Source organism: Rhipicephalus sanguineus, chromosome 4 (assembly GCF_013339695.2).
Source record: "Rhipicephalus sanguineus isolate Rsan-2018 chromosome 4, BIME_Rsan_1.4, whole genome shotgun sequence".
NCBI classification, from domain to species: Eukaryota; Metazoa; Arthropoda; class Arachnida; order Ixodida; family Ixodidae; genus Rhipicephalus; species Rhipicephalus sanguineus.
Window position 1 is genome coordinate 47240265 of NC_051179.1, and position 117236 is coordinate 47357500.

The following is a 117236-nucleotide window of genomic DNA, read 5'->3' on the forward strand; positions in this document are numbered from 1 at the left end:
AATGTAATCGAATGAGATTATGCAAGAAAAACTACCTCCAAACATTGGATCGATTAACATTTCCAAATTTCTGAACGAAGTCGCACATTCAGCAGTCGTTACAACACAAAATCGCTTCATTCAAAATATCGCTTTCTTGGGTGTTCTTTGAAGGAGATGTATGATACTAGAGCACCACATATGCTGGATTCAAATATGGCAGAATCGGCAGATGGAAAAACTTTATTAATTGTCCAGTAGATTAACGGCCCGGGCTCAGGTCTCCCATGTCGGGACGTCCAGGCTTTACCTCTCACAGGCCTGCTGGACTGCCCAGAGTCGGCAGAGTAATAAAATACTTTCGCTAAATTGAGGCAACTAGTTCGCAGATAGACTGCCGTAAAGCGAGACAAGAGATAAATAGAAAATAGACCTCATGCAAAATTGCTGCCATCTGTCGGAGGTTTGACGAAGCTGCCAAATCGGCGCCATGTTGGAGGCATGTGTACGAATCGTATCGCCAGGGGCGTAGCCAGAAATTTTTTTCGGGGAAGGGGGGGGGGGTTCAACCATACTTTATGTATGTTCGTGCGTAAGTTTGTATGTGCGCGTGTATATATACATAAGCAAAACTGAAAAATTTCGGGGGGGGGGGGTTCAACCCCCCAACCTACCCCCCCCCCTGGCTGTCGCTGCTATAATTTCTTGCTTGTATCTGTTTTGATAGCAGGCACCCGGAGCATAAAAAAATCTAGTCACCGTAGTGCTTTGGACATCGTTTGCATTCGCGTGTGCCGCATCGGTACATCCATGATATGTGTGGAAATTTAAGAGTCAATTTCTCCGGTTCGTTCAGATGAAGAGCATATTTTAATTGTTTTCCTAACCACGTAGATTACAGTTCAACGTCACAATGCAGTTCCCCGACTTCACTTAATGTCCTGGATTTCATCTGGCGGTACTTGAAATGTGCGACACGTTCATTCTTCACTGTTATAATGACGATGCGGCGATGTGTCTAACAAAATGTACATTTTCTCGAAAACCAGCCGCAAAAAATATTATTACCCGCTTGAAGTGACGTGTCACGTCCCTTTTTTTGAATGCTCAAGCTTCACATTACTTCATATCAGTTTAGCCTTGTCACTCCCCGTTTAACAAAAAAAAAATGCTGTAAGTGGAGGAGAGGGCGAGGGAGGGGGAATAGGAGAATGCAAAGGAGAAAATTATTCTTTTGAAAAGGTTAGGTATGTGTATGTGCGTATGTGCTCGTGTGCGTGTGTGCATGTGAGATCGTAAATACGGACAGCACAAGAGACGTCACCGTAAACCACTGGAAGAGCGAGGCTAGGTATGCATTACAAGGGGATCGCAAAGTGCGGTGACTGCAACAAAATATGCGCCGGCTCAAAACCAGCGAGGACGAGTGCCAGCAAGTTCAAAATGAAACATCGCGGTCACTACTCGCACATAATTGCAAAATCGTGGCTGACAGTGCAGCATCGCACGCACAGCGTGTAGAGAATGAGAGGCACAGTTCGACTGGCGACGGCTCGGCAAGCAGCGACCGGCGGCTAACGTTTTGCGGCGTCGCGCCGCTAAAATTAACCCCTGGCCCACCCTAGATCCAAGACAGGCGTCTACGTAACAGAGCAAAAAAAAAAAAAGAAAAAAAGAAAAATAAAGTTATAAAGAAAGGAGCTCACCAGGGAGCTCGGCTTCGCGCGTTCAAGTTACCGCGGCGGTGTTCGGAATCACTGCGACGGTTGCGTTTAGCCAGTTTGGTGCAGCGCCGTGAAAACGGGAGCCGCGGCTCGTCCAATCGGGAGCGAGAATTAGTTTAGACAGTGTGTATTCTTCCGCCACCGCTGGCTGGCAGCTTTTTGCATTTATAGCGCAATTATCAGGTTACAAAGTTCAGGAGGATACGCAGCTGATATTTCAGCTAACAGAGTGACTGTAATGCTACGAAGTTACGAGTGTTACTGTGTTACCCAGTGTAAGCAGGGTACTACTTTTCCTCGCGCAGATACACGCGTTCACGCGTTGGCTTCGCTGTGCACGGAACTGGCGCGTGGCGGTGCCAGGGCGCCCGAGGTCCTCCGCCCCTGGCCGGACACCGGTGCTGACGTCACACGAGGACCCGATCACGTGACGGATCCTCCGGCACGCGCGGTGGCTGCCGCTGTTTGTGATGCTGCGCGCGAGCGTCCAAAAATGGAGCCCCGGGCCGAGCGATCGCTTTGCGCCGACACGCCCGCTCGCCAGTCGGGACTACCACGCGACGGGAGCGCGCTTCTCTCAGCGAACAAACCTCGGCCAGACCGTCCGAAGCAGCGGTACAAGGATTTGCCGTCGTAGCCCGTCGTGATTCAACATGGTAAAGCCCTTGACTTACTCTATTCTCTATGCATTTGTCAACCCGTTCATTTAGCTAACAAAGTGTTTTAGCAGTACCCGAAAGTCGCGGGATCGAATCCTGGCCTCGGCGGCCGCATTTCGATGGAGTCAAGATGCCAGGCCCATTTGGTTGCACGTTAAAGAACCCCAGATGGCCTAAATTTCCGCATTCATCCACTACGCCGTCCCTCATAACCATTTCATGATTTTAGGACGTAGAAACCCAACAATTATATTATGTTTTAGCAGTACATTGTCTCAGTAAAGCCATGCCTCGCTGGTGGCCTGCGTGCGATAAGGCACCACGGTGTGCTAACAACGCTCGCCGGTTTGTCTTACGAAGAAAAAGAAAACTAGGAGGAACAAGGGGCAGAGTTCAATATGCTGAAAAGAGGGAATTGAAAACATGCGCGTAGCCATCGAAAATAAAATATTACCCACCAGTTTACCAACATTCAACATATAAGGACGTTCTTGAAATATAGGCGTGCCTGTATAATGAAAACTGGCTATTCGGTTTCATGTAATATGCAGCTTTCGCGCATGAACCGAGCAATGTTGTTCCAAAGAAAGTACCATGCAGTGGACTCTAATTCGCGAGCCTAACAGCATTCGCCGAACGAGGCATTTTAGACACGCACAAAAGTCATATTCTCGTCTCGTCATCGTCTAGCTCATGTCTGTTTGATAACGTAAACTTCAAACGATTTTCGTCTCGGCCCTTTTACATCCGAAACGCCGATCTTGTCATCGCATGATGTTAGAGCTGCAGCATACACGAAAAAAAAAAAAAAAAGGCACACGCACTAATTTCACACTGCCATACGCCAACGCAAGATTTAACACGTTTCGGAGTGTCATTGCAATCTCAGTTTTCCAAACGTAATACCAGGAACAAACTCTTTCATTACATCATATCTTCTACGAGTTTGCATGTCCACCAGCCAAATGTTTGCTGGTTGTTCCTGCTGCTTAAGTGTACCACAAAAGCAACATCCATTTGTTTATTAAATAAATAGGTCACGTGCACCAAACTTGTTTCAACTAATCATTCGTGTAAGTTCACAGTTGTTGCAAGATAATTTTTTTTTTTGCGTTACCATTTCCAACAACCTACACGAGCAGGAGGAATCAACGTCATTATACATTTATGTTACCTTTCTTTTAAAACCTGTATACAACTTTTATATAGTTATGCAAAACACAGTTTGAAGCTGCAGAGGCGAAGCGATGGCGCTTCAGATTCGACTGCCACTTTCTCATAACTATTGGCTTAAACGATGCACTTAGTGTTAGCATCGCACCTTAGACATTCCACTGTACGTTGAGTGCGCACTAAATTTTGTGACAAATGCTCCTTACAGGAGGACCTGACGAAAGAGCAAGTGCAGAGTAAGTCTGACTTTTTATTATTTCCTTCATTTCAAACCAGCGCCTGCATTATTTTATCTTATCTTAGAGGGACGCTAGAAAAAGAAAACAGGTAATAAATATTTGCTGTTAAATCATACATAAAATAAACTTTGTTCAGATTTGAAGGGCAAGAACTTCGGGTGACGGAAAATTTATTCACTTGCACCTCCGATGACGCCATAATGACGTCACAAATTATGTGCTATTCTTCTATAACTTCGGGCTGTTTTTGAAATACGTGAAACGTCTGAATAAGCTTCCTAGTTGAGTTCTTTTTTACCCTTGAATGAACACTCACCACGTTTCTCAACATAAACAACTTACCACAGACTGTCAATATACACAACATCCCGACAAGCTGACGCACAGTTGCCAAATACAAATGGGCGGATTAGCAGAGGTTTTCTTTCTTAGGTGTCCCTTCCCATTGGCTCGTTGCATTCGCTAACGATATGTCCGGCATCATGATTGGCTAAAAATTTGTGAATACGGGTCCAATCGGCTTAAGCAAATTAAGAGAGAAAGATGGGATAAGAGATAATCACGGAAATTTGTGAATGTTGTTTTAAAAAATTGCGTTAAACGAGAAGATCGAACTTGTTCGTTACACGAATTTAATTAATTAATCTTACAAATGCGACATATCGTAAACTTCCAAGTCGAATGCATCATGTAATGGTATTTTATACAATTGCAATACCACGCTAGAAGGAGCGTCTTTACTGAACTGACCTTCATAGAAACTGCGTCAGCCCAGAGAGATACAAACTGACTGCTTTAGCCAACGCCATCCAAAACTGCGCGGACGTCGTCCGAGTGGAGCACTTTGACTGCATGAGAAAATGGTTCGTCTGAGGCGACCGAAATACCCTGGCAGCCTTGAATCTGGCACCTCGCCAGGCTAACAGTTTACCTCAGCTGCAGCCTGCGTACTTGTTTTTTTATTCAGACTCCACTCATTCGCGTTGCTCATCGTCTCTTCTTGCTCAGTGAAAACGATTAATGTACGCATTTATGTAACAAAGAAAGCATAGTCGCGCCGTAGATACGTAACCACTTGCAGTAGAGGAACGAAACGTTACAATTCTATTTACCTATTAATTAGAGCCGAACATTTTCCCACGAGAATTACGTTAAAAAGTGAGTTACGAAAAGCTGCGGAGATGAGATGCGTTTGGAGCGGAATCTTGGCGAGCATGCAGTTTTCAACCGTGCATGTTGTCGGTGAAAAATTTGCATTTGGCATTACGAAAGCACGCCAACCTAAGAACGAAAGAGCATCGCTGCGTCACGAACTGTTTCATGAAATACCGCGAATTTCGATCACGTAATCAAGTTCTGTCCGCACGATACTCCAACAATAAACACTAAACGTAGTTTGTCTGCCATTTACTGCCACGCATAGACTGCGCAGATGTTAGCACATTAGTCCGTGGTAGCGGCCACAGCGGTAGCTTCTCACGGCGTACTGAACAATTGCGGTAGCTTCGTAACAAACAAAATAAGGAATAATAAATCACCGAAGAGACCTGGCTAAAAGTACGCAGTACTTGCATACACGTGTATATGAGTTCTGTATTCGTACGCCTGTACCTTTTATTGGCTTTGAGTTCAATGAATCTTTACCAAAATCAAAACCGAATAAAAATTTGTACTACTTTCAGCCGTTCTGAGCAGTGCTTTCTCTTGCGCTGGTAGCACACTGCGCCCAGATTGTGCGTTAAGTTTGTTCGCATTTGTAACTTTTATCCGACGTCTTCATTGTCATGGCAGCTGGGAACGCGCCCAGAAGGTACGGCGTCCAGCTAGATGTAGCCAAATTAACAATAGAATAATAACAGCGAACATAGTGCTCGACGCCTTTCCTTGCAGAGGTGCGCCTCCCATGTGAAATGTTAACACTAAGCGTACGACCGACATCGTCTTATTCAAGCCCTTAATACTCTCTGATATTGGAAATACACAAGATTATAACCGCCATAGGTTTCGTTCGCCCGGGAGAACGTTACCGAAGGAATCGCGCTACGTATCTTTTCATTCTTCTTCACTTTTCTTGTTACTTGAGTAACAGGAAACGAATTCTCATAGACGAAGATGCGTACCATAATTACGAGGTGTGACCCTGCAACGGAAAGCGCCTAGCTTTTCTTTTCTTTCATGCGTACTATATCTATACGAATTACGAAAGTACAATGACTTATAACATTGTGTTAAAATTACCTGAAAAGAAAGCATTTTTTTAGGGGCGAAGCTCCTTAAAGCGGCACCCGTTCGTCCCCGTCGTAGTGCGTAACCAGTCTTAACGCTAGTACCAGATCTTGACCTCCAAGGTGGTGCCGGTGGGAGATTTCTCCTGTGCGTTGTTGAACAATAAAAAATTCGCAGCGTGCGCGTTAACTAAAAGCCGAATTCTTCTGTCTCTCATTCCCCATTAGCAGCCATTGGCATGTTCCAGTAGGAAACGTTAGTAGAAGTAGAAGTGTAAGTGTTAGCTAAAAGCCGACTTCTTCTGTCTCTCATTCCCATTAGCAGCCGTTGTTTACCTCCAAGGTAGTGCCTGGTGAGATTTCTCCTGTGCGTGATTAAACAATAAAAATTTTGTTCAAAACGCCGTTGATTGATGAAATAGACCAACGAAAGACGCCAGATGTTTTCTAAAAGCAAAACGAAAAGACGCCAGATGTGTCTAAAGCAAAACGAAAAGACGCCAGCTGCTTAACGAAAGACGCCAGATGTTTTCTAAAGCAATGGTTTTCTAAACAATGAAAATTCACAGCGTACATGTAAAATTAAAGTGAGCTGCAAGTCGTCATAACTCTCATCGAACCTTTAGTATAAACGCGCCCGATCTCACATCGGTGATGATGTACTGGGCAGAATTCACGGAAGATTCACGGTTTACCGATGAACCTCCGCAGCTTCGCCCACTCATCATCATTCACTCCGTAGATATGCTGTGATTTTTTTTCATTAATTCACCACTGGGCACATAATAATACATTACACGAATTTCATTTCATAATTATTCTATGGTAAACTTCTTCAACCTGGCGCTGCGACGTTCACCCGTTCACATTCAGCCCCGTGGCCTTCCCTCTTGACGCTGCTCGTAATTCCGCTTCACTGCAGCACTAGGTTGCTTGAGGCAGAGCACGCTCTTCAGAACATGCGAGTGCGAGTGAGTGAGTGAGTGAGTGAGTGAGTGAGTGAGTGAGTGAGTGAGTGAGTGAGTGAGTGAGTGAGCGAGTGAGCGAGTGAGTGAGTGAGTGAGTGAGTGAGTGAGTGAGTGAGTGAGTGAGTGAGTGAGTGAGTGAGTGAGTGAGTGAGTGAGTGAGTGAGTGAGTGAGTGAGTGAGTGAGTGAGTGAGTGAGTGAGTGAGTGAGTGAGTGAGCGAGCGAGCGAGCGAGCGCAACACATTACGCGTTGACAGCATAGCGCGCACGCCGTGCGCAGGCCAGGTGAGGCCGCAGTACGAGAATTCCTTGATGATCGCAACGAACCGCCCCATTACCTCAGATTAGTGAAGCTGTAACGTTCGGTTAGCTAAACAGGCATTTATTTTAGTACGTAAGTGCAAACTACTTGCGCGAGCACTATAATGCAGTCTTCGGGTCATAATAAGGGTATTTAACGACCGAGTTTGATGGAACGGTGTTCATTTCTGTAGTACTTACAGCAGTCATGAGTTTATATTTGCTATTTCTTCAACAGCGGTTGTTATATCACTGATGATGAAGAACATGGCACATTTTGAATCTTCTTTCTAGAAATTCTCATGTTTCATAACCCCGCACGGATCAAGAGCATAGGCTGGTGTACTTGTGAGCTTTTTGTTACTCCCGAAATGGGCACTTCTCCACAACGCAAGGTAGTGTGTGGTGAAGCACGCTTTCCGTGGGGAAACACTGGCCTAACGCGCACCACGCGAAGGGATATCATTTGTAAAGCGTTTATTTCCGTTTAATATAACTGCAGTCAGATTCTTCTTTTGTTATTTGCTACAGGGTGGTCGGAGTAACTTAGGTGTAGTTGAAAGGATAGCTTTGATATACGGCTTGGGTTGAACGAGGGAGTTATGTCACCCTCAAACTGGAGATGCATTTGGGATACGCGGTTGGGACTTTGACCGCATTCATCAGCTAATATACTGGTGACTCATACACCACGAATACTTATCTCACTGTTGTCTCTTGTTGGCGTAATAAACACTGCCCTACACCCCTCCCCACTCTCCCCTGAAAACGTAATCGGGAAGAACAAACAACTGTACAGGCGTTTCGATTGCCGCCCTACAGGATTACGGTATGTCAACCAAGCAGATTAACGAGCGCTCATACTTAATTTATGTATGATTGCTGGAAAGCGGTGGAACTTTCATCAGTTCAGTGCACAAAATTATTGCCGATAGCTTCAGAATCTATACACCGTGGCAAAGAAAGCGGACGAGGCACACAAACCGGAATTCAGGGGGGTCACCTCTCGCAAAGCGTCTCTCACTTCCTTTGAAGGGGAGGGAGCGCGCCGCACCGAGCCATTTGTTCGGAGCAAAAAAAGAGCCGGGGCTTGTGCGCACTCTCGGCCCTAGCGTTTACGGCCCGTCCCATCCCAAGTCCTCCAAGAATAGCTGCCGGCAGGCACGCGCCGCTGTGCTCTGTGGCCTGCGGATCCTCTTGCGGCCGCTGGCACTCCTTGCTAGCGCGGCGGATTCTTCGCCGCTCTGTCGACATCCGCCGGCGGCCGCCCACGTGCGATAGGCCTAGCGGGACGAGAAAAACACCGTTCAGGCTTACAACTGACACCGAAACATTATCAAAAGTAGTACGACCTGTATGGCATGTGCGGAGGAACGGTGCTTCTGAACACGTATACACGAAGCAGGCAGGGGCGGCGTCAGAGGGGTGCGCGGGGTGTGCACCCCCCTCCCCCCCCCCCGAAAGAGCAGACATAGTCAAAACACAACGCATAAGTTCCCAGCCTCCCTTTCCCCCTGAAGGACCTTACTGGAGCCCCCATCCCCCCTCCCTCCCTGTAATGGAGAAACCTGCTCGCGCTTATGAGTATACATATATGTGCAAACAGGGCACAAGTTAGGGCAGACTGTTGCGAAGCAGCTGCATATATAGCGCTTATGAGTGCATCTGCTTCTTTCCTCTTGCTTTGCTCCCGCCCGATTTTGTCCGTCTTCCATCTGTTCAGCGTTGTTGATCGAAACCTTTACGTCATGCACTTTTACGGTCATGCATTTTTATGGGCTCAGCGATTCTGGCGTTAGCCGCGGTGTCACCAAGCTCGAAGCGCAGTGCGTGTCGGTGTATACCTTGGGGCCAAATATGAACTTTGCGCCATTAGAACCCCCGTATATCCTCATCACCGTCATCATGTCGATACCTTGCAGGCACGTCCACCTTGCACGATGCCGGTAATTTTGACCATTTTCTCGGCTCTCTATGTATGTATGTTTACATTACTTCTAAGAAAGCCCGAATACAGCGCCGAGAGCAGTAGCTAGCATCCTTCGAAATAATGGCTCCTTGAGCTGGTTGGCGAAACATTACTTCAGACAAGGCAATTTTATTTTTCTTGTGTATACTACAGTAATGGCAGAGGAAATGTCCCGTGGCCTTCTTCATTTCCATCGTTTTGCGCATACCCCACAAAAAAGAAAGAAAAGAAGAAACCTCTTTTGTCTCAAGTAATATAGTCACATCTGTAGCGAGTCTCCGCAACTATGTGCTTACCGCGACACGCCGTTTATTCACATGTCGCTACCCCTCTACCTCAAGGTACCCCACAGAGTCCTGTAGAAAAGCTTCGTCCTCGAGCCCATGTTCGACACCGATGTCGATGTTTTGATTTACGACTGGTGGCCGTGAAAAAGAAAACGTAAATTACGACCTACAAAATCCTCTGAACATTGAAGCAGCTTAGAGAGCAAGCACCATAATCAAAACACAACGCACAAGCTTCCCGCCTCGAAGGAGCTCACAGGTCGTGGGTAATTACTAATTCGAGAAAGAGAGATAGAATCAAATACCCGCACTCATTTGATTCATATATCTGTCAACGAACGCGGGATACCCAGCCAAGAGCATCCTTATTTCTCCACAATTAGTCAGCCTTCCTTTCGTATGTGCGTCGCCTCATCTCTTTGTGATGTCGCGCCCGTATTTGTGAATGTGCCTATCGCTGTCTATTTTCCACATGCAGTGTTGCGCAAGGCGTTCGACATGTTCGACCGCGACAAGAAGGGCTACGTGCACACCAACATGGTGTCGGCGATCCTGCGTACGCTGGGTCAGACCTTCGAGGAGAAGGACCTCAAGGAGCTCATCTCCGAGATTGACCAGGACGGTGAGCACAAGCCTACTACTATACGCGACGCCTGAAACATATGGCGGCCACGACGATATACGCAGTGACTTTCGGTGCATGCTATATTTGCGTAAACAGCCTCTGAGGTCTGCTCGTGTTGTTTATATGTTAATATTGTGCGGACATGCATTTTGACACCTCCCGTCAATATAGTTTCCGTCGATCCACTTCACCTGCCGCCTAAAGGAGTACTGACACAAAATTAAAATATTTTCGGCTTGTTGCTCTAAATAAAAGCACGAGTGCCGAGAACCCTAAAAACAGTGTCACAGTGCTTGGGAATGCATGGGATATATTTTTAACACTGCTACCTTAAAAAAAACGCCCCCCCCCCCGCCCTAAAAAAAAATCGCAGTATGAAATGAGCCGAGGATACACTGAGGAGTGGAGTGGATAATTTGGTTACATATATGATAACAGTCATGTGAAAATTGCTCTACGATGGCAACACACCACGCAGTATGAAGTTAACGGAAAACAGTCGATCGTTTATCGCTGAAGTTTTTCTGCACATGTGAATTGTGCAATCGGTAAAACTTTATTTTTCTCGCACTAAAAAAAAAAAGATAAATAAAAATAAGGAACAGCTGTGACCTTAACTTGTGAGTGCCACTCTTAACTTCTGAGTTCCACTCAAACTGGGCTTTCGTGTTCGTGTACATCTTTGGCACTTTAATTTTAAGCTAAAAAAAATCACCCGAAGCGACTGGTTGGTCGCGTGTAATTCGCGTTCACAACAACGAGACGGACGGTGTTGTCGCTGCAGGCTCCGGCGAGCTGGAGTTCGACGAGTTCGTGGCGCTGGCCGCGCGTTTCCTGGTCGAGGAGGACAGCGAGGCGATGCAGGAGGAGCTCCGCGAGGCCTTCCGACTGTACGACAAGGAAGGCAACGGCTACATCAACGTCTCCGACCTGCGCGAGATCCTGCGCGCCCTGGACGATGCGCTCACCGAGGACGAGCTGGACGAAATGATCGCCGAGATCGACACCGACGGCAGCGGAACCGTGGACTTCGACGGTACGTATTGTACACACGAAAAACCATGGGCCGACTGCATCTAACTTTCACTTTGGCTGAGTTCGGTGTGAGCGATAAATCACTGAAGAAATCTTTGAAAGGCAGCAGAGCACCTAAGCAGGCGACGCGTGCACCTGGTGGTTGTCGACATGACGTTGGAACCATAGAGTTTCCTACAATACTTACTAGAGGGAACTCTGGCGCTAGTGTCTATGGGAGCTGCAATGCATCGCGCTTCAGCCAGCATGGGAATCATGGGTAGTACACGGATTTGTCTAAACTTCGTTCTTTCGGCTCCGTTTGGCTCCGCGTCGCCTGCATCCGCTTTGTCGCAAAACGAAGTTCAGCAAAAGTCAGCAGTTCCACTTCACCGCTTTAACTTCTTTAGCCTCACTGATTCAAATCTGGTCACGAAGTTCACAACGATCCATTCTTTTATCCGAAAGAAAACCAAAACATAGCAATAAACAAAGCCACAAGTGCGTTCGAAGCCCACAAGCACGAAGACTAGGCAAATCCGTGTACTACCCATCATTCCCATGGTGGCTGAACGATCGCAGCGCCAGAGTTCCCTCTAGGTCATTTTAGGAAACTCTATGGTTGGAACCGCCTGCTCCGAGATGTTTCCAGCAGCCCCTTATCTTTGAGGCCACGCCAAGGCACCCCCGCGCTCAGGATCACGCGTGATTTCCAGCAAGCGGTAATGGAACCGTTTTCTTCAGTTTCGGCATCAAAAACCGTCTATTTTAAAGGCGAAAGCCTTAGATGCCTCATCAAAAGCGAAATTTGACCGCCGGCGTCTCGCGTCCCGCGGCGTCGGGGACGAGTGATGCAAAAAAAAAACCTCATCACGACATGACGTCACAGATCGCAGCAAACTTGTGACGCCATTATGACGTCATAATGGTGTCACGGTGACGTCACGCCACATGATGATGTCATCACCTGGCACCGTAGCTTGGCCAAAGATGGTCCGATCACGGAGGCAATGCAAAACCAGGTGAGGGGGCCTCCGATATTGGAGGCAGTGCAAAACCACGTTACGTGCAGAAGGCTTTCGAAGGGTGGCGAGGCAGCATCAATATATCGGCTGAGGGGAAAAAGAAGATGGCTTTCGCCTTCGAGTCGTCTTAAATGAATGCATAAGGGACCTTGTGAGTTTTTCCTAGCTGTTCATGACGCTTCCACTCCCCAATGAAAAGTCCGGAGCTGGGCAGGTCACGTGTAAGGCTGGGTGTAGTTGGCCAGTGGTCTTTCAGAACGATGGAACGGGATGTCAAGGGAAGGAAAACACAGTCCAGGAAAGCATGGAATTACAGGTGGTGAGTCCCAATTAAAGTTTTTACACCTGGAAATATATCAGTTCGTCCAATTCAAAAGTAATTGGATATAGTTTGGAGAGGCATTTGTCCTGCAGTGAACATAAAAGAGCCTGCTGTAATTGGAACACCACGTCACGCTATCGAGGTCTCGCATGCGACGCATGCGCGCAGCAACGGTGTGTCATGTCTATTTCCTACTTGAAAGGATCTGTTCACCTTCCAATGAACTTCTACCACAACTGCAATCTCTCACGCACGCTATTTCACCAGTTCTTGCAAGTCACGAAAAAAAATACAAATGAACATCTACCACAACTGCAATCTCTCACGCGCGCCATTTCACCAGTCCTTGCAAGTCACGAAAAAAAAAAACAAAAAAAAATACTGCAGTTTTGCACCTTTAATTATGGAAACCGAAACTATAGCTTCTGTAAGCAAAGGGACGTTTCTAAAAGGCGTTCAGTCGACATATTGCACACAATACTTACATATACGTCGTTCGTTGCACTGTAGACATTCTTGGAGGAATAGTTCATCGCAACGAGCAGCCACTTACTTGTCCGACTCCGTTTATCGAAACTTGTGCAAGGGTATGCACCAATACAACCAGGGACGTTGCCAGGGGCGTAGCAACAAAGGGGAGGGGGGGAGGGGGTTTGAATCTTCGAACCTTACTCCAGCTACGCCAATGAATTGCTAGAAAGTACCGGGAACTGACTAAGTAATTAATTTCGAGTCAACCAAAAACGGCGTAGCCGCCTTCTTGAGCCAATGGGAGCTTTAAAAAGATAAAATAAAAAAATACAAACAGCGAATATCACAAGCACGGCGTAATTAGGCTTCATTGCATTGTCAAAATAGCCGGCCGAACTTTTGTTTGTTTGTGGCGAGCCCAATGTGAATTAAGCTATAAGTACATGGCGCGTAGACACGTCTCAGCGGTTTTGGTACGGCAGAGTTGAGATATTTAGTAGACTCACTAATGCCACTGCAGCCACCAAAAGCGTGCAGAAAGCTTTGTTCTTTGGTCCACACAACTATACCAACAACCAGGGCCGTACCCAGGAATTATTTTCGGGGGGTGTTTGTGTGTAGAACGGGTAACTTTGGCAACTTGTGGTCGCTGTGAGGGCGTGCAAGTATATTAGTATCACCCGAAAAGTGAAAGCATGAAAAAATTTCGGGGGGTGTCAGAACCCCCTCAACACCCCCTTAGTTACGACCCTGCCAACAACCCAACTAGTGGCGTAGCCAGAAACTTGTTAAATTAACCTTTATGTATGTTCGTGCGTGTGTTTGTATGGGTGCGTGTATACACATGCAAAACTGAAAAATTACGTGTTGGGGGGGGGGGGGGGGTGAAACGCCCCAACCAACATCGGCTCGAGCTAGACGACGTACGAGCGACGCTCCTCTGTCGAGCTCGTCTCGAGTGACAAGGCGTATCGTTGAGGCCGGAAGCTGCGAGCGAACCAGATGCGCCGACAAGGCCAAGATCAATCCCAATACAAAAGGCAAAAAGAAAGAAACAGAAGCGAGCACTCGCATCGCATCATGAACAGGAGAACGAGAGACGCGTGGGCCCAGCCGGAGTAACCGGAATCGCTTCTCTCGCCCGCCAGGCCGCCTTTCCGCCGACGTTTCGCGATCCTCACCACCGCGAACGAGCGGTGGTGCTCGCGAGCCTTCCCTTCGTGCGTGCGTTCTTCTGTCTGTACATACGCGTACGTAACAGGCCGGTCGACCCCGACCCCTTTCTGCTTGACGTCGTCTTCGACGGCCCGCCCCGTTCTTCGACGACGGCGGCAGTGTGACGGCGCGTACGCGACCAGTTCTTCTTCTTCTTTTTCTTTCTTTGTTTTATTGAGCCTCTTGTCGGCCTGTTTTTAATGAAGTGTCTGCCATATACACATATACGGCGAGTCAGTTAATGAATCTTTTCCTTCTGGATAGGAAAACGTTTTTTTTTTTTTTTTTTTTTTTGGCGCTCGAAACTCCGGGAGCGTCTTCTGGAGGAAGCAGCTGCTCAGTCCAGATTATTTTATACTCTTACACCTGCGTTTAGAGCAAGCGCATATAATCGCGAAGCTGTTTGTCGCCCTCTATCGCGCGAAATCACGCTATCGTGATCGTTTGTCCCAGCCAAGGAGAGTTAAAAAAAATAAATAAAAATTAATTTGGTTTTACCTGACCTGCAGTCCTCTCGCCAAGGATGGCTGCCCCGCAACACTCTAAAAAAAAAAAGCCTTTTGACTCCTTTCGGGGAGCCTTAACTTGCCACGTACATGACTCTCTTTGAAGAGGCACGTCAACTTTCTTTGGAAATCATTATACTCTCTTCGGAGACTCGTTTGTCCTACAAGAGAGTTAACGTGTCTCTTTAAAGAGAGTCATATACGCGGCAAGTCAAGACTCCTCGAAAGGAGTCACACATACACTTCTTTTTCTTAAGAGTGTATACTCGAAGAAAAAAAAGGGTCCTTTGACTCTTTTTTGAGAGTTCTGGCTTGCCACGTAAATGGCTCTCTTTAAAGAGGCGCGTCAACTCTCTTTGGCGATCTTTATACTCTCTTCGCGGAGTCGCTTGACCCACATGAGAGTTAACGTGCCTCTTCAAAGAGAGTCATATACGTGGCAAATCAGGACTCCCCGATAGGAGTCACACATACTGCTTTTTTTTTTTCTTCTTAGAGTGTACAAGTGATGGAAATTCTGATCACCTGACAAGGAAAGTCTCAGCTACGGTAGTTAAAGGAGGAGGAGGAAGGAAATTAAGGAAAGGCAGGGAGGTTAACCAGACGCGCGTCCGGTTTGCTACCCTACGCTGGGGGGAAGGGATGAAGGGATTAAAAGAAAGAAAGAAGAGGGAAGAAGGCACTGCCAGGGTACATATGCACCTGTCCATAGAATGCCTACAAGCGGTCGTTTAAGCCGGTCGATTTTAAAAACAGCAGTAATGCTCGCGTCGCTTTGCTGGCCTGCGATGCGTAGGGCCACGATCCGAGGATCTTCTCTTCGGAAAACGGTCTGTCATCTAACTTGTTCAGCGCATCGCGCAGAACGTTTCTTTCGTTCACAAAACGTCCACAGAAACACAGTAGATGTTCTATCGTTTCGTTGCTATTGCACGAGTCACATTTTGAGGTGTCTGCCATTCCTATGCGAAAAGAGTACGCCTTCGTGAAAGCTACTCCTAACCACAGGCGGCACAGTAAAGTTGCATCACGGCGGGGGAGGTGCGATGGAACTTGGAGCTTCCTCGATGGGTCTAGTTCATGCAGGCGACGGTTCCAGACACTGGGGTCACTCAACCAAGTTTGCGTCATGGTGTCAGCGAACGAGCGTAGACCCTTTGCAGCGTCTGTCCTCGACAAGGGTATTGGGGTTGTCTGGGCATCCTCGTGAGCGGACCGAGCAGCATCATCAGCGAGGTTGTTCAGGGTGTCACACGGGACGACATCAACAGCAGCGGAGCTTGCCGCCTTACGTGCTGCTATCCTTTATATCGCGGAAGCCCAGCCTCAAAAGTGGGCTGTCTTTTGCGACTCTAAGGCATCCCTTCAGAGTCTGCAATCAGCATTACGACGAAGGGTGCACGAGCAGTTAGTGAACGAAATGAGAGAAGCTCTTCACCAAGCTTTATCGAAGGGACATGACGTTGTGTTCCAATGGCTGCCGGGACATTGTGGTATTGTGGGTAACGGTAGTTAAAGAAAAGTAATATTGACTGGCAGGTAATACGGTTATGACGTCCGGCTTTTCGGGCTTTCTCTCTTTTTCTTTTTTTTTTTCGCTGCCTCTTTCCCCCACATTGCGTAGTACGGCAAATTACGTCATCTTGTCCACGATCACGACGACAATTTCCGACCGTCTCGCTCGCGTAATTAATAACGTTGGTTTTCCTCCGTTTTAACCATAGGCGTGCGAAGGATTTCTCATCAGGGGGCGCGAAGGTTCATCGCAGCGCCCCCCCTCCCCCTACTAAGTCAATGTACGAGGCAGATTTTGCGCCCCCCCCCCCCCCATCTTAGGTGACAAAGTGGGGGGGGGGGCCACTGCCCCTCCCCCTCCGTGCGCACGCCTATGGTTGTAACAGCAACACCATCCTCATTCGTCTCGGTCAGATGACTGGGTTGTCTACCAACCTCTTTTTCTACTGCTTGAAATACGACGCCGCATACGCCTTGCACTCTATACAACCTATAATCTAAGTTTCTCTCTTGACATGATCTATTTTTTTTATCTATCTTGACAGCCTTCCTCAAATTTTTTGCAGAGTTCATGGAGATGATGACCGGCGACTAGACCAATGGCCCTTTGCTCCCCGAAGCGCCACAGGGACGGAATGTACTTCACCAGAGAAAGGAATCTCCAACACCACCTCCTTCGACCAGAAGCGCGGAAACAACGAAATAAAGATGAAAAAAAAAACGTGACAGCACAAAGCGTCAGCGATTGAAAGCGAGAGAGAGAGAGAAAGAGTTAAAAATGTTCTTCGAAAAAGAAAAAAAAAAGTATATATATAAAAAAAACCGCTATCCGTGCCACAAAACGGAAGCGCAACCGCGAATGCACGAGCCTCGGATGCTGGCTTCGCGATGACGTTGTTTTAAACTTTGTTTCCTCTGTTTACTTTATAGCGTTGGTTTATCGCCGTTTGAGTTTGTGGTCTCTCACTCATTGGCACGTTTAGAACTCCAGCTACGTTGCGCCTGCGTGTTCCGTGGCATGCTCGCATTGTAAGACCCTTGACTGATTAAAGGAAATTATAATACCTGTTAGTGTATACCTGCCTTGTCATCAAATGATAGATTCTGTCACGTGAACTACGCGGCGCTTAGTCACAGAAGTTAGTATAAGCGAATGACGGTGTTTGAAAGCAAATGTAACGAAGAGAAAATTACTCGCTGGATGTGTCAAATAAAAAATTCGTTTGTTTCTGTTCTTGGCTGTCCCTTGCTTGCTGTCCCTTAGTTTATACACTTCTGATTACAGGCGTTTAATTAATGCTTCATCTAGACGTGACACTGAGTTCCCTGGTTTGATTTTCCCCTCCCGGTGCTTATAAAGTTCTCAGAATGAAGCTGTGAGTGGTCTTCACGATTAAGGTGTATGCGGTTTCACTATGTTTATACGTTATTATAGATTGCTCTATACTCCTCCTGGTACAAACCCAGAAAACGACTTTGCGCATGCGTTTGACCTTGAAGCTCAGCCAATGTCACTTTTCTGCTGTTCTTCGTCGCATGCGCGTCGTCCTAGCAACGGACATGCGTAGTGTCGGTTCGTTCTCCTCCTCAGCGCGCCCCTCTCCGTCGGTTGGCGAGGGCGACCCGCTGGGCGCGCGTCCCTCGAGACCTCAACTCCTGGTGGGGGCAGTGTGTCGCTGTTTCTTGGCTTTTGTCCCTTTCACTGCGAGGATTCATTCATTCATCCATTCATTCAGTTTCTGTGTCATTCGCAGCAATGCCGGGAAGGCAGACCATATATGGGGCAAGTTGACTGCTGGCTTCTGGAAGTCGTCTGCACCATAGAAAGGTCTTACGATAAAAAAAAAAGTAACGAAGCGACTCCGGCATTTATTCATTTATTTTATTATCTTTACAGTATTTGAGAATGAACTCGCGTATAGCACACAAAGGTCGTGCGGACCCTAGGACCTGCCCCTCGCATTTCTTTTGCAAATTCATTTCATTTGTCCTTCGCAGTTTACTAAACCACAGGAACGAACTAAATTTTCTTGTAATCAATCCCTTGCGGTCATTAAAAATTTCGATTGGCAACACCCTTAACTGTCCCACCTCCCTGCGCCGGGGCGTAGCCAGAAATTTTTTTGCGGGAGGAGTTGAACCATACTTTATGTATGATCGTGCGTGCGTTTATATGCATGTGTGCGCATATATATATGCACATACAAAACTGAAAATTTTCGGGGGAAATTGAACCCTCCCATCCCCACCCCCTCCGTCCATTGGCTATGCGAGTGTCTTTGTGCTTTTAGCTATTCTGGTAAGCTTTATCATCTTTTAAACGATTGGTTCTAGCTTGCAGGAATATTTTCGGATTAACAAACTGCATCATTTTCCCATACTTAATTGGATTTGAACGGACTCTGAAGATAAACGAATAACAAAAGCGCTTCTCTTGCAACAAGAAGGCTTTTGGTAAGCCGGGAACACCCCCCCCCCCCAAAAAAAAAGAAAAAAAGAAAAAGAAGATAAAGAAGCTGGTGGCGACACCGCCCTGTGGTTCCCGCACTAACTCGCCGTGACGTCACTGGCTCTGACGGTGTCTTTTATGGCTTACGTAATTCTTCAGCGGGCAAATGTCACGAAATTTCATTGAGTCGATGTGTTCAAAATACGGGAAAAAAAAGACGACTATAGAATCTATGACGTCACACTGATATCCAGATGCGGGATTTTCGGCGCGAAATTCACGTATGCAAATTAACAACAGTACCGTTCATAGAGAATAAGTTATTAGTCTGACTGTAAGTTTTACATTAGCGTTCCTTTAAGTCTGGGATATCTGGGAGGAGCGGGCATTTCCTCCTTTTAATTGTAGTTCATAGCCATTTTATAGCAAGAAGTTCATAGCAAGCAGTCAAAACACAACCCCCCACTCGCACTCCCACCATCTCTCCGGGGAAAAAAATAAAAAAAATAATTTTCTTTAGCTACACCAGTGGTTTATTTCATGAAGTTGTATTTCATAATAACGCTATTTCATGATATATTGTAAAACCGTGCATTGACACGGTCCTTATGCGTTAGCTGGGAATTACCATAGTACGTCTTAATGGCTTTGTGGTATCGTTACAGACTATATCTTCCCTTCTTTCATTCTTTCACATCCCCTTTCTCCTTCCCAAGTAAAGGGTAACCAACTGGAGATTTTCTCTGGTTAACCTCCCTAGTCTTTACATTTCTATTTCTTTCTTTTACGGAGAGTGAAAATTGACGCAGCAGGCTTCATTTTTTGGGGAGGTACGTACTTCTCCAGCCTTCTTGACGCGATATTAGCTGTTAATTTCCCATACATCATGGAAGTTTGTCAGACGCTCAGTGGCATCACCAACTTTCAATACTGCTGAGAAAACAATTGGGACACATAAGCAAACCCACGGAACAATTACATCACGTCCCTATTCATATTCACGTAGGAATTAACCTATAAAGATTTCGACGGAATTATACCTTTGTGGTTCGGTTAGTTAATTAGGGCTTTACACTGGATCCAGTCAACTCACCCTGCCACTTAAAATTTCCCTCCTACTTAATTCTCTTCTTCTCCATCTTTATATGTCTATGGTAGTCAACGTGGCGCGTGCTTGGTTGACCTCCGTGCCTTTCCCCTTCGTCTCTCTTTCTCCCTCGGAGGAAGGGGGATTGAGAAATATATGCTGGGCATCTGGGCCTTATCATTTTGACCCGCCCGTGAATACACTGCCATCCAGAGTCTTGGGCTTCCAGTTTCCTCGTGAGCAATACGTGTTTTCCGATGAGATCGAATTATCTGAAGATAAGTCTTGTGTGCACGCAGTTCATGTCGCGTCCAGCGCCCGCAGCTTAGTGCTCTGGGAAGGGTTATAACCTTTGGTTCTGCGTTTTGTATGAATGAGAAAGAGAGAGAGATAGAGAGCAAGGACATGAATGAACTTAGCTCTGCCAAGGATGAACACAATTTCGGGAAGGGCGCACAGAGGAGGTTGGTGAGGAAATCACTTGCGGCAACCTATCAGAGAAGACGACCAAAAAAAAAACTACAACGTAAAGTTCAACGGGTGAGGGTGGTTTTTTGGCGCTGCAACAAGTTTTTCATTGTCTTATTTTCTTTTGAGATTAAGGTGAGCGTGCCAGGGCATTGCGCGGCGAGCGCGGTTATTTAAAGATTTAGTCGTGGGCGGGTAGGGAACCCGAAAACAAATTCGAGCGGCTCACAAAAGAAACTACAAAAGCACCGGGATGGCTGCACAGGTTCCCAGGACGAAGCGCTTGGTCACGCTAAAAATGCTCACTTTCGAATCATTTCTCCGAAGAGCGAAAGTCTCGCGAAAGCGGGCTTTCGCTACTTTCGCTTTACGCCGCTAGGCAGGGCTGCCGTAGCGGTGCGCAGATAGATGCGCAGTCGGCGCGTCTCGTGGTCGGTATCATGGCGGCCTCGAACCGTGAGATTTGGAGGTTCCGCTAAAAGTAAATTAAAGTTACGGATAGTCGCTCACCATTTTTTTTTTAATTTGTGCATTTCGCGGGTGCTCGTCAAAACGTCTACCAATGTTGAAGCAGTTGCAAATGGGACTTCGAGCCTTCCTCCTACTGGCTTCGAAAATATGGAGTTTTGTATGTTATGTTGTTAGAAAACAGGTTCGAGCGGTGAGTACTGTTGGAGAGCTTGCCCAACGAATTTATTCATTCAAACGTCGCCAGCTGGTATTGCTGGCTTCCGTGCTTACCGTGTTAGCAGCTTGCGCTAGGGAGCGATTTGAGCGTTAATCGACCTGTTGACGCAAGGTCGCAAAGCAACCTTTGTGTCGCGGCGATACCGCTCTTGGGAGAGACGGTGGATTTCTGTGCATGGCCTTTTCTGACTTTTCCATCCGCTGCCGCAGCAAGAAGCACTGTTTTCTCGCGTATACGTCTATTTGTTAAGTCTGCCTAGGCTGCCGTTCATTTCCATGTGCTTTGTCGTGAGTCTCGAAAAACGTCCAAGCACCGCGCCGGGAAAATAAATAACAAAATGAAGAAAGAAACCCCTGCGCTTTTCTTTCTTTCCTTTGATCTGCCGCGGTGTCCTTGCCATTGATTTCTCGTCCCTAAAGTGCTACCGATCGACTGTGACGCCTAGAGTATTGGCTGCGTCGCAGATTTATTTTCGCTCAACTAGTTAGCGGCCTAGTATTTCGCATCCCGCTCGGTATCGTTCCTTTCCATTGGTGTGGACGCTCGCATGGAAAGAGCTCTTCACTGCACGCAACTTCGGAAGTTGCTCCACGCTCGAAGTAATGGCAACCTACTGATACGGACGCTTTATTGAGGCTCCACTAATGCTTGGGTTTCTACGGTATTGATGGATCTGTGATGTCCTAGAAGGAAATGAAACGTTCAACATCGGATTTCACTGTTTCGGCATTGCGCTCGATTTGCGTAATGGTTGGCTAGATATGAACACGCTAGCTTCACGTTCGTGCGGCAGTGCCAAGTGATTTGTAAGAAAGCACGAGATCGTCGTTTTATTTAATCTTAATATATCGGTATGACCACTGGTAAAATCAACCCAGGGGTGTTAAATAGCTACTCTAGCGTGTGATAGTTCACGTATGATAAATATGTGACTTTAATCACGCCGAATTTTAGCCGCAGGCTTGTAATTCCAATGCAAAACGTACGTAAACGTTTCAACGGGAACCGAACAGCAGTCGAAGTTATTCGAATGGCTTGCTTTTATTGTGCAGTTGCGCAATCGCTGTTGAGTGGTAGTCGTAAAAATCGCGGAACAATAGCAGCAATTACCCCACTTTGCCTTCTTCTTGGTATCTTTCTGTTCCAGCATAGGCTCGATGGATTGTGCTTGCGCGATTAAAGTTATTTTGAAGACTTGCGCGTTGATTTTCTTTTTTTTTTTCATTTAGATAATTGCAAAATAGGCTACTCAAAGTGCACTTCAATTGGTCCTGCACTGAGACGCTTATAAACTTGCACAGTACTGCGCAGTGCTCAGCCACTGTACCATGGTATCTTGCCATCGGCAGTGTATGCTAAAGAGAATAACTTCCGGCCTTGCTCAGTGCCACTTACGTATATTCTGCCTGTTCAGGGTTTGTAGCTCTTACACCTGTGCCTAGTGAAGTTCAAGCTCGGAATGCCCTAAGATGGTCATATTCTTCAATGATTTTAACAAGGCTTTTGCTCAATCTGCCCATGCCGTAATGTGAAGAGAAGACAGTTGAAAGAAAAGAACTGTGTGCTGCACTCAATGTTTCGAACGACGTACAGTTGGCGAGTCGCCCCTCTTTCATAGTCTGTTGAGGGTTTATAGCTCTTACACCTGTGCCTAGTGAAGGTTGAAGCTCGGAATGGCCTGAAACGGTCATATACTTCAAAATGATTCCAGGAAGGCTCTTGCTCAATCTGACCATGCCGTAATGTGAAGAGAAGACAGTTGAAAGAAAAGTTCCTTGTGCTGCACTCAATGTTTCGAACGATGTACAGTTGGCGAGTTGCTACGCCATTGTGGTCGTTCTGCTAGATAGCAGTGATCACGTGCCAGCTTGCTTGAATGCCCTACTTTTACTGCTGAGTGTGTATTGAGATGTGTGTGGAGAAATGCTTCTTACTTAGTCAGCTTTTTAAGCTTTTGTTCTGGTGCCTATCGCAGTGTTTTTGGTCTTCCTAACCGCGTCTTTTGATTTGTCTCTCATCAACTCTTGGACTGCACTATTGGCGCGGCTAATATGAAACTAGAGAAGTCCATCGCGCTGTCTCTACGGGCTGTTTATGTCCCGTCACCGAACAGCTGTAACAGGTAGCTTGTGTTTGTCCCTCACAGCTGTGCAGCAGTCGTTCAGATTCACCCCTGAAATGCACGGAGGCCTTTTCTTTATTGTGTTGGGAAACTGAGGCTCTGTACGTGCAGCATACAAAGCAGAACATGACGTCGCACAAAGTGGTTTTCCTGAAACGCACTGGACCCGTTTCCTTTTGTTATTTTTTTATCCCTACGTCTATTTTTTATTGTAGAACATGGCTACCTGAGTGTACTGGATGAAACGTTTATTTGTGTTTGAACCACTATTTCAGTTCGATGTCGTAAGCATTCGTGCCACAGGCAGTGACGCTGTGACATTCATTTCCTGTCCTAATCTTTTGTTGCTTGCTGCACTCTCGCTCTACCAACACAAAGCAGTATTTCATTTTTCAGTGTCTATTTTCATTAGATGACACAAAGGATTATGCTTCTATGTCTCTCGGCTCTTTACGAAAGCAATTAAAAGCAGCTATGTCAACAGCAAAATAGGTACTTATACACTGGCTTCAATTTCTTGGCGCAGGATTCAAATGTGCGTGCATGTGCCACTGCTTCAAGGCACCTTTAGACTAGAGTGACCATATGCATTGAAGTGAACAAATTAGTAGCCTTCTTAAGAAGAAGCTGAATAAACAGCATGATGTGCTAAAAATAATGAGAATAATGTTGAATACTTCTTGTGATGGGGTTATTTTACTTCTGAAAAAAAGACTATTACTTTACTGAAGTGAAAACTTTATTAAACATTTTCATTACACTGATATTAAGCAGCTTTAGAAACCTAGGATCTAAAGTAAAATGGTGTTGTCGATGGGGTGTACAAGAGGACACAAAAGTAGTTTGGGATCCTGTCTGTGAAACCTCTTTTTTTTTTTCTACACTCCCACTTGCAGCGACAAACATTGCACAGAGAAATGATGACCACGATGTCATCGAAAAATCGTTGAACTGGGAACGTCACTGGAGCTAATGTTTTGACTAGCGGGCTTGTCTTCATCAGGGAAGACCAGTTCTCTCTTTGAAATGGTGGCTGCAGCAGCATATCCTGTTCATCAATGTTTTGTCATTGCTTCAAGCCTCTGTCTTTTCCTGAAATTCTGCATTGTTTGAACCGTGATGTCAAGAGACACGTAGTCTGCAGCACTCAATAGAAAGGAAACGTGGGTAGCTATCATAGTTGAGATAAATGAGAAGAAAGTGAGATTGTGTGGTTTACGCATTGTATAAAGTGCTGTGTTTGTAGCATGGTGATAAACACTGTGTTTGTAAGGATAACACTGGTGATACCAATACAAGAGAAATTGTGTTGCATTCATCAGAAGCTTGAGTGACGTGGTGTTACAAGGAAATCTGTAGGGACTGGATCTAATCGAATGGTGCAGAACTGAGCCAACTATGGGTACCCAGGACAGGCCACCTTTGTTTTGGTGTAGGCTTAATTAGTGTGACGACGGTTAAAGTGATATTAGGTTTCACTAGGTTTCATTGCACTTCGGTTTCTCTTAACGCTCAGTTGCAAATGTGAAGGGGTTCTTTCGCCAATACAGCGGTCGTCCTTGCCAAAGGTGTGCTAGGTAGGGTTGTTAATTCACCCGTCCTTGCAGATAAGCGATAAAAACCTCACAATAGCACGCTGGCACACGTGCAGGGTCCCGCTATGCCATACTGCCTTATCTGACACGATTGCGTTGTTGATGCTCAAGTTGCTTGCCGATAAAATACCGGCTTGTCTGTGCAGCTGATAAGTGTTAACCGCTTATCAATGACGCGCTTTCTGTTCGGGGTGTCGTCTCGCGTAAAGCCGACATGTTACTTTCCGACCTGACGAGATTTTGTGCAGCTCTTGATTTCTTTTGACGACACCAGTTTGGTCGGCATTCTGTTTTTTTTCTCTTCATATCACGCAAGTTGGTGAACAAGGCTTCCGCATGGAAGCCGAAACATTAATTTTCAACAACACCTTTTTTTTGCAAATATTACGAAACACCTTTTTGGTCGGCACTCTGTTTCTTTCCTCTTATTGCGACGTCTTTCTGAACATGTTATGATTTTTTTATTAAAGAATGAAGCGCAACTGTTCCTCTGGCAAATGGTGGTGCAGTGCTCTGAAGCAGCATGGCCGAATATTTTTCACAGAGCTGTTGCTTGACCCATTCTTGAAATCCACTTGTCTGGATTTGTGTTTGGCTTCCGCTAGTCTAGGACTGAGATCTCTCATAAAATAAATTGCGGCACTGTTAGGTAAGAAAAACTGACTACAGCAAAAGTGCATGGTTAAGACAATGAACATGGTGGAAAGGATAGAAGGCAAAAAAAAATGGTACAGATAAATAAAGCTGCGTATTGCGACTTATAAAATGAATTGTCCATGCAGGAGCATCTTTTAGTTGCACCCCATTTGTTTTTTGCCTTTGTTGTCTTTTCAGTGATCGTTATTCTGTGTTTTTTTGGTTCTTGCGAGGATCACTTCCAAACTAAATTTTTTTTTGTCTTATCCAATAAAAGAAAAATCAAAATTGGCAGCCTCGAGTTGAATATCATTACGAGCAGTTCAGTTGCTCCCACGGAAGCTTCATTTTCATTCCCATGTATTCGGATGAGTGATTTTACAATATCCCAGTTATATTGGCTCATGGGTAATTAGTGAAATAAAAAAACCCAGGTGCAATGACGGTGAGAAAAGTGAGTTGAAAGGTCAAGGCAGGTGTTACTTTTAGCGAAGGTTTATTTAAAGGGGCCATAGCACCAGACGACACGGACAAGGATGGCAAACGACCCGAGCGCTAACTTTCAACGGATTGTTTGTTTCTGGAAAGTACAAAGTTAGCACTTGCATCATTTGGCTCCCTCGTTCATGTTGTCTAGTGCTATGACCCCTTCAAGTTCATCTAACCAGCCAGCCCCGAAATCTCTACTTTTAAAATTTGGTCTAGCGGTGTATCTAATGGGATGACCCTTGTTTATCCATTTCAGGTCATACAACACCAGACAATCAAGTATGACGTTCTGCCCCTCTCTCCACTTTCCAAGCATAGGCTAAGTGAGTAATACGTCCACTTTTCCATTGCCTTCCTCTTCATTCTGAAGCTGCTTTGCATTGCTCTTTTTTGTGCAGTACTACATTGCATAAACAATATTTTTTTTTTGTGTGTATGGGATCTGTAGCCAATGGTAACTGAAGAATGCAGCAAAGTGCATCTCAGATGGAGTGTGTGCATGCAACAAAGGACCTTAGTTTTGATTTACAACATTTTAGTGGCTTGAGCACCAAGTCACACTCTTGTTTTTCTTCCAAGCACTTCCTATCGAGGTCTTACTTCCAGTTTTCTAAATATTCAGAGAAAGTCTTACCGAAAATAAAACTGGTATGAAATCGATGGGTCTGGTTCAAGCTATAAGTTATATGGGGTGCATATATATATTGCACACGCGCTCCTTTCTTTCTATTTTTGTGTTACCGCCCCATTACACGTGTAACTGCTGCCCTGCGCTAACTGCGCCCGAATGGCTGGGAACCATCTGGATAATCTGAGAACCTTCCAATGAGATTACGCGCGCAACGCGAACATTAGAGTTGGTTCTGGAACTTACGTGGCTGTTAGCGATAAGGCTGGAATCTTCTATGGCACATGTGTAAATGCCGACGCGCTTCACCGCTTGGCAGATTATTGACGGCCGATGCTCTATTCACCGCTATCAGGGTATGTACAGCGCGCATTGCTCGTTTGCAGTTTGACTTTCCGTTTCCCGGCCACAAGTTCTGCCAAATAAAGAGTTGCGTGTTTCCGAGTTCTGCTGGAGTGTTCTGCACCGTCATGACCACGTGACAGTGGGGTGGCGGTGCGTAACTTTACCTAAAATAAGGGCCAATTAGCTGTCAGGATAATTGATGAAAATTAATACAGTGAGTTCATTGAAAGAGCAGACTGTGTCTTTGAGAGCAGCTGGGATCGCTGCAGCACCTGGCGGAGCAGATCTCAACCGTGCACTTCTTTCTATGTGGCCTCTGAGATGCGCTTCGGCGGCACGAACGCCGACATACGAGTGCCACTACCAGACGCCTAAGTCAAGGATTAGGGTCACCTCCAATATTTCTTTCCTTTTTCTTTCAGTGCTGAATCTCGGCACTCACCCCACTCACTCATCGCGACTATGGGAACCTTTCTCCGAATAGCAGTGTGAGGTGGACTGTTGTTGAAGTTAAAATAGACAAAGAAAGCAAAACTAAAGAAAATGAGAAAAATGGGCAAACTTCAGGAATTCTACAGTTCTGAACACACACGCACACACGTACACACACTACGACGGTTGGCAGCAGGCTCATGCAGTACACACCTCCGTCTTCACGATATTCCTTTCTTGCAGTGTACAAAACCCCGCACAAATTAAGAAAGGAGACTGTTCGTGGCTTTCACGGGGCCCTCTATGTGTACGCTCCATTTAATATTTAAAAAGTTAATTAGGAATATTTATATAGATGTACTTCACTCTTGCATGCACTTTCAAAAGGCACCAAATTGAGACATTACTGAAATCCACTAACCAGTTGACTCCTTTCTTCGAGGTTGCAAAAAGGAGCCAATTCAAGTCACACGCATTTCACTGGCTTTCGGTTTCTCCAATCATTCAAGGTGTATGGGTGTGACTGGGGTAACAGTTAATTTAACTGCTTGTTTATGGTTGTCACAAAATTTCTGATATTGGCAGCGGCTTTGAATTTGGGCTGGCAATACTTAACACTTTCATGTCTTCTATTTCTTTGATGTCAGGAGACTTTTGTCACTGCCTGCAGTAGAATCGAAGAACTGAAAGAGCTTGCAGGGAGGGGGGGAACTGTCTATATGGTTATTGATGATGTTCTTTTATGTCATGGTGCTGTAAGAGCTCAATAAGGTGGACAATAAATCAGCAGTCGACGCTAATAGTAGCATAAATAAAAGAAGGCCCAAATTTTGTTGCATTGCAACTGCTCTTATAAGTCATTTGGAGTGCATGTTACTTTTACGTTCCTCTATCAGAACGGTGCTTCAGAACCAGTAATAAAATTGCACAATGTGGGAACTGTGGGTAACAGTTCTCTTTAGCGTGCTCATTTGTTTTTGTCTTTTTTTTATTTCATGTACCGTGTGTGCTAATGGTCTATACATCTCCTATAGCTTTCGCGAGTGGCCTACTAGCTTCTCAAATCTAAAAGCCCGAGTGGTGAGCCTTGACTAGCATCTGATGTGATCCTTTGCTTCGTGTTTGCAGGCTTGGTGAAACGGAAGATACTAGTCCTTGACTTGGACGAAACGCTGATTCACTCGCACCATGATGGTGTCATCAGGCAAATGGTCAAGCCGGGAACGCCGCCCGACTTTGTCCTAAAGGTTAGTAGTATTCTTTCTTTCCCGTTTTGTTGTGCTTTATGATGCAGTTCGCAGTAGCTCCTATACTCAGTTACAGCATAAGAAAAAAAGTATCAGCTCCGCTCACAGCCATCGCTTTCCCTCCCACAGGGAATTTGCATAAGTGCATGGTCCAGTGGTGCTTACTTATTTTCGTGAGGTCATGCACTTCTCGAGTGTTTGAGATAGCTATCTTTGCCACACAAACCCATGTTTGGGTTGCTGGTTTTAGGTCAGAAACTTGAACATCCTGGTAAATTTCGTCCGGCATTCTGACATAGCTGTTCAGCCAAATGTAATGTTTTAGGTAGTAACGACGAACCTTTAGCTCTAAATATGCGTGGTATTTACATTAGCTGAGAAAAAGTGCTTACGGATCTAGTGGAAACCACCTAGCCGACTGTCTTGCATAGCTGAAGCATAGATGCGCAGCTGTTCTGTGGGCGGAGCTGCCATTTTTTCTTAGGTTGTAGCCGAGCATATGCAGTTACCATTTCCACACCATCAGTCGAGAATTGTCACTTGATATTGGCGACATGCCCAGGCAAACGGCCATGTCTTAACGTGCTACAATGGAATCTTGATAATTTTGAATCTCGTAGTTTGAATTGACAGGTAAGTTACCCTCCTGGTGGGTCCCAGCAGTTCCAGCAATGTCGTACTACACGTTTGAACAAAAAAAAACTCCCCCGGATTAGTGCTTTAAAAACCACCCAATAGTTATCTCCAACCAAGTTTCTCATGCTTTTGGTCCAACTGTTAGGGGAGAAAAAGTCGCACCGCGATGCCTCTCGCTTCGGCATGTCTCCGAAACTTCGGCATAACGTGACCCCGAACACCAGGCATATGGGAAGATGGCACACGCAAAGCTACTGACCATCTCGTCTCGCCTGAACTTTTTACCCACTGCAGATTACTTGCAATATGAGCAGCGCTGGCTGCCTATTTGCTTAGCTGCTATGTCTGCCAGCACCCAGTGCTCGCGTGGATGGTCTGTATGGTCTGACCACTTACTTGCCTTTCCCTTCTCTATGACACACTTGTCTCTAATCAGCTGCCTCCCACAGTTGGCGCATGCAATGACAGTGCAAGGAGTGGCCATCCAGGAACATGTGCCTTCTACTAGCGTGCCATATCGCACAGGTCACTAGGTGGTGTACTTAAAAGGACTTTATTTGAAACTTTGTTTTAGTATTCAGACAAGTTTCCTGTCCCCATGGAAATGCAAGGCGCTTGCCACCAACAGATGCGGTCAGCAAGTTTGTGCTTTGCTTTCTTTGTTCGAGATGTCGCCATTCCTTACTGTACCATGACACGCGCATTTAGGTTAACAAGTTCTGAAAATCCTTCTGAGCTTACTGTTGCTTCCTGACATTCTCAAACCACCCATGGGGACCACATTTGTGAAGCGTATTTCTTAAAATAATGCACGGAGTGTGCCTGGTTCCAACACCAGTTTATTCAGATGGTGAACAGTTGCCTTTCTCGGGATTACAGTGGAAGAGTGGTTTCTCGTTTTGGCTGTACTGTGGCTGAACATCTGTATCAAATGGACCGTTGCATGCAGTGTCTGTGCCCGATTTGAATGTTAACGATGTGGCAGTAAGAGCGAAATAATTCTTTTTTTGCTGCCCGAAATTACTGTTCGAGATTGAAGCCTTTTCTTGTAAGTGAAAGGTGAGCCATTGATGCAGAACACACACCTTGCCATGATTCATGCTTTCTTGAATTATTCATCTTGCTCATTTATGATACTGTACCACCGATTGCATCTCTTCGCATGGAGGAAAGGAAATCATTAGAAGGAGACAAAATGCTTGGCTTTCAGCTTCGTAAGCCAAACTCCTCCAGCTCCATTTTCTTCATGTTTTCACTTGCCAGAGGCACGCTTGATATTGAATGTTATGAACAATGCACATTATTGTTTCCAGACAAATCACAACATTTGTTTGTGGCAGGCTTGAGTATTTGCGGCCGCCACGGTGGCTGCCGCTTTCTCCCGCCAATATTTGCTTGCTGCTTGCCACATTTGAGGAGCTATTGGCCTCAATACCTGGAAACGTCGTTATTGTTGCGATGGCAACATATTATGCACAGCATCCCTGTGATTAGCCCGTCATCAAAACATCCGCATTGAGTGGTTAGAAACAACCAACCACTTGCCATCACGTGAGCGTTGAAGTGCTTCAGTGCTTTTTCCATGAATTCTTATTATCCTAAGCTCCACTGTTGTCACGTGATGCTCCCTGATCAGCCTTTTCTTTCCTCCATGCCTGTTTGACACTCTAGTTATTTTAAAGGCATATATGAGGATACATTCTTTTTCTTTTCTTTGCCCTTATTGCATTTATGAGAATAAAATGTTCTCATGTTTATTACTGTGCATTTTTTGCTAACACTTCATCACTGTGGTCTTGTTTTAACTGTATTGCACAGGGCCAGGCAGAATTCTCACGTGACGTAAGCGTTTGAAATTTTTGTTCCTGCCTATCTGTATTATATTCCTTGCATTTTCACTTATCCGTTGGTTTCATGCTTGCTTTTATTTCATCGCTGTGCTGAGACACATATCAAACAATGGAAACCTTTCAATAAAAGTGTGGCGGGCTTTCTTAAGTCGAAATTTAAGAAGTGCGATTTGGAGATGGCTCTCGAAGCAGGTTTCTCTGAGCACCGGAATAGATAAAGCTAAAAAAAAAACACATTGCAGACCTTAAGTGAAGCATTGTTGCAAAATTTTGAAGCTTGTAGTGACCACGTAACTCACAGGAGTACGGCCACTAGCGTGGGTTCGGACTTAGCGAGCCACAGGGCCGCGTCTGCCGTCGCCTCGCGTGAACTAGCGCACCGCTGCACACGCACGTTCGAGCGCAAACAAGGCGCCGAGCGTAACGCGGCAAGTACACAGTACTGCTCTCGAAATCCGCAACACTTTATTGCCTGCGGCAACACCACAAAACGCAGTACAACGCCCGCTCCCAAAGGCGGCGGGAGAAGCAAAACAGGCTTAACCACGCCACGGGCGAAAGTACAACACAAAGGGTGCCGCGAGCACGTCTCCGCGGGCAAAAGGGCTCACGGCGACACGCCGCTGAGGGAAACGTTCCCTCGCGACTATGCTGCGAGCTCTCACGATCAGCGACCAAAACAGGGCCCGATCGCTCGAGCAAGGGCAAACTCCGCTCGCGTTGGCTTCGATAGATACGGTTTCGGCGTAGTAAGACCACGCGCGAATGCACCGCACCGCTCTTCAGCCTAGCGTTCGGAAAAGGACAACGTAAGGTAAGCGCTCGCCGCTGGCGCAAGGCACCGTAAGCGAACTCCGTCCGAGCGAGCCCAAACAAAGGAGCCGACGGACGGGAAAGAAAATGCGTGCTTACCCTACGAGGTCCAGAGAGGGTCTGACTCCCCCGCCGCGCGCAACGTCTCGCGAGACGCGAGCACGCGAGACTCGAACGTGGCGCCACCGTCGCGATCCGGCGCCGGGGTGAGGGGGTTAACGTCACCCCCGCTCGCCCAGCGCCGTAGGACGGCGGAGGAGGGGAGCGACATGATCGGACATGAGGATGGCAGAAATAGGCGAAAAACCCGCGCAGTGGCGACGGGCAAGCCTCAATCCCCACAAGCTCTCGCATGACTCCAGCTGTCATTCCAAAATCACTTCTTGATTATATGTAGGTAATTTGATTTCCAAAGCGTTAGTGTAGCAAACGAGCATTGGAAAACTGCCTTGAATCAACAAAGGCCAAAATAAAGTTGGCCTGTAAAATATAGGAATGCTGAGCTCTGGCATCTCTGTCTGCTTGATGCGAGCTCAATAATTGGCTGTAATGAGACTACATTCTGAGTAAAATAGCTCACGAATACACCTAATAGCTGAATCCTGGTGCACATTAAACTGTTTTAGTTCTCAGTTTTTTCCGGACCCTTGGTAATGTAATCTTTTTTAGTGCCAACCCTTTGGTAGCTTAACTGTCCTAGTGCATTACTAGGCTTAACTGTTCGAGCCTTTTAACAGCAAAGCTGTTGTAGCTGCCCATAGTTTTTCTGGTGTTGCAATAAACTATCGTCATCATGCCGGCGTGCACACTCTTCGTCGTCGTCTTCTTCATCTCTCCTAACGTGTGCCTGGCGCGCGCTCTCCTGCTGCAGCGATTTCTCCTGCATGGGATGCAATAACTCGGATGGCCGAGAGAATGTGTGCAGAGACAGAGGTCGAAATAAAGGGATATAAAGAAAGAGAGAGAAAGACAGGCAGAGAAAGAAAGAGGAGGAGAACGTTATGTAAAATCGCATAACACTAGTCACGTGACATGTTCCCACCAAAATCGCATCACACCAGTCGCCTGATATGCTCCCGCCAAGATCACGCAGCACTAGTCACGCCATGCAAAATTGCGTACCACTGATCACATAAAATGTTCCCGGCAAAATCAAATAACACTAGTCACGCGAAGTAAAGTGACGTAACATTACTCATATGACATCACACCGCGAAAATCACGTAACACTTGTCGCGTGACGTGTTCCTGCCAAACCCTTGTCGTGTAACCCTTTGAGGGTTGAATTTGTTCGCGAAATGCGCTCCAAAAATGTGTATTTTTTTTTGTTGCTGAAGTAAATTCTTCAGACGATTCTATTTAAGAAAAAAATTGCCTAAATTTTTTTCTTAAAGTGATGTGAAGTGATGAAAAAATCGTTTTTGTTGTTACATACACATGAATTAGTATTCGTGTGTAACATCAAGCAAAATCCTAAAAAAAAGCACCTATACGATTTTTTATAAATAAAAATTATGCGCTGTATTAAACATAGCTCACAGACCTACAAAAATACACTTGGCAAATAGTCCACATCGGAAGAATCGCTGCTCGACTCAGTAGCAGCAGAGCGACCGGTGCGCACTTCCATAGCGTAAGCGAACGACTTGAGTGAACGCACGGAAGAAAACTGTATGGTTGTGTGCCTGTCCGGAAAGCAAAACGAGTGAAGAAGCTCACTGTGCTCACCAGCGAAGACCAGCGCTAGTCCTGTGTGCATCTTGTCCATGTTTACCTTGAGCTGTTTTGAACGGTTTTGTTTGTTTGCAGTGAATTCATTTTCCATTTGCCACTGTCATTATTACTTTCCGTTTTTTTTTGTTTTTACGTTTTCTTTTCTTTCCAGGTCACAATAGATCGTCATCCAGTTCGCTTCTTCGTTCACAAGCGTCCACATGTTGACTACTTCCTCGATGTTGTAAGTGTGTGTCTGTGCGGACAGTATCTTGCTTTTCACATAATGATACAAGTGCTGTGTGTGCCTCTCATGTCACTCTTTGAACTCCCATTGAACTGAATGGCAGTAGAACTCAATCGCAATCTGCAGTGTTTTACGTGGCAGGTGTAGCTACCATTGATCTCCCAGCAAACTGTTTGCTCGGAAATCGAGTTGAGGCATGCCAATTTGTAAAATGGCGGCATCCTTATGTGTAGCGAGTGCACCTTCGTTGCAAGTGATGGAAACTTGTGCAGCAAAAAACAGTGCAGCAAAAAACCACAAGAAATTTACAGTGCAGAAATGGAAATGAAAGGGCGAAGAGAGGTTGCACGGGCAAGCACCGACTTGCGCTTACGACTCTGTGTTGCCTCTCTTCAACTGTTCGATTCTTTTTTCGCACCGTAAATTCCTTGTGCCATGAAGTGCCAACTCGCCCAAACTTTCACATTTACCAAGAAAGCTGTTTGCATCGCGTATGGTCACTACTGATGACTGAGACACCGATTGGAATCTGGGAAGGCCATTCTGCGGAAAAACACACGTGACAAAAAGTAGCGTGAACACTTTTTAAAACATGCATGTGAACAACATAACCAGAGGGTAAGTTTTGCCTTGGCTTGGCTATCAAACTGCCTGATAGGTTGAAAAGAAATCTCTAATAATACTGAATGGACACAACTTTTGCCATGAGATAACTTAAGTACAACCATATTACAGTAGACTGCTGTTAAACGAAAGCTGAAGGGACCAGGAAAATGTGTTTCATTTAACAGGAGTTTCGTTTACTGAGAGATGAAAAGGGGTGCAGAATTCAAGCACAAAACCAATCATGTTAGAGGCAGTTGTTCCATTTAAGCAGCAATTTCATTTAAGAGATTTTCTTTTATTGAGAGTCTACTGTAGTTGTGAGAAAAATGTGATAGGAGGCTTTCTAAGCCGTTTACAGGTGTTTGTAAGTCACTGTCACGTGACCACACTGTCTAACAGAACTGAGCAGGGCAAGTGCTATGCAAGCAAACTGCTGTTCAGTTAAACTGCGGTTTTCGTTGTTTAACTGCTGTTCAACTCAATGGCAGTTTAAAGTGCCCTTATAACAGAGGTGTCAGCGATGCGTTGACAGAGGAATACCATTAATTGTTAGGTTTGGAAAGAAAGCACGGATGAGAAAAGAAAACATCGGCAGCATCTTACACTCTTTGTAGCATTCGAAGCCAAAGCCTGCTGCACACTTGGTAAGGCATTAAGTTATAAAATCGGGGACCAGACTTCCTGCAAGACTTAACAAGACACATTGTGAGAGACGTGCATTAAAGCACCTTGACCTTCTCAGTCAATTTCGTCGTTTCTCCTCCCTCCTGTGAAGCTATATGGACCTCGCGTGGTGTTGCACTGCTTCTGGGATTGGCCCACCTTTGACTCTTCGACAGTGTCAACTGATGATGCCATGATGATGTCACAAATTTTGGCAGTCTGTGATGTCCCACGATGACCGTGTGACATTCTCCGAAAGGACGGCATGTGGAGAGGGAAGGTCTTGTTGTGTCGTCATTGTATTACATCACAATGAGGTCACAAGTTTTGGTGATCTGCAACGTCACATGATGACGTCACAACATGCACCTCCCTCTTCACATGCTGCTCACTCGGAGAAGGTCACGTGGGCTTTTTGAACGGGACTCACAAAAGCCGCAAAATCTCGCGAAGCCTCACTTAGTCTTGCGGAGGCAAGTGCCAACATAGCCACTTCAGGCTTTGGCCTTAGGATGAAGCAGGCCTGTAACGGCCACAGGAAGGTGCAGGGAATGACTTACCAATTCTACAGAGACCCATGATATTAAGAAAGACCTTCTAAAGTACAGTTGGCATCCACCCGACTGCATCACAAAACTACAAGAGGCAATCGGTTCCCTTTTCTCAGATAGAAAGCTTTGTAGTTGGAGAACAGAAGTCTGTCCTAGTGAAGGATCAAATCTGGGGCCCAACCCAAAGCTTTGCAGATGGTCGCTCTACTTTCTAAGCTAGCCAGGAGGCTAGCAAAGTGGGGTAAGCTAATTGGCAAACTAAAGTTTTCAGGTTGACTTTGTGCCGAATACCGCTGCAGTGCAAGTTACTCTAGGATTAGGACACTTGCCCTCGTAACTGTAGTTTCCATTTCAAATTAATGTGGATCCACGTGGCAAGATTTCTTGCTTGAGTGACATGTGGCTGAAGGACGCAGGTGTCGTTTTGATGTGTACCTGAAAAATCGCGCAGCTGTATGTGTCTGTCAAGAGCAGAAAAAAAACGCGTCGCATTGTCACATGCGTGTCCACTAATCACAAGCAGAGCAATAGTTGCATTGTGCAAAATGCGTTCTTTGTAATGCCACTAGATGGTATCGTCCTTTGCAAATCTTGACGGAATACCTTACCTTGCTAGAGAGTTGCAGTTGCAAAGGCAGTAAGTTTTTATTGCACCAAATTTGGACTTGTTTCATGCAAGTGCTCTCATGTGAGTGCAGGTGCAGGCGATTGTTGCACATGGCACTTTCTCTTTCCTGGCCGTAGCTGTCACATTTCGATGGAGGCAAAATGCTAGAGGCCGATGTACAGTGTGATGTCAGTGCACGTGAAAGAACGCCAAATGGTGTAAATTTACGGAGCCCTCCATACAGCGTGCCTCGTAGTCATATCGTGGTTTTGGCTTGTAAAACCCCACAAATTATTTTTATTACCGGCATTTTTGTTTGCGAAAAATGGGCTACGTTGTACCAACTTTACTGTAGGTTTAGTGTAGTACTTGCGCTCGTAAAGGTCAACCAGTGCCATCCATCGTGGTGGCTCAGCATTTATGTGCTGTTCACAGTGAAGTTGTGGGTTTAATTTCCGGCTTTGGCAGGTGCACTTTAAAGAGTGTGATGCAAAAACAGTTGCATACTGAGGTTAAAGCACATGTCAAAGTTAACAAGAGTCTCATTCCCCATTCCCACTATTGTATGTCATGTAGTCCCCATCTCTCTCAACCCCTCCTCTTACCACAGAAAACTGTTTAAAATTGTTATTCCAAATATATCATAATAAGACCGGTATCAATAGAGGCATCTACGAGGGGCGTTCGATAAAGATTTCCCCTAACCCACTTCCTGGGGACGGAGAGCGACGAAACTTTGCAGATTTACTGGTGCTTCTCCACATAGGTGCCACCCAGGGACACACACTTCTCCCATCTTTTTATGCAACTGTAAACACCTCGCTTGTCGAAGTCGACAGGTTGCTGCAAAAGCCATGTTGTGACTTCAGAAATCAGAGTCTCATCATCTGGAAAATGCTTGCCCTTCAAATATGACTTCATTGTTGGAAAGAGGTGGAAGGCCGATGGTGCGAGGTCGGGTGAATAAGGGGAATGCGGTAGAATTTCAAAGCCGCAGGAGCATGCTTCCCTCTGGGCAACATGTGAGTTGTGAACTAGGGCATTGTCTTGCAGAAGGCGGACGCCTTTGGTGAGCATGCCACGTCTCTTGTTTTTGATGGTCTCTCGCAATTTTCGCAGCAGTGAAGCATAGTATGCCCCAGTAATCATGACACCCTTTGCTAGGAAATCCATCAAGACTACTCCGTGCTGGTCCCAAAAGACTGTGAGCATGACCTTGCCCGCCCGAGGGCAGGGTGCGTGCCTTCTTTGAAGGCGGTGAGTCCAAGTGCTTCCATTGCATCGACTGGACTTTAGTCTCCGGATCATAGTGATGGACCCAGCATTTATCCTGTGTAATCAGTCTGTTGAAAAAGTCCTGCTGGTTTCCATGGCACGTGGTCAAAAGAGCCTGGGAGCATTCGACTCGTTCCTGCTTTTGGAAAGGTGTGAGCAGCCGGCGAACCCAGCGATCGGGTACCTTACGCATGTGAAGATGGTCCTGAATGATTTTTTCCATGGACCCCACACTAATCTTGACATGTTGGGCTAGGTCTCGAACGCTAACGCGGCAATTTTTCAAAATGGCGGCCTCCACTTGCTGGATGGTGTGTTCATGGACAGCGGAGTGGGGTCGCCCTGCAATCGGAGCCGCCTCCACGGAAATCAGACCGTATTTGAATTGGCGATGCCAGTTCTTCACTACATCATATGATGGGGAATCCTCCCCATAAGCCTCTTTTATCTCATCGAACGTCTCCCTTGGAGTGCGGCCTTTCAAGTACGGGAACTTGACGGCTGCTCTGTATTCGACCGTATCCATTATCACACCTCACACCACTTCAGCACCTCTAAAAGAAAGACCATTATTATTTTAGAGTTGCAAATTGGCACGTGACCTACAGTGACTTATGTCATTACACATGCGCAGTTTCAGCATCCTGCAATAAATAGAAGTTAGTCAGGGGAAATCTTTATTGAACGCCCCTCGTACCTTAAGCTACTGCACTATATACCTGAAAGATTCGATCATGATGTCAAAATTCAAGAATACCGGATTAGAATGGACCGTTATGCTAATTGCAAAAGTGCCGCACTAGTGAATGCCGGTTCTTTTTTTTTCAAGTTGTAACCCCCTGGGGCAAGCAGGCTATTCGAATAAATAATAAAGAAATTAAGGTGGCAATGATCAGGTGGTCGCTGTCGACTTTTGAGCACAGCTTGTTTAGTCTGGCCACGCATTCTCCCAGAGATCTAACTTCTTAATAAAGTCATATCTTTGGCATTGCCTTATTCTTCGCTGTCATAGCAATGTGACAATGACGTGATGTCGTGATGAATCGAGGTCCTGCATACCAGCATCGCAATTTCATTTAGAAACAAGATCTGTAATGAAATATTGTGATCATGGTGCCGTTAGGACAGCTGCCCTTGTAGAAGCCCAGTGCTTTGTATACCAAAAGTGGTTAACATTTTCTATATAATGGTGTTTTCATGAGAGACAGGTGAGTGATTATTGAGGGAGAGCTATCGTGGCAAGCAGCTGTTCTAGGTCTCACGTGCCTCACACATTTTCTTGTTCACAGGGGATCTGACGACCAGCAAACACATCATGCAGTCACAGTCTTGTGACTCACAGAGCATTTTTGCAGAAAGTCTGTGTCTGTTCAGGACTTTATTAAGAGGTAGAACTGAAGCGTAGCTTTGTTGGGTCGTTTTTTTGTTCTCAATTGGAACGTTGGCGCCGGGAAATGACGCTAAATGGGATCGTATTGATGAGTTTGTACTGTATTTGTTATTGGTTCTACTTGGAACCGGTGCCTGTTTGTCACAGCGTTTTAAGCTAATGCTTCTTAGTAGAAGTTTGATTGGCTTTGATTACCACAGCCGAGTTCAGACTATAATTGAGTGCGTCGTTGCGTGCTACGCAGGTAAGCCAGTGGTACGAGCTGGTTGTGTTCACGGCCAGCATGGAGATCTACGGTGCTGCCGTGGCCGACAAGCTCGACAACAACCGTGGAATTCTCAGGAAGCGCTACTATCGACAAGTAAGTGTTCCATCTGCATCTTTCTTTACTTGTTTTTATAGCCCATGTGATCGGTTAACAATTGCAAGCAGTACGGGTAGTGGGGTCCCAGTTGTCATGTAGTGCGGTTGAACTGTGTGTTTAAATTTGTTAATGCCCACATGCTTGCGAAGTCTCACAAAGCTTCTTGTAGCTGTGCGTCTGCCGCACGTAATTTTCAGAGAAACACTATGGGACATCCATTCATATTACAAGAAGTTTAGCTGTCTCCATGGTGGCTTGTTGTCTGCAGTGTTCTCCTGCTGAGTGTGTCACGAATTTAATTCCTCGGGGCTTCCCAGCTAAAATGACCAAAAGGAAGTTTGGACCTCGTGACGATTTGCTTCACTCACTTGTGTGAACCCAGTAGTTACATGTTGTGTGAGCGTTGTGGTATGCTGTTGCATTCACACGGTTGTTGACCCTGTTAAGCGAAAAAATTACAGATTAAAGGGTTGCGTAGGCTAAAGTTTAACTGCCCCGCTTTTATTTCTTGTTTAGGTATCTTGCAACTCAGCAATTACATTACAAGAGCTGAGTTTTTTTGTGATGTTTGTTTCTTTGAAACAAGGTTATACCGTTTTTCTTTTTTTTTTCCCCTCTTCCCCGTTTCAGCACTGTACACTTGATTACGGGAGCTACACCAAAGATCTCTCCGCCATCACGCAAGATCTGTCGAGCATTTTCATCTTGGACAACTCGCCTGGTGCATATCGGTCCTATCCAGGTGAGCAGCCCTTCACAACTACCGTTTCGAAAGATCTGTCATAATCTCTTTGAAAGGCTGGGAAACATCCAAGCTAATCCAAGCCCAGGCTAATATACTTTCACATGCGGGAATATGTGCTTCCGCTCGTATCCCATTAACTCACAAATACTATAAAGGGGCAAGGAAGTGAAACACTGAATCAGTCGAGACCGATAAACTGTTATATTTGAGAACTCCATCAATGTTAATTTTGCGATCATAGGTTCGTTATAAGGAGTTGAAATGAAGGTCAAAGTTCGATTTTCAAATTTTGGACCCAAACCTCAATGTCGGTGTGACTATTTGATGTCAGTGTGACGTCTTAGATTTCAGAGTATTTATTGATCTTCTGGATACATTGGCCCAATAAAAGTTCAATAAACTTGCTATGCTTAAATCTCTGGCTTAGAACACAGTGTTATTCAATTTTACCAATAAAGAATCAATTAGGCATTAGCAGTTGCCGTGAAAACATAGGACGTCATGGTGAGCTAGTGCATAAACTTCAATGCAGCATCACCACCTGCCTTTTCAATTTTCGCATTTTCTGGTTTACCAAGCAACTTCTTGCAGCACGAGTGGCGCTTTTGACATTGTTCAAGGGTACTTTTCTAATACAAGCAAAAACATACTTATCCTTGGGCTCCCTTTAAAGGAAAATCTGTACGATGCTCAGGGATTAAAATGTGACTTCAAACCCTTAGCATAACAACTGAATGGCACAATTGCTCAATATAATTTTGTCACGTCGTTAAGAATCTGGCCGCTAAAGGTAATGTTGACTTTAATGTAATGTTCGAGTCAAAATTATGCCAATATGACACGAACTGAAGACAGTGGAAATGAAAGTACATACGTTACTTAGCCCTAATTTTTCGTGCTGCAATCCATGAACGCTGTACAATGTAGTATCCTGTACGCGTTCGCCACTGCTCCACTGCGGTGGCCGCCCTCTGTCACGAGGTTCGAAAGTGAGTTTGCAAATGATGGGCATGTAATAACCTTTTGACCATTGGTACTGTGGGGCCTCGTATGTTCAAGGATCAAAGGGAACGCTGCACATTAGTGCAAACCAGCAAAGGGGCATTTATTTACACTTTCTACGCAATTGGTAAGGCCGCTGCCAAATGACACAACCACTAACATGCCATAGTAACGTTTGTGGTAGCAAGGAAGCTTTGACTTGCCACGCCAGGATACAGAGTGAGTAATGTTCGCCCCTGCCAGAAACCCATTCGTGTGTCTTTCCCGACACACCATTGTAGCTTAGCACATACGGTGTCGCGTTGCTGAGCTCGAGGGCGTGGGTTCGATTCCTGGCCATGGAAGCCACATTTCGATGAAACCGAAATGCAAATAATGGCAATGTACTTATATATAGGTGCGCGTTAAAGAACCCCATGTGGTCAAAATTGATCTGTAGTCCCCCACTATGGCACGCCTCATAATCATATAGTAGTGGTTTTGACACATAGAACCTCAAGAATTATTATTATACTATTATTTGTGTTGTTTGCGGGCCAGTTCACATAAACGGAGGCATGTACGAGGGAACGGGTAGGTGTCCGCGAAATAGTTCGAACGGAGCTTACCATAGCCCGCGACAGTCGGCCACCTACGACCCAGACCTGTACAGAAGTAGAAAAAAACCTTGTTCCTCATGGCCTTGTGCGTCGTCGCCGTCAAGTAGTTTATTACCGCAGGAAACTTGCGTCATCTCTCACACTACTGCGGCAACTACATTGACCTTGGTGTGGCCCGCGCATAAACGAGATGCTAGATTACAGGAAACGCGAGAGAGCGATGTGGGAAGACCAAACCTAGGCAATGCAACATGGGCGAGCATCTCCACAATGCTCACAACTGTTTCAGTTTATCGCCTCGGTCTTCTTTTGCAGCAAAAGTGAACTTTCACTTTATTGGAATGTCGAATAAAAATGCTTTGCTATACAGAGGTTAATTATTCACTGTGTTTTATGGATACGAATCTACCGGAAGCTAGATACTTTATTACATCGATGATTTCGTTGTATCGAAGCACTATAGGTCACTTGTTTACAGGGACATGCATATTTGCAAAACGATAGGAAAAAGATTTTGGGTGCACCACTGCTCTGTTCTTGTTCTAATTGAACGGAAAGCTCGTTTTTTTGTTGAGGCTACCTTCTACAGTAATACTCAGCATGGTTACTTGCTTCGTTTGTAAGAAAAAGGAATGCGAACTTGCATTTGTTTATGAAGAAAAAAAAGCTGTGACGAAGATTGTGCTCACACAAATATTTATCGAAGCCTGCTGGTAGCTGCGAAAAGCAGGTGCTCAAGAAGGTTTGCTGCACAAGTAAAGCATCTGATTCGTGGGTTGATTTAAAGATGTTTTCTTTGCTTGTAGCGAAAGCACCAGTACTTGTAGAATTTAAAAATATCATTCTCTTCTTTAGTAACAAAACAAGCGACATTATGTTGCGGTTTTAAGAGAGAGCAGACAAAGTGGCACCAACTGCCTTGCCTACTCTGTAACCCACACCGAGTGGTTGCTTTACGCAGCTGCCGAGAGGCGGAAAGACAGATTTATGCGAGAGCCATTTTTGCAAGAGGTGGTCTTTTTGATAAAGGAATGCATGTATGAATTTGTTTTCTTAAAATCCAGCCAAACGTCTGTCCGAGTGTTACATTGAAAAGACAGCAACAATAAAAGGTGAGCTTTTTCTTGCGAAATTTGAACATGCAACGGAGCAACAATAAGCAGGACATCTTTTTAACCGCAAAGGTGTTCTTAGTTGACCCTCGGCCGGCGCTGGCGGCGTAACGCTGACCACGTAGCCTTACATTGTGCTGAGGGAGGCCTGCCGGAAAGGGGGGAAGGCAGTGTCTTGCTGAGAGAGGCAAGAGTGAAGCTTGGTGGAAAGGGGGAACCAATGGGAGGCAGGCCAAGAGAAGGTGAGGTTTGTCAGAAAGCGCATCAGAACCCAGCTGTTTGCGAGAAGTAGGTCAGTGAGGGGCTCAATGGAGTATAGAAGAGAGTGTCGGTTCTTCGGGAGTTCGCTCTTCCATAGTGGCTAAGACTGCTCGTACTCCTGAGGAAGAAACAGCCCAACATAGGCAATAGAAAGTCAACAGCCTGACGAAGGGGGACGTCAGATTCGCTGTTTCAACGGCTTTCACAGAGTGGGGCTGACTGGATTTTTTTAAGGGGTCTTGAACCACTTTTCCAAGTATAATCACCATTTATTGCCTTTAAAACGTTTCGAATCCGTGAAGAACAAGTGGAGTTACAGGGATTTGTTGCTTGCTTTAAGTGCTTTCACTTTTTTTTCGTCCTGATGAGTGCACTGGAAGCTACAAGGGAGGGCTTACAAAGAAGAAAGAAGCTACGTCAGGCGCGCTTTATGATACGCGGTCGCTTTCTCGCAGCGTTATTCTTGTGCCACTAGCGTTGCTACTGTGTGAACGTGGTGCCCGGCTTGTGGTGGCACCCTTTGGCAAAAACTGCGTCTAATCCAAGCGCTGCTGTTGGTTTATGTGGCCAATAACCGCAATCTGTTGTACGACAGCCCTCGGAAGAGAGTGTGCGAGCCTCTGTAAGAAGAGATGGCGCTTGAGAAAGTGGAAACTTTGCGCTCCGTTTGTGAACTCTCCTTGCTCCGTACGACTGCAACATTTTTTGGCCGAGCTGTTCACAGCAGTGTCTGCTTTCCACTTTGTGTTTTTTCGCCAAGCACGAGGGGTGGCTCAGTACCCCTTTAATGATTTCATTTAAAATATGCACGTCCCTGTACAGATGTGAAGTGAAAACTTTTGAGGTCGTGGCAGATAGATCTGGCGAGAAAGGGGAGTTTATTTACGCAAGGTTTTTTCCAGCAGTGTACTGCTACCTGTCTACACTAAATTGGGGGTGTTAAGGTTCTCAGACGGTAGGTGGGGGAAGTAACTGATGCCCCTGAGACAGTGCATACTACTAGGTACAGGATTCAGTACCTTGATAACCAATAAGCTAGAAAATGCAAAGGAAACCAGGGGCAACAGGATGAACACAGGGTTGTGCAAACTTCCAACTAAACTGCATTTCTGTTTGGAGTTTAGTGCCTTTCTGTGTGTGTCTTCTATTGACTCCCTTTCCCTATGCTAGTTGATTAGTTATGGCATGCCAACTAGTGTTGCTTCGACAAAAGCTTCCGAGGCACTTGAGTTGGGAGTACAGCATGTCGATGTTTGCATCTGCATTCCTCCTTATGCCGCCATGCAGTAATGCACGCAGCAGAGAGTGCCAGTTGGTAGAATATGTGAGAGAAACTTGCTGAATAGCAATCTAGTTTTGTACCAGCTGCTGACCCATTTTGTGCTTGCCCCGCAGACAATGCCATTCCCATCAAGTCATGGTTCTCGGACCCGAGGGACATGGCGCTGCTCAACCTCCTGCCCGTGTTGGACGCGCTGCGCTTCACCAGTGACGTGCGCTCGGTGCTGAGCCGTAACCTACACCTTCACAACATGTGGTAGCGTTCGCTGTGGACACCTTGTCATCTCCTCCGGGCTGTACAACGCCCGAATCGCCGTTGTCAACACCTCCGGGGCGACGTCCCAAGCTCCTTCCTGTCCGCCTCCACATCCGAGCCCCCCAGAGCCCAAACTTGGCGTCGGTCCGAGTCGGGTTACGGTGGACGACGTTCGTTTCGCAGACGTCCCCTGCGGTTGCCGAAACTTCGTTGAACCAACGATGAGCTCGGCCCCTACGGATTCTCCGCAGGAGTCATCGGCACCTCGACGGGACCTGCTCGTCGCATCGTGCACAGCCGTGGCTTCGCTGCCGACTGATGCCCGTGCGGACCTTGGCTCTTCGAGTAGAGTAAAGGGGAGGACCTGGTTGATGCCTCTCCTCGCTCTCTGCTTCCTTCGTGACAAGCCATTTCATGTTCCTGGTGGTCTCTGTTTGCCTGCAACCCCCCAAAAATATGCGCCCACACAACTCCCACCACTACCGAATGCATTCAAGGTGTCAGCACCAGCGTAACCGTTGTTACAGTTGGAATTGTAAAAGGGTGTTTTCATGCTCTTTTTCTCTGCAGCCGTCGTTATCCGGCTTCTGCCTCGAAAGAACGTGGCAAAAGTATGCGAGGCTGTGTTGTGTGTATCGGCCACGCGCATGGAACACGGGGCACAATGATGTTCCGTTGTTTATGTTTGGGTGATGCGACTTCGCGCCTCGAAAAGGACTTCTTTTGTTAGGAAACGAATTCTTTTCAAGATCGCTAAGAGCGGGCACGAGTGTTTCAGCGCCAACACCGAGGGGTATGCGCCGCCCGTCCGTTGCCGTGCCGTAAAAATGCTCGACGCAATCTATACAAAAGCACACTGTGCCATCACGCACGTCTGGGCCTTGGTACAGCACTGGTACGGCTGTTGTGGTTGTTTGATCGGCAGACTTTAGCTCTAGAACAGTTATTTTTTCTTCTCTTTCCGCGAAAGGTGATAGAGGGATGGATGAAATGTCGGTGTTATCGACAAGTATTGTAAACGCGAGAGACGAATGCTAGACGGTCTTGAGAATTGAAACTAGTATGCTGTTTGACATGTTGTGGGTCAAGCATTTCACGGAACTCATTCACTATCTTGAAAGTCACTGCGCCTTTATCTTGACTCACTGGATTCATGTTGTACTCTGTATCGTCATACAAGATGGTTCATTGTTTAAAACGATAAATCAATGTGTGCTGCAGTAATTCTGTGGTGTAAGCAGGATGCAGGCACATTTTTTTTGTATGCTGGTGGTACAAATATGTTCTTTGCATTGAAAGTTTTGCAGTCACTGCTTGAAATCTTGTCTTCTTTTAATATAAGCTTAATTGTAGGTCCGGAATATCACATTTTCCTCTGCTTCCTTTGCCCTTCCGTCACCAGAGACTGCACTCTTTATTGATCACCTTGGAGGACACTTTCATTACCGCGTGACGACACATATGGTGCAACGTCTCACTAAAGTGACAGACGCTGTGCCTGTGGAAAGTTGTTTCCCCGAAAGTGATTGATCAAGAATACTGCTCGAAGACTTGTTGAAAACATTTTTTTCTAAGTGAGTCATTTCATACCTAGTTCATTTCAAGCGTAAATGTGTTGGCCATGCTGCTGTGTCAATATTTTTTGTTCCTTGGTGTTGTGTTTAACGAAAAATCGTATTTTCTTCATCTTTTCTGTTCTTTTGAATGTCCTGAAAGCGTGGATTGTGGCTGAAGCCAGAGTCTTGAGTGAAGCAGCCTTCCTGCACTCTAGTAGGGGCACGAGGTTGTTGGAACTCGAAGACTTTGCGCTCCGGCGACATGAAAGGTACTGATTTAGCTTGAATCAGCCGTTTAGACCAATTCATTTGTTCATTAGCTGGCCTAAACAGAATAACTTGGATGTGGCTTCTATGGCTCTTGTTTTTTCCAGCTCACATTATTTTCATTGTCATGTCGTTCAGCGCTGGAGGTCTACTGACGCAATTGTTTTGTACCATCTGTGTCACGCTTGGTTCTAATCACACCATTTCATTGGCGACCAGAGGTTGCTTGCCGAGCGTGACATTACTTTTAATTTACTGATGTGCAAGTGAGCGGATATGTTCTCAGCGTAGCGGCACATTCTGTCGATTATTTTTTTGACCTGGTGTCGCCGCCACATAACCTAAGTCACACTTAAGTTATTCTTAAAGTGTATGCTAAAGGAATCGCATCCTTTTTTTCTTTTTTGAGGGGGTGGGGTCGGTGGTGTACAGCAGTATAGGTACAGCCACCTCATCACTTGTTGAGTTTTTTCCCCCCTTACTTTGTTGAAAGTGTTTTTCTTCGCGTTATATACTGCTGTGATTGACTCCTCGAAAGCAATGTTACGTGTACGATTTTATTTGATGTGTCCCCACCTCCCGGCATTACAATTGCGCGTGCGGGTGTCACGTGGGAAAGCCTTTTCTCGTGACCCCGACTGTATATTTTGTACATAATGTACACTCATCACACAAACACACGAGTTAGATGTATTCCGAAAGAGTTATGTACGGCTCAAGCTTTTTTTCTTTGTTTTTGTACAAACGTCCTGTGATTGTACAAAAAAAGAACGGAACGCAGAAAAAAGAAAAAGACAACTGTGAATAAACTGAGCTAAGCTTTGATTGTTTCAAAGCGGCCTCGGGCTAATTTCTTTCGCAGCGCACCGGCGTATTGATTTGGGCAGCGAGCCTGTTCGTTGTAAACAAGCTCCGATGCGCTTTGGAGCTCCAGCGTGTCGGTGCCAATGCGACTGCACTTGCCGCGGCGGCAAGTACTGTCGGGGCTTTTTTCGCTGCTTTCAACGGTATTTCTATTTTCCTCTTTTCTTTTGCTGACTCGAACCGAAAGAGAACATCGAAAGCACCACGTTGAACGAAAATGCGCCGCTCTATCGGGCGTCGGTCTCGCGTGCGATAAAAAAAAAAAAAGTGGTCAGGCAAAATATTAAAAAAAAAAAAAAACGCATCGAGACTCTGGCACGCGATTGGCTGGCGGCGGCCACATGGAAGCGCCGAGAGCCAATCACAACGGCCGTTTCCTGCTGCACACGTTCTCGCAGCTCGCGAGAGGCACAGGCACAGCCGCCGACGAAGTCTGCGTCCCGTAGATTTTGTCTTCTTGGCCCGGGTACGTACGTTTTTTTCTCGCCCACGGCGAGCTTGAACGCTCGCTGGCGGTTCAGTAGTCATCCTTAAGAACGTTCTCGTGTAGCGCGAGCGTTAATTTTCGCCTTCTTTTTTTTCCCCCGCTCGCGGTCTCAATTTTCGCAGCCAATCGGACAAGACAGGCTGGAGCGGCTAGCGTAACACTTTCTTCACAGGACGGCCCTTCACGGATACAGTACGGTAAGGATATGAAGACGTTCTCACTACTTCACGGTTCGCGAGACGAGTCCAATTCTTTCGCGAGTGCCGCCGACCTTTTATATCAGCGCAAGCCCTCGCGTGGTGTCATGTTGTCGTTTTCCCGGAGGGGGTCTACCATCCCCCACCTCCGCTGCTCCGGCGAGTCGATGACACGTCGACGAATATTGGCGAATAGGCTTAGAACTGGGTTGCATCGCGTTAATTCGCCCCGATAACACGGCCACCCCGGCGTCTGTGACCCGTGTCACGGCGAAGGAAAAGCCGTGCCGTGCGCGATTGTTCTGCCAAAGTCCTTGAGGCTGCTTGCAGTGCCGTGGCCACGTTGGCACCGCTTGCCCCCCTCTCTAGCTCGGAGGCATGTTGTAGATCCGGTCAATTTCGGCATGTCTCTCCCCCTTTTTTGCTTTTTCGGCGAGGCGGTTGCTCGTTGACTAACCGCGTTCCTTTTTTGATGAGGATAAAAGACGGGAAAAAGAACTTAGCGTGCACGGTGTGTCGCGAGAGCGCGTGTTTGTGCACTGCGTGCGCTCGCGCCGCACGCAGCGGTGGCGTGTTTGACCGTGCCAGCCTGAGACGGGTTGACCGACCGCCCCTTGTGGTGCGAGGGTAGAAAAGCATGCCGCCGCTAGCATTTCGTGTGGCTTGGGACGATCCTCGCCCGTGGTACCCGCGGCTCGATCAACACCACCTAGATTAGTTGGCTGGATGCGCTGCTATCGCGATCACCTCGCACTATCTATTGCGATCGCTGCTCTAATCGCCGGATCAAATCTTCTCAAGTACTCGCGTACCCTCCCCCATTAGCCGTGATAAATACGTAATTTAGTTAATGGGAGCAAGCTGTCTGAGCACAGATCTGTGTGGCGGTGAAACGCCGACATCGAAGGCGCAGTTCCGTTATCTGTGCAGCAGGCCAGAGTCCACGTTGTCACATATGTTTGTGTGTCGTTATTTCCGCGAGCTTCCATCGCGGTGTAGAGTACTTTCGTGGCGGCCAGTCACGTCTGTATACCGAGCTTAAAACTGCTTTTGGCAAAAAGCTAGGTTTCGGACGGTTATTGAGTACCTTCGTTTTCTTTCCCCCCCCCCTTCACCCGCAGCGTTGTACGCGTAGAGCTGGAGCCGCCTTGCAGTTGAGTTGCTTGTGCGTAGTGGCGCCCGGACGTGACTGCAACCGCCTCGTACAGCCTCGCACGCTGTGCATTTTCGAGCGGTCAAAGTTCTCGCGTTGACCGCGATTTTCATTGTGATGTCAAACGATAAAGGAATGAACGCACGCTGCAGGTGTATTGAGGCCGTTCCATTTACATACGCGAGAAAAAGCTGTATGTTAACCTGCGAAAGGGATGGAAGAGTTGGCTGGAACGTTGTCACTGGCGTTTCTTGAAAATCAAAACGTGCCTGCAGGCTGTCGTAGCCCGTTGCGGTGCTTGGGAGCCTGCATTACTGCTCGTGTAGTGCTTATTGCAATAGTTGTCAATGTCTTCATAGTGCAGCAGGATCAAGTGCTGTTCCTAGATTGAACACAACTCACGGGACTGCAGTAGTTATGCTCAAGCCATATTCATACGATTGCTGGTTAATATAATTAAGGTTTCATTTTGTCTGAACCAAGATTAGTATCTTGCATGCTCAGATGTAGCTGTAGCCCTGAGATTGTTTTGCAGCCTGTATCAGCTTTTGTTGTTGGATAGGCTTAGAGCAACTGTTCTGCATAGATTAGAAATGCACTAACATTGACAAGCACGTACGTCTGATTAAAGAGTTGTGCACGAACAATGTGGTTTGCTGAATACGTGTGTCAATGAGTGCCTACTTATTCTCGTCGAACATTGCTGTCAGAGTGAAACCTGCTTTCTTGCACGCTATCGGACCCAACACCAATACATTCTGGTTGGCAAAAAATGTGTTGGCAGGCTACTTGGTTAGGGTTCACACAACGGTCTAGCAGGACTGGACTTGGACGGTGAAAAAATTGGCCCGCAGCTGAAAGTGGAACTGGGTGTACATGAATTATTTTCAGTCCTTTTCGAGTTGTGCTGTAGTTTGTCTTGCTGGCAGCACATACTCTTTATGAGCTTTGCCGGTGAAAGTGCCGGTTAAAGAACCCCAGGTGGTCGAAATTTCCGGAGCCGTCCACCACGGTGTCTCTCACAATCATGCTGTGGTTTTGAGACTTAAAACCCCAACAATTATTTTTATTAACATGTGGCACACCAAAAATGACATGCAAATTTGTAACCCTGTGAAATCGCATTAGTGATGGCTTGTCTTGACATCTGCAAGCATGCCTGACTATAGACCATGCTGACATCATTAAAGAAGACAAGGTATTTAGTTTGGTTGCGGTTTGTAATGAAACGTGGTAGATTATTTAGGCTTTTTTTTCTGGAGCTAGCATTTTTCTTGTGACTGCCATAATCATACCGCTGACACGCCACTTTGCATATTTCAGCTGACAGTCCTACTTTTATATTATATGGAACATACGGTGGTGTACCACTGCTTGCCTGCTATATTAATGGTGTGCTCATCATATTATCAGTTCATACGAGGCAGCGTGGTCGGCATTTTGTGAAGTGAGCTGTACGGGCTATTTCAAGAAGTGGCTAAAACAGACTGCAAGATCGTGCAATGCCTTGCATTGTGCAGATTTGAGCGATCATTGTATTGTTTGCCCAGAATTTGTAGTGTCGGAACAATAGAAGATGCAGCTCCAGGGACAGGTGCATAGAAGTGGTTGCACCTGGCACAGGCACGTGTGAGATGTACCTAGCAGGAATGCGCGGTAAAACGTAGTCTAGTTTTTTCCGGCAGAGAATGTTGCCCTGACATTGTTGAAGTACGTGACGTGCCTGCAAACGTTTCTTGCAGTGGCACACGGTGATGCTCAATTGAAATGTTGCTCTTCACGCTTTCGACATTACCAGAAGTTTGAGTTCCTCTTTAAGAGTGACAAACTGGACGAGTTGGCGCGTATTTGCCTTAGCATTTTGAACAGCGAGCGGGAAAAAAAGCTGAAGCTGCAGGAGAGATGAACCAGGCCAGTGCATAACAAAGAAATGTACCCGGGTTCACCGCTGGTGTAAATTTCCGGCAGTCTCATAATTCTGCATGCAAGGCATTTGCCAAATACACATAATCATGGCTGCATCTTTGAACACTTGTACCGGCACTTCCGTTGCTGTGACGATGCTGACGTCGCACACAGTGTGGCCCGTAATTGTGGGAGGCCAAGTGGTTGGCTTGGGGTAATCTATAAAATTCGTTTGTTAGCAATCCGCACCTCACTCAAGCCTGTAATTTTGCATAAATGACTGAAGCGTGCAAATGAATGCACCTAGCGAATATCATTGAGATCCATCTACCAAAAAATTGCCAGAGTTCGCCTTTTAAAGGAGCACTGACAAACATTTTCGAACTTGTTTTACAGCGAAAGCTGTTATGAAATCATTTCACCGGCTGTTTTTGGCGCCGTAGTTGTCCGCCGCCACCGCCGGTGTCCGTAACCACTATCGCTCGAAATAAGAAAAAAAAGAAACTAAACAAGAAAAAAATTCCAGGATGGAACGAGGTTCGAACCTGGGCCCTCTGCGTGGGAGCCCGGTATTCAACCTCTGAGCCATGCTGGTGCTTGAAACTGCCTTGCAAAAAGGTCCTATACAGGCTTCATGTCGGGAAGGAACCACATTAGCATATGCAGTATAGCGTGATAGAAGAGTAAAATAAGCACCAAACGTCGCACAACGCGAATTCTGTCACAAGGCATCACACAATGCGAATTGCGCAACGAGTAGGTTGTTGAATGCTTCCAACCCATTACAAAGGGCTCCTGCCATAATTCTTCATCGTCATTAGGCACAGCATCAACAAAGTGCGCATAATGTCTTACATGCATTTAGCAGGTACGACGGCTCTCCGTAGAATGACGAAAAATGGCACAGTGCCTGCTGCCCTACTTCTAAAAAATTAGAATGATTTATAGCGTAGTGGGTTCCTCGCAAGTGCACTTGTATTGGTTGCCAAGGAAGCCCATAAGCGCATGATCCATTTCCTCGGGGTCTCAGTAAAGTTCTTCGCCCCCCCGTCTCTCTCCCACGTCAACGTATGTTATACAGCATGATGGGAGAGGGAAATAGCGATCGGGCGTCACCCAATGCAAATTGCATAACTGGTGGGCCGTTTAAAGCTTCCAACCCATTACAAAGGGCTGAGCCATAATTCGTCATCAGTCGTCGCGTCAACAAAGGGCACATAATGCCTTACAGACGTGTAGCTGGTGCCCCGCTTCCCCGCAGAATGACGAGTAATGGCTTAGTAGGTGCTTCCCAAGTTCACAAAAATTGTGATTTATGGCGTAGTGGGTACCTTTCTAGTGAACTTGTATTAGTAGCCCCAAGGCAGCTTAGAACGGGCTCTAGAAACGCCGCTCTTCCAGCTTTTGCTGTGACTGTGCTGCGGTTTCAGCGCAGGCCTGGCGTTTTTTTTTTTTTTAATGTTGCAATGAGTAGCTAACAACCAACTTTTCACGGCTGGAAACCTCATTTGCTCTAGTGCACAATGGTTAATTATTTGGAGGCAGTTTTATAGTGCAAAGTCGCCGTTTTCGTTTCAAAGAGCAGCGAGTGAGGCGGGACCAAGACTGTTTTCATGTAAACATAGCTGGCTAGGTGAATATACAAAGCCACTCGTTGACAACTCTTCAAGGAAGGTTCCCTGGGTGCTGCTATAATCCCCTTTAGGCATGTTGTAAGTATGCGTGACCCCCCCCCCCCAAAGATGCACTGCCCAGTCAAAGAAGACAGTCTTTGTACTCCAGCACTCGTTTGTCTCTGTGTTCGTCTGTCGTCTTTTGCGCTGTTATTTTACGATCCTGAGCAACCAACTAGCCCAATTTACTGCCTTTGCGCTCCAGTGACAGCGCATAAGGGATGGCCCCCCTCTTTGCGTTACTTCCTCCATAAGTACTACTACAACTTGTGGACCAGTCGTCTCTCGCTTGACATTCCTTCGCGTACATCTAGTCGACTTCATAATTGTCTCAGTTTCATACGCATCTTCGGCAACACACTGTCATTCAATAATTCTGCATTGCCATGCGCCATGTGGACCAGTCGTCTCTCGCTTGACATTCCTTCGCGTACATCTAGTCGACTTCATAATTGTCTCAGTTTCATACGCATCTTCGGCAACACACAGTCATTCAATAATTCTGCATTGCCATGCGCCATCGCTCTTTGGAATAGCCTTCCGGATGAAATTGTTTCTTTGAGAGATCTGGCCAAATTTTGTGAGCAACTGCAAGTTTATATGTTCCCTTGATATTGTATAAGGATGCTTTATTTTTTTCATTTTGTATTTTACTGCATTTGCTTATAGTGCTTGGTCTTCTCCCTTCCATTGTACAATTTTCTTTTTCTTCGATATAATTTCTTTTTATGCTTTATGTGTTGTGCTTTTTCTGTAACCCCCCTCTACTCAATGCTCCTCTGGGGCCTGTAGAGTAACACGAATAAATAATAAAAAAAAAGGTCTGCTAGGAGAGAGCAAAGTTTGTGGCAGCCAACGCAAACTCATGATGCAGGTGGCTGTTGGTTGTTTAGATTAAAACCAAATTGGTGTCGAGCGGCGGACGTTTTACAGACAGTTTTGCGATACGCACATTAAAATTGATTTTGAGTATGTTCTAAGCTATATTAGCCGTTGATATTTTGTAGATGATGTGTGTGTGTCGACTCGTGTCTATCCCACCAGTTATCTTGCCTTTAAAATTTTGTGTCAGTACCCCTGTAATTTATAATCAATTCAGCCACAATGAAGGCTTCCTGCATTCACCTTTGACAAGTGCATTTTCAAAGATAGTAATACTCCTTCAGAGGGGTCTATATAGGCTTGCCACTGCTGTAATATTGCTGCCACCATGGTGCAATGGTTATGATGCTTGGCTGCTGACCTGAATGACGTTGGTTCGACCTCAGCTGTTGCTTTCGCATTTTGATGGAGGTGAAATGCTAGAGGCTCATGTACAGTGTCATATTGGTGCACCTTGAGAACCCGAGGTGGTCGAGGTTATCCAGAGCCTTCCACTACAGCATGCCTCATTATCATATCGTGGTTTTGGCACGTGAAAGCCCCAGAAATTGTATCATGTATTATACTGTAAAACTTCATGCGACTCCAGGAAACAGTAGAAATAAAGATGGCGGTCTGCGTGATTGTGCTGTCATCACGATCACTTAAGCTTTAAGAAATGCAGAGGGTAGTTAAAGGGACCCTGAAACGGTTTTGACGATTTTGTACGTACACATTGAGCCGGTAGAGCAAGTCCTAAGGATCATTTACAGACCGATTTAAGCTCTGTGCGTGAACTGTGTAATTTATTACAAGGCTTTGAAGCTGCGAATCGCCACCGATCACAGCGGCTCAGCCAAACGCGTTTTCAAACCGCCCACTTCCAGTGCGCGTCGTATTGGAAGCGCCACGTCACGCAGGCGGCTGATCTGATTGGATATGTCCAGTACACGTCACTGAACCTCCTGTGGGCAGCGAGCGTCGTCTGCCTGTGTTGCAACGTACTCCGTGTTGACGTGAGCTGAGCGACAGTGTTTATCTCGAGGTTTCTTGGACTAAATGAATTGCCCTAGCCGTGTTGTGTACCACATATCTAGCAATTTCTAGCAATTGGTGACTTGTAAATCTGCGACATTGTGCAATGTTCGTGAGGCATCTGGCGAGCGGAATCCCTTCAGCTCGTCGCTGCAATGAGCGTCGCGCTCTCGCTATCCGTTCAACGCCACGATCCACGTTTTTGTGGCTGTAACCTCACCCCTGAAGACACAACCACATTGCCTGAGTTTATGCTTATCGGTGATCGTTCTCGAATTATTTTTGTTTGTCCGCATGCTTTTGCAGATTGTCGCCGTACAGGAGAATAAAATAAGATCTGCTGGTAGTGTGGCGGCACCTGTCGGAGCAGATATCAACCACTCCGCGAGCTTCGTCTTTGCTGGGCCTCCGAGATTGCGAGCAACCCGTCGGCGCACAATATCTGAGGCCATGACTGGGCGAAGCTCAAACCCTCGAGTTAGCTTACGAGAGCGCTGCGATCGCCGGTGATGTCACGGTGTCTGTGAGTTGAGGGTGCAAGGCAGTGGTGAGGAGGAGGGTATAGATATAAATTCCGTAGCGGCCTTGGTAGACAGTGCGTCGCTTAATTTCTGGTGCGAATGATTTGGTGATGCCCCTGCCTAAACGCTGACAAAACTTCAAAAAACCGTTTCAGGGTCCCTTTAAAAGCAAGCTTAGCGGCACCACTGGTGACGTAGGCCTGGTGCTTTAAATGCATCTTCAACATGGTGTGCACATTACAGGGGCCATAACGTGGTCAGCCCTCTAATCTTGTTTTATCATAACTGAAAGCTGAAGCCCAAATAGCTATTCACACAAAAAAATGTGCTCCAAGTGCTCATTTTCAACTAAAGAAAAGCCGCCCGCATCTTCCCACGGGGGGAACTCGAGTAAATGCATCGCAGAGTGCTGGGGGTATCGCGTCATCATCATCAACGACGTGAGATTGGGCGCGTTTATACTAAAGGGTCGATGAGCTATGGCGACTTGCAGCTCACTTTAATTTTACATGTACGCTGTGAATTTTCATTGTTTAATCACGCACAGGAGAAATCGCACACAGTCACTACCTTGGAGGTCAAAATCCAGTGCCTATATATATGGGGTGGTCAGTGAACGGTTGTGCAGCGCAAGCGGTCGGTCGGCTTTGTCAATCAAGAAACTCGCTAGCAGACGCTGCCTGCGTTGAACTGTTGTGCAGCGCGAGTGAGGGAGAGAGAGGGAGGGAGAGGAGAGGCCTGCTGCCGGCACAAGCCGAGCATGCGAGGGAGGGGGAGGAGAGGCTTGCTGCCGGCACGAGACGAGCCGAGCATGCGCAGTGGGGGTGTGGACGGCGCCGCCGACGCCGCAGGTGCGACTAAGAAATGCTCCGCATTTAAAAAATGTCAAGTTTAAAGCTTTGCCTCTAAGCTCCCACAGACGATTGCTATTTTAGGTATGCAGTGTGCGACATCTGGAAATGAGCCATTGCTATGTCCTCTACTTTGAAACAGCACAGTACTACTCTGGGCGAATTTGTCTGTGTGCTCTGGCATTCAGCGGCATCGCAAGAGCTTTACTGTTTAATTGTGCCCTTAATTTCTTCTCACCTGGTAAAAATACGAGAGAAAATCACTGAAAACGCTCACAAAAACAAGATGCCGCATGGCACCCATGGCATATTCCTGGTGCTTTCAGCCCCTTCCCATAATCGCTGTGTACAAAAAGCATGGCCTTCGAGATTGGCTTTTGTTACCCAAGGGAATCATTTTCAGGGGTGTCCATTCGTTACGTCATCACTTGTGGTTGGCACAGTGCTGTACAGCTAAAAAAAAAAAAATCGAACACAAGCCTTCTACCACACTAATTTGCTCAAACTTTTGTCTTCCTAAGGTAAAAAAAATGTGGGCCTTCCGTCACTTATTTAAGGCTAAAAACAGAGCATGTGAAGGTTTTTCACTGTGTGGACTTGCAGCACATGCATATTTGGAGCGGACAACAAAAGCTTCTATGTCAATTCATCATATGCTTTCAACTAGTCTAGTTAATGTCGTGTTCACGCAGCACTAAGTTTTTTATATATGACGTTCTCATACCAGCCAGTTACTGCGTATGTAGTGTCCACAACAGCATTGCATACGTAAGAATGCCGCTTTTTGCGTAGTGCACATGAGCAGAAGTTCTGAGAACGCGTTCTGTGATACTTGGCATACTTAAAAGTTTGTCTGGTCGTTTGCAGTGCCCATTGGCTGATTGTCCGGATGACCCGACCCTTCCCCTTAAAATTTTGCATGCGGTGTCTGTGTGTGGCACATGAAGTCCTTCTTGCCAGCGTTGTTAGAATGCTATCGGGGACACAATGTATTAGTATTGATTGTTAGTAATTATGTAATCATCGTGATCATGAATCGCCATATCAGAGTTGGAGCCTGCCTCCACCTATCAAAAAAAAAAAAACGGACCATCACCTTATTGTGAGGGGAAAAGAAAGTACTGGCACGCATTGTCAGTTGTACACACCCTACCACATACTTCTAGCTCATAAGAGGACTGAATTTGGTGAGCTTGAAGATTTGGAAACACTTGTATATTAATAATGATGTGATACTAAAGTTATTTCAAGTGATTTGACCTGGCATCATGACATTGTTGCGACGTCAAGGCAGGGAGCAATGTTTGCTGACCGACTTTGAACTCGTTTGTTTAGGAACTTGAAGGTGAGTGCATCATTGGTGAATGCCTTGATAATATGATACTAGCACACCTTTTCTGTAATGTCTTAAGGGGAGACGTGGGTCTTGAAAAGTGTGTTTTTAATAATTGGGTGAACAGAATGAAATTTAATACACATATTCAGTTTTTTCTGCAGATTCCAAATCTGTGAGAAGATTTTTCATAGCTGCATTAGAACAAAATATATGCTGTTTCTACAACGTTTTCTAGCACATTTCTTACGGGGATTTTTGGCAACTTCTTTTCGTCAAACACAAAAGCAAAGTATGTGGCAAGAATGCCAGAAAGCTGATCTAGCCGATGATGCTGTTTATTTTCTTATAATATTGTTTACCAAATGATAACTCTCGATAATCATAAAGTGTATGAAGCAAAAATTTTTCACTCATATTTGCAGGCATTTATTTTGCATTCGAAGTTTTATGACAACAATAAAATTAGCATCATCGGCTAGACGAGCTCTCTGGCAGTCTTGCCACATACTTTGTTCTTGTGTTTGACAAAGCAAAGTTGCCAAAAAGTACTGTAACAAATATGCTCTCATAAATTGCATATCTTTTGTTCTAATGCAGATAATAAAAATCTACTTGAAGATTTGGAATCTACAGAAAAAACTGAATAGGTGTACTAAATTTCATTCAGCTAACCCAATTAATAAAAAAACTTTTTTCAAGACCCACGTCTCCCCTTAAGGATTGTTAATATAGTTCCATGGTAAAGCCCCTGCTTTGCTGTTTAGTGCCAAACACCGCGATTCGAAGAGCTTTTATCATGGCAAACTACAGTCACTGACCGACTTTTCGCACCCTCAAGGGCCGAGATAGCATCAGGAAAATCGGGCAGTCTGAAAAAACGAATTCACGCTGAAAGAGTCACTTTATTTACCAAGTGGCTTGAAAAACTGGTCAATCTGTTTCTGCGGGCCGCTACATTGCCGCACCAACAGGTCAGCTTGCATGTCTGTGAGTGTGACATTCTCGCTGTAAACAGCAGAAAGCATCATGAGGGTTCGCATTAGTTCAGAACTATGTGGCAGCATGGTCACTGGCCCCTCATTGTTGGATCCCGAGTTTTCCTGCACCTGGCGAACTATTCTGTCGTCGGTAAGTTCAACACAGAGCTCGATCTTGCGACCTAAAGAAAAAGTCCGGAAAATTGAACGAGAAGGGTTTCAAACGTCCAAAATTTTGGCCGGTGTTATACATTGACTCTATGGAGCGCGTGACGGTGCCGTGGCAGAGTCTGGTTATTCAGACAGGTCTTAAATATTCGGTTGGCAACTGTACATTTTCAAGTTACTTGAATGGAAAGTAAATAGTTGCAATCAGAAGTTGCCCAGAAAAGTAACTAGTTAGTAGCAACACATTACTTGTAACTAGTTACTTGTAAAGTCCGCTCAAACACCACGTATTAATCACTGCTTTGGCTGACATCTTCTTGCAGCTGTACTGTCTGACTTTGGACAAGTCCCTGCCATAGGATGAACGCGGACTTGCAGCAGCAGCAGCCTGCCGAAGGGGCGGTGGCGGGGCCCTCCTCGTCGACGGCGCCGGCCGCGTCAGTCGGCTTCAGCTACGACGAGGTGTTCCCCGCTCTCCCCGAGAAGGAGGCGCCTCTGGAGGCAGGCAGCGCGGCCGGGAGCGGGGGTGGCGGAGGTGGCGGCGCCCTGGGCCAGTGGAACCAAAAGATGCACGTCAAGTCTTCCGTCATCACCCAGATCTTCCATGTGCCGAGCGAGGAGCGCCGTTTTCGGGAGACTAGCTCGCAGCGGTTTGGAGAGCTGGGGGAGCAGGCCAAGATCTGTGCGGACATCATGCGCGACACCCAGACCACCATCGAAGTCAGCTCATCCCGTGACCACTCGCTCACCGTGCTGGTGACGGGACGGGAGCGCAACGTGGCCCTCGCGCGGGCGCAGGTGCTCCGTGCCCTCCAGACGCAGGCTCAGGGCAGCATCCAGATCCCCAAGGAACACCACCGCTTCATCCTTGGCAAAAATGGCAAGAAGTTGGCTGAATTGGAACAGAACACCGCCACCAAGATCACCGTACCAAGGACGGATGACAACTCTGACGTCATCACGATCAGTGGCACCAAGGAGGCCATCGACCGGGCACGCGATCACATACAGAAGATCTCCGAAGAAAAGGTATGCCACACACTGAAAAGTTTTTTTGCATTTTCATCCACTGACAGCACTAGTGAGGCACAAATCAGGCGATAAACATGAATGCCAGGAACAAGAAATGGGTGGGGATGATCAGTGCAGTAAGGTGTCTGACTCAACTGGCACCAGTTCAAGCTTTAGTGCATGATGGGAGGCAATGACAGGCATACAGCGTACATCAAGTTCTCATCGTGTTTTTTCTTTCTTCTTTTTTGAACCTTTGCACAGTCAAAACACGGTGTGGAGGAGCTGAAGATCCCCCGCATGTACCACCCATTCATCGCTGGTCCGTACAACAACAGCGTGAAAGCTCTGGAGCAGGAAACGGGCACTCGCATCCGGCTCGATCGGGAAGAGGACAAGGTGACCATCACGGGGGACAAAGAGAACGTGGCCAAGGCCAAGGACTCTCTCATGGCCACCTACGAGGACCGCAAGCTGCACTGCCAGAGCGTTGGTGTCGAGGTATGCTTTTGATTCGCGTGTTTTGGTGCTCTGATTGGTGTATATTGTGTCCTCTTTTACAGTAAAGCTGTATATGGCTAGGCAAAGCGCATACTTTGTCAGTCCTGTGTACGCAAAATCTCCTAGCACTTATGTGCCACAGAAATAGGGCAAGCCCCACTACTCTCCACTGGTCCACTACAAATACAGTCGAACTCGGATATATTGAATTATTGGCTATATCGAACAGTTGAGAAATCCCCTTGAATTTCTCATGCAAAAGTATGGGGTTGGTGTGCACGTATATCGAACTCCCGCACAGCGAAACATCCGCTATATCGAACGCTGCCCCGCGCCGAAGCCCAGAAAGTGCATTTTTCCTAACAACTATTAATCATTTTTCAGCCGTGTTCTTATAAGTTCAAATCCCTCGTCGCGCGCAGGTGACGAAATTGCGTTGCTCTAGTTCGTTGCGCAGCGCTTGTCAGTTCACCGGTATATTTGACGCGTGATCCGCAGGTTTTAATGCATGGGCTAGTGTTTTTCAAAGAGGCTGATTGCCAAGGGCACCAAAATGAGAATTCGAAGTGACTTGGCAGCCTTGTTGTAATGTTTGCATTCCCTTCCTTGTCTGTTCCCGCACGATGGCATGCGGGCCCACAAGGCATGGCCTTCGAGATCCGCAACCTCGTGACGTATTTCTAGTGTTTTCGGTTTTAAAATGCAGATCTCAGAGGCTACGCTTTTTTTTCGCATTTCTCGCCAAAGTAGCGGCTGCCTTCTACAAAGCCACAAATGCCATCGGTATCGCCAACATGTCGACAGTGGAGAAATGTTTCTTCGTGCAGCGTTGTTAGCATCATGGTTGTTAGCGTTGTCTCTTGTGGCATGCGTACTTCTCGCTCCGTTCTTGATAAATCGTCATTCGGGAGTCGAACTAAACATTGTCTCGCTCGTAGCGATAAAAATGATGACCGGTGCTTGGAACAACGTCAAGTGAAGCACCGTCGTGTACTGTGTCCTTACGGGTCTTGGTGCCAGGTGACGACTTTGGGTGTGTCATGACCGCCGACTACGGCGTACGGTGCAACGTTACTAGAACAAACTCAGTTTCAAAGCTCCGTATCTCCGCCAGCGGAGGAGGGTGGTCCGAACGGCGGTCGCGAGAACTAGCGGCGCTGCAGTTCCGTCTTGCGCCACTATCGGCGCGTCGTCTGCTGCCACGGCATAACGCTGCGGTCCGCCGCGCAGTTGCTCGCGGCAACTGTGCGGCAACTTTCTTATTGTACTACAGTCAAACCTCGTTACAACGAACACCACATTAACGAACATTTCAAATTAACGAACATTTAAGAAATCCCGTGCCGACTGCTTATAGTTTCAATGTAAAAATATTTCATTACTACAAACTCCAGAATAACGATCGTTATTTAATTCCCGTGTAATCTTAACAGCACCTCAGTACTACGAACTTATATCCCGAAATGCGAGGATTCTTAGATTTCAGTCTATCGGTCATGGCAATCGGAGCTGTAAGGTAGCAGACGACGCAGCGCGAAGAGCGGACGCCCTCCCGCATAAACCTGAGATGGCGCGGGAGGAGAAAGACGCGGGCGGAGAACTTTTTTTTTTCCCCCCTCCGTTGCGGAGGCGACAACGCATCAGGTTTTGTAAAGGCCCAACCGCATGCATTGCACGCGACTTTCGAGCGAAGGCGACTGCGACAAACGGGCTCCGTCGCGATGGGAGCACCCACATGTTCGCGACAAAGTGTCACGGTTGCTCGATTGAAAACTATTGCTACGTCGCACTTTGCAAACTGCGTTATGTTGGGGTTAGTCCACGACGCGCATCTCGACAACGACAATGTTGACATTGCAGCAAGCTGCCACCAATGCAGCAAGCTACCACCAAAACAACAAAACGAACCGTCGATCAAAATTAACGACAAAATACGGCCGCTGCCTCGCTCTCCGCGTGAGATGGGGCTGTAAAGAAGGTAGTCTATTACTTGCGTTCCTTAAAGTACGCGCCGATTGCAAGCATCACGAGCAAATTGCAACCGAAGCGAGGGTCAGAGATGCCGCCATTTTGCCGATATCGTCATGCTCACTTCCGGGCGACAAGCGATGTTCTCTGGCTTTCCAGAAACCTGCGACGGTGATGGATGGCCTTCCGCGACAGCAAATCCTGTCGGCCGTCGCTCAAAACTCACGTGCATGCAGTTGGGCCTTAAAGGATTGCAGCGATGACATGGACGACGATGTCACGGTAGCACCCGAAGATCGCGACGAGTCCGTGTCGGCCACAGATGTGTTGGACTTGAGGAAACTCCGCATATTCATAGAAAAAAGCGGAACAGCGACCGAAGCGGCGCATAAAAATGCGGACAGTCTAGAATCGTTCGTGACGCAGAGTTTGTGCTGCACCCGTCAAGAAACGATCACGGACTATTTCAAATAAACGTGCCTTGTCTGACGTTCACGTGTGCATTGTGAGAAACGAGTTCAAGGACGTACCGTTGCAAAGGTAGGACGTTTGCGTTACTGAAATTCTATTGTTATGGTAAATTTTTGGGCTTTCACTATAACGACCTTTCAGAATAACGAACATTTTTCCGCGGTCCCCTGAAGTTCGTTATACCGAGATTTCACTGTAGTTAGGTGGATACTTAGGTGGATATGCATAAGGTAGTCTGTATGCATTGGCCCGCGTGCGTTCTTCATTGATTGGCTAAGCATCGATGTTCGGTCTATATTGCCACGCCCACTTCTTGTTTTATTTTGATGTATTCGGGTTTGACCAGCAAGGACGGTTATCAACGCTCGACGCTGTCCGCGAAGCAGGGTTCGAGAAGCTTCGCGATTGTAGTAGATCGTTTTGGTAAGATTGCGCGCCGCACGCGAATGTTCCAGCTTTGCCGAGAGATAACGCTGCCACCAGGGATATCGCTGGAAAGTTCGATAGCGCCTGTATAAAAGCCGACGCGCTAGACTGCTTGTCAGTTGATCGACGGTCGACGCTCTGTTCGCCGCTAACAGTGTATTGCTGTAGTTTGACTTTGTTTCCCAGCCACTAGTTCGGCCAAATAAAGAGTTTCATCTCGGACCTGCTGACTGCTGCCTTCGTCGACGTCACGACCCTGTGACAATATTTGAGCCGTCTACATTGCGCTTAACTTCCAAGCATAGGAGTTTCTAAGCGAATGAGGGTTTTCAGCGTAATTTTTATAGCTACCACTACAATTTTAGCCGCTGCCGTCTTATCTAGACCAAGAACAACCCAACACGTTTGTAAAAGCCTTTATAGTGTACAAAGAAGCGTACTTACTCGAGATACAAAAACGTTAGAAAAACTGTACTCATGTTGTCTACAATTTATTGAAAAAAACTTTCTCGAAAAACATCACCAATGCTTTGCAATGTTTACAAGACATGTTTTCGCGACGGTTAAAGGGATACTGACCCAAAGTCGGAAAATTTTACGAGAACTCGGTAAATGAAATCTCAGTGTGCGATTACATCGAATAGATGTCGTCTCTGAGCAATTTTTTCAGCGGATAGTTGTATTTTCGGTGTCTCATCTTTCTACCTCGCATCCTTATACGGTGCCTTAAACAATTCGAACAGATCGGCCGTGATGTGAGCACCGAGCAGTTATTCGCGCGTACGCTGTCGCTCGAAGAGTCGTCAGTATTCAACTTGGGTTTTTCAACTTCACCGGGCAGATGTTCCATGCCCGCAGCACTTCTTACGCTGTACGACAGTCGTTTGCGTTTCGTGCTGTAGCCGTTCACTACGCTGTTAAACTGCTCGTCAACTACAATTATCTTTTGCACAAGTAAGTCTCCATTCCCGAAGCAAAGTGTAGGATTGGGCTAGTTGGTATTCCATTATTAAACTGCTCAGCGCAAAAAATTTGACACGGTACACATAGAAAAGACGAGAACCAGCGCTGGTCCTCATCTTTTCGTGATCCTCATCGTTCCCCCAGCCGGCGAGTGTAAAATATTCCGCACATCTTGTTCGATACCTCGTCGTAAAATCTCTCGAAAATCTACTCCTTTGAAGGCATAGCGACGGCTGACAACTGATCGAATGTCAGTGTGATGCAACTCTCAGTCTCGGTAGCGTATATAGGTAATCGCCTGCCTTTCGTTTTGCTGTTCTATTTCTGGCGGCTCCTCCAAACTGGGCACTGCGCTTTCGCGGGACGCCGTGCGGTTTGGGGGGGATTTGCGCCTAAACCCCGAACATTTTGGCTTTGAAATGTGGGGCGGAAGTGCTTGGAACAAGCGCGGCACGGCACCGGGCGCGAGTTCCCGCCTTCTACGTGGGATCAAAACTTCTTGTCCCGCAACGACACGGCGATAGTGCTTTACAATGTCGTCACTCTCAAAATGAACGCCACAGACCTTGCATTTCGCAGTAACCTTCCTACCTTTGCGATGCAAAGCTTGAATGGCGTAGGGTATTTTGGAGATCCGAAGAAGTGTCGTGAAGCGGAGTTGTCCTTGCGGTAGCCGCTCTTGCAGCCCGGCGCAAAGCAAGTCGGCATACCGCACCGTGAATCTGTTCGCCCTCGTTACGCTTCGTACATCATGCACGTGTCTTCGTACAAGACGCTAAGCCTGATCAAGAACAGTCGCAAAAATGACAAGCTAACAAAGCGCAGACGACACTGTAACCCACGTGCGCTCGTACATCGGCGGTGCTGATCACAAGTGCCAGCTGCGGGAGCTAGACGTTACTGCAGCGCCACTAGTTCTCACGACCGCCTCTCCGGCGGAGCTTTTAAACTGAGTTTGTTCTAGTAACGTTGGTACGGTGCGTCAGTGAATTTTGCGACTTATTAGTGTTTCCGGGTGCCGTATCGGACGGGAGCACAGCGAGTGACTTTATCGGTGCAGATAACGATGTAGCTGTTTTTGATTGCATCGATGCCGAGATCATAGCTGACGTTGCCGGTGCTGCGGAAATGGACCCATGCGGTTTGAAAATGCCAGCCGCCGCTGCCACTGCTAAACCCTTTACCGAACTACAGAGCTCGCATCAGCGTTCAGCGTCGATCACCGCTGTTGTGGCCGAAGGTGTTGAATTTACTTATCTGGAAAGCTTCAATGATATTGACGATGACTTGATAAATTCACGACGCGCAAGAAGCAAGACAAGTTTATGGACTATTTGCATGCGAAATAAAGTGCGCTAACTTGCAAAAGAAGAAGTTCTCTCCTTGTTCTTTAGCATATGTGAGCGAATCGTTATGTTCGCGCTTTTTACAATTTAGGAAAACTGTGTCGATGCCTGAAGTGCTTTAATTAAAGCCCTAAATATGCATATTTCGTATTTCAAATGATCAATATATCGAACTATTTCGCTGTCCCCTTCGAGTTCGATATATCCGGGATCGACTGTAGTCATCCGCGGGCAAAAATGTATGTGCCACAGAAATTGAGCAAATCCCACTACATGCCACTGGTTCAATAATAATGAAGAAAGAACACACAATTGGCAAGCAGGAATTCACATTTCTGGACAGACATAACCAATAATTGAGGAAGACTTTAGTGAATTGTCGGGATTAATGCAGTGATTGACATCGGGCCTGCACTTCTCATCTTCGCTGGTCAACCATCTGTACAGAGTGCTTGGGTGGTGTTTATTTATTTTTTTCTTGTTCCTCGGGATAGCATGATATAATTGAAGACCTGCCACTGGGAGGTCGGCTTCGCGATTCTGTCATTCTGCTGAGTGCGACCCTGTGGATTCGACTCCGCCCCGCTGTTGCCACATTCGAATTGGGGCAGAATGCAACAACTGCGAGTATTTCAAATTGTATGTGACCACTCTGCTGCAGCATTTGTTGTGTAGCCTGTGTGCTGTTTAGACACGTTTAAAGGGACACTAAAGGCCAATATTAAGTCGACATTGATTGTTGAAATAGCGGTCCAGAAACCTTGTAGTGCTACTTTTATGCCAAGGAAGTGCTTATTTTGAAATAAAATCACGTTTTAGTGGTCCGCATCGCGTAAGTGCACTTCAAATCACCCGCCTGAAAGCGGTATTTCGCACGTCACTGTTGCCGTGCCCAACGTTGCCCGCCTTTACTGCGCGGCGGCATGGCTGGAGCCCCTCCAAAATTTTTGCCTGCCCCCACCCCCAAGAGGGAACATAGTCAAAACACAGTGCCATAGTTCCTCACCACCCTGCCCCTTGAAGGAACTCTTGTCGTGGGTGCCCCATACCCCTCCCTTTGTAAAAAGGTCCTGGCGCCGTCCCTGATTTGCACTAAGTTCAGTTGGGCCTAGTTTTCACACTTCCAGTGTGAAAACTTTTGTGCAAACCAGTATGGACCACAAGCAGCTGAGACAAGCACTGGCGCTGTGCTAGTCTCGTCTCTTTGTGGTCCGTCCTGGTTTGTGCTGAAGTTTTCACCTCCATTTGCACTCCAATTACATCTCTTATAACCACAGTGCGTCACTTAGTCTGTCTTTCAATTCACCTCAGTCTTGTTTGCTAGAGTTTCTATCTATAATGAAGTGTGTGCAGTGGCGTAAATCCGGAAGAATCACGAGGTTGGGACACACATCTTGCCATGGAGGCCATTTTGTTTTTTAAATTTAGGTTTTATTTTTATTTATGTACGAATAAAATCATGCTTTGAAATAAAATTAAAAAAAAAAAACTAGCATGGGATCTCAGCGCGCGTAATTGCGTTGCTCTATCAATAGAGTTTTCTCAGCACCGGTCAACCGGCAGTTGCGATTTCAATAGTCTCACACACCTGAGGGGTACTGAACACAGGTGCACATATAACTGTCAAGCAATTGAAGTATATGAAGTTTGTAAGACAAATCTCAAGGGGGGGCATATTCAAGGGGTGTCCCCCCAGCCTGAACACAAGGGTTGTCAGGACCCCCCTGACCCCCCCCCCCCCCCGCGATTTACGCCAATGAGTGCGACAGCACAAGCCCTCTTTTTTTTTATTTTGTTGCCGTACAGGTTAAGAAGTCGCAGCACAAGTACGTCCACGGCTACCGGGGCCAGACTCTGCAGGAGCTGTTTGAGCAGACGGGCGTGTGGGTGGAGGTGCCGCCCATGGAGAGTGATGTGGAGACCATCGTCCTGCGGGGCAACCCCCAGGACCTGGGGCACGCCCTCTCGCTCGTCTACGAGAAGGCCAACAGCGTGCAGACGGCCGAGGTTCCCGCCAAGAGCTGGATGCACAAGTACATAATAGGCAAGAAGGGCGAGAACATCAAGCGCATAACGGCCGACTACCACAAGACGCACGTGGACTTCTGCGAGGACGAGAACATGATCCGCATCGAGGGCCCCAAGGAGGAGCTTGAGGCTGTCAAGACTGCGCTGGAGGAGAAGGTGCGAGAGATCCAGTCCACCATGGACTCTGTCGAGATCAAGGTTGACCCACAGTACCACAGGCACATCATTGGAAAGGCTGGCTCTAATGGTAAGCTTTTGGTCACCACATCCTTTATTAAGATTGAAACTTGGGCTAGTTGGTCATACACTCAAACCTCGTTATAACGAACACGGATATAACGACTTATCGGTTATAATGAAGTAAACGAAGAATAGTCTTGTCATAGCTTAGTGTTACAAATAAACGTTTATAACGAATTTTCGGATATAACGAAGTTATTTTTGTGGCAGATGCGACTTTGTTTTAATGAGGTTTGAGTGTACTTCATAACGGTAAGGCAGTGTACCTTCTTTTTTCTGTGTGTGATTGCGCTACCGTTCCATTATGAAAGATGTCTTTTATTTTCCGCAGTACCCGTGTGCTTACATATGCAGCATGCATTTTATTACCGGGAACCTCGATATACAGTGTAGATCACTTACGGTGTAGATCACTTACAAAATAAGTACTTAAAGTGCAGGACTGGATATATATGAGTAGGCTCCTGGTAAACAGAGATCACCTAAATGGAATTGTTGCTTGCATGGAACAGCTAAAATGGGTGGTTTTGTATTCGCCTGGTGATCCCCATAGATGTAACCATTAAGTGGCGTTTTACTGATTGCTGTGATCATTGCTTAGAAAACATGTAGAATCTTATGTTTTTCCTGTTTGGCAACCTCCTTTCTAGGCAATGGATATAACCGGTAACAAATCACCCATATGTGTCAAGCCTTCGATATGATTTTTTGTACAGAAATGAAAAATGACTGGCTTGAAAATAAATTGATCTTTAATTGCAAAAAAATGCACAAATCAGCATATTAACGCGTTACTCTTTCTTATAATGGAATATGGAGGGCCTTTGAATGAACTGGTGTACATTTGACGCTGTCCGTGATTTAGCCTGAAGGGGACAAGCTTTCTCATCAGACATGTTTCTATTAATTTGTACAGTGAACAGGTTGAAGCAAGAGCTTGGCGTGACTGTGCACGTGCCGGCAGACGAGGAGAGGTCGCCGGTGGTGAGGTTGGAGGGCCCACCCGAGGGGGTGGCCCAGGCAAAGACAGAGCTGCTTGAGATGGCTCACAAGCTTCAAAATGAGGTGACGCGCGAGCTGTGTGTGGAGCAGCGCTTCCACCGGACACTCATCGGAGCCAAGGGAGAGGCGATCCAGGATGTCCGCAGGCGCTTCAACCAGGTAGAGAGATACTTCGGGTGGGAAACCCTTGGAGGCTCTCTGATGGTGAAAGCACACCAGAGTGTTATTTGCTTCAGGCAGGTTTATTCAGAGAAGTTGCTCAAGCAAGGGAAATCGGTGGCACTAAGATTCCTAAAATGAAAGGAGGCGTTGCGATCTAAAAGGAAAACAGTGGTACTTTTTCATGATCCCGGTATACTGTGCAAAGGAAAAACGGGGACTACAGAAAAGACTGAGACGTTTGTCTTAGTCTTTTTCATGGTCCCTGTTTTCTTTTTGCGCACTGTATTAGGATCATGAATCGCCAACTTGTCCAATCATCTCCTCCGATGCTTCTTAATCTGTACTTTTCTTAGTTGGCTTCGTGTGAAGGCAAAAGCATATCATCGTTAATAAGGCATGCTTGTATCCCATAAACTATGTGTGCTTAGAATGCAAGAAAAGAGTATGTTGACAGGCAGGCAAGTATGCCAGGCTGAAACCAGTTATACAAGTTTCTCCTGTTGCAGCCTTCCTGAATGTTTCTTTGGCCACTTCGGTTATACTGATTTCTTTTGTTGATTCGTTGGGTTCACCCAACAAGTAAGGCACCAATGTTTCCCCACAGGTGAACGTTACGTTTCCGGAGCCTGGATCACGCAACGACAAGGTCCTGATCCGTGGTCCAAAGGAGGATGTGGAGGCATGCCATAGGCACATGAGCCAGATCTGCCAGGAGCTGCAGGCCTCCAGCCATCGTGTGGACCTGGTGCTCTTCAAGCAGTTCCTCAAGCACCTTCAGGTATGCCAGCATAGGGCTATGTTGGGTAAAATGTTGAACTCTGTAATAAGACCTGTAATGAACATAGGGGCTGTAATGAGACTACTTCAAAACTATATGTAGTAACCCTTCACGAGTTTTTACTTATGCAAATCGAAAGCGCACTTCGGTGCACTGTTTTTAAAGCTACCATTTATTTCTGACGTAACATAGACCGGCACGGTGCGTAGTACTGAAGCATACTCAAATATCTGTAAACATGGGCAGTTTACTTGCCCTGAAATCGCCAATTAAGGGGATATGTGGGCCTTTGAAAAATATTTTTCAAAATTTGAGTTAGAATGATGAAAATTTCAAGGTTTATGTAGTTTTGTATGCTGATCTTAAATACACAGCTTGTTTTAATGTATGTTATACCATTCTTCCTTAACAGAGACATTTTGGTAAAAATCTTGTCATCTTTCCAAAAAAATGTACTGCATAGTTTTTGCTAAACTCCGTGTCGTTATAACCTACTGTAACCAAGGAGTGCCAAACAACAAGTTTCGTCATTCTAGCTTGTCTAGAACAAAAGTTGTAGGCATTTGAAGTTCATGTTTGCAGTACCAGCTCGATTACTTTGATCAAAAGTGACATTTGTTTTAATAAATAACATTATCTTGCATTACTTGGTAGCAGTACGGCACTTACCAAACACTTAGGTTCTAAACAAAAGAAGAATGATTAAAATTGGGCTTGTGGAAGCTGAGAAAACGTGATCAGAAGATTGCACACTGGCTGAAAAAATGAAACTGAGAAAATCAGAAAAGACTCAAAGCATTGTTTTTAAGGGGGGAAGAGGCACTTTGACATGAAGCATCTTTTTATTTAAGTTAGTTTTAAGTTAGTTTATTTAAGTTAGTATTTAACTCAGTTTTTATGTAGCCCCTATGACAATTTTTTAAATTAATCATTCATTAAAATTTCGTTTAATCACCTTTTTGATATATTGGCTACTCGGATCCTGCTGAATTAAATGTCATTGCATTCTACAGTTATCAGAGTTCAAAAAGCAAATTTTATGGTTCTAGCTTTCCTACAACAAAAGTTATGAAGCTTCAAAGTTTGCCATTCGATTACCGAGAAAATATATTTTTATTTTCTCTCTTGTAAAAACTTGCGCTTTTCTATAGTAACATATGACACTTTGTTGCACTCACTAAACATCCAGCTTTTCAGTAATACAAAAATGATCAAAATCAAGTGCACCAAAGCTGAGAAACGCTCGCTAAAAAATGAAAGGTTGCCAAAAAATTGAAACTGAGAAAAAAGCAAAAAACAAAGCTCTGTATCTTCAAGGAGCGCTACACAAGTAAAAATGCTTTACTTTGCAAATAAATGCCTTAGAAGACACCAGGAGAGTAGTTTATCACATTTTCCAATCGAAACGGCCCCAGTGCATGTCCTTTCAAGCAGTTTGTTGATTGCGGAGAAGTCGACGATGCCGTAGTTAGCCGCCGACGGGTCAGAGCCCTCGCACGCTGTTGCGAGCGTCCGCAACTTGCGCTCGCTAGCGGAAGTTGCCGATAAGCCGGAGATCTTCAGTCTTTTTCTGCTGTTGCGCACGATCGGCGCTAGTCAAGAACGTCGTGTCGATCCTGACGTCGTCAAGGCGGCCGCCGACACAGGTGAAGTCGGCATTTCGACCGATGAATCGCGTTCCCCCGCCACGCCGTCCTCCGCTGGATGCGCTTCTTATGCACCCGAGCCGTGATCTCGCTTTTTTTTTTTTTTTCGAATTTATGAGCGCTGCGCAACTTTCGATGTGGCTTCGCCACGATCAAAGTTCCAAAACGCGGCCGAGAGCGTAGGCCTAATTCACTCCCGGCGGCTGCGGCGCACTTCGTCTAGCTCGCTTGGCGCCGTGCCAGTAAGCCGCCGCAACGTGCAGTCTTTGTTGAGGATGATAAAAACGCCTGCTCCAGTTTCTTGCCAGCTTGCGCGGGTTGGAACTTTACGGACGAAAATCGACGAGAACAACACAGTTATACTACGGCGACATCACTTGCCGCTTTGCGTGCACTGTAGCAGACAGCGCGGGAGGCCCGACGAATCGGAAGGCGTTATTTAGTCACGTGGGCTCACTGTGCCAATAGGCTCACGCGGAGGGACCTTTTTTTTGGCGCGGATTTTCTACATGAATTCTGAGTGGACGGAAACAAGGGCGGCGGGATATTCAAGAAAAAGCGCGGCTCTTTCGAATGCGACCAAGATGGCTGCCGTAGGGAACGTAGAACGGCAACAGCGCAGCGCTGAATAAGCCCGTTTTTTACGCGTTCATCGCTAAAAATTTAGCTCGCTGATGGCACATAAAATGCTGTCACGGCTAAAATACTGATCTAAGACGAATGAAAATTGGCGAGGTTATGCATCAGTAGCGGCAGAATCCAAATAAAACATTTTCAAAAATTCGATTTTTTTTCTGATTTTCGGTCTCAAAGACCCGCTTCCCCCCTTAAAGGCGTAGGCATTTTTCACTGTTGAAATTTTCACTGGAGTCCTGCGCTAAAGCTTAGTAAGATAAGGAATGGAAAAAGTAAATTCGACACAGCGGCAGTAAAACGTTTAGATGTTACTGAAGTTTAGAGATATCAGATTTGGGGGGGGGGGGTGAGGGTTTACTATACACATGGTGCATTATTAATGGGCAGCTTGTGGCTGTGCAAATGATGCATATCACACAGTCGGGTAGTAAGAGCAGAGTGGTCTACTTGATATGCAACCAACAGCAAAGCTTGCGGTTGGCAGAATGTTCAAGAAAGCCATATTCTCGCTTCCTCTGGGAACATAAACTCGAAATATTCCAGCCTGTTGTTTGTATGGCAACCTATACTGTCATCAGCTACATTAGAAACCCACTGTGGTGGTCTAGTGGTTATGGTGTTGGATTGCTAATTCGAAGATTGCGGGATCGAATCTCGGCCGCTGCGGCTGCATTTCGATGGAGGTGAAATGCTAGAGGCCCTGTACTTAGATTTAGGTGCACGTTAAAGAACACCAGATGCTCAAAAAATTACGGAGCCCTCCACTACGGCGTCCCTCATAATCGTATTGTGGTTTTGGCACCTAAAACCTTAACAATGGTTATTATTACAGCATAGACCGCTTATAACGTAAGTCGCCGGAGTCGCGAATATCCGCACTATAAGCGGTACCGCACTATAACCAAAACGACATTTTTGAAAGGTTGCACGTGTGCAGAACATGACCAACAGGCAGGCGCGGGATTCCGAGTATCGAGGCATGCGACTGGGACATAAGTTTGCATCTGCTTACACTTCAAAATGTCGAACGGTTAGCGTCCGCGGACCCGCGGTGCCGACATAACGAACGTGGAAAGAATGCGCCGTCACGGGAAGTTGCCGCGGTAACACACTGCGCATGCGCGATGTCGAAAACGGTGGCGACCACAAACCACCACTCGAGTGTTTCACACGCACGCCTGCGTTTTCGTTGAAGATGTAAGTCACCCCTTCTAAATGCAACAACTGCAAAATGTTTCATTGACTCGGCACCAAACCCAACTTCTGTACTGCGCGGCCTCCGACATGGCAGCTAGTGCTCGTTAGGCCTAGCGTGCGCGTTGCAACTTGGCATGCCGTCGCGAGAAGCTTGCCCTAGACAACACGGAGATTGGACGTAGAAGAGATCGCACTCGCGAGCTAAACAAACGGCATCACGCGTGAAACGAAGTTTCGGTTCGCGGTCGGGAGAACAGCCGCGGCAACTATCCTGAAAAAGTCTTTCAAGCTTGTAAGTCCGCCTGTTGGTGGCAAAGGCGAAAGCTCAATCGCGTCTCAAAGCATTGTTACTTGCGGGGGAATCGAGGCTGCACACGCGATATCTGCGCTCTACGACGAAGCAACTACAGTGGACTCTCAGTAAACGGAAATCTGTTAAACGGAATTGCTGCTTAAATGGAACAACTGCCTTTAGTATTATTGGTTTCATACCTGAATGTTTCAACACAGTTCATCTCTCAGTAAACGAAACTCTTGTTAAACGGAACATATTTTCCTGGTCCCTTCAGGTTCCGTTTAATGAGAGTCTACTGTATTTTCCCGACGGAGACAAACAGCGGTAACGCGCTCTTGATGCGGACGCGGTCGCCCGTACGTAGCGGAGCGCGCATGTTAAGCGGCCGAAGGGGGCAAAGGCTTCTCCGTCAGCCACGCAACCGCTCCCCCTTCTCACACCACGCACCCGCGCCGGGCTGCTGTCCCCCACCGCCATCCCCTTTTTTTTCTCCCCCCATCGCTCCTTGTTCATTCGTTCCGCGTCCCCTCCTTCTTTGTAACACCGTCGCCGCTCTCTCCCCCGCCGGCGCATCTCCGCCGAGAAGCACGCTTGCTCCCTCGCATCTCTGAGAATGTTCCGGCAGCCGCATTATAACCGCTCTTTCATCTCGGGGGACTGCACAATAAGCGGTATGTGTATACATCGAGTTCTATGGGAGGGTAAACAGGAGTCAGAAAAAACCGCATTACACCTCGATATAACGAACATGGATATAACGAATTATCGGTTATAACGAAGTAAATGAAGAATAGTCTTGTAATAGCTACAGTGTTAAAAATAAACGGTTATAACGAATTTTCGGATATAACGAAGTTATTTTTGTGGCAGATGTGACTTTGTTATAATGAGGTTTGAGTGTATAGCCGGTACTGCACTCTAAGCGGTTACGTTGTAAGTGGTCTAAGCTGTATAGTAACTAGATTAGAAGCTATACAAACTCATAGAGCAGAAATTTGCATTCATAGTGGAGCCGATGTCCCGTAAAGTTGTGCTGTTAAATGTACATTCCACATTAGAGCATGGTGGTCCAGAAGCTAAACTTTTCTTCTCTCTCCGTATTCATTGTAGGGCAAGGGTCGGCCGCTGGTCCGGCGCATCCAGCAGGAGACGGAGGCACGGATCGACCTGCCGCTCGAGTCCAGCAACTCGGACGTGGTCATGATCACAGGCAAGAAAGAGAATGTGGCCGCCGCCAAGGATAAGCTGCTGGAGGCACAGCGCGAGCAGGCCGACGTCGTCGAGGTGCACCTGATGATCCCCTGCAACCTGCACAACGCCATCATCGGAGCCAAGGGCCGCCTCATCCACTCAATCATGGAGGACTGCGGCCGTGTCCAGATCACCTTCCCCCAGCAGGACTCTAAGAGCGACCGTGTCACCCTCAGCGGACCCAAGGACGACGTCGACAAGGCCAAGAAGCAGCTGCTCAACCTGTCCAATGAAAAGGTGCGTGCTTTTCCAGTCAATCCTTTCAGGGTCAGTGACATACATGTACGTCCTCGGCGAACACCTTCAAGATGGTCAATGGCGTCTATGTAGAATTCCTCAAAGGGTGACTGCTCTGTTACTCTCTCGTTTATTGCTCCCCGCGATGCGATTACGCCCGTTTCCATGCAGGTGCTGACTGCACATCTGCTCTAATGAACGTATCTTTGCATCCAATGCGTGATTCTGTCCCTCTCTCTCTCTTCTGTCTCTTTTCGCCCCTTTGTCCCTTTCCCTGGTGCCCTAGTGCAGGGTAGCAAACTGGACGTGTTTGGTTTACCTCCCAGCCTTTCCTTGCATTCTCTCAAATGCGACAGTCTTTGGCTGTACGTGTACACAAGGTCACTTGGGATTTGACAACGGGTTTCGGATCTGGTATATGTGCACTTGCAGTGATGGAAGTGCTGCTCCAGTTGCTCCAAACTGTGCCAAAAGAGAAATGCTGCTACATGCTGCTCCAAACTAATTTTTGTTAGTACAGTAAAACCTCATTAATTCGAACTCAAGCATTTCGAAGTCCCACATAACTTGAAGGATTTCTGCGGCCCCGTATTTTGCAATGTAAATTTGAGTGGATAACTTGAAGCAGTGATCAGTACCAGCCCGGTTAATTCGAAAAATTTGGGTGCCATGTGCCAATTCCTGATCCCGCTTTAGCCCCAAATCCCCAGAAACGATGGCCCTTAGGAGCCACAAGGCAATGCAGTGTAGTGATACTAATAAGTGACAAGTGAAGCATCTTAGCCTCGCTGCTGCCAGCGCAAGAAAACAGAAAAAAAAAAACGGTCTCGTGGTCAGTTGAAGTGTGCGCCTGCGGAACAGAAGGCATGCTTCACTGCAACACAGCGGTGACACGTGGGCGGCATGACGTATGCTTGTCTCAACGTCAGCACGTCATGATTTACCCATTCTTTCCGGGAAAATAGAGAAATTAATAGAGGATGGTCTGATGGACTTCGCGATGTATGTGAACCTCCGATTGGCAGTTGTTCTAGCAATTTGCGCACTTGCACTGCTGGTGGAGTACTTGCTTGCAACACCTACTTCGAAAACTCAGTTGAAAACTTCAATGATCATCTTTACACCCAGAACACATCACGAATTCTGTCACACTGGTCATTATTAAATACTTCATTTTACCAGACAGAATGGGCGAATGGTCGCATGACGATGCGCTGATGCTGCGAGGAGCAGGTGGCATGCTGCCCCGCGTGTCAGTACTGTGTTACAGTGAAGCACGTCTACTTTTCCGCAGCCGCATATTTCAGTTGACCACGAGACCGTCTTTTTTTACCCTCTCTTTCTTTTTTTTTTCTTGCGCCGGCAGCAGCGAGGGCCGCCGTTTCCCCGGTTTAGCGGCAAAAATTGGGACCGGGTATTGCTGGAAAACATAACCCTTGGAGCCGCAAACTAGCAGGCACAGCAGACAACCACCTCTGATTACTTTCAGTAATTCAAAGTTCCTTGCATCCTGCTCTTTGTATGTTTGGTTAATTAAAAAACCCGCTTAATTACAGCTCAGACCACTTATAACGTAACCGCTTACAGTGCAATACCGGCTATAATGCGTTTTTTTCTTACTCGTGTTTACCCTCCCATAGAACTCCATGTATACGCATACCGCTTACTGTGCAGTCCCCCGAGATGAAAGACCGGTTATAATGCTGCTGCCGGAACGTTCTCAGAGATGCGAGGGAGCGAGCATGCTTCTCAGCGGAGATGCGCCGGTGGGGGGAGAGAGCGGCGACGGCGTTACGAAGGAGGAGCGGACGCGGAACGAACGAACAAGGAGCGGGGGGAGAAAAAAGGGGGGGGATGGCAATGGGGGAGAGCAGCCCGGCGCGGGTGCGTGGTGCAAGGAGGGGGAGCGGTTGCGTGGCCGACAGAGAAGCCTTTGCACCCTTGACATGCGCGCTTTGCCCCGGCCGCATGACATGCGCGCTCCGCTACGCACGGGCGCCCGCGTCCGCATCAAGAGCGCGTTACCGCTATTAGTCACCGTCGGGAAAACAGTTGCTTCGTCGTAGAGCGCAGATATCGCGCGTGCAACCTCGATTCCCCCGCAAGTAACAATGCTTTGAGACACGATTGAGCTTTCGCCTTTGCCACCAACAGGCGGACTTACAAGCTTGAGAGACTTTTTCAGGATAATTGCCGCGGCTGTTCTCGCGACCGCAAACCGAAACTGCGTTTCACGCGTGATGCCCTCGATTTAGCTCGCGAGTGCGATCTCTTCTACGCCCGATCTCCGTGTTGCCTAGGGCATGCTTCTCGCGGCGGCATGCCAAGTTGCAACGCGCACGCTAGGCCTAAAGAGCACTAGCTGCCATGTCGGCGGCCGCGGACTACAGAAGTTGCGGTTCGGTGCAGAGTCAATGAAACATTTTGCAGTTGTTGCATTTAGAAGGGGTGGCTTACATCTTTAACGAAAACACGGGCGTGCGTGTGAAACACTCGAGTGGTGGTTTGTGGTCGCCACCGTTTTCGACATGGCGCACGTGCAGTGTGCTACCACGGTGACTTCCCGTGACGGCGCATTTTTTCCGCATTCGTTATGTCGGCACTGCAGGTCCGCGGACGCTAACCGTTCAACATTTCCAAATGTAAGCAGACGCAAACTTACATCCCATTCGCATGCCTCGATAGTCGGAATCGCGCGCCTACCCGTTGGTCATGTTTTGCACACGTGCAACCTTTCAAAAATGTTTTGGTTATAGTGCGGTACCGCTTATAATGCGGATATTCGCGACTCCGGCGACTTACGTTATAAGCGGTCCATGCTGTAGAAGGTTTTGTCACAGTACCAGTGACTTTGAATTAACGAGGTTTTACTGTAACTGTTCCAAACCTGCTCCAAAATAGCACTTAAGAAAATAAAGACAAGGAATAACAGTCCTGACGAGCTGGCAAGCCCTAAAGGAATCAACAACAATCTGTATATTATCATGCTAGTAGGCTAGTATACAGCTTTATCGGCTGTGGCGTCGTTTATGCAACAAGAACTGGCGTACGCAGCATGTAACTCATTTGGCTGTTTTTGTCAGCTTGACATGCAGGCTATTTGTGAAATATGAAAATGACCGAAATTGCTTCGATTTCATACCAATTATGAACCGCTGCTTTGGCAACAGTTATGTGACTGTGGTTACTTCTATAATGTGGTACTCTTATCTGTTTGATCTGATTTCTGCCACTAGTACTGGTATTTTAGACATACAGTCGAATCCCTCTAACGAAATTACCGGGGAACCAATTTTTGTTCGTTCTCGGGAGAATTTCGTTGCAAAAATGGAAAAATACGCGTACACAGTTATTTTGCGCATCCAAAGTTTATTTAAACAAGTTGCTGATCTTGCTGTTTCACGTTGCTTTAAAGGAGCTTGGCGGCTCGAGCTTTGCAGCTTAAGGGGGGACATGGCACTTGAAAAAAAGTTTTTTATTTCTTGATCATTTTTGATGAAACTTCCTGCGTTTATGTATATTTGTGTGCTAATTTCAAGTATGCAATTATTTTTGTAGTATGATGTGTAGTTTTTAAAATACAAAATATTTCATGTGCCACTTGGGGAGCAAGTTTTTTTCTAAACTGAGTTAATTACAAAGTAAACCAGCATATCACGATAATCTGCAATTGGAACTGTGTGCAGTGCAACAAAAATGGATGTTCTAAACCCATTAGAACAAAAGTTATGGTATGTTGAACATTCACAAGTGAAATTCTAGCTTGAAATTGACTTGCTCGCGAAAGTTCAACATACCATAACTTTTGTTCAAATGGGTTTAGAACATCCATTTTTGTTGCACTGCACACAGTTCTGATCGCAGATTATCGTGGTATGCTGATTTACTTTGTAACTAACTCAGTTTAGAAAAAAACTTGCTCCCCAAGTGGCGCATGAAATATTTTGTATTTTAAAAACTATACATCATACTATAAAAATAATTGTATACTTGAAATTAGCACGCAAATATGCATAAAGTCACCAAGTTTCATCAAAATCGAGCAAGAAATAAAGAAAAATTTTTAAGAGCAGTGTCCCCCCTTAATAAGCTTTGCTTTACTTTGTCGTCAACATGGGTGCCGAGAAAAATGCCAATTAATGATGTCAAAAGCATCAAGAACTTCGCACGAACTTGCGTGCCTTTCTTGTGTTTTCTTGCTTTCCTCATTCTTGTCATCACATCTCATATTCTTTGCACGCACTTTTGATGATAGCGTCGTCGCTGAACTCTTTGTGCACTATCGGGTCGGTGTCAGCTCACAGAAAGTTGTGCGGTTCAATAGCGTCTGGTATCGCTCCATCGGCACAGCGAAGCGTGTCCCATGCTTCAGCCAGTGGCTGCAGGTCGTCACTGTTTGCAGAAGAAACACCCGCTTCTGTCTCCAGCATTTTCGAACTTTTGGGTTCCCAACTAGCTCACGGGTTGAAAAAAATGTTGCGGATCACTACCTTAAACTTTCATTATTGTGGGAGTGCTTTTTAAAATCTGTTCACTGTCGGAAGGGGGCAAATGCATTGAACTCTATGGAAGTTCTCCACGGACGCCAGATTTGTTCGTTGCCACGAGAATTTCATTCTTGAGGGCTTCTGTTATTTCACGGCGCATTCGATAACCAACCATCTTATTGTTTGTTTTTTGAAATTTATTTATTGTTGTTTTGAAATCTTTCATAATAAATATTACAGTAGACTCTTGTTAAACGGAACCTGAAGAGACCAGGAAAATGTGTTCCATTTAACAGGAGTTCCGTTTACTGAGAGATGAACAGGAGTGCAGAATCCAAGTATGAAACCAATTATATTAGATGCAGTTGTTCCGTTTAAGCAGCAGTTACGTTTAACAGATTTCCGTTTACTGAGAGTCTACTGTATTTGTGAGACACTCCAGTAATGCTTTGAACTCCAGGAGTTGTATGGAATATTTTGCCATCTGCTTAAACACCAGTAGCTGCTCCAAAGCTGTACTTTTTCTGCTCCAAAATCTGCTCCGAAAAGTGAAAAGTCACTTCCATAACTGCACTTGTTAAAAGGACAAGTGTAGTGATGGAAGTGACCCTTGCTTGAATATTGATTGTGCCTTGCAAGTGCGTGATAGCGAATTTCCTTGTGCGCTCAGGTTTACATTGCATTGCACCACAACTGATAAACGATGAAAGGATGCAATGAACAGTGGGCAAGTTGAGGCCTGGACAACATCCACGAATTGAATCTTTTCCATTTTATTTCAGCAATTGTCCAGTTACACAGAGGAAGTCCGTGCGCAACCAAAACACCATCGTTTCTTGATCGGCAAAAATGGCTCCAACATTCGCAAGGTACGTTCTTCGGGGTTTACAAAGATTTCCTGCATTTCTTTCAGCGTATAAAAATAGTGTGTGGACATTGTTTACTATACTACATTACAAATATAGCGCACATATCTTTGAGTTGCTTAAAAGGAGTACTGACACCTAGTTTCAAAGTTGACTTTACTCTATCGTACAAATCTGCTGTATACAGAGACGGCTCTGGCCAAGTGTGAAGCTCAGGAAATGCTGAGATATTTTATTTTGACATTAAAGTCAATTTTTCGCACTCGCACTTACTGACATCAGCATTAGCATGATGTCAGGCTGGTGACTTTACACACCTGTGATGATGACGTCAGGTACCGAAACATGCGGATTGGCCACTTGTGCGTCACCAGGTGAGCCGCAGGGCGGAGGGGTCGTGGAAACTTCACAATATCTTGCACGAGCATGTGACCAGAAGCTCATACTGCGTCGTGATGTTGGGGTTCAGCAGGCACCGAAACTAGCTCCTAGAAACATGTTGTAATTCATTTTTCAGAGTGCACTCACGCTTACAAGTGCATATTCCAGGCTCTTGAGGGCTTGGTCTTTCATTTGATGCAAAAAAATAACAACTGGAAGTTTTCGTGTCGGTACCCTTAATGTTTGCTGGTTCAGTGCTGACATTGTTCGTAATATATTCACAGGTGAGGGAGAAGACCGGTGCGAGGATCATCTTCCCAACAGATCGCGACGAGAACCAGGACACCATTGTCATCATTGGCAAGAAGGAGGCTGTGCTGGATGCTAAGAAGCAGCTTGAAGAAATGATCGAAAGCCTGGTCAGTCTGCGGCATCACTTTTGTGAATCTGTGTCTGTTTGTGTTGTGTGAGAAAGTGGAAGGCTTATATTTAGGGATGGGCGAATAGTAGGGGTGTGCGAATGATGAAATTTCACCTCGAATCGAATTCAAATCGAATAGTGCCAAATAGTGGCCAAAAATATCGAATTGACACAAAGTGCTTTTCATGTCTGCGTTTTTTCGTTGGTCCTGTGTTTTATACTTCATGCCCAAAGAACTACAGTCGAACCCGAATATACAGTCGCCGACCATTTATCTGGACGCTGAAAAATCGGACATGCTCGTTTATTTAAACACCTTCGTGGCACCACCACTTGTCCCAATAAAGTAACGTACAGTAATACCTCGTTAACTCGAACTCGCATATCTCGAAAAATCGGCTAAGTCGAAGTTTTCCACGGTACCGAACAATTTCCCATAGGTGCAATGTATTTATTGCCCTTTATCTCGAAGTATTTCCGTGCCCACTTTCGGTTGTCTCGAAATCTCGACTGAGCATGGAACCAAAACTTCGCCGCCGAACCATTTCACAAAATACTAGCGGCAAAATGTCATACGTTTCACAAGGTTCGCGCGAGGCTGCCACGTTTCGCATCAAGCGAAGAAACATGCTTCGCTTGATGCGAAATAAATTTGAGTGCAGCAGCGCGGATGATCGTCACATGCGATGTGTTAAGCAAAAGCATCTCGAGAAAGCTTTGCTAGGTGCAAGTGTTACTGAGAGGCAGACCAGCCTTAGTCGGTCTCTCTGCACTAAATAAAAAGGCAGTGCCAAAAAACACAGCTGGTTAATAGCGCTGGTAGGTCATTATTTTTCTTCAAAACCTTTACAAAGAGCCAGTTTGGCGCTCCTGTTAAGAAACTGGTCAGTAGGGATAACGTTTCTAGATAGAACTGAACTTCTCAATGGAATTTGCCCAACTTTGCTTATCTCGAAGATCTGCTTATCTCGAAATTTTTTCTGGTTTTTGCTACTTCGAGTTAACGAGGTATTACTGTAAACTCACGACCGGAAATTCGGATGCCCCACAGTGTGCCGCTCGATTTTTCGGACTCCGGCTGGCTGATCAAGCGCAATGTTGAACGCCATGACAAACTGTCAGTGATGTTTACAATATTTTTACTAGGTTGCCAGCATCGAAAGGTTGCACTGGCTGGTGCTGGAGGTCGTGCCAGTGTAAAATCCATGCTGAAATTACAGTTGTCGATCTCGAATGCTATGTTTGTTGGCTGCACGTAATGGTCACCTTTTGGGTTTAGCCAGTCTAGTATCCATTGACTGGCTACTACGGCCGAACCGCAGCCCAAGCCAAGCCACGCTCGGAGCCAGCTCGGTGTGGTGTTTGAGAATGACCACGCGTACAACACTGACAAAGAGAGAATCGCACCACAAGCGCTGCAGCACGAACTAGCCTGACGTCTTCCCCTTTTGGCGTTTGAGGGTTTGTGTTGTCAGTTGTTTCTGCGGCTAGGCCTGATCAGCATCTTGCGCTTTGCGTCTCGCTCTCTTGTTTGTTGCTTGGTGTGCAAGGCCAAGCAAGGCAAGGTGTGAAATGGCTCAGACGCCACCTGTTCCATCTGCGCCGTCAGTACTAATGAAGAAATGCAGCAATACAAGACACTGACGATGGCGAAAAATGCAGCGATTATTCACCAGGTGGAAGGCGGCCAACCTCAGTCTGATGTTGCTTGGGAGTTTCTGCAGTGTTGGACGATGACGGTATCGTCTGTCAGGTTCTCGAACCAGTGCAGGGGGACAGTGACTACGATGACACGCTACCCGCACCATAGTTACCAAACGCAGATTTAGTGCAGGCCGTAACAGTGCTATTGACAACCTACAGCGATTACCAAACACTGGCTGAAATACAGGCCATTGACAAGTTTTTCAGGCCACTGGGCCAATAAAGGGGTTTTTTTACTGGTAAATCCTCTTTTTTTTTTTTTTTTGTTCGGACTTTTTTTTTTGTTTGATTGTTCGGACTTTTCGGCAGTTCCTGCCGAGGCCGAATAAATGGTTGGCGACTGTATCGGACACTCAAAAACGGGAATTAGTCTGTTATATCATATAATTCCATGTAAAACTTTACAGAATTTTATTTCCGGTGAATAAGTTGTTTTCATGGCACTTCTTCACAATAATGCAAAGAAGGCAGCTTCACAGCAGTACGTGGGGATTTTTTATTTTGCAGTGGCTTGTAGTTTGGGGGGAGTTTGGATTATATACAGGGATGGGTTATACACGAGAAAATGCAGCATCGATGTAAACAGTGCCTCAGCATCTTCACACGCAGCTGTGTATACTTGTTTGGTGCCGGAAGGCTGCCTTGGCCCTAATGTTGGCCTTGTTTTTCGATATCATACCTAGCGTGCTTCTTTGAATTAGACAGAACCATCTCTCGAACCGCTCTGTCGGTCTGTTCTCAAAACAGGAGAAAGTTGTGGAGGAGGAGATGCGCATCGACCCCAAGTACCACCGCCACTTCGTGGCGCGGCGCGGCGAGGAGCTGCAGCACATCGCCAATGAATTTGGCGGGGTGCAGGTGAGCTTCCCGCGCAGCGGCGACCATAGTGAGGTGGTCACCCTCAAGGGGGCCAAGGAGTGTGTCGAGGGTGCCCGCAAGCGCATTCTCGAGATCGTTCAGGACCTCGAGGCCCGGGTCACCATCGAGTGCGTCATTCCGCAGCAGCACCACCGTACGATCATGGGTGCCAAAGGCCACAAGGTCAGTATGCATCTAATCCATCTCCAAGAGCCGTTGAGTTATGTTAAAGAGACAATGAAAAGAAAAACTATTTTCCTCATATAAAGTACCCTTTCACAGCACCAAAAACACCACTCTTGCCGCAATGAGACACCTGGTAAACGAGAAAACTCGCCAAAAAAAAAAAATGCAGGTGGCGACAACCCTTTGGAAGTTGCCGCACCAACTCGCTGCGACGTCGCAGATTTTGATGGTGCCTGCCAAAGCGTACATAATTTAATTACATTGTGTTCCAATGGAGCCAGAGACCTAACATACCAAGTTTCAGGAAATTATGTTGAGCCAATGTGGCCAAAACACTGAAAAACATAGAAATTTGTGATGTGCTGACATCAATGTGCGAAGATTTTGGCGCAAAACTTGAAAATGAAAGTTTGGCCTTATTTTTTTCTTTTATTATTGTGCCCATGAGGGTAAAATAATGACGATAGAGTTCTCAAAGAATAATTCATTCGTCTAGATATATTCATTGTTTCACTTTATTGTTCCTTTAAATTACTTAGACGAAAATCTACCCGTTATATGCGTGGGATTGCTGGCATGTGTCACATTTCAGTTAGCATCGTTCTTGGTGAGCTCTTGATGCCACATCCGGTTATCTGCAGCCAATCTGTGTGCAGGAATGTGCCTCTGGTGTTATAAAGAAATGTTTCCGGTAGCAACTTCTTGCCTCGCTCCCGTAGGTTCAACGCATCAACCAGGAGTTCAACGTGCACATCAAGTTCCCCGAGCGTGACTTCCGTGATCGGGAGACGCTGGAGAACGGAGACGTGGCGGTGAACGGCGACGTGGCCACCGAGGAAGAGCCGAGCAAGCCGCGCAAGGAAGACCTGATCCTGATCACGGGCAAGCAGGAGGACTGTGAGAAGGCACGCGAGGCCCTGCTGGCTCTGGTGCCTGTCACGCAAGAGGTGCGTGTGTGCTCCCTGTTCTCTTCCCGCTGACTGTGGTAGGCTTTACAAAACCTTAGGCTTCTTGTACGCTCTTGTTCCGTGTTCTCTCACTCTTTAACCCCCTTTGAGTGTTTTCGCCGTACATGTACAGCACAACCTGTATGTTTAAAACGCGCACCTTTATCTATCATTTCTCTTGCTTGACGTGTTCTGCCACACTTCGGGAATACGTGAAATTTTTTTCATGCCCCGATGTTGCTCCGTTGTTTTCTTTTATTGCTTCCCAAAGCGGCGCGCCGGCTATCGCTTGCCCATCAGAGCACATTCGCGGTGTGGCTGGTTTAAAATGCACGCCTTTTTCGATCATTTCTCTTGCTTGGCATGTGCTGGCATGCTTTGGGTTTACATGGAATTTTTTTCATGAGCCGATGTCTGTCCGTTGTTTTTTTTTACTTCTTTTTTTGCTTTTTGAAGTGGCGCGGCAGCTTTCACTTGCACATCAGAACCGTGGTTTCGTTTCCTGTTTAGGGGAGCACAAAGATTTTTTTTACTGGAAAAGTACTCTGGTGCGTTTATTTTTGTATGTCTGTGAGCTGTGTTTAATACAATGCATAATTTTTATTTATAAAAAATCGTATAAGTGTTTTTTTTTTTAGAATTTTGCTTGATGTTACTACGAATAAACCATGTGTATATAACAACAAAAATTTTTTTTGTCATTTACGGTCATGCAAAAAAATTTTAGACAATTTTTTTTCTTAAATAGAATTGTCTGAAGAATTTATTTCAGCAATAAAAAAAATACACATTTTTGTACTGCATTTCGCAAAAAAATTCGACCCTCAAAGGGTTAAAGGCATACCTGCCAAGTCTCCCGGATTACCCAGGAGACTCCCGGATTTTGAACGTTTCTCCCGGTTGTACGGGTCATAAGAAAATCTCCCGGAAATCCAGTTTTGCCCCGCGCGTCCAGTGCATTGCGCGCCCCGTGCATCACGGAGACGCGACGTGGGACGTTTAGCGTACAGATGCGCTACACGCAATTTAAAAATTGATCCTAAATGTGTTATAGGTTATATCAGCCGTTAATATTTCGTAGATGATGCGTTTGTGTACACAAAAATCTATCCCACAAGTTATCTCGCCTTCAAAATATTGTGTCACTACTGATATAAGTGGAGAGCCCAGCACTTAAAAGGGTAGCCGTTACCGATGTCTGTCGAGATAGCGCGTTCGCCAGCGCTCGCGACCGTCCCCGTCTCAACGGCGCCCGTTATGGTCCCTTGCCCAACGAAATAACTGGTGAGCAAGCGACGACAGGCCTCGCACGCGGAGTGATGTTATCGCATGTGCCCTTCGCGCGACGGTGACGGCCGGGTCGTTTCATCTCTACTTCAACCGCGTTCGTCCCTAGCGCTAGCGCGCATTTACTCGCACGTGAAACAGACGATGCGTAAGCGATGTTATCGGTTTGGACTCTGTACAGATCAGCGGCGAGTGCAAAATCGCGCTGACAGTGTCCATATAATTGCTATCGCAGTACCCCCCCCCCCCCCCCCCCCCGCGGTCGGCATACCTCCATAGCCTCCCCCGTTGAGTAGATCTCCCGGATTCCGTTTCTCCAAACTTGGCAGGTATGAAAGGGCCCTTCAAACACTCAACGTCCCATTTTTTACTCGTGGGTTGCGTAGACTGAAGTACGGACTAGGTTGGTACAGCAAGAATGGCAGCGAAAGCGGCACGCAGTCCAAAGTTATTTGAGCTAGGAAATTAAAGAAAAAAAAAATGAATGCCCACCCTCAACTATTTTCGTGGGGTCACATGACCGCATTTCACTCTCCCTGTGAAGTTTCAGAGAGCCCCAATGAAATGAGCTGAAAGCTCCTACGTAGGGGAAGCTTGCATATCATTGTTGCTTGTCCTTTCCAACGTATTGTTGATGTCGTTGCCATAGTAACAAATGTGGTGCCTGACGCCTGACTTGTCAGAACTTGAGCGGGTCGCTACTGCTTCGAAGCGAGGCTGGCGAGGCTTTTTCTGCTGTTCCTTACAACAACATTCCATGTCCTTCCTTCCTCTCATTCTGAGAAGAGAATTTGTAGAGCGGCAAGGGCGGTGAAAAAATGGTCGCCCCTACGCAAGTTCGGTGAGAAGCCAGACAAATTAGAAGACCATTCAATGAAGAGGATTACTTGCACTGCTTCAACAACAATCAAGAGCCTACCATACATGCGGAAAGAGGCAGCTCGCAGACATAACAGGCACAAGAAGAGGGTAGAGGGGGAGGCGTTTTGTATGGACAACAGACTGGAGCAGGCAAAAAAACCAGATGCGAAATGGCAGCCAACACCTCTGTCGTGCTTTGTGGTTGTAGTGATCTTTTTTCTTGCGACGACGTCTATTTGGAGTTCATTGAAAAAGCACAGAAAAGAAAAACGAATCCCAATAGTAATCCCAACTTTTATGCCACGCCACGATCACTTCTAATGTTACATTTATCCAATCATAGGCTGCTGCGCATCGTAATCATTTCTGCCCACAATAGCTCTGGCGAGCGCGACTATGCGCTGATGCGGTCAGCAGCGATGTAGTGATTTCATTGCGTCATTAAAATACTAAATCATTTGATATCAGTGCTTAGACCTATGCTAAAATTATCCCAACCATCAGGTTATGCATCCCGCAAGTAAAAAAGGGGGGGGTTGAATAGCGTTCGAGGGTCCCTTTAATGCCGTAGCCACTTACAGTTGCACACTACTACTTCTTGGGCCTTCAATATGTGCCTTACTTAGGGGTCCTGAACCACTTCAATCGTCGAATGACCTCAGTATTCAAGTTCACTGCCCCACGAATTGATTGATGCAAGAATTTCTCGAATCGGTCAAGAAGAAGCGGAGTTACAGGTATTTGTCGCACACTTTGGGCTTTCTCTCTTCTCTCATCCCAACGAGCGTGCTGGAAGCTAAGCATGGAGGGTTGGCATGGGTGAAAGAACTTGCATCAGCGCACCTGATGAAACACACTCTTCTGTTGCGATTCCTGTGGGCACTAATGTGGGTACTGTGTAATGTTGGCAGATTAAATAGCATGGGGTGTGCACAACTGTAAGATTTGGGTGAGCTGTTCATAGCTGTATTTCCTTTCCACAGGATGTGTATTTTCACCACGCCCGATGAAAGGTTCATGACCCCTTTAACTTGAAGTCGTGAAGAACATGGTGGCAGGTTACATGGCTTCTTAGTCAAGATATGAAAAACGCACTTACCACAAAAAGAGCACTCGCCCAGCACGTCACGAGTGCTCATCCTTTTTTCTGGTCTGTTGTGTGTGTTACTCTAAGCGCATTGTTGTCTCAATCAAAGTTGTGATTTGACTTGGTCGAGTACGCTCAAGCAACACCTGATGGGAACATGCCCCGATAATGCATATTTCTTGCATTAAGATATCGGGCGTTGTGGCTTCAAGGCACATTTTTCGATGTGGAGGTCGGTGTTATGCTAGCATTTTCTTCTATGAAACACCTACACGGCGCTGCTTCAAACTTAAGGAAAGACTGGCTGCAGTGGGGCTTTGCGCATTCAGATTTCAAGGGTTCTGAAAATTTGTTACAATGGAGTTTGAACACACGAGAGCCCCTCAAGAATTTGATGACTTGAGCTGTGTTCCATGGATGGGTACTGCCTACTGTCTTGATGCATGTTTGGTTAGGCTTGTGCGAATAGTAAATTTTAGGTCCGAAGCGAATTCGAAGCGAATAGTGATTTGGTTGAAGCGAATTCGAATAGTTTATATCACGTATTATAAAGAAAAATGAGCATAATTGTCATGACCCAACTAACCAGCGCAATATTTTTAAAGTTGAAACAAGGCACATGCATATGTCATTCTTTTTGGTTCAAAGGGAAGTGGAACCAACTTTGAGTAATAGCAGGATTTGACTTTCGGTAGAATGCAAGTGATAACCTGTAAAATATGTTACGTTTTAAAATTTACTATACTTAGAGCATATAAGCCGGTATAACAAGCTTTTACCCTTAAAAAATGATGAATCGATGCGAGGGTAATACAGTAAAACCTCAATAATTCGAAGTCTGTTATTTCGAAATCTGGCATAATTCAAAGCATTTCTTTGGCCCCGTATTTTGCAATGTAAACTTGAGTGGATAATTTGAAGCGGCGGTCAGTACCAGCCCGTTAATTCGAAAACTTTGGGTGCCATGTGCCATTCCCCGATCCGGATTTAGCCGCAAATCCGCAGAAACGATGGCCCTTAGGAGCCACAAGGCAGTGCAATGTAGCGATACTAATGATTGACAAGTGAAGCATCCCAGCCTCGCTGCCGCCAGTGCGAGAAAAAAACTAAACAAAAGGCGGTCTCGTGGTCAGCTAAAATGTGCACCTGCGGAAAAGAAGACGTGCTTCACTTCAACACAACAGTGACACGCGGGCAGCATGACGCATGCTTCGCTCAGAGTCAGCGCGTCATGATTTACCCATTCTTTCTGAGAAAATAGAGAAATTAAAGGGCAGTCTGAGGAAATTCGCGATGTATGCGAACCTCCGAATGGCAGTTGTTCCGGCAATTTGCTCACTTGCACTGCTGGCGGAGTACTCGCCTGCAATGCCTACTTCGAAAACTCAGACACATCGCGAATTCCGTCACACTGGTCATTATTAAATTCTTTATTTTACCAGAAAGAATGGGCCAATGGTCGCATCATGACACGCTGCGACGAGCAGGTGACATGCTGCCCGCGTGTCACCACTGTGTTGCAGCGAAGCACGTCTTTTCCACAGGCGTGCGTTTCAGTTGACCACGAGACCGTTTTTTTCCCGTTTCTTTTTTTTTTTTTCTTGCGCTGGCAGCAGCGAGGCCAGCCGTTTCCCCGGTTTAGCGGCAAAATTGGGGCCAGGTATTGCTGGAAGACATAACCCTTGTAGCTGCAAACTAGCAGGAACAGCAAACGACCACCTCTGATTACTTCCAGTAATTCAAAGTTCCTTGCATCCCGCTTTTTGTATGTTCGGTTAATTCGAAAACCCGCTTAATTGGATTTATCACAGTACCAGTGACTGAATTCACAAGGTTTTACCGTATGTTCATTTAACCTTGAAGTGGGGCTTCGCGGCAGTGCGGATTTCTCCTGGAAAGGTGTATTCACGGTATAGCACACCTCCACTGCAGTGAAACCACCTTTACAGGGGGTTACATGCGGTTTATATATGTCTATTCGTTCATTTCGAATACTTCGAAATTTCCTAGAATTTAAATTCGTTTCGAATCGAATTTGAATACTGTAATATTCGTTGGTGTGTAGGTGGTAGGCGTTGGTGTGTAGATGATGCGATGACGTTGCCGTAACATATCACAGATCGCCAAAATTTGTGATGCCACATCATGTGGCGTCGCATTATGACATCATCACATGACGTCACTTGGTCAAAGGTTGGCCGATCCCGGAGGCAGTGTAAAACCATGTTTGGTGTGGAAAGCCTTCAGGTAGGGGATGAGGGATTGGTACATAGCGACTTATAATAAAAAGAAGAGGATCGCTAAGGGACCCTGTGAACTGTGCATTTGGCTTTTCTTGAGCTGACCCCTGTGTCACGTTGTGTGCACGCAGGTGGACGTTCCGTTCAAGCTTCACCGCTTCATCATTGGCCAGAAGGGGGCCGGGGTGCGACGGCTCATGGAGGACCACGACGTGAACATCACGGTGCCCCCACAGGCCGACGAGAGTGACACCCTGGTGATCTCTGGCCTGGCCGACAACGTGGCCTCGGCCAAGGAGGCCCTGCTCGAGCGCGTCAACCAGATCCTCGAAGAGGAAGAGGACAGGGTAAGATGGAGCTGCTTTTCGTTTTTGCCCATGGAAACCTGAATGCTGGAAACATGAGGGCTGTATTCTAGTGTGATCAATTTAGTTTGATTGGGGCTGGTGTTTAGTCAAACTCCTTTATGATAAGCTGTTTGGTACATTTTAAATACTTTTCCCTAGAGGTAACCGTTGTAGGGTCTGTAAAGATTGCCGCTCCCGGAACACACGGATACAGTTCACGCCGTCTGGCAACAACTACGAACATGTTTATTAACCCCTTAACTGCTTTGGACGAGCAGAGCTCGTCCTGCCCAAACTGTTCCCAAACTGCTTTGGACGAGCAGAGCTCGTCCTAGCGGAATAGGTACTCCCCTCTAGCGTTCAGGACAAGAGGCACACTTCTACAGCTTAGATTGCATGTAATCCACCAGATGACAGCATTTACTTGGCAATTTATGTTTCTCCTGCGGAAAGAGCGCGGTTTTTGTATGAAAAGATGGCTTGCGTTGGCGGTCACCCATGCATACAGTGTACCCATGCATAACCGGCTCGTCAACACGAAAAACAGGCTTTTCATTTTCATCATCTGCGAGTGATGATAATTCGGATACAGATGTTTATCTTGTGTCCGGAAGTGGAGACTGCGAAGGCGGTGAATTGAGCAACTCCTCCGGTGATGATGAAAACAGCTCGGAAGCGAACATCGCGAGTGCTCGCCAGTGGATCCTGCTTGATGCGGACAATCCTCCTGTGAAGCCTCCTCGCTTTCCATTCTTGGCCGTTCTAGGCAAGACTTTCAACTTGTCATTGCCAGATGGCCTTATGGAATATATTCAGCAGTTTCTTGAAATGTGCTTCGTTTGCTCTCGGAAGCGAGGAGAAAATGGGAAAAAATTGAGAAAGGAAGCTCGATTTTGGTGCAGGAGCTGCAACAAGCATCCTTGCGTTAATCTGTGTTTTGATTTGACTAAGTATGTGGTACAAATATCTTTTTCGACATCGACAAGCTGCTTTTTAGTACAATCAGATTCGAAATCAGCAATAAAAAAAATAGGCACTTTTGGTTGGGAAATTTTCAAAAAAATAAAGCACTTAAGGGGTTAAACACTGCTTTTTCATCACGGCGAGCTCGCCTGCCGAATCTGATGCACAATTAGTAACACACTTACACAATGCCAATACAATACACAGAAAACAACAAAAACAAGCAACATAGCACATATACAACGTATCGCGAATACGGTGTCGTTTACACGATGGGTTTGCGGGAGACGAGCCGCGATATCGTCCCCCATGGACCCACCGCGTTATACGTCCGTCTGCGCACGCCGCCAAACGCCAAGAAAGAGCCTCGCTGCTGTTTTCTGTGAGGCTGCCTAACCTCTTTTCTGCCAGGCGGCGTTACTGGTGCCACCTCTCTAACCTGACACCGTGCGGTCACAACGCCACCACTCGCTCGGCGGCTGTTTATGCTAACTGCAGCTTATCTGCGAGACGGGTGTGCACCATGAGGCGTGAACAACATTACAGGGGGGTGATAGCACCCCCACACGTCTCACTGTAGTGTCACCTTAGCGTTGCTATTGCAGTCTTTTCTTCCTCTGTTGTTTTCTTCTTCGTAAGTTGTAATGTTGTGATTTTGTTTGCTCAATCGTGCAGAAGCTGCGCAGCTTCCACCTGGACGTTGAGGTGGATTCCAAGTACCACCCTAAGATCATTGGCTGGCGAGGTGCCGTCGTCACCAAGATTCGCAAGGACCACAATGTACAAGTGCAGTTCCCCGAGAAGGGCGAAAACATCATCACCATCATCGGCTACGAGAAGAACGCTTGCAGCGCTCGCGACGAGATCCTGCGCATCGTGAAGGAATGGGTGAGTGTTTGTTGCCAGTGTTCCCTGTGCCAGGACAGGTTGTGCAGGACTTTCAATGAGATGGTGTCATTGCCAAATTGATTGGAGCATGCGCGCAGTTGCGTTAGCGAATAACCAGCGTCAGTGATTTGAAGTAACGGGGGGGGGACTTAGTGATTTTCAGTTAGTATGTGCGAAGAATATGTTATCCTTAACAATAAATGCTGCCAACTTTGTGGCACAAGTTACTGCCGTATTTTCTCACGTGTAACCTGCACACGACTTGAAAAAGATTCGAAGCTTAAAGTCAAGGCGAAAAATGCAAATTCCAGTCTCTAAAGATGGCTTCACGGCAGTGCTTCACAGCTATGCAAGGAAGCCAGCTTCGTGCCAATAAACGGGGATTATACATTGAAAATTTTCCGTGCAAATCATTGAGGGTGCAGCTTACATGTGAGAAAACAAGGTAGTTTTGCTGGCAGTTTTAAGTGTGTGCACATTTTGGTGATTGGGAAACGTGGTGATTGGTGACCTTGAAGCAAGGCTGTTTGCAAGCTGCAAGAGAAAAAATATCAAGCCAACTTGAACAATAAGTGGTACACCTTTTACGATGTGCCAGTGCTTTGTTTAAGGAAAATTCTTGCAATTCAAAAAGATGTGACTGTGCTATAGACCTACTCCATGTTTGTAAACAGCGGTAGGCGCCGTCGATATATTTAGCGCCCTTGTAGCGACGTCGCGGCGCGCAGGCTGCGCCCAGCCGGTCCAGCTTGAACCGCGCTACCGCCCTCTATGATCACGTGACAACTGGCGCAGCAGGTGCAAAAGCTGCCTCCGAGCACCGCGCGTCGGGGCGCCTCCCGCATGCTTACAAGCGGCGGCCGCAACAGAGGAAGTTGCAATGGCTGTCAGAGGGACTCTGAAATGAACATCATGTTGACGTGCTGCTCTTGCTCTGAGAACCTCATAGAAACATGAGGTATCTTGACGGCGGGAATGTGAATCATTTGCGAATGATCATCGCAGTTGCGACAGCTCTACGTCACACGTGTACGTTTTACTTGTTAACCAATGCAGCGGCAATCTCGGCGACACTTTCATCCGTGACACGCTTGCGATGATGCTTCAACTACACCATGTGGACAAGGTGGTTACGTACCTGTCAGGTCTGCCCACTGCGGGCCGCGGCTCCGTCCGTACGCTCAAGTCGAGACCGCGCAATGCGTACAGCTCGTAAGCAGACTCGGCAAGTTTCCCGAGTGTTGTTTTTCTGTGAATTCTGACAGACATAGACATATCGTGAAGCGCACCGCTGCCAGAACAGCCTTGCACGATACACTTTTGTCAGGTGTCTCATCGCAGCCGCATAAGATTTGGAAAAGCATAGTGGAAGTCGCGGCTGCGTTAATGAACCGTGCCCAAGCAGAAAGAAACACATGCGCCATGACCGAGCCACACCTTAGTTCACGCGAGTACAACGAAATCCTTCTGGCGCGTTTAAGACTTATATCAACAATGGAAAAAGATATCAACAAAGGCAACCGTGAAGAATTATCCGCATATGACAATGCTATCCACAACGTTAACGTCCTTTGAGGTGAACATGCTCGCTGTGCCTCCACACAAGGCTTATGTTAAGAAATGCGGTGCTGCACATTACATTGACAAACGCTTCACTAAGCTAATCCTTTCTGCTGGGTAAGCCGCCCGAAAACATGACCGATGAGCCGGCGTCGGAGACAAGTTTTCGCGTTTTAGAGCTGCCGCTCATTTCTTGCGACGGTCTTCGTAAACAGCTAATGAAAAAAAAAAAGCTTATTCCATCCTTCTCATGACTTCCTGTGCAAATAACTGTGGCACTGCGTGTTGTTACACCGTTTTTTTCTTCTTTGTACGACGACAAACAGCGCACGCACCAACGAAAACACAGCAGCAACCGCGGTAGGCACAGCGGCTTTTGCCTACCGCGCGAAACTAAACGCCCGACGACAGCGCCACCGCATTTTCGTGACGTATGTCCGGTGGAATTCGTCTATATGGTCTTCAAATCACTTCTGCGTGCAGGAGGACATGGTGACAAAGGAGATCGAGATCGATCACCGGGTGCACTCCCGGCTGATTGGGGCCAAGGGGCGCAACATCCGGCGCCTGATGGAGCAGCACAAGGTGGAGATAAAGTTCCCGCGACCCGAGGACCCCAACAAGGACCTGGTGCAGGTCACAGGTGCAGAGGAAGACGTTGAGGATGCCCTCGACTACCTGAAGCAGTTCGAGGACGAACATGTGAGTGTACCTGCATCTGTCTTAAAACTTCGGAGACCATGGGCTACATGTTTCGTAGCCACGGTGCCCCTCCTTTGTTGGCTTGACTATGCCCTGGCATTCTGATGATTGAGAATATGCTCACACGTTTGGCTACTGCAGTTGTATTTTGATACCCGCCGTGGGGTTACTGTCGTGGCCATCACTACAGTATCTCGGTGGGGGTAGTGCTATGGTGGCACCGTGGTACTCCAGTCCTCCCACTAAACTAAGTAAAACCTCGTTGGACCCGGGAAGCACGTCTCTCGTAACCACGGTCTTTCATAACTAAAAATTCTAAAAACAAAGTCGCGCTAGATCACTTTATCAGCATCGAAGTTTTGAGGTACTTCAATGCAATTCAATGCAATGTATGTGCGGGATCGCAACAGCGATTATAAATGCGCAGTGGCAGAAAATTGGTGCAATTTGTAAGCCCAACCATGCGTGGAATGACATCCGGCTGCGGAAAGGAACAGCATCGAGCCAAGCGAATGATTGTGCAGGGACTGCTATGAAGCAGGTGCTTTTACCGAATGCAAAACTGCCAGCAGTGGTGTGCATAAATGGCCAACAAAGTAGACGTATGAGACATTGAAACAACACATAATCCATTTGGAATTTTAAGGTTGTGTGTGGGGCATCATTCATGGAAGTAACTTGCAATGCCTAAGCATAAGGCTTAAGAGAGGGTGCTAGCTGTCGATTGTGATAGTCAAACCCGGATATATCGAACTCGCAAAAAAAAAAGCGCCTGTCAGTTCGACATAGGGCATAATTCGATATAAGCCTGCTAAGGAATTGGATGTCATAAATTCACATACCATTCATAAAAGCACTTTATTGACGAAGCTCCCTTCTTTTCTACGGCGTTGAAGATATCCCGGGGTTCATATCTTGCTGTAATGTCGGGCCAGTTTTCTTGCATACACTTGTTCACACTGTCGAAGTCCACAGCTCGGCTTTCGCCAGTAACCGCTTTGCCGACAATCTCTGGCCTTTCTTTGAACCGCTGTAGCCAACCGAAGCCACGTTGAAAATTCTCCCTGCCAAGGAGAAAAGCCATGTCCTTTGCTTTTTGTTCGATCATGGGGCCGGACACGAGGAGGTTGCGCGACCGAACGTCGACGAACCACTTGTACACGTCTTCGTACATGTCGGGCGCCACGGGCACCGGGTCTTTTGTCTGCTTTATCTCTAATCTCCACCTTATTCTTCAAGATACAGTAGAACCCCGCTGATACGTTTTTGAAGGGACCGTAGGAAATAAACATAAGAGACGGGAAACGTAAGAACCGAAAAACAGGAAAAACGGCAAAATATTTAGTGGTACAGAATTTTATTTCAATTCTTACGAGCAGCATGAAAATTGGCACGCTCAGCCGCGATCTAGTCGATGGATAGAAACGCGGAGCTTAGGACGGCCTCATCCACAGAAATGTAATCAACGTATGTGATTTTTTTAACACCAACAGCTGTAGGCATGAAAGAACTAAGCACACGCAATCACGACCGGCGCGGCGAGTCCGACCGCGATCCTCACGCACGACCATGGGAGCTCCAACCAGCTCGAACTCCTCCCGTTCTCCGACAAATAACGATGATGATGAGTGTATGCCAACGCAATGGCAGAAGTGAATGCCAATCTCGAAGGCCTTGCTTTCGCAAGTAATTACGTCATACGTGCCATGTTTGTGCAATACAAATCTCAAAGGTTATGCTTTTGTCAATAGTAAATGCCAATCTCGAAGGCCTTGCTTTCGCGAGCAGTTACGTCATAGACGCCATCTTTGCAATTTGAATCTCGAAGGCCATGCTTTTGTTTGCATCAATTGAAAGATTCTGTTGCTTGCGCCTCTCATGCGGCTAATATTACGGTCAAACGAGGCCAAGCTGCGTGAAAATGCACCATGGCCGCTCTCTTTGGTAGTCACTCGGTCGGCTCCGAGCGCACTTCGCGACGTATCATACGGGAACGGTCCGACAGTTACGACGTAACAGTGGGGTTCCCAATACATTGTATCCTATGGGAGCTATGCCGGGACCGGCAGAAAACGACGTAACAGCCGGGAAAACGCAGCAGTGAGCAGCGGGGTTCCACTGTAGTGCTGAGAGTGCTACTCGGAATTTTGTACGCTGCCGCGACATCACACTTCTTCTCACCACATTCTACTCAATTTATAAATTGGAGCTTCACGGCGAAAGGCAAATTCTGCCGCTTCACACTAGCCATCACGGCACAGGCGCATGGTGCAAAGCACAACAAATGAGAAATGCAGGGAGATAACTCGCACGACCCGTGCACTCTCGCGACGAGAGTAAGAGGCCCTGATTGGCTGTCTCGGCAAGCGCTGCGGACGGGTCAGGATCATTTTTTGCAAGGGGGTGATGGCGGCTCGACTGACACGGCGCGGTCACGGTAGGGAGAGCGGGTCATGCACCGATCTCCCTACCGTGACTTCCCCACCGCTCACTCCACTTTTGAAGTGTGCGGTGGGGAAAAGCGCCAGTTTCCCCGCTGCTACAAGGGAAAGCCAACTTCCGGGGGCACTTTGGCCCCTTATGACATTTGATATATCGGGAGTCGCTGCTATTCTTGTCCGATGTAACTGTAATTTTCGCGATATATTCTCACTGTAACTATGTGTTCAAAAGTTATTCGATATACAGGATAATTTTATGTAAACGGGTTCGATATAGTCAGGTTCGACTGTAACTGGCAAAGCATTGTGCGAATTGTTGCAGCGCAAGATACAGGCACGGCTTTGAGCTGATGAGGCCCCCCTCCCCTAATAGTCTTTGGTGACACGGAAGTGCACAAAGCGCCTCACTGCCCTAGCTTACACATGGGAAATTCTTATTTTAAGGTTGTTTATTAGGTAATTCTGTGTATGCCAGTGTCGGTGGCGTAATACAGTTGAACCCTTTTAGACGAAACACGCACGAGGGAGCAGTTCTTGTCCCTTATATGAGGTCTCTCTTATAAGCAGGATACCATGTTCTCATTTTCTGATCAACCCCTATTTCGATGTAGGCACACTGGTATCTCTTATACCCTGTTGTCTCTTACATCAGTGTCTCTAAGGGATTAATCTGTGTTGTGCTTCTATGCTAAAGGCACAGCTGGAGGAACTTTAATACTGAGGCTTCCGAAGCTTCTAAAGCTTTAATAAGCTCTATTACTCTGAATAAGCAGTTTGTGCTTTGCTGTTGCACTTGGTTGCTGCTTCTGAGCAACTTAAAGTCTTTCAATTGCCTCTCCAGCTGGAAGACATCCTGGACCAAGAGAGCTACCACCCCGCGTCCCGCCAGGGCCAGAACAGCGGTGGCGGTGGCGGAGGAAACAACGCTCAGGGATGGACCGAAAAGTCCCCTTCAAGCGAGGGATTCGTTGTGAGCGGCGGGCCGTGGGAGCAGCGAGCGCCCGACACCACGAGCACGCAGGAGTTTCCCTCGTTCGGCGGCGGACCGCCTGTCGACTCTGTGCCGGCCAAGCCCGTGCCCTGGGGGCCCTCGCGCCGCTAGGCCAACAGCAGAGCCTCTCGTGCTCCACGAGCTCCTCCTTTCCCCCTCTCTTTTCGTTCGTGGCAGCCAGCCCCCCCCTCCTCGTCGGGAGTGCAACTCTCCTCCGCTTGACCTCCTTCCCCTCGTTTCTCGTTTCCACGACACTGGCCCCTTTATCAACTCCTCCATTCCTTGTTTCTCCCTCACAACACTGTTGTTTCCATCTGCGACTGAAGAGGACAGAGAAGAAAACAAAATGAATTCGGGTCTTCCTTTTTCCGCGATTTGCTTCTGCCGTTAAAAGAAAGAAAAGAACGGCGCGCACGGTACGTCGCAAGAGCTGTTCCGGACCAGACATGTGAAAGAACTGTCCCTCCAAGCCTAGATTTTCGTCCTCCCTCATTTCTTTTTTCTTGTAAAGCCATCCCTGTTGTCCACCTACCGTCGTATCCCGGTCCTCCTTTTTTTTTTTCTTATCTGTTGGCTGCATTGCAGTGAGTGCCTACAATCTGCCCTTCCGAACAGCAGTCATACTGCGTCGACTGAAAGCCGTTCTCTCGTAGCTTTCACGAAGTCTTTCCTCTCTTCTTGTTTTCTTTGTATGTGTGTTGCAGTGTGATGTAATGTGTGCCTGAACTGTGATTGTTGTGTGCGTGACAGGCTTTTTTTTTTCTTCTCCTTCGCACTCGTGGTGAAAGGTAGCTACTACATTGCAAAGTTTGCAGCGATGAATGAAATGGCAAGTAGCTCGCATTTTGCCTGGCCTTGCCCCCCCCCCTTTTTTTTTCTCGCATTTTTTTTTTTTAAGGTTAGTTGCCAAGTCGGCCATCAATTTGTGTGGTGTTCTTAGTAAGTCATTGGTTCGCAAGCCCCCTTCTCTCATATGCCACCCCTCTGTCCTTGTTTACTGGAATTCCATGCCCCACTTTTTTCTGCTTAAAGGAAACAGTTTCATCACGGTAAATCATTGTTTTTGTTTCTTTACTGTTGACTACTTCAGCTCGGACACTACTACACTTCTTTGTGCTTTCAAGACTTTGTTTCCGGGGGGGAGCGGTTGTTGATTAAACCCAAATGGCTGCTACTGCTGTTAGTTTGCAGCTGTTTGGGGACTGTTAAGTCTTCTCATCACTGCAGACAAAAGACTCCCTTTTGTTTGTTGCGAGAATGTGCCGTTCACGTGTTGTCTACACGAATGGTTGCAAGTGTGACAGGGGCCGTCTTCTCGTGTTACTTCTGTGCTTTTAACCATATTGTAATGGTGTAATGGTGTAGCTTTTTTTTTTTTTTTTCAAGAAACTGACCGACCATGTTTGTGCTTCCGGTACTGACACTTTCTTTTCTGCCAAGTACAGGTGCCTCTTCAAATCGCCGGACAAAACGAAAGATCAACATTTTCTGGGGCACTCTGGTGGGGCTGGGGGATGGATTTGTCTTTTAGTAAATGTACGCGTATAAAAAAACAGCTTGGGTGCATCTGTTTAAACTGGCCTCTCACATAGAGCTGCTTTCTTCTCTTGATTGTTTTACTTCACTGCTGTCCATGTTAAATTTTTTTCTTTTTTCTGTACCCCGCACTTATCAATTCAAATTCAACTGGTAGCACTCTAAATTTGACTTCATAAAAAGTCTAAAAGTGCTGCGAACAGTCTTGATTGTCGCAAGTCAAGTTTTATATTGTGTAGGTTTTGTATTTTTCAGCAACTGTGGCGAAAGAAAACTCGGTCCCCCTCACCCCTCCTGCTCCCCACTTATTTTTGTCATGTGTTGTTTTTTTTTTTTGTGTGAAGCAGCTGCTGTTAAATTAAGTTCACAAGGTTTTTTTTTATCTCTGTTAGTAGAGCATACAACTACGGTTAGATGGTTTTAGTGTTGCTTTGTGCAGTTTGCTGGAAATTAGCGTGTACAAAAGAAGCTGCTTTCTCTGCAAAAGTTGTCCAAGCCTTCCACAGGTACTCGTGTACCACTGAAATGCGTAAACTCTTTTCTGTAGTCTTTATTTTTTTTCTTTTTTGTCGTATGGTGTGAGTGTCTTCGGCAAACAAAGCACAAGTTGTGTACGGCAATGCTCAAGTTTTTCTGGGTGCAAATGAGACAACCTAAGCTCAGATGCTCCTAAAGAACCCCTTATTATTATTATTTTTTTTTTTTTGCAGTCTCTTCGTTTTAACGCTGTACAGAAAAAAGCCTGATCGTTTTCTTTCCTTACACGCATTTTCTTAAAAGCCCCCGCCTTTTCAACATTGTTAGTTGGTGCAGCGAAATTGTTTTTGCTTGCTCATGCGAGTGTGTTGGAGTACTCCATGCTTAATTTTTTTTTTTTTATCTTAGCTCCCAAGTTGTGTGCAATGTTTGCAACTCCGATCAAGTCTGTAACAAGTTGTGCTGGATGTAGCACTTCTTTGTTCCACCCCCCTCGTCCCCCCCCCCTCCGTCCCATTCTTTTAACCCTTCAAAACATTTTGTGGAGAACTTTCGAATGGTAGTCACAAGCATTTTAGCAGAAAAGAAAGTGAGATTAAGTGCGGCTGTCTGAAAACTTTCTATCTTTCTCTCGGGGGCAGTGAACCACAATGTGTCGCTGTGTGACGGTGACAAAAGCAAAGCGTTGTCGAAGAATGTCCCTTACGCCTCCCACTGTGTGGCGGCTTGGGTTGAGGGTCCTAGTTGGGGGCAAGTTTCTATGCAGTCTTTTGTGCCAGTCGTTGTATATTCTAAAAGAGGTATATTGATCTATAAAAGGGGAATAAAAAAAATGTTACAAAATGTTGTCGATTCTTTTCTACCACTGCGATTGTAACAGTGGCATGCACCACATGCAAACTTCGCTTTATACAAAGTGCCTTCGCTTCGAAGACTTGCTTTGTGAATTGCTCCCCGCTATCGTCTTGAATAATCTCGCTCGAACTTACTAAGGCGGATATGAACCCACAACACTGAGCATAAACCACAAGCCTTGCAATCTTGTCTGTTAGCACCAGCTTCCATGGTTGTGTGAAGTTGCACCGCTGTTTATCTAGACAGTGTGTGAACTGGCCTCTATTGCATCCCTTCACTCTGGTAAGTGCACCAGTATGGTGGCCACTCTAGTTCTCTGTCAGCATCCTGCTACAAACGACTGTGGCCCTGGCAAGCCACAATAGCCAGTGGGGCCCAGGCCGATGTGCTCCACCCACAGTAACCAAGTAGCCTTTTTTCAAGTTATTGCCCTGTGCTTTTCTGCACTTTTAATATCCGAGGGGGAATGGGGAACACTGGGCACCACTTTGGTAAGTTGAGTATCTGTTTTGCCTACTCCTGCTGTATATCCGCGGAGGAATGGTTGCAGCTTAGCTGTACGAAGCGCAGAACTTGTACCTAGCTTGTGTGCAGTCAAGCGCTGGGGTGCGGTGAAAAAAAAAAGGGGGGGTTTGAAACACGACTCGACTTTCGTTACTCCTGTTGAATCCCTTGTGTTGATGATACTTAATTTTTCGCTGTGAACTTTAAACGTCCTTGTGAAACCGGGGAATAGCGTTGTTCAAGTGGGGTGGTGTCAGCCATGCTAACGGAGCGAAATCGCATCTTGGTAGCCCCCCCCCCCCCCCCCCCACCGTTTTATTAGGCAATTCTCCGGCACCCCGCAGATCCAAATATGGCAACCCCGAAAGTGAAGCCACATGGAATTAGGGGACTTGTTTTCCTGTTGCCCACAACGGCTGGATTGATCTGCTAGCTCTGGCCAAACTGGTGCAAGCGGCTGGTTGCTATTTTTACAACCACCGACCTCGAACGACCACGCGAACGAAACAACGAAACTACTTGCGAGGCGCGCTGGGCGCGCGGAGGGTGGTGTTGCCGCAAAAGGGCCATAGACGTCGCGTCGGTCGCTTTATTTTCATTTTGTTACGCGGTTATGGCAGACGACATTTCGGAGGATATTTGCGACGACTGGGAGGATATGGTCGAAAATGGCGTAAGTCTTCTTCGCCAGATCGTTGGTGTGCGTAGCGCATACGCGTCTCCGTCGAACCTTTCATTCGCTAGTTGCGGCACTCGTCGTTAACGACCAGTGCCTTCGAAGCGAGCGCGATGCTTTCGGTACGTGAGAAAGGCAGTAGGCCTAACGTTAGGCCTACGCTTCTCCACTGAGCCGAGCTCTTTTCCCTGTTTTGATTCATTTTAGTTGGACCCCCACTTTTTTTTCCCCTCTGCTCGCGACAGATAAACGAACTTCCTTTTGCCTTTGCGTTTGATGCTCGCGTGTGTGTCTTGTGTGTCTTTTCGGACCACTAACGTGCGCTGTCATGTCCAATCAGGTGCTGGAGAAGAAGTTGGAAAGGTTAAAGGTGAAAACAAACTCCGCAAACAGGTCAGTTTACTTGACGTTTCTCTTCTCCTATCGCGCTAGCACTCGTTCCCTAGGACGTTTCCGGACCCCTTTTTTGTAACGCTAGATTGCTGGAGATTATATTTTTGGAAGTAACAGCTTGCATAGGTGCCTGGTTTACGTTTTTTCCTTTGGTTTTCTGGTGCTGACAATCGACCAACCAATCTACTGAGCTCGCTTCCGTGGGGTCTGGCCTGTGAAACTGTTTTAACACAATGCGGTGTGTTTCGCTGTTGCATTTCTACTTATGTTCGTGCGTACTGTGAACGTCTACCTGAACACCGATTTCGTTCCGTCAATTCGCGGTCGTCACCGAACGTGACGTAGTGGTCGCAAGGCTTCGAACTCGCAAGGTTCGCATGGCCTCCTTCCGACGCCCGTGTCAATTGCATGCTTGGATCGGCAGACTGCCCTAGCTAACTGCGTCGCGTGTCGATCTCATTTCTTTCATCATTTTTTTTCCTTCACAGTAACAACGCGAATCCTCCTGCAAGCGGCGGCGGTGTCGGCGAAGTAGCGGTGATGCCGCGTGTGCTGCTCGAAGACAGTGTTCGGACGCAGTACACGCCAGCCGTGAAGATTCTCAAGCGACCCCCGGACGCGAGCCGGTCTGGTGGGAACGTCAACGGCACCGGTTCCGAGAAGTCGCCCAACCGGCAGCCCGTCAAGAGCTTACAGCAGCGGGAAGCTGAGTACGCCGAGGCGAGGCTGCGGATACTGGGTTCAGCTCGCAGCGAAGACGACGGCCAGAAAGACAAGTGAGCGACACGTTGTGTGCCCTGACGTTGTGTGGAGTCTGGGCTGATGACCCCTGAACAAGCTTATGCGAGTGCTCTTCGTGTGTTATTCTTCGTGGCCCTCTCATGACGGGTTGCTCTGCTTTGCACGCTGTTTTGCTTCAGATAATCAGAATTGTCTTTACTAAATTCATTGAAGCTTGTTGCATGGTTGTTTGTTCGCTCGGTCCATTATGTATTCACACCACAAGCACAAGCTCTCTGGATACAAGTCACAAAGTGGGCTGGCTTGTTGGTTGATCATTAGAAGCAATTGGTTGCAACGTGAACTCTACATAAGAACGAAAGAAAGGCACAAAGACAGACACACAGTGCTACTATAGCAACAGCAATCTTTGTTTTTTCCAGAACCGACCACCCTATATGTACCACAAACGCAACAGTGAACACAGATCACATGCTGACAACAAGAAACATGCACAAGGGATTCACACTTTTAAACAGCATAACAAGTGATGACCACACACGATTTGTGTTCACTGCTTTGTTTGTGGTATATATAGGGTGTCGGGTCTTGAGAAAATAGATTGTTGTTGCTAGTACCTCTGTGCGTGTGTCTTCTTCGTGCCTTTCTTTTGTCCTTGTGTCGACTTCGCGCTGCAGCCACTTGACTCTAAGTACATGCTGTCTGGCTGTGCTTCGTGGTATGTAAAATTGCCCATGGATATATTGCATACGTTATCATTGGAAGACGGTTATTGGAGTATGAAAAGCTTGTTATAGTTGCTCGCACAGTTTAAAGCTGTCCACGTACACAACACAAACTTAAAAACTTTCTGTTCGTGTCTTGCTGCTACTCTCAATGCAGGACAGTGGGTGATTTCTAGATATGGCTGACAGTAGTGGCTATACATTAAAGAAAGTGTTGCCAGTGGCATAACATATGCATCAAATCCAAGCACTTTGTTTCTGTTATAAGCAGTGTGAAAGAGCACAATTTATGGCTATTTATGAAAGTACGTTATTCTTCTCATGGAGCAGGCTTAATGTCGGAATTCCGAAACACGTGCGAGGACAGCACGGAGGAAGCAACAACTGGCACGGCACACAAACGTGTTCAAACACAAAATGGCGAAGCACAATCTTACAAAAAACGTTGTAGTCCTAGCGTCTACATAGAGTTCGAAGGAATGCAGCACTCACATGTTGGGGCTCGAAAACACTGTTCTGGTTGCGTGCCTTGCAAGCTTGTTCTAGCAGAAGCAACAGGCGGTCTTCCGCAGGCTCTTGTGCATCTGCTGGGGGACAGCAGCGGGAAGCGGGTCATTTTGCCAACTTGCCTTCTTTGCTCTAGCCTCTAACTCAGTCTGCTGGACCAATGTAGCCCATTCTTTTTCTCACACCACATGGGCGCGTGTGGCGAGGCATCGTCCAAGAGCAGCCAAAGCTTGCTCCGGGTTGTGTGCTTTCACGTTTTTCTCCCCCTTTTCTTCGTTGTCTTTAGGGGGTCAAGGCACTCTCCAGATCCATTAAGGACATGCCGTGGCTTTGCTTCAGCCGAACATGTTGCTTAGTATCGGTCGCTTGCTTCAATCTCGCAATGGAGTCCTTCGTCAGCTTTTACTGTAATTTCAGGCAGCCTCTTCCAACATGCTTCCAGTCTGTGAATTGATTCTTACCTGGGTTTGCTTTCGATTCTTACCTCGATTCTTACCTGGATTGCCACATGCAAGGTCGTAGGTTTGATTCTCAGCCACAGGTGACACCGTGCTGACAACTGTGCATTGTGGTTTTTGTAGATGTACGGATAAGGCCAGCTTTGCGTAGTTTGGCATGATTTCTTTTGCTTCCTGATATCAGAACTACATACATTTTTTTTTACAAATAAGTGAAGTTAAATGCTTTAGATCAGTGTGTATGCCATAGGTCGGCAAAAAGTGTGGAGCTCACTCAGGCTCACCCATGAAATGTATTTTGCCCTTATGGCTCACTGGGACTCAGACTCACGAAAACTTCCCTCAACTGGACTCACTCGGACTCGGACTCAAACTCACCAAAAAACTACACCATGTCCCGCTAAAGGGGAATGAGGCGATGCGAAGCAGTGTTTCGGCATGTCGAGCCCGTGTATCAGAGGTGAAGAGGAGAGGAGGTGTGTGGAGAGGGTTTGCGCATGTGCAGTAAGGGTGGTCACGCCGCACACCGGATTGAACTGCGCCATAAGATGCTTCGCATCTAATTATTACTTACTCTGACTCACTCAAACTCAGACTCATGGCTCGATTTGAGTCTTAGTGAGTTTGCCGACCTATGGTGTATGCTGCTGTTCGCGTCTGTGCAAAAGCACCCATCTGTTACGTTGACAGGTAATTGGCTTGCAGAGAAGTACAGCACCTACTCATAAGTAATTGCATGCAAGTATCATCCAAATATATTGCAAATAAGTGGTCATGGACAAATGTGGCAAATTTTGCATTTGCTTTTAGGAACTGCTTGTTCAGTTACCTTTTATCTGGACAGATGTTAATTTTTTATATAAATTGTGTAAACATCTAGGGCACATGCACTTAACATTGTCCATGGTTGCCACCATATAGTTGTTCATGTATTTATGCGTTCGGGGAGTTTTATGCTGACATTTCTGAAAGTATGAGCTATGTTTATGTGCAATACATTCAACAAATGAAGTAATCGTTAGGGTTCTGTGAATATTGTACGTTTCATATAAAAATCAAATGGTTCATGCTATTCAATTCATATTTCATTCTACAATTGACCATTTGATGTCATATATGCATTTCTTTTCAAATGTATAACAGATGACAACACTGCTTATTGGAGTCGGCAACTGTTTGGTACGATTCTTCTGGAGGATAGCTGCCGTTCTGCTGAGGCAGCAGGTTCTTAACAAATGCCCCGTGCACATGACTAGTTCTCAATAATTTCCAGTCATACAACAAGAATAACTTTTCTTCAGGCATATAGCCTGCGTAAAAATTTACACCAATTTATCATTTGACCAGTCTCACCATGTTTGGCCTACTTAATAACTGTGTTGTGCTGTGGTATCACACTTCTTATAGCGAACACGGCACTTTGCATGTGTCTTGTAGCTTGTTTCGCTAATGTCATTGCTGTGTTGTCCCATGTAATTCAAAGCAGTTAATGATCATTTACAACCTTCTCAGCTAATTGACATTTAATTGTGAACACTTAATAGTACATTTCTTTGTGTGCAAGGTTGGCTGAGTGCTAGGTTCTTAATCGATGTTTAGAAATCTGAAAAGATTCTATATTCAGAGCTATACTTTCTTTGTTTTATAGAATAATTGTACAGTAAGAGTTCCTTCATTCGGATTTCATGCGACTGGAAAAAAAAATGACCGAATTAATCAAATGCCGAATTATCAAAAGTATCAAGAAAACAATGAGCAAATGGCAAATGTCTGTTGCGTTTTCGTTTTCTTGATGTATACGTAAATTCTGTACTTGTTTTGCATAAGGGCAGTGTAGAAGCTGCAGTTTTCGTCATCCTGTGACTTCGTTCACAATGTGACCGGTAGACTCCCGTGTTTAATTACCCCGAAACGTGCTCTGCACCCCTCCCTTATTCCGTATACCGGCATCACCACCATGCGCATGTGACGATAGTTCTTTCGCAGGTAAATTGGCCAGCTACTGATAGTTCGTCCAGCGCGATGGAGCAAATGAGTTTTATGCCAGCATGCCGACCACGGCTGAAAGCTCTTCATCTTCAACAGCTTCTGCCATGTTTGAGTTTTGTGGCACTGTGTGTCCATTGCATCAAGTTAAAATGCTGCCTCTTTTCAGTTGTCTGCGAATGCCATTTTCGCTCTTTTGCATCACACATTTGCGGCACTTAGCACGCTCCGAGGATCGTCCGAATTAACCAGAGTTTGATGCCATTAAACAATGCATATGCTGGCCGGGACCAGGGAATTAACCAATTTTCTGAATTAGCGAGGGTTGAATTAATGAGCTTCTACTGTATTCAGTTTGGGTCGATTTCGCGGTTTATTGCACTCCTAGTAATATGCACTGCCGCCACTTTTTCGAAATGGTTTTGTTGATTCTTTTTCTAGGTGTCTGATGTTTCCTACATGACATACACTCCCACACCAATCAGGAAAGGCTGATAAAGCTTGTAGTTGCACCACGTTTTGAGCACACGCTGAAACATTAGGGGGCTGCTCGCACATTTGGGTGGGCACACCAAGGTAGTTCATTATAAGAAGATTACATAGAAGCACATGGGACCTGTAGGCTGTCGTTGTCCCACTCATGCTGCCTCTACAAGGATCATCAACCACTTTATTCAGTTTTACTTTCTACTGCATCAAAATTCGAGGCATTGGTGAAATTGCTACTTAAGACTTAAGTTGTGTACAATCTGAAACACTTCTTATTATACCTGTCCTTAAACGAAGTTGTTAAAACAAGTCAAAATGTTAACAGCTCAGTGCTTGTTCTCAATATTGATTTGCTGTCACTGTCACACAGCAGGTTCACGTCATTCATTTCCTCTCTTTTTTCGAGTGTTTTAAATCAAGCATAATTTTCAAGTGTCCAAATAGGTGCTTTACAAATTAATTGGTGTTATATATCGCACATTTTTGCACAGAGTTCATTCCACATTCTGCGAACTTGACAAACATCATTGAAGAGCTGAACATTCTACATTCATTCTGCAGAGGTGTGTTTTTCATGATTCTGAAGATGCAAAAAGAATGTAGCGAAATGAAAATTTTTTCATGGACAATAATTAGCCCTTAAATAAGTTAATGAAGTCATGGTGTGATGCACAGCGTTAGCAGCTATAGAATGTGGATCGCTTAAGTTGAACTGGCCACACATCGCAGGCTGTAGCGGCAACATCCACATCTGATGAAGCCAAGTCAACATAAGTGTGAAATTCCAGACGCATAACCATGTGACTGCAATGATAGCAAATGCTAAAGAAGAAATTTCTTTTCTTGTAATGCTTGCAACCAGTAGGTTAACTATGCGTATGCCTCAAGTCAATGTTTCGTCTTCTTTGTGCAAGAACACATTACCGACAGCACAACAGACAAATATTTATTTACTCTGTAATTATCGTAGCTCTCTAAAATATGAGAAAAAGCATCCTCCTACCCCCTTAATTTTTTTAAAATAAAAGTGCAGCGTCTATTAGTTGGTGGTAATTTTGACATATTCATCAACACTCCGTTATAATTAGTGTCTGAAGGGGATAAAGCGAGAAGCAGTTGTATTTCAACATGCTGAACCATAGTGCAGCTGTAATCCAGTAGCTAACTTTGCGGTCGTGACTGTCCGGTGCAGGTCGTCTGGTGTGAGTGTCTTGAACCACGTGATGACCGACCAACAGCAGGTCCCCATTCGGCAACCGCGGGGTCCCGACCAAGGATCCAACGGCTTCCAACAGCCACGGAGGTAGCCCCGGCTTTGGACGCTGCTGTTTTTGGATTCTCCACCGTGTGTGACCCTTGCTCCCCACCCCTCCTATCACCAGCTTGCCGACATTGTGTGCGCTTCACATTAGTTAACTGCTGCTGCTGCCGCCTGTGGACTTTGCGTTTCAAGAGCGCGGGAACCTGCAAAAATGAAGCAAAAGAAAAAAAAAGTTGACGCGGTCCCACTTCTCTTCACATGTTTTGGTATCGGTAATCTCTTCATTCTTTTGTTGTTGTTTTTCTTGACATGTATGCCCTGCAGATTTCGTGTTCCCGAGTGGCTTGAAGCAGTATGAGGTGTCAGCAAAGTCCCACACTGTGACTTGGTGTTGAAAGCAGGTGCGAGTAACTTGGTGCTGTTGCTACGATAAGCTGCTTCTGGGTGCGGCGGTCAGCCCTTCCCGACGCTTGATGAAGAGGCTTAATGGCGAAAAGTGGTGGACTCAAACATTGCTGCCACTAGAGCTTTTCATCAGAGAGAGGGAACGTCCAGTTTATTGATTGCTGCATGGAAGTACAAAGGCAGTGCATTCTTGGGGTGGTCGCACGTACTTGCAGCAGTCCAGTCTGTAAAGAGGAGGTCTATAAAGAGTTTTGTAAAGAAGAGGCCTTTGAAGAGGTCTATATGTAGTAAAGAAATGAAAGAGCACGTTTGGGCATGTTGGTAAGCCTCAGTAACTTTTTAGTGCACTAGGGAAACGGATGAAAGGAACGGCATAGGCACAGCACATGATTGTGCGGTTCCTTTTGTCCTGGGTTCTCTCGTGCTCTAAGTGTAGCTGTGGCAAAGAAATGATCCGAGAATGCTGCTCATTTGATGTGCAGGGTAGCCCTTGCTGGGGCTATCCAGTGGCACCTATAGATGCTGAAAGTCTTCCATGCAGCCAGCTGTGCTTTTACTTGGTGGCTGTCATACGACGATGGTTCTTGACTGCGTCGAGGTACGCTGCCATCATCCAATGGTGGAGTGGGTCTAGTGTTGTAGTTGAAGGGCTTTGCACATGCAGCATCCGAAAGAAGGCAAGAATATGCACCAGCTTGGCGAAAGTTCTCACGCACATATTTTTCTAATCAATTTCCTGGCACTAGGTGTTATTGAATGAGCAAGTGTGCAGTTCTTGCGTTTGTTTTTCTTCACATTTCAGCAGAGACGGACAAACTTGGCATCCATCTTGATGTTGGTGGATGTGTAAAAAAAAAAAAAACGGAGCTTTGGAGCAAAAATTGATCACGTCCTGGGATTCTTTTGCTACCTCCCATATTCTTTTCTCTTCTTATGTTTTTAATTTTTGTACCGGTGTCAACTGTGTGTTTGTAATGCCTCTCGGTGTTATTCTTGATTGAAGCATATCGTTTGGTTGGCATTTTGTTTTTTCCCCCTCCCAGTTCATTTAGTGGGTGTGAAAACGGTGTTGCACGATACTGCATCTGTCAGTGTTATACATACCATACGTGCGGACTTTGATTCGAGGATTAATCTTGGAGCAGCACATGGAGCGCTAGAAACGGAAGACAAGTTGTGGCAGACGGAAAGAAAGCTGTGGTGTGCCACTAAACTTTCGTCTCTAACTTGTGCTCTTTGCACTCCGTAAAAAAATTGTTTCCTCTACGGGATAATGAAAGAATACTTCAGTGTTGCATGCTTCCACTTTACATAATGCGCTTCATCCATTTTATGCAACATGCCGCATCGGATACTGTTCCTAAGACGCGACTAATCGTGCAACGAGACGAAATGTGGACTCTGATCACTAGACCGTACAAGCTGAAATTATGCTGCTGTCGTACAAACTGCAGAAAGTGAAGATGAACACATGCATGCGTGTTAGTGATGCCTAAATTTACCTTCTTTCATTCTGTGGCCATTGTGCAGGTTTTGCATCGTTAAAAAGGAATAGCTTGCAAGATTGATGACAATTGTTGGGTAGTATTAACATCATACAGTGCACACGGTTTTTGATATTGCAATGGGGTCAAACTGCTGCCACACCAGAAATGTTAATGACATTCAATGCCATTATTTTGAGACGAATGGACAAGCGTCATTAACATCGTGTACAATATGTGCAGTCCATGGTACAAGTCATTTTGGAGTTTTTGCTTTCTGAAAACGAGCAGCGTATGCTGTCTAAATGCGAAATGTTCAGTTTCAGGCAATGTCTTTTACCTCAGAAGCATTTTTTTTTGTTCTTACAAACACTTGTCGTGTGCTGTGGACAAAATGCTGTCATTTTTTTTTTATTCCAGAAGTTCGTCACAGTTCAATAACTGACTGTGCTTTGTCACGCATTCAGTTTTCCTGGCATAGTGCTCGGCAAGAACATTTGTTGCAAGATTACGCATCCTACATTATACAGATTTCTAGGAATGTAAGTCTTTGCTATGGCAAAGGACATACAATCTATGAAGTTTAAGCACGACCCACTCGATGGCAATGATTTCATGTGCGGTCAAGATCAAATCTGCATTTATGAAATGCAACTTGCGCAATAGAACATTGTTCCTGGCTTGGCAGCTGGCAAGAGCCTGTGTCGTCTTGTGATTTTGCTGGTTCCTTGTGGTGGTTTGCGGCAGCGTCTCTTGGTAAAGGCTTGCCACTGTCCCACTTTATGCTTGTCAGCGCACAAGTTTGCATCGCTTTGCCAGGCAGTTGTGAAGAAAGTCTTTTCACAATAGTAAACGACTTACTTGAGTATTTACAAGGCAGTGTGCACATTCGCAGCTGTTAACACAGGCAGAGTGTAGGCAGTGGGAAGATTGTGTGTTTAATGAAATCTAGAAATTTTGCAAATGAAAATTATGGACACTAACGAAGTTGAAGATAAATCACATTTTGGATCTTGTATGGTTTTCGTGTTCATCAAGCAGCGAACATGGTGTTGGTTTCCAAAATGTCAAGTAATTCTTTTTGACTAGATCAGTGTTTGTGATTTTCATTTGTGGCATGCTTTCTACCTAGCAAAGGTGAATTTTCGCAGTATTTTTTCTGTTGGTTTACATTTAGTAAAGCCCAGTGTACTGGTTAAAGTGGTTCTTGAAATGTGACCCTCAGAAAACAGCTAAAACTGGCTAAACGGACGATATTTGTAGCCATGCATGGTCAACGTTTGCCTAACATGGTCCTGACATTGCTGCGAATGGCGATGGATGCCAGGGATTAAGTCTACATCATTGACATCTCCGTATTTTCTCTCGTTTCACATTGCAGCAGAAAGAAAAAAAACGACGTGTCATCTTTTTCTGTGCATGTGTTGCTGAAAAATCGAGCTTTTGTTTAAATCTTGCATGTAGTGGAATTTGCGTGGGGATTGGGGTACCTACAGATCGTACAACATACTACACAGAAGATATATATATATATTATACACATATTATATATAATATACATATATGTATGTTTACATGTATATGTACATATATACAAATATGAATATTGTTTCGAGCTGCCTGCCCTTGCATTGCGTAAAATATGTGTATGTGTACATATCCATAGGTAAGTGTACATACTGTAACGATTATTCTGAGTGGTGGAGTGCGAGGGATAGTGCACCGTATGCATCACGTGTTTGCATTTCTTTGTGAGTGTACCTGCAGAGCGTAGTTCACCCAGTCTCCATAATATTTTAGAAATTTTTCTTTGTGGACATTGTATTTTAGAATTACTCTCCCTCTTGGTTTTCTTTTTTTTTCCTTAGATGAATAAGAAAGAAAAGCTTTGTTGTGGTAGGAAATTCTACTTACAAAAGTGCATGTGCTAGTGTGAGACAGCTTTTTTTTTTTTGAAGGTTTGTTTTTATAGCTACCACCTTGGTAAGAGTTGGTGTGTGAGCGTATAGTATACTGCAGCGACTTAGCTGCTGCCGGCTTAGAACCTCCGAGCCATTGCACGAACCGCGTAGCCAAACGGTCACAAAATTGGTGCGTACAGATGGGGCCTTGCCGACTCTAAAATTGTGTTTGAAGTGTTCAGATTCCAGTGCCATTCCTGCATTGTGCGCTGCGATATTGTTTTTAATACATTAAAGTGAAAAATTTTGTTCGGAGAACAACGTGCGGGGTCCCGTTAATCTGCGATTGCGTTACATCGATATCTCGCACGGCTCTGCAGTGTGGTGGCACCGCGATTGGAGAGGAATGGCCGCTGTAAGCTTTGCGAGAACTGCTTCCCTACTACATCTTGTGTTCTGTACAGTGAGAGATCAAAGAGAGGTTTATGTGCAAGGTGTTTGTTACGGAGGATGTGCACTTGTGTGACATTTGTATAAAGGCTTTCTTTTTTGCTCACATGTGCGTGTTTTTGTCCTTGATTGAAAAGCATTTGCTTTTCTCATGCTTTCGCATATTCTTGCCTGATTGATAAGATAAATTTTAAGTAGTACGAGTAAGACCTTCCTATTGGCGACCGTGACTGTTCCGTCACAACTGTACCTCTGGGGCTGCCAAACATAGAACCGAGACATAGAATTATCAGGAGCCATATGACTTCTTTCTGCTATATTCGCTCACTACTCGCAAAATGACACGTGTTTCAGGTGAGCAGGAATACGGGGCATGCAGTGAGACTCAACCCTTTTAGAAGCTGTGTACACAAGTGTGTACATCATCTGTTTTTGCTAGTTGTATTGACTAGTGGCTAAGAAAGAGCAAGATACATTGAGGTTTGGATGAATTGAACCTCCTGCATGCAGTGAAACCTCGGTGATACGAATCTCGCGGGGTCACCAAAAATATTCGTGTCATCCGAAATTCGTATCAACGGAAAACATGGAAAATTGATATGCGACAAAAGAAAGTTGGCGTATGTTTTCATTTATTGTTTCTCAGGGATGCAGCAACGTTGTGAACAGTTCTGAATGACTGCCAGTAATGTTTTTAGATGTCAGCGATCACACTTGTACTCGCAAACTTGCGGTGCGTGCGCGCGTGTTTAATTAACCAGGTGTGCTGTGACCCGTGACTTATAGTTGCCCCTTCCACTCTTAGTACACTTTTTTTGCATGACAAGAGAATGCTGCAGCAAAAATTACTTATGGAGCGCTTTTCTCATGATTGAACACCAGAAAAATTTAGGAGTGCTGTCCTTTGTTGTTATTACTTTCTTATCGCGGCAGTGTTTTGAATGTTTTTCGGGAGATTTACAGCCGGGCCTGCACAATCAGGAGGTTTGCTCAAAATTCGGGAATCTCCTGTGGAAATCGATCAGTTGGCAGGTGTGCGCGTCCCCGACAGTCGTGCGTGTTGATGTTGCTAGGGCTAGCTTCTTCGCGAAGACATGGTTTGCATCTACGTGGTAGGCATGTGTAAACAAAGTACAGTGTCGCTGTCTCGAGCACAGCAGCACGCCTCGACACGTTACAGAGAGCGCGCTATGTTAGCATCATCTGTAATATAAACGCGAAGGTACATGAAGGCGCCTCCAAGATTCGCGCGCATAGTCTCGGATATCTCGGAGGTTACGACGCGCCACTGATGGCCTGTTCTGACAAACCGCGCGTGATTGCCTTGTCTTCTGCGACGGCACGGGTAGCACCTGTTCGTACCTGCGTGGTAGCGTACGTTCGTATCAAACGTCACCGGGTGAAAATGGGTTCGTAACAACCGTACTCCATTACATTGCAGGCTAATGGGCCTTGGCCGGGACCACAGAAAAATTCGTACGAGCCGTGATCGTATCACCGAGGTTCTACTGTAATGAGTTTTTCATTTAACTTTATTTTCCAGTGTACTGTTGCATATGATCACTCTGCTGAAGGCGCTACCATGTTTGACGAGTTGCTCGACGTGCGCTTCCCACGAGCCACATCAAAAGAATTTTTCTTTGCTCAAAATGGACATAACCAAAAACAAACTTGTGCTATATTTCTAGTCTGAGATTTGATTCTACTTATGCAAAAACAGTGTGTATGACTTCAGAATAGATATTTAATTACAATTTAATTAGAATTACCTACTATAACACACACAAATCAGCATATGACATTATATTTGTGGCAATAGAGTTTTGAGTGCCTTAAAATAATGTATCGATTTGATGCTTTTACAAACAATTCTTCATAGGTGACATCTGAAATGGTTTAAAAGTCTACAGTGCAATTTCACGTGTCAGCTCATTGTCAAGATAGAAACCACGCATTCATTTTCGGCATTTATTTGCGTAGGTGTCTTCCAAGTCACAAACAAAGGAGGAAAATGTTTGTACACGTGCGAGGTGTGACGGCACCTCTTGCTTGGGAGGTATTGAATCAAGTCCAACAATCCAAAGCCATAGCCGTTTCTCCGACACACACAAAAGAAACAAAACCATGCAGCACTGCAGGTTGAGTGCGCATGCTGGGTACTTTGAAGCTGATGGTTCACAAACTTCACACTTAAATATGAATGTGAAAAAGAGAGTTTCACCAGAGGTCAACATGTGGGATGTCGGCAACAATGCATGCAGTGATGGATGATGGGGTGCTTGTTGTGTAGCTGTAGGGAAAAAAATAAGTGTGTTCGAAGTTAGTTCGTTGTGCTTTAGCGAGAAGTGGTCACTTCATTTCTTTTGATACCTCATTGCGGCCTGGATGCTATGGTTTCTGAACTGATCTTGAAGGGTTTTTTTTTTAGTTTTCTTTATATTGTTAACAGACCCATTCTTGCGAATATACATTGAAAAATTGGGTAGTAATGCATTCTACCACTAAGGAGGTAATGTATCGCCATCTGCAGGTACATAACCGGTCTAGCAGACAGCAAACAGGACGGCTTTCAAGGATAGACAAAGCCTAATAAATATTGCACTACCAAGTAAAACAAAATGGAGTCACTGCTCATTTGCAAGTGGGATGTATCTCTAGCCTTGCCATTTTTCCATGCTTTTTGTAAAAACTACCTCCACCATCTTCGTAGCCTCCCAGAGTTAAAGAAACAAATAGAAGAAGGATGGCAAAGCGTTTGGACTAATATTTGGAGATTCACAACACTCAGCATTACCTGGCGACAGGCTTGAACAGTAGTGCTTAGCGCGGCAAGCGAAGTGCAGCTAAGTCTTAGCCTTAAGTTTAGGGTAGGAACTGAATGTATTCTCATATTTAGCGAGATCTTTCATGGATACAGTGCCGTAGCTACTTTTAGGGAATGGGGAGTTTTACTGTTATATGAGGTAGACTTTGGGTCTTGCGATGCATCAAAGAATAACTGTACTGAGCAGAAATCTGTAAGATATTGATTGGATGATTGGAAGAAAAAAAAGAGAGTGATAGATACATTCATGAAAAACAAAGGTTAGGGTGCAGCCACTGCGGAAATTCCACTTATCTTGAACTTTAGTAAGGTCTATGAGAGTACTGATCTCAACAAGTGATAGCATACACCGCTGCAATATTCTACACCGTTCACTCTAAAAGCATTTGTAACGTCTCGAATCTTTTGTGTGAATGTCTCGGTGAGGTTTTACAGCACTCCATTTCATACAACATAAACAGTGTTCCACTTCATACTGCAGTATGTGCAAGAGGAATTGAAAGTCTCTTGTCCATCAGCAAGACAATCTGGAAAAAGGTTAGAGCACAACAACTGGCTTGATCGAATGTGCACAACTTGTGTACTTTTGCATATTACATATTGATGTGCCACCAATTATTGTGCTAGCCTGTTAATGCGTCAAGCGTTCTGAACAATGCTAAGACCTGGTCAGCGATACGAATTGTAACGCAGAAGGCCATGGATATCCGAACTCTGGCTCACTGAAAAAGGCGTTACTACTTTGCGCCGGTTTCTTAATACGCTCATTTTCAGGCATATGAACATCTGCGATAGTCAACTTCCAACAGGTGATGACGTGTTCCTATAGAATGTACAGGTGCTTTCGTGGGTAATCAATCGATCAGTGCATGCCGAAGACAGTAAGCCTCCATCATTCAATCTGCAGTATGCAGGCCTCAATCTAAAGTGAGGTGTGAACATGTTTTCTGATTTCGAGTGCCTCCATGTATAGTGGTTCAATGTGGCGCACGTTAAACACATATGCGATGACGAGTTTGTGTGCTTTGCTTAAGTGATAAAAGCGTTCTCTCGATGCACATCCTGTCGCTTTCAGAATATCGTTCATCACCAAACTGTGAAGCCATGTCACTTTAGAAAAAAGTCATTACTGTTAGTAGACAGCATATACGGGCACGACTAATTTTCATCGATTGCTTCGTTTTAGCAAACCATTCAACTTAATGAAATTCGAGGATTTCTCTTTGCGAAAGTTTCTTTACGTTTTGCACCTGACAAAAACGAGCGCGCTGGTTGACAGAAATACCTATGGCATCCTCCCAATTGTGCACATGTTACAAAAGTGCGAAACAAGTGAACCCTGAATCGAACAATACAAATGCAGCATTTTTCAACCATCGCATAGCGTCTTCAGAGTTACACATTCCATGATAGACCATCACTAAAGCGAGTTATAAATACAGCCTGAGATTTGACCATGTGCTAGTGCTGACACTTGTAGTTTAAAAAGGTCTTTGTAGGCAGCGGCAGGTCTGATTTCGCTGTGTGTAACATGTTCTCTTTCTCCTCTTGAATATTTGGCTTTGTAAGCAGTTGCGATGAGTGTGGTCGTGAGTACTGAATGGAACGATGGGAAGAACGGGTTCAGGAAGTGTAGAAGTTGTCGTGACTCGACACATAATGTGCACTCTGCAAAAGCACTGGTGACGCACACTGCGCATTACAAGAACTGCACACTCTGAAGGGTCCAAGTTTGTCCCATGGCAAGGTTAAAACATTGTCTGCAACAATGGCAACTCCATTAAAATCGTTTACCTCCATAATCTTCATCACTCGTGCTTGAGCACCACTCTGCGGTCATAAAGCAAGCCTCACTTCATTGCAATAATTTTGAACAGTTGCACTTTTAAAACATTTCAGTGGAAGCTCGAAGAATGGGGCAAACCCATTAAGGTTGTGGCCGAATGACCATTTTCACAACTGAAACG

The 117236-nt window shown here is 46.1% G+C and overlaps 4 protein-coding genes across 5 annotated transcripts; all 4 read left to right on the forward strand.

The window, feature by feature from the left end:
• Positions 1-2206: 2206 nt before the first annotated feature.
• Positions 2207-16822, forward strand: LOC119389912 (troponin C). The gene is made up of 5 exons (XM_037657342.2): positions 2207-2359; positions 3744-3771; positions 10000-10143; positions 10931-11182; positions 16781-16822. The coding sequence occupies exons 1-5, from the start codon at positions 2357-2359 to the stop codon at positions 16807-16809; spliced, it is 456 nt and encodes a 151-aa protein (XP_037513270.1). The 5' UTR covers positions 2207-2356; the 3' UTR covers positions 16810-16822.
• A 3792-nt stretch (positions 16823-20614) lies between these two features.
• On the forward strand, positions 20615-47029 carry LOC119389911 (CTD nuclear envelope phosphatase 1A). Its single transcript, XM_037657341.2, has 7 exons — positions 20615-20879; positions 26005-26071; positions 28282-28400; positions 33585-33656; positions 38996-39112; positions 39746-39857; positions 44230-47029. The coding sequence occupies exons 1-7, from the start codon at positions 20781-20783 to the stop codon at positions 44373-44375; spliced, it is 732 nt and encodes a 243-aa protein (XP_037513269.1). The 5' UTR covers positions 20615-20780; the 3' UTR covers positions 44376-47029.
• A 353-nt stretch (positions 47030-47382) lies between these two features.
• On the forward strand, positions 47383-100453 carry LOC119389910 (vigilin). The gene is made up of 16 exons (XM_037657340.2): positions 47383-47524; positions 47668-47742; positions 58546-59251; positions 59498-59734; positions 66715-67183; positions 68093-68337; positions 68945-69118; positions 74003-74380; positions 79650-79736; positions 80399-80533; positions 82987-83280; positions 84003-84230; positions 89837-90052; positions 91691-91903; positions 93947-94165; positions 97448-100453. Exons 3-16 carry the CDS (start codon positions 58583-58585, stop codon positions 97706-97708), a joined length of 3825 nt encoding a protein of 1274 aa, XP_037513268.1. The 5' UTR covers positions 47383-47524; positions 47668-47742; positions 58546-58582; the 3' UTR covers positions 97709-100453.
• Positions 100454-101499: 1046 nt separating this feature from the next.
• LOC119389914 (SUZ domain-containing protein 1) lies at positions 101500-112544 on the forward strand. 2 transcript variants are annotated; one of them, XM_037657343.2, is made up of 4 exons: positions 101500-101642; positions 101986-102038; positions 102527-102814; positions 108137-112544. In XM_037657343.2, the coding sequence occupies exons 1-4, from the start codon at positions 101583-101585 to the stop codon at positions 108249-108251; spliced, it is 516 nt and encodes a 171-aa protein (XP_037513271.1). In that variant the 5' UTR covers positions 101500-101582; the 3' UTR covers positions 108252-112544. The 2 variants fall into 2 exon arrangements, with proteins under 2 accessions (XP_037513271.1, XP_037513272.1); XM_037657344.2 differs by lacking the exon at positions 101500-101642 and adding an exon at positions 101652-101767.
• Positions 112545-117236: the final 4692 nt, after the last annotated feature.

Bases quoted from the DNA above. Each gene is read 5' to 3' on its own strand.
- LOC119389912 (XM_037657342.2), top strand. The intron at 3,772-9,999 runs GTAAGTCTGACT...TTCCACATGCAG, and splicing joins GACGAAAGAGCAAGTGCAGA to TGTTGCGCAAGGCGTTCGAC. The intron at 11,183-16,780 runs GTACGTATTGTA...AATTTTTTGCAG, and splicing joins CGGAACCGTGGACTTCGACG to AGTTCATGGAGATGATGACC.
- LOC119389911 (XM_037657341.2), top strand. From the start codon at position 20,781: ATGTTGAAGCAGTTGCAAATGGGACTTCGAGCCTTCCTCCTACTGGCT. The intron at 26,072-28,281 runs GTGAGTAATACG...TCGTGTTTGCAG, and splicing joins ACTTTCCAAGCATAGGCTAA to GCTTGGTGAAACGGAAGATA. The intron at 39,858-44,229 runs GTGAGCAGCCCT...CTTGCCCCGCAG, and splicing joins TGCATATCGGTCCTATCCAG to ACAATGCCATTCCCATCAAG.
- LOC119389910 (XM_037657340.2), top strand. From the start codon at position 58,583: ATGAACGCGGACTTGCAGCAGCAGCAGCCTGCCGAAGGGGCGGTGGCG. The intron at 74,381-79,649 runs GTGCGTGCTTTT...ATTTTATTTCAG, and splicing joins TCAACCTGTCCAATGAAAAG to CAATTGTCCAGTTACACAGA. The intron at 91,904-93,946 runs GTGAGTGTTTGT...TTCTGCGTGCAG, and splicing joins TGCGCATCGTGAAGGAATGG to GAGGACATGGTGACAAAGGA.
- LOC119389914 (XM_037657343.2), top strand. From the start codon at position 101,583: ATGGCAGACGACATTTCGGAGGATATTTGCGACGACTGGGAGGATATG. The intron at 101,643-101,985 runs GTAAGTCTTCTT...ATGTCCAATCAG, and splicing joins AGGATATGGTCGAAAATGGC to GTGCTGGAGAAGAAGTTGGA. The intron at 102,815-108,136 runs GTGAGCGACACG...TGTCCGGTGCAG, and splicing joins GACGACGGCCAGAAAGACAA to GTCGTCTGGTGTGAGTGTCT.